This window comes from Spea bombifrons, chromosome 1 (genome assembly GCF_027358695.1).
Source record: "Spea bombifrons isolate aSpeBom1 chromosome 1, aSpeBom1.2.pri, whole genome shotgun sequence".
NCBI lineage: Eukaryota > Metazoa > Chordata > Amphibia > Anura > Pelobatidae > Spea > Spea bombifrons.
The window spans coordinates 136,620,297-136,763,497 of NC_071087.1; the positions used below are offsets into that span (position 1 = coordinate 136,620,297).

A 143,201-nucleotide genomic window follows, 5' to 3' on the forward strand; every position below is an offset into this window, starting at 1 on the left:
AGGTTTGTCCCGTCTTCTATTATTTTGGTCATACACGCGGGGGGCAATGATTTAGGCTCGGTTCGTACTATCGATCTCATTTACCGTATCAAAGGTGATCTTTCACGCTGTTTTGCCCTTTTTAAACGTGTTATTTTAATCTGGTCAGAAGTTGTTCCTCGACCGGTTTGGTCACTTGGAGCGGGTGCTAGATCCTTGGAAAAATGTCGCAGAAAACTGAATGTTGCCGTGTCTCGCTTTGTTACCTCCCTGGGCGGTGTGGCTATACGTCATCGTGAGTTAGAGGGCGATAACAAGGATTTAGTTCGGCATGATGGGGTACATTTAAATGACATTGGCCTCAATATTTTTAGTATGGGTTTGCAGTCCGGAATCGAAAAGGCGCTGGCCTTGGTGGGGGCGCAGCCATAGCTCAGGCAAGCCTGAGTTGGCTGCGGTGGCGGGAAGTCTCGGCCAGCACCTTTTATGTGGAATATCCAGTGGATGGAGAAGGCTTGGGGAGACGAGTTCTGTGGAGGCTGACGGTACCCAGAACGAGAGCTCTTGGTAAAGTGTTGGGTTATCTGCCTGTCGGTAACACGACAGCTGGCAGGATGGTTATGTTTATGTATGGTTATGATGTGCTGGTTCATGACGTTAATAAAGCTGTGGCCAACGCCCTTACCCACAATGTTGTGTTGTGTATTTTTTGGGTGGGATGGGGTTTTGTGCCATATTAGGCCCTGTGGTCTTGGTTTAAGCAGTCAAGGGGCCCCCCTGGACGGTTAGGAAGGGGGAACATGACTGCTGGCCCTTTGACCGGGGTCAGTAGTTCATGGTCCGGGCACAGGTGTGGGTAGCAACATTGTTGCTATAATGTTCTTTGGTGTATAAGGGTGGGCTTACCGGAGCAGGGTTTCAGTCATTCCTGACACTCTGTACGAGCTTCCCTCCCGCCCTCCCCTTCTATCTATGTTTTTCTGTATGTTTTTTCCTGTGCCGGTGTTGGTTTCTTTTATTTTCTTTTAGTCACAGCGGGAAGTCTCGGCCAGCACCTTTTATGTGGAATATCCAGTGGATGGAGAAGGCTTGGGGAGACGAGTTCTGTGGAGGCTGACGGTACCCAGAACGAGAGCTCTTGGTAAAGTGTTGGGTTATCTGCCTGTCGGTAACACGACAGCTGGCAGGATGGTTATGTTTATGTATGGTTATGATGTGCTGGTTCATGACGTTAATAAAGCTGTGGCCAACGCCCTTACCCACAATGTTGTGTTGTGTATTTTTTGGGTGGGATGGGGTTTTGTGCCATATTAGGCCCTGTGGTCTTGGTTTAAGCAGTCAAGACCTTGCTGATGCAGTATAATTATCTTGTGTATTGTTGCTGTGCTTAGTCTTGCCATGGTGTATGACTTTTGACATTGAACTGTCTTCAGCAACACACCTTGTTAGTGAGTTTGGCTGTTGCTTACCCAGTTTTTTCCTCCAACACAGCTGTTTTTCTTTCAGTTTTAATCTACATATTAAATTGATGATCATTAGCACCTGTTTGGTATAATTGTTTAATCATACACATAACTAAATGCCTACAAAGTCCCTGAAATTTTGCAAGTGCACTCAGAAGAATTGATGCTGTTTTGATAACAGTGAATATTAATTGATTTAGATTTTTCTTCTGTTCATCCAGTTAGGGATCCCTCTCTAACCATCCAAAAGGGTGGTCTGTTTATGGCTCCTTATGCTGTGCGCTGGGATTTGATGTCATATGCCACAGCCACTGCCGGATCAGAAGCCCATTCCTTAAAGAAGATAGAAAAGTAAGATAAAGAGGATGGAGGAGGAGGCAAAACAGACTAAGACATAAGAAAAAAGGTGGAGGGAGAGAAAGAGGAGCTGCAAGAGAGGAGACAGAGATGCTAGAAAGGTAAAGAAACATTGTGGCTCAGTAAATAGTGATGGTAGTTATGCTATACCGACATCAATTTCTGGCTCAGTATATAGCAGGGGTGACCAAGTTTTTTCTGTATTGGGCCACTTCATCAGAATTGTATAGTTCTATTTATTCTAGGGATGCACCGAAATGAAAGTTCTGGACCAAAACCGAAAATTCAGGGTTCACTTAGCTGAAACCAAAATGACCCCCCACACTTTTAATAAAATTAAGTTACACACCAAAATTGTACAAAAACGTTAATAACAATGGTAATATGGGTATTCCTGAGATTGCTGTTAACAAACATTATATATATATATATATATATATATATATATATATATAATGTTTGTTAACAGCAATCTCAGACATACCCAGATTCCTGCATGTACTTGTTGGCCGGGAATGATAAGAGTGTGATTGCTGTCAACAAATAAATTAATATTGTTATTGTATTTTTTTTGTCCAATTTTGGACAAAAAAACCCACACTTTTATTAAAAGTAAGTAACACACCAAAATTAGACAAAAAATTCAACAATATGACTTGGCATGATAGGAGTGTGATTGCTAACAGCAATCACACTCCTATCATACGCAGGCAACCAGTAAATGCTGGAACCTAGGCATGATGGAACTGTGATTGCTGTTAGTAATCTGCACATCAGGGTCTGCACATCACTTACAGCCACCCTGTACCAGGCACCCCCACTTACACATTCATGCTATCATACACACACTCATTCATTCATATACGTATTAATTCACAGATTCATTCCCTCAATCATGCATACTTATTCAAACAACCTCCCCCACCCCCTTACCTGCACTGCAGCTCTCGCGATGACGCTCACAGACTTCAGCAGGGGCCACGGCCTCCCTCTGGGTTCTCTTGTACTGCACAGAGGAAGCAGGAATGGAGCAGACCCATGTGATGTCACGTACATTCATGTGACTCTGTTGGGTTCCGCTTCATCTGTGCAGTACAAAAGACCCTCCCACAGGTAAGCAGCAGGGCCTTTGAGATCCCAGTTGCCCTGACTTCCGATCTCATGCGGGCCGCACCTCAAGGTCCCGTGGGCCGCATTTGGCATGTAGTGATGGCAGTTATATGATAGGTACAGACAGGCAAATAGAAAACACACAAAGCTGAAAATATATAGGTAACAGTATATATTGTAGTGTGCTGGAAGATTAGGTAAATACAAAGAGAACTAGTTTTTACAGAGGGCATAATGAACCAACAATGGCACAGCAGGATATGGACTTTGGACACGGATCTTGGAGCAGAGAGGGCACAGATTTCGGAACGGATATGGAACTTGGCACAGACAGTGTGCACAGAGCTAGGAAAGTCCATGGATGGGGTGCTGAGGCTGAATAGCCCACATGGACTTAAATTTAAATTCAGATGAAGCCCTAAGGAAAAGTGTAAGGCTGGAACTCCTAAGACAGAGCACACAGCTGAAAGCCCACAGGCAGGGCGCATGGCTGGAAGCTGTCAGGCAGGGCACTGGGCACACATGGTCAGGTAAGCCGGGTCAACACCAGAAGATCACAGGAACAAGCAGAATCAGGAAACTAGGAACTGGGTCAAAGCAAGCCAAGTCAACACCAGGAGATCAAGAACAAGAGAGAGGTCAGGATGAGCCAGGTTAAACCAGGTAGAATTCAACAGAACACTGCTAGAGCTGTATACACCACACTGCAAAGCCCAGGACTGGAGGGCAGAGCAGGTATTTAAAGGCAGGGCTAACATCCAGGTAACATGACTCAGCTGTCCAGTATAATTAGAAACGGTGCTTCTGCAAGGAAAGGGTGACCACTAGTGGATGCAGGTAGGCATGACTATGTATTAAATAGACAGGATCCCTGCAGGCAGGGAAGAACCCTGACACTGGCTCAGTATAAAGTGATGGCTCATGACTTTTTGTTGCCTGGAGCCCTGGACGGTCTCAGTCCTCCCCTGCCTAATTGTCCTGAAAAAAAAAGATATATAAAAAAGTTTCCGCACTTTTATATTTTCGTTGGGTATGGTGAAGGCGGGAGTAGTAGTAATTGGTCGTGTCTTAGCATGTCATGTGACTATTTCTTTCTGGCAAGCCTGCTGCCCTTGTAGTTTAGTTTAAGGGTTTTCACCCTGATGTGAAAATGGTTCTGAAACGTATAAATTGCACCAAAGAGCGTTCTGTCATACACTTTTTGTGGGCAGAAGGTGTGCCGAGAGCACAAATCCATCTTTTGCATGTGTGCTCAGTATGGGGATAAAACTCTCTCTCGTAGACGTTTGTTCCCGACACAGTCTGTTATCATGAAGAAGGCAATGATTTTCTGCAGAAGATAGTCACTGGTGATGAAACGTGGGTTCACCATTAGGAGCCCGAAAGCAAGCAGTGGAAGCATCCATCATCTCCTGTAGCAAAGAAATTCAAGATGCAATCGTTGGCAGGAAAGATGATGTTGACTCTCTTTCGGGAAAACGTTGGTACGACGTTGGGAAAATTGCATCACAAAAGGAGGTGATATGTAGAAAAATGATGTCATTTGTTTTTTATGTAATTTGCTTTGAAATAAATAGAGTTAAAAAAAGTGCAGAAAGTTTTCGAACGTTCTTCGTATTTATTTTCTTGGGGTAGTTAGTGTGAAATCACGGTGCACCCTACTCCAAGTGTATGTGTAACTTGGTTCTGTCGGTGAAGGGCTTTTAATTCACTGTCTCCCCTAGACCTCAAATAGACCTCCAAGCAAATTAGACTTAAAACCCACAACATATGTTTTAACGCGATATCTTTGCGATTTAAAATTACTAATAAATTAGGTAACGTGACTCTTTACTAGACAAAGGCAGAACTTAATAAAGGAATATTTATTATGAACAATAGTCACAGTGCATAGAAAAACAGATGATAAGCAGATTATTTACCAACAGATAAAAATAAAAATGATAAATTAACAGAACACCTAACTACTCACTTGGAGTGTAAAGTAACCAAAGGATGCACAGTTGAATAAACAGTTGAATAAACGCACAGTTTTTTGGAAAGCATTGTAAAATTCCCTGGTCCTTATATAACGCATAAGTTATATAACTTGTTACTTAGAATTCTGTGGGCAGAGCTAGTGGAGAAATGTGCAGCTTGTAGGAGGAATACGGTACCAGGAAGTGTCAGTGGTTTTTTCCCAGAGAGCCTTTAGGAGTCCTCCAGTGAACTCTGCTCCTTGAGGCTTCACCATTACCTGTTCTTGTTTTTCCACCCCAAGTATTTTTGAATCCAGCGATTGAAGTAAGTCTAACATCATGTTAACCATTTGCTTCATAGACTAACCCCCTCTCTGAAAATAAAAAACATCGCCTTGCATTATCAAATAAGCTCCTTACATTTTCAAGGTGAAATTTTCTATCACTGGACTGACGTCCTTGCTCTCAGTACTAAATAAGCAATGTCTTCTTAAGACTGATCAGTGCCTGGATGAACTGATTTATTATTATTATTTATTGACTTTCTATAGCGCCATCATATTCCGTAGCACTGTACAATGTTAATTAAAAAAAATGCTTGTGCTTCATGAAACCAGCACTGATTTAGTGATTAATGATCACAAAATGACCTACTTAGGCTGTAAGCTGCTTTCCTAATGTATTAATACGCATCGTAACCTGTTTGCAATGTGTTTGTGATTACCGTATTTACTGTATTACTCCACTTTATTACACTGTAAACCGTAATGTTCTAAGTGCATCTGTTGGTTCCAAATGAATAAAAGTATACATACCTGTACTAAGAATGTGCTTCTTTATTATTGATTGTTTCTATCATATTCAAGGAAAGGTAATGTCAGTTTGTTACATTGTTTTAATTAACGTAAAAAAAAATAAAAAAAATGATTATATAAAAAAATAAAATAAAAAGATTATATAAAAAAAATATATCTTCTTGGCATGGCCTGGCATCTCTACCAGGCAGATCCAATCCAGAACCCAGACACAAAAGGGCAATACACTGGGAGTGTGCAAACATGCGCTTGCGGCGCCGCTCCAGTACACAGAAATCTCATATACTGTCAACAAAAAGCCACAGAGGAGGACATTCGTTTATATTAGGAAAGATCCTAAAAAATCTCAACATGAATGATTTTCGATACATGGAAAGTTTGCTACAATCGTGTAATTGAATGTAACACATTGCTTGTGTATTATTGGCACTAATGCTTGTGGTTTACTTTTTTCCTTCTTCAGGAATGCAGAATCCTAGGAAAGAAATGGTTTCTCAGCTTCACAATTTTTGTGCTGCGGGCGATCTTCCGAAACTGAGTGCCCTTCTCAGCCACTCATCCTCCATCATTAATGAAACGGCTAAAAATGGATGGAGTGCTCTTATGTTTGGTGCTAGAAACGGACACTTTGAAGTTGTAAAGATTCTCCTAGAGAAAGGGTAATTATTTGAAGATTTTTAGAACAGCTGCACCTATACTGTCAAATCTCATTCTGCGGAGTGCTTCTAGATCCCAAACTGATTTGAATGTTGTTTTTGAAGGAGTAATAAAGCAACTCTTGATCTGTACAATTTTCTGTTCTCTCTATGCCGTTTGAAGTGATATCATGGGTTCATATTAAGAAATCTTGATGAGCCATGTTTCACCATTCAGTTGAGCGCTGCCTTATATACTTTTTACTTGAATTCTCACTATTGCTTTCTTTTTATTGTCTGTAGGTGTGACAAGTCCCTGGTGAATAAATCCAAGCAGACAGCTTTGGATATTGCCAAATTTTGGGGCCATAAACACATTGTTAACTTACTCGCTAATTCGAAAGGTGGACCCAGGCCTCAATTTTTTACAAGCAACGAAGGGGAGCAGGACATTTTTTTTTGCAGTACGTTTTTGGACAGAAAAAGTAACAAGCGGACTGACACGGATTGGCTAAAAGCCAAACAAATGCAGAACAGTTCTGTGTATCTCCTTTTTTCCAACTTACATCCTTTAGTGAATTTAATTGGGTCAAAAGACAGTTTACGAGAACCAGAAATCAAACTTTGCAGACTCGGGTATGAGGAAGTGAAGGAATACTTGTCAAAACCTGATGAGGTCTCTCTAGTATTTCTTGGGGTTGAAAAACATTTGAATAGCCAGCATCCCGCAGTTAACTCTGTAACCGGAGGGCAAGATGATGGATTGATTGCATGGTTTGTCATAAATGTAGAAAAGATTTCTACTGATCAGTTTGAAAAGAAACATGAAGGTTGTTATTTTCTTCAGCCCCCAATGCCTGCATTTATGCAGCTGGCCTACAAAGAAGCAGGTAAGATAGAAACTGGTATAAATATGTTAAGATGATGAGTATTTGTATTAATTGTTTTATATAGTGCCATCATCTTCTGTACAAATCCTATGATATGTTAAGTGTTGTGGTGGGGTATGTTTCATTTTTCTCATATTACTGCATCAGAGCTAGTGGTGTCTTGTTATGTATCATTTGAGTTTGAAGTGTGAGCGAGTGTGTGTATATATATATATATATATATATATATATATATATATATATATATATATATACACACACACACTTTTTTCCCATACTGAATGAGAGATTTAAATGATGTTGTTTGAGATAACTTAAAAACGAAGACACTGATTATGGTTTAGAATGATATTTAAATACCTGTTAATCTCTTCGTAAATCGTACTAATGCACGTTTGGCTAAATTAGACTTTATTTTTAAGGGATTTTGGCCCAAGCGAGGTCTGTTCTTGCCTGGCACAGTCGGTACAAGTTCTGTCCAACCTGTGGCAGTGGTACAATCATCGAAGAAGGTGGATATAAACGGACATGTTTAAAAGAGGGATGCCCAAGCTTACAAGGTGTTCATAACACGTCATACCCACGAGTTGGTAAGGCCCAAGACGCAGTGAAATAAACACATGTATGCTTTTGACTGTTGCTGATTATAAAAGTAGTATAAAAAGTAATGGCTAATAACTGAGCTGACTAGTTGCAGACGCTGCCACTTATACAGAAAGTAGAAATCGAGAAAGTGTTATCTCCTACCTTCTAGCAGCAAGAACCTACTTTATTATTATCTTTTATTTATAGAGCGCTAACAATTTACGCAGCGCTTACTTTAGAACAGTAACTTATTTGGTATGAGTACTTTTGCATTTATAGTTTTCTCTTGCATGTTTGTGATATCATCTTAACAGGTTTTATGTACACAAAAAAAGAACATTTAAATCAATACAAAGTGCAGAAATATGGCCTGTTTGGGTTAAAGGTAATATTCACATTGAACGTAACATGAACTGAGCTCTGTTGAGCGATAACCAAGCAAACCTTAGCACTTCAGTCATTATTTTGTTTTTTATGTCACATGAAAATTAAGGGTTTGGAATGTTATTTCTAATACTGCATATCCTTATAAAATGAATACATTCGTAAGAAGACGGGGTACTACCTTACAGTAAGTATTTTGAAATATGTATTTATTTTATTAATGTATGGTCTGTTTATGTTACTCTGTTCTTAGACCCAGTTGTTATAATGCTGGTGATTCACCCTGATGGAAATCAATGTCTTTTGGGAAGACAGAAAAGGTTTCCTCCAGGCATGTTCTCTTGTTTAGCAGGATTTATTGAACCAGGTAAACAATCCATTTTTTTTTTCCTATCATGTGGAGAAACATTTTGCAAATATACAAGCTGCAGGCTACCAGGGTTAGGTAGTAAGTAAACTTACATACGGTTAAGAGGCAATAATCAATAAATAAGTCCTTTTGGAAAACATTAAAACAGTACTTGGGCCAAGCTCAGTGGAACTGGTTGGTCTTTAAACTTTGGCAAACTGGAAAAAACTAACTGCTGCAAACTTGGATGTTCTAGGTTTTCAAATCAGTTGCAAGAGTTAAGCTCTTCAACAAAGGTCCAAAAGTAGTGTGTGATAAAAACTACGCTGGTGGCAAATATTGACTGATTTAATCTTGATGAAATGTAAGGGTGTATTTTTGCATATTTCTTAGTGACTTCGCTTTTCAAAAAACCAGCGTGTTTTACATATCTTGTGCTATGAATGTGCTTACGTTTGTATTTTTAAGGTCTGTTTTTTGCTCTACTGCTTTATACTGTGATGTGGCTTCTTTTCTATTTGCCACGTATATTTCTACATACAGATTAAATAAACTGATTAACTGGTTAACTGATTTCATTATTTGACCCTGCTGTCATCTGTGAAAATGGAAAGGCAATATACTGTTTCAGACTTTCCTTAAAGTTAAATCTTGAGTTTTAATAAAAGTCTCGCCATACTTGAAAGATTTGTAAAGTACTGTTATGCATATTTTATACACCTTTTTTTCTGCTTATCTGATGTGCAATATCATAGTTGGCTTTAGTAAAAAATTCTACAAATTGAATGCTGTTTTTCTTCTTCTGTATTATTAGGAGAGAGCATAGACGATGCTGTTCGAAGAGAAGTTGAAGAAGAGAGCGGTGTCAAAGTTGGCCATGTTCAGTATGTGTCATGTCAACCATGGCCTATGCCGTCATCCTTAATGATTGGATGCCTAGCTGTGGCGATATCTACAGAAATTAGAGTTGACAAGATCGAAATCGAGGAGGCTCGCTGGTTCACTAGAGAACAGGTAGCGTTCAATTTAATTTCCTTCTGCTATTGATTCTTTTTGATTACATTAGTTTTGCAAGAAATACCACAACAATCATATACCACCAGAGGCACCACTTTGATCCCCATACCTGTGACATGACTTTGCTATGCTCATCAGTGGTGTCTTTGAAATGAAAGGCATCAGGCATTTAGTGAAGCTTTCTGTTCAATCACTGAAATCGGATTTTTAAGGTATACTTTATCTTCAGGAAGGTTTTAGATGTTTATGTGCCATTTAAGCCTCCTTTATATACTTTACATATATTAATGTGTGTTGTAAAGGTACCTTTTTTCAATCTCTCTAGGTATCTGTGGAGATCCTCTTAGATACCATGTATAAGCCTGGGCTGTCATACAGTGTTGCAAAGATTCTTATTGTTATATGCACATCACTGATAGCCCATGCACCAGCCTCGGACTGGCCATCTGGCACACCGGGCAAATGTCTGGTGAGCTGTTGGCCAACCAAGCCACACTCACTCAGGTGTAGGACATACCTGCTTTACAGCTCCCACGTGCCCCCTCTCTACACTAGCATCACAAGGTGGCAGTTTGGGTTAGATGGGTAGGTGGCCACACCTTCATGCCTCATCCTCTTCTTCTAGGCTGGTCCTCCCCTCCCTGTCCCTTGCCATACCCCCAAAGTGTGTGTGTTACTGTATGGCATTAGAATCTGTGTCACCATATGGTGCTAAGATGTGTCTGTCCATGTTGGTGTATGGTGTTAGCATGAGTGCATGGGTGTCAGAGTGTTAAGGGTAAGCCTAGGGTTAGTGTTGTGAAGAAGAGTGGGACATAGTGTATACTGTATGATGTTAGATTGAGTGGGTGTTAAAGTGAATTTGTGTGTTAGGATGTATGTGTGTATATTAGTTAAGGGTGGCACTCTGGCACCACTAACCCTAGGTTCACCCCTGGCCATTTGGCACCAGCTGCCCAGAGAGTCTGGGATTTAAAACATTTTGCTCTTCTAGTGTTATCACAGCTGCAGCATTGAAAGAAAGGACATATGTGTTTTTTAAAAAGTATATTTTCAATATTAAATTATTAACTACAGTGAGAACTCTTCACTGGCCCTAAAAATCGATACCCTTTCAACAGGCAAAATGTATCTTCATATAATATGCCTTCATGGCTGTTTTACATTTGTAGTAGAAAAAAAAGAAATGCAGTTCAGTGTTTTTAAAAATATTTTAACAACGCCTATGTTTAAATGTTCTGATCAATAGAGTAAAAGAATGCTTTTTGCTTGCTGACAGGTTCTTTTGTACTTTGCAGGTTGTAGATTCTGTCATGAAAGGAAACCATCGTTTATTTTCGGTACCGCCAAGACAAGCAATTGCCCATCAGTTAATAAAACATTGGATTGGAATGAATTCTAACCTGTAAAATTGTAAGTGCTTCAGGCACTATGTACTATTATCAGAAGCTACATAATTATAAATAAATATTGCAAAATACCTATGATGTGATCTATAAAGACCTTAACATACTGTATCAGAAGAAATGTCCTTTTGGGAAATCTATAAAAGGATAAATGTTTATTTCACATGTAGTGTTAAAGGATGCCAAGAATGAAAGAGGTGGGCAGAAAAACAGAGCCCCCTAAAGCAACCCCTCGGTCACTAATCGCAAGTTACTTCAATGTAAAATGAACCAAGAAGGAAGCCCCCTAAAGCAACCCCTCGGTCACTAATCGCAAGTTACTTCGATGTAAAATGAACCAAGAATTAAGCTCTGTTCATAATCATTGTCTAGCAGAGGACCAGAGCACTTTTTTCTGTTTTTGCTATGTCTTTTTTTTCTCAAAAAAATAAACATAGGGCTTGGGACCCATGGGAACACAGGCTTCTTACTGTTCTAAGTCTATCTCCAGCTCACAGTCTTCTGATGGTATCTGCTCATGTGATTGGCTATCAACGTGATCCCATGCATGGAAATGCAGGAGATCTGCTGAGGTTGCTGTAGGATGTTAGGGGTATTATTAAGATAAAATAGGCAAAACCAATATTCTATCACATACATAAAATTCCAGTGCTTTTCATTATTGTAGGATCACATGCACAATATACATTTAAAGAGATAACCTATATTTTTTTCTCTGATCCTAAATCCTTTCAAATCACACCAAAATGTATCATTCAAAATTAAATTTATGGAGGTTTTAGTTCCAAATTTATGGAGGTTTTAGTTCCAATGGCCATTTAAAGTGGAAGCTCGCCTGCAACGTCATGTCAAACCTCTTAGGTGAGTCCTTTACTGAACAATTCAACTTGCTGCTTTGAGCTAAAGGTAAAAATCTCTAATGAGAATGAGGTATTCTCTGAACCCCAACAAACTAAAAACCTTCATTTGTCTAATAAGCATAGGGATTTATTCTATGTATTTTGGGCTAATGAATACGATAGCCATTGCTGCCGCCCAAGAGTGATGGGAGTTTGAGCGCAGGGCTTTCTTCTATGTGTTTGTATTTCAATTTTGTATTTCACAGCCAGGTTACTCACTTGGCCAAGACCCCACCATACCCCACCAATGAGGCCAAAATGCACGTCTGATGATGTTGAAACCCTCGTGCAGAAGAAATCTTCCTCACAGTTTAGCTTTAGCCTGCCCTTGTGGGTACGGACTACTCTGATATGCAAGAAACAAAAACTGTCTGCGCTTCTTAAACTAATAAAGCTGGCAACAAATATATAAACATAATATAAATGAGAGGTTTTGGTTATATGAATTGGCCAAAGCATAATTAAGCTCACCCGCCACGTCAAGGCACACTCTCAATAGGGTGAGAACCTACTCTCACCTCCTACATAGTGGGCACACAAAGCAGTTTATACGGCTACCAAAACCTTATTAATGTGTTGCTACTGGAGATTTTCCCACTGACAATTCTCATTTTTTAGGTGTATGCATGTTTCCCTCTACAGCCGCAAGAGTAAATTATAGAATACTGTAGATAAAAACAACATAAAATGTGTTTATAGATATAGTTATTAATGCGAAATACATTATTCTCACCAATAGCGACTCCTCTTACCACATCCACTAGAGCTATCCTCTGGATTGTAAACTCATTTGATCCGGGCCCTCCTCACCTGTTATTTTCTGTGAGTCAAATTGTTATATACTACTTATTATGTCCTGTCTACCCATTGTACAGCACTGCAGAGTATGATGGCTCTATATAAAACAATAAATAATACATAATAATAATAACCAAAGTGTCCCATTTGATGAATTAAAATTTTGGGAGATATGCAAACAAGGACCATAATAATAAAATGTCTAATATGTACACCGCCTAGCTACTTTATATTGTAAAAAGGACACTAGGGGGCGCTCGTGTATACCGGTTTAGGAAAATCGAAAAAATGAAACAGAAAAAAACAAATGATTGCGTAGTATTGTATACAAAAAGTGGCGCTGTACGACTAAGTAATGCACTCACACTTTATGTAAACTTTCAGGCTTCAAAAAAACATCCTCCAGGTAGATATATAATGGGAATATGCAAGGAAAGCAGAAGACACGTGGAAAACACAATGGTGTAGTATCTAACAATAGTGTGACCCGCAAATATAGAGAGACACTTACACTTACTACAAGGGTATAACACCCATCAGATGTGTATTCCTGGTATTTCTCCTCCGTGCTGTGGGACACTTTTCCGTATTCCCCGGATGTGAGCTGGTGCTTTGTGATGGAATGGAGGTGAGTCCACACTATATTCCAATCAAATAAATTTATTTATAGGCTATAAGCCAAAATAATAAAAAGGTATGACAAATATCCACTCAGGGATGTTTAAAAACCATAAATAAAAGATCCAAATAAAAGAGCTCTGTAAAATCCTTAAATCCTCAACGCGTTTCGTCAAATAGACTTCATCAGGAGTGTTCATCGTTTGCTGTGTGTTTCTTTTTAAATGTTCCGGGCGCCATCGTGGTCTGCCGACGTCTGACGTCAGTCCGTGCGTCGTCATCGACGTTCCGTCTATCCCTCTGACCCTCCGTGTATGCCGTGGAGATACGTGCCATAGAAAGACATCGGTGAGTAAAAAAACTATGTTACTACAAGTTCGCGCTTATCAACGTATGTAGATAGATTCTCTTATGCTATCCGGCGGTACCAGAGACCGGGGGCATCTCGGGCCGCAGGTGGGGGACATCGGGACCATCGGGCGCAACGGATCCCGTTACCAGTGTCTCTTTACCTCATTCTTTTTTCACACATACATAGAACTACAGAGATAAACACTTTCCCAAGTAAACATATTTAGTATTATATAGATATATTTTTATACATACACAGAACTACAGAGATAAACACTTTCTCAAGTAAACATATTTAGAATTATATATATATATTTTTTCACATTTGTTCACATATTTATTATTATTATTTTTTATGTCTATAGCACCATACATCATATCACATAAACACAAGGAATATATTCAGCATTATATTTTCTCATATTTCTTCATATTTTTTCATAGATTTATTCTTCTATGTTCCTAGCACCATACACTATATTACATGAACACAATATGTAGACCTTTTAATCCAATTAAATACCTATGGAAGGAGAAAAAGAAATACATTGTTCAGTATACGATTTAGAACATTCATTTAACAATACATTTTTCATATACCCGAGACAACATAAAGAAATAAGAGTAATACCTTTCTTTGTGGATGTAATCTCTTCCCCGTCTCTGCTTTTATTCTCGGTATCCAGCACGATCTCGTATACCTAGAATGAGGTAAAGAGACACTGGTAACGGGATCCGTTGCGCCCGATGGTCCCGATGTCCCCCACCTGCGGCCCGAGATGCCCCCGGTCTCTGGTACCGCCGGATAGCATAAGAGAATCTATCTACATACGTTGATAAGCGCGAACTTGTAGTAACATAGTTTTTTTACTCACCGATGTCTTTCTATGGCACGTATCTCCACGGCATACACGGAGGGTCAGAGGGATAGACGGAACGTCGATGACGACGCACGGACTGACGTCAGACGTCGGCAGACCACGATGGCGCCCGGAACATTTAAAAAGAAACACACAGCAAACGATGAACACTCCTGATGAAGTCTATTTGACGAAACGCGTTGAGGATTTAAGGATTTTACAGAGCTCTTTTATTTGGATCTTTTATTTATGGTTTTTAAACATCCCTGAGTGGATATTTGTCATACCTTTTTATTATTTTGGCTTATAGCCTATAAATAAATTTATTTGATTGGAATATAGTGTGGACTCACCTCCATTCCATCACAAAGCACCAGCTCACATCCGGGGAATACGGAAAAGTGTCCCACAGCACGGAGGAGAAATACCAGGAATACACATCTGATGGGTGTTATACCCTTGTAGTAAGTGTAAGTGTCTCTCTATATTTGCGGGTCACACTATTGTTAGATACTACACAATTGTGTTTTCCACGTGTCTTCTGCTTTCCTTGCATATTCCATTATATATCTACCCGGAGGACTGGATGTTTTTTTGAAGCCTGAAAGTTTACATAAAGTGTGAGTGCATTACTTAGTCGTACAGCGCCATTTTTTGTATACAATACTACGCAATCATTTGTTTTTTTCTGTTTCATTTTTTCGATTTTCCTAAACCGGTATACACGAGCGCCCCCTAGTGTCCTTTTTTCTGTTTAAGAAAAACACTTGGAGAGTGTTTTGTACGGGCTGCAGCTGGGTATCCGGAGCCAGTGACAAGAAAGAAGGGAAGTATATTGGTCACTGTTTCTCTCCATATAATCTTTTCAGACTGTCCTTCACTACTTTGTTTTTGCACATACTTTATATTGTATAAAGTTTATTTTGGTATGGAAATCGTATTTTCTTTCCATGGTAGTACTTTAGAAATATCCACTCTTCAACAATATGAATTTGATAAACAAACTACTATTCTTAATTTTCATAAATGGAGACAGATGAAAGCATATGCCAGATTTCTTTGGATTTTTATTGAGAACATACTTGTAGCCTTTTTTTCTTAAATAATAACATACAATGCCAATAATTCCCTGGTATGCTATTAACAGTTTATTTTTACTACAGTGCTGCTTAGAAGACCTTACATTTTCTCCCATCAGTTGACATTTTGAAGTTACTCCTCACCACTATCTCTCACATACCCATCCTTTTCTTCAAAGCATTTGTGTATTTCTCTATATCCTTACTAAGTTGTAGAACTGGGTGAAGAAATTCACACAACTCCAAAACTGGGCAGAAATTAATATTTACCACTATAGAGAAGCTACATGTCTGAGTTTCTTCTGATTATGCCTTATACTTCAGGGAATGTTGCATGAGTTGGGACGTTGTTGGACAAGAACTAGCAGTTCCACCCACTTTCACACACCTCATTGCAATTTTTGATTGTTTTTTTCCCCATTGGTCCTATCAGTCGTACCATATTAAAATAAGGAACTAATGCAGTTAAGTGAAAGAAGTACTTTGACAAATCAATCTACATTAACTCATCTTACAGCAATTTACACCTAATTTACACCGACAGCATGAAAGCCTTGTATTTACGTCTGATTGCCTTCACATTGCGAAGCTTTAGCAGCCAATCACAGGTGTGCTGTCTGAAAACTAATACTTTGCTAGCATATTGACTGCTTCAGTTAATTAATGGGAATGCTACTGAGCATGTGCCAGATGTTTACATACTAATACTTCCTGGTTTCAGGAAAGGATGCCAGGGGATAAAGAAAATATGTCAGGAGTACCCTGCTTCCCTGGGATTCTGCGTCAGTTCCTTGCGTCTCCTGGTGGCACTTGGTCATACACACTCCATGCCTAGGTTGTGCCTAATTCCTACCTACTATCCCCACCCCTACATATAGCTAGTCTTGCACAAAGCCACTCCCCCAAAAGAGGCGGAGCTCCACACCACCTGCCCGGAGAAGTTCCCAGGTATGAAAATAAGTATTTTACTGATTCCTTTTTTATTTTGTACTTTTACTGAAATACATTTTTATTAATTAATTTGAAATGCAAAAGGTTTTGATCTCTGAATATATATATAAAAAAAAAAATGAAAGCGCAAACAAATGTATATTCACTACACGCATAATACAAACCTTGCTATATCTGTAATATTCCATCTCTTGAAGCAATAGCAGTGTGTAAGTACATTTCGGCTTTTGTTTATGACACGGAGACAAATATCCCTCTTAGGTAAGAGATCTACTAATCCTGTCCTGTTGTGCAATGAATCACGGCACGGGTACCCATCTGCAGCGTTCGAGAAAACGTGAGAAAACATGCATGTGCCTATTTCCATTTACTTAAAGTGGCATATTTTCTTTAACTGTATAGCATTTTTACAAACCCTTTAAGAGACATATTTTAAGTGTTTATTATTTTTTAAAATTTTAGTTATTTGAAGTATTAATAAATTTTTTCAAAACTTTTAAATTTATACGAACATCTTGAGTGATTATTTTCAGAAAGGGGCTAGGACACCGCCTTAAGAGTGTCCGTATGTGTCTTTTATGAGCCTAAATTTTTAATTTGGCTCTGAATACGGTAAGCAGGCTGTGTATAGGTTTTAACATTTTCATTTTCTCTCATGATGTCTCTCTTTGCCGTTTATATATTTTATACGATACCTGCATTTGAGAGACATTGATTGAAAACCGCTGACCGACCTATGCACGCTCAAATTTAAGTATTTTAAGGTTACTTTATAATCTATAGATTCAATATTTTATAAGTGCTTGGTTAGAGAAATACTCTTTTTTTTACTGTTTTACATTTGTACTATAGCATATTTAGTTGGTTGAGTTTTTATATGCACTTTTAAGAGTTTCTCACCATAGCAGCTTATTAACTATTATTGGTTATCTCATATCTGTTATTTTAAGCGCAGCCTTTTTTGACCTCTTTTTGATCTGTATATTAATTTAAGAGACATTAACTACATTCAAATAAAAAAGTATTTTTGTGGTGTTATGAAATGCACTGAAAGGTAACATTGCAGATCAGCAGCCCACAAGCTACAGGTAGCTCACAAGTTGAAGCAACATATGACAGACACACTCCATGCATAGAGAATGTGTATCCATACCTAGGAACTTCCCTAGGTAGGCTACGCGGAGTTCTCCCTCTTCTGGGTGGGTGACTTTGTGAGGGGCAAGGCTTACCCCAGACAGTCTTTGGTGAGAAGGATGCGGGCAGACAACGGGTAAAGTAAGCGGAGAGTGGATATGGCCAAATACTGCTCCACTGCCAGTAGAAAGAAGAATCTGGCCCAGGGACCTGCTGAAGTAGGCCGTCATCCACTGCTGTTATTTTCACAGAATAAATATTAAAAACTCAGCTAGACGTGTCCTGGCCGTCATTCATACACTAAGACTATAGTTACAATGCTAAATGCAACAAATCTTTACTTCTTAAAATTTTGTGGAGGTTCTTTTAGTAACTATAGTCTTAGCGTATGAATGACGGCCAGGACACGTCCAGCTGAGTTTTTAATATTTATTCTGTGAAAATAACAGCAGTGGATACAAGTCGAAATCAACATAACAAAGTCCTTACTTTTGGTAGATAAGGCCATAGCTATCTACAATCTGGTGGCTTTCCCACTTGCCAATAATTTACTCTTAACTCTTGCAGAACATTGTAACGCAACTCACAAAAAAAAAAAAACATCTACAGTGTCACACCTACCTGTCCGGCCGGGGTCCCATGGTGTTCCTCGCGCACGTCCCCCTCGTGTACTGACGTGCGCTCGACACGCACACGAGGGGGTGTGCGTATAGAGCAGGCACGCCTCCCAGCCACTGACAGCTCTGCTCGGGCTGCCGCAGCATATCAGCGGCGATCGAAGAAACGATCCACCGCTACATGCTCGCGGCACCCGACCAGTACCTCTTCTGCCTGTGTGGCGCTGCTGCGGCGCTTGCGGCGGCAACACAGGCAGAGAGGACCTTGTGGTTAAGCCGCCGCAGGCATGCCGGCGGCGATCAAGTGTTTGATCGCCGCTGCATGTCCACGGAGGCTGTTTGCATTACCTCCCCTGCCTGTGTGGCTCTTCCGCGTCTTTCGCGGAGGTAACACAGGCAGGAAGTTTTTGGTTGCCATCGCGACGACGCTATTATTGCGCCGGTCGCGATGACGTCATCTTACCTGCTCTCCCGCCATTGGCTCTATTTAAACCTTCCTGGTTCCTTGTTTCCTTGCCCGTTCAACGAGTCCATGTTAATGTTCTCTGGGTGTTCTTGCTTTTTGATTGATCTCCACGTGTACCAGACCTCGGCTTTTGTTCTTCTGACCTTGATCCTGCGCTGCCCGTCCCGACCTCGGCTTTTGTTGTTTGACCTTGATTCTGTGCTGCCTGCCCTGACCCCGGCTATTGTATTGACTACGCTCCTGTGCTGCCTGCCTCGATCCCGGCTTGTTTATCGGATATTCTCGCCATTCCTGCATCGTGGGTCCATCACCTGTGGTGCCTGATCCGGCGTAACATACAGCACAGCAAATATAATTGAGTAAAGCAGTTATGTATGGAAGTCACATGAAACGTTACTTCATCTTTCAGGAGAAGCTCACTGTTGTAAATCATTGGGACGTTAAAGAGTCCGAGCTTAGAATAGGCAATAGTGTCAAACAAGTACTCAGACATGCTTCCATTTTATCTGATATTAACTACCTGCCATCCAGTCTCACAGAGAGTAATAGTAACTGGACGTTCGGCCAGGCATTGTAATTCAATACTGATGTGTTTCAAAAATTCATGTTAGTGAATGTTTAGAATAGCAGCTGATTATACTGTAAACGTAGACCTACTGGACAAGCACATTTTGCAAACCTTTTAGTAAGCAGTATTTCTATGGATTTTATATATATATATATATATATATATATATATATACACACAAACACATGTATACCAACACATATATTCAAGTACAACACTTAATTTGTTTACAGTTGTTGATTTGACTGCGAACTGTCTGTAAACCAAGATCAACCACCCCGCCAGGATGTAATAACATGTTATTTTTATGCATCACTGTGTTTAATGTATGGCATACTTTTAACAAGTGTACAACACTAGAACACAATACTACTAGGCAGATTAAAACAAAGGAGTTCATCTTGATACTACCAGGGATTAAAGTTGGTAAGAAGCTTGTGAGCTTACATGACAAAAATAGCAGTGTGAATAGAGACATAACAAGGTTGGACTCTGTACAATGTACCTGGTTTCTCATATGCTTTATAAATAGGTTAATTCCACTTTATCAAAGATTTTCCTTAATGACGGGAAACAACATCTAAGGTGAGCGATTTATTTTACTAGAAAATAGAATTTTATTTCATTTTTATGTAATGTTTTAAATGAATATTTGAAATAAAAACAGGAAACCATATTTAAAATGAGTAATATTTGTATCTCATTTTCCACATTGATAGATATAAATATTTATAATTATAACAGTGTACCTACAGAAGGTATAGTTTAGTGTTTCATTTCATGGCATCCATTGCATTTAAAACACATACAATATTATGTTTAGGATTCTAAACATTCTGTATAAACCCATCACGCAATTTTTTTTTTCTTTTAGTTAATTTGTTTTTTTATATCAAAATAATTCTAGATTTAGATTATCTCTTTAACATTTTCAGAAATCAAATGTTATTTATCATGTTCCTGCAAACTAAACTCTACTTCCTTTGTGTTAAATGTTAGGTAATAAAGGGAATACCATAAAGTAGAAATGAGCAGAAAACGGAGGAAAAATAAGAAAAGGAAGGGTTCGGACAGTGAAGATTGTAAGTATATTAAGATATGTGCATGGCAAATGACATGAACTCCTTAATGTATTAAAAATAACTTTAGGCTATGTATTTTAGTTTTCAATGAGTACAATTTATTATTAATATTATAGTTAATTATTAATATTATTATTATTAGTAGTAGTTGTTGTATTAGTAGTAGTATTTATAGAAAGTCAGCATATTCTGAAGACTCAATCATGTCCCGCTAAACGAGCAAAAGGCAAAACTCAAAAACATCTGATATTAATTCTACAGGTACTAACAGAAAAATAATAACACATTTTTACTTTATATTTCAGATGAACAATTGCCATTTGTTTGCAGATGCCAGAAGGTATTTAGGAAACCATTAAGTAAGAACGATTCAGAATCAAAAGAAGAAGAAATTGGGAATTCTGTCTATCAAAAATGGAATTCTGGAACTGATGAAACTCTTTCTCGGAGCAGGGAAATGCAGACAAAATCATTTAAATGTGAAGAAAGCAGTCAGGAAATTGTCCACGGTGAAGGTAATGAACTGGAGGATGGGAGAATACGTTCAACACCTAATGAGACAGAAAATGTTATGAAGGTAAAACTAACAGATAACGCTTCCTTGCAAATGGGAGAGAGAAATGAACTGTGTACTAATCCAGATGAACAAACTGAGAGTGGTGGAACAACTACTGCACAAGTGAAATCAAATTGTGTGCATGTGAATTTAGAAATAAAAAATGAGTCTGCTTCAAAAGGCGGAACCCACATTCTAATAACTAACCAAAAAAACCTTAAAAAAAGTCGTAGTTACCATGATAGGCAACATCTGCAAAGCTGGCACAATGAAAATTGCACGTGGGACTTTGCTGGAGATAGCTCTAAGACGGATCAAGGCCATTCCAAAAATAAAAGGCAGGATTCTGAAAAACCTTTTATTAAACTAGAGATTATCGGTGAAGGGATTGAAATAAAATATAAGACTGTTAACCAAGATTTACTAGTTTGTATTGAAGCTGACAAAGTAAGAAAAGAGACAGAAGACATTTTCAGTAACAGTTACGCACACAATGCTGATTACTTATCACCTGAAGGGTCATGTAACTCCTACCCAGTGTCTGATTTTAGTGTTCATGAAAGAAAGGAATTTTGTGCAAATTACGTGTCTCCTGAGTGGCATGTAGATGTCCCTCCTCCAGAGGAGTTTGCAGATGGAGAACTTATAAACACAATTCCAAAAGATGAGGCCTTACATTTTGAAGACTCAGTGAAAGACTCTTGCTCCATGCCATCAATATCATCTAGCTGGTCAGAGCTAGAAACTGAACATAAACAAGAAAAAGATGCCGACTGCACAGTTGAAAATGGAGCTAAACAAGGGGAAACTGTTCCTTTGCAACACTTGACCGGCTGTGCTCATAAAATAATTAAGCCAAATAAAATTCGATTGAGCCAAGCATCATTTATTTCCAATCAAGAATTTCAATCCAGTCCATCTGGCTGTTGCAATTCAATAAAAAATAACTGGCCCTTTGACACCAAAATGATACGGAGAAAAACATTCCCAGAAATGTACTGTGGGTCTCCGAGAACTATCTCCAGTCATTCAAAGGAAGCCGTTTTTGACTCTGAAGACCAGTCATTATCTTCCAAAGTTCTCCCAGAGCTGCCCATTCCTTCAAACTCAGTGACATCTGGGCCAGTTTTAAGTTCTGTGGATATTTCTTGTGACCCATATGATCATATCACTCCTAAATCTAATCATGAGGAGTCTATTGATGTTTTTGTTGAAGATTTCAGGGTTATTTATAGCCATGATGATGGTAACAGACCACAGGAGATAAATTATTCAGAGACATCTTCCCTTTGTCCTCAGGAAAATGTTGATGTTGGTATGAATACAGCTGATGAGGAGGAGGACTTTGAAGATCTACTAAAACATGCTGATGAGCGTATTGAATTCACTGAAAGTGGCTTCGATGAGGAAATGCTGGATAGTGACAATCACACCGACCTTTTAGAATCCCAGAATAAAAGTTTTATGTTTCAAATTATCCCACCATCTCCAAGTACTTCCAAAGAATATGGTATAGAAAAATCCAAAAGTAGTAAAACCTCTACTGAGCAAGACTTGGAAATGCAGGCAAGGGATGTAAGTCAAGACAAGACTCAGTCAAGTGTTACAGATACTGAAATGGCCACCAGAAAACGAAAAGGTTCAGTTGTTACAGTTGTAACACAAGATTTTGAGCAAAGGCTATTAATTCAAAATGATAATCATGCTCTAAGTGATGTTATCACTTCTAGGGCTCAAAAAGAATCTAAACAATTATATCTTATTAAAAGAGATTCAGTGCTTACACCAGTCCCAGATGTAGAGGAACCAAATCAAGACACTAAAGTGCACAGTTCCTTTGAAGACCACAACTCATTGATATACGAAGATATTTCTGCTCAAACATCACAAACATTTGACCCATTTTTATCAATAGAAAACCAATATAATGAGCCAGAGGACACTAGTATTAAAGAAGCCACTGAAACAGCATGCCCTGAATTATTAGAGGAAAGTAATGAAATGTTTGACAATTTCCAACAAGATGACATATCTCCAAGGAACAGTTCTGACTCCGCAATGCCAGGAACCTCCATTGAATCAATGGCATGTCAGGTTCCATGTTTGGCCAAATCAGATTCAGAAGAAAATGGTCATAAATGTGAGAATAAAGATGAATCTAGTGCAAAACCCGGAAGTCCAAGGAAGAAGGCTTTTAAAAAGGGTAAAAATTGTTATTATTAGTTTTAGTAGTAGTAGTAGTAGTAGTAGTAGTAGTAGCAGTAGCAGCAGCAATAATTTTAGTAGTATTGTACTGCTACTATTTGAATGGCACTCATTTCAAACAACGTACCTTGTAAACTGCAATGATTTTAATGGAGGATCAGATAAGTGTCAGATGTGGTTCCACATTGATAATTGTAATGTAATGCAATTGCATAGTGAAAACACACACACTGATTATGAAGTAAACTGGGTCAGGCTGTGGGGAATCTGTACTTAAAAAACACTTGGGCTATAACATTCCAACCTGGCACCGTAAATCTTTGTCAATGCATGAATACCAGCAGAAATGAATATAAGAGAGATAGGTTAATGCCAGTGGAAATGCAGATAACCCTACTGATCTGCTGGACTACCTGTCATAAATGCATGGTAACTGGTGCAACATAGGAAGAAGAACCCCTTGTTAAGCTTGTAGTAATAGCCCTATAAACTGTTTTGTATAACATATTTGTTTTACTTCTCAGACACAAGGTCCGATATGTTCAGCAAACATTTGAAACTGCCTAAGGATTCCGTTCTAAAAGAATCTAGGGGATGCGAAAGTTCCCAGGAAGAGGCATCAGATCGCTGGGCAAAAAAAAGAAAGCAATTTAAAGAAATGAAAAATTGCAATTCAGCAGGGGGAAGCTCTTTGACCAGCAATATCACTGAAGAATCAGGTTTGTGTACTTTTTGTATCAGTGCTCATTTATTGTTTCCATTTTGATATACTTTTAATAATTTGCATTACACACTTGTTTAAAAGGAGCCCTACAATCCGTATTAGCTTTGTGCTAACGATTTCAGATCTAGAAACATAGAATTTGACTCCAGATAAGAACCTTTCGACCCATCTAGTCTGCCTATTTATCCTGATGTAGAGACTCAGACCTTAATCAGTTCCTGGTGTTGTCTTAGCTTCAGGATACCTCAATGCCTGTCCCATGTATGTTTAAATTCCTACACTTTATTAGCCTCTACCATTTCTGCTGGGAGGCTGTTCCATTGACCTATCCTGCAAACAATTTATCATTCTAGTAGCCATCCAATGCAGTCTTCACAATATGTCCTTCTGGAGATGGGGTCTCTAGAACTGTACATAATACTCAAGGTAAGGTTTAGCCAGAGATCTGTGAAGTGGCAGAACCTCATCCTCTTCTGCTACTAATGCCTCTAGCTAAATTATCATTCAAAAGTTTGGGATCCTTATTTTTTTTTTTGGAAGAACATTTTGTGCATTAAAATAACATGAAATGGATCATAAATACAGTGTAGGCATTGTGTATGTTGTAAATGACTATTGTAGCTGGAAATATTATTAATGGAATATCTTCATAGGCGTAGAGAGGTCCTTTATCACTTCTATCACTCCCGTGTTCCAATGGCACATTGTGTTTACTGATCCATGTTTAAGTTTAAAAGGCTAATTGATCAATAGCCTTTTGTAATCATGCTGGCACATCTAGAAATGTCCTTGTTTTCCATGAAAACAGCTTTGTGACCCCAAACTGTCAGAAATGATTCAACACAATTCTTCTTGTTGCTTTTCGCAAAGTTACCAGGAAATATTTGGTGAACTGAAATTATTTTGGACTTTCTGCCAAGAATAACTTGTGAAGAGACATTCTTCTTGTGGAGTTGTAAGAGCCACACAGCTTTGAAGCTTTAAAAAAGAATACGTTGCTCTTACCAAAAGCGATGCAGAAATAGGGCACATGATTATTTACAAGTGCAATAAAAAGTATAATATGTATAAGTAATAATAATGATAATATGTATCTTCAGTCATTTTGTTAGATAAATGACATATGAACATTCAGTAAATGAGCACAGGAACCTACACGGCCTTTTTTCTCCTCATACCTTACTATCAACATTTTCAGCTTGTGATAATAGGTATTTACATTTTACTATATGGCTTGGAAAGTCATATCATCATGAGGAATTCCAGTGCATCTGGGACCCCAATTTCTTTATCTTCTTTATTTTGTAAAGAAGCACTCATACCATTAAGTGCATCCAAATGTCCAAATCCATGGAGCTGCAGCTCCTCCATAGGGTATATTTGTCTTTTTTTCTGCAGGGTACTTACAAAGTACTTCATGTGGAATAATTGTTCATGGGGCTACTTGGGACACAGGACCATCCCTTTACATTTTTCCTTTCCTCCTTTCTAAACTCTGAGACCCTAGTTGCCCATTTTGGAAGCCTGCCTTTATGTATACCTCTAGTGGTAGCCATGATGCCTGGTGTCCAGGTCTACAGATCTAAGTAGTATAGACATATAGTCAATATATGGAATAGACCTATGTGGTGTGAAACATCTTATTAGTGATGGTGGTTGGCTATAATTTTATACTTTAGCACCCTCATCAGGATACAGTATCTTGGCCACTAGATGCCTTCAGCTACTCTTATAAATCTGCACAGGCATACGTTTTCTGATCTGCTTGTGAAATGTGTCATGCAGTTCAGAACTGAGGGACGCATTGTCCTATTACTCTACTAAACAAATGCTTACATATTAGGAGGAAACTCTTCCTATATCCTCCTACACAAAGGGAACTCTCATTGACAAGGGCAAACAATTTTCCATAAACTGAAATAACATAATACATATTTCTAACATATAAAAGCTCTTTTTTTTAAGAAATGGCTGAAAATTATAGTCTTACAGATATAGATGTGACATGGGTAACTAATGCTTCGGCAGCTTCAAAGAACAGCGCAGCTTATATAACCATCTGTTTACTAGCACTATGTTTTCACCCTGATCACTGATGATTCATACAGCCAAAATAATGCATTCTGTTCAAATGAAGTAAGTGCCACTGGATTAAAATATATCTTTAGTTTAAACTAACATTTCTTCTGAATTAAAGACTGTGTAATGCAATGACTGTTCAATGGAGAAATACTCAACAAAAGATCAAGGTAATATACTGTACGTGTCTTTGTATGTTCACTGACCTGATCTAAACGTATTGAAATAGACAGCAAAATTATTGGGAGGATATGTTTTTAGTGTTAAACTGTAAGTTTGCAATACTGTTGTTTCTTCAACATACAAATGATTCGTTTTTATGAAGTTATGAAATGCTATTTATACTCTGATATTGTGTCATTGTTTTGAACTTCAGCTTGATTCTCAGGAATCTTAATAAGTATGTGTGTGTAGTTTGTATGTATGTGTGTATGTATATAGATAGATAGATAGATAGATAGATAGATAGATAGATAGATAGATAGATAGATAGATAAGATAAGATAAGATAAGTGCTTCCCTGTTTGGTAAATCAAGATCCTAAATTCTTCACTTTAGACTGTGTCAGTGTTTGGTTTTCATAAGCAGTTCATAAGCTATTGTTATAGAAGCTGGTACCTTATTAAATTATGGAATATTTTTTGAGGATAACTTTTTCTTTCTTCTGAAGGGTTGTCTTAAACATCACAGACATGTTTATTAAGAGTTTGAAGTCAAAAGTGGCTTTTTAAGTGCCGATTAAGCATTCATTGAAAATTATAAATGAAACAAAATGTTATATGAATATTTCTGTGAAAGATTTGGGCACTTACTTTTAAATGTAATAAATTCCAGGGATAAGGTAGGGTAGGAACCATCAGGTGTGACCAAAGGGTGCTGAGGGTTTTACTCATCCAAGTTTCAAATGTTGGAGGTGATAGGAGATCCAAATGACAGGGAAGGTGTGACTGCTTGGTCTAGCATTATATGATCCTGGGAGTTAGATATAGTGTGCCACCGTGTGTGGTGTAAGGTGAGTAAAAGCAGTTGTATATATTGTAAGCTTACAATATTAGATTGTAAGATCACAAGAGCAGGGCCCTCTTCTTCTTTAGACCAGTTTGTTATTGTATGTGTTTCTAAATTGTTCTGACTATAGCAGCGCTGCGGAATCTGCTGGCTCTTTATACATAAATGTAATGTAATGTTTTGCGATGGTTTGACAGAGCATACAAAAATTACATTCTGCAGCATTAGATCTTACAGAGCCAAGTGGGAATATGTGTTCACAGTAGATGACAGGTATGAGTCATGGGCAGAACAAGTTGGTATTTGTAAATAAGAAAAGGAGGGTGCATCATTATTAGGGAATCTGTATGTTTGGTTAGTAGACCATGAAAAGGAGGTCAACTTCCAAATTAGGTTTATTGTCAAAATGTACAGACTTTCAGCTTCCAATGATCAAATCAAACAAAAACAAAATAGCTCAACACAACAAATGCTTCAAGTGGTTTCCCCAAATTCAACTGAAAATGCAACTTCTCCAGTCTTAAAATTATTCAACCCCTTCATAGCAAGCATCTTTAGTACTTAGTAGAGCGCCCGTTTGCTTTTATGACCTTTTCATATGAAACAACAAAAAAATCCCCCTATATGCATGCTTGGTAGACATGTGAGATTCATCTTGAGAGTCTTGAACACCCCTATGAACACTCACATCAGGTAGCCCTGCTACTATCAAATTTGGAGAGACCTCCCTTGACCAAACCAAAGAACCAACTTGTCCACAGAAACTGAACGGCTACCACACAGGCTATAGCTAAGAAGTAGAAGGCAGATACTCCAACAAAAACAGAGGCGCGCTGCCCAACCTTTGGAATTTATTGGTTATGGAAAAAATTACAGCCAAATTTCTTCTTTCTTCCATCTCATCCTCCTTTTTCTTTTCATTTAGACTATGTTTTGAAAACATAGTACCTATGGTGTAGAGGTGACTATTACTTCTGTATCAGATCACAGGAAAGGTTATATTCTGTGCCCCATTGCAATGCTGTAAATGTTTGATAACATCGCTATGTGTATTTAATTCAAGGTATAAAAGGTCACCTCATCTTGCTGTACTATATACAGGCGTTGCTGTACTATATACAGGCGTTTATTAAGTGGAAATAATAATAACCTTAGACATTATATTTTTATATAATTACTGTTTCTTTTATGTGTTTATAGGAAACTCTGAAGAAACGCGTTCGGTAGATCTTGCCATCCGATCTGAAAACAAGGATAAAGCATTGTATACAGAAAGCTTTCATTCAGCGTCATGGATTTTTAGAGGTGATGACGCCAGTCCAGATAACAGCCCGAGATGTCTAAGCAAAAGACCTAGATCTGTTGCAAGTAAGTAAATTACGTCCACTGTTTTATACTAATAATCCATTATTGTTCAAGGAGCTTATCCATAGCTTCATACGATGATTAATGCATACTCCCCAACATTTTAGGTGCCCAAAGCGGGACACCTTTGTTGGGGGTGATATGGTTAAAGGCAGGGCCACAAAAGTAGGACAGCAGCTGAAATTCAGGACTCACCCACTTAAAATGGGACATTTGAAAAGTATGCAGAATGTAAAACAGAATATTGCGTAAATGTAAATAGGCCTGCGGACCCTTCCATATCAAAAGTAATATTTCAGTTTGTAGTTAATAAGCAAAATATAATAGTATGAGTGGAAGTATGAAGTGTGAAAAGACAGCCTTGGCGTTCAGTGATTGTCTCATGCTTGGCCAAGTATTGTTTACTGTTTACCACATATTAACATGTTGGCCATATGTACAAATAATCATTATGGGCATGTATTGCTATCTCTTCTGTCTATAAAACAGAATAATTGCTAATGTAAAAAGTGTTATTTTTTAATTAACTTATTTTTAGATTGTATATATAAGACCCAGAAAGATTTTTTTTTCCCCCTTGTATCCCAACTTGGGTGTTTTACATAGTTTACATATAAACACAGAATTTGACGGAACATAAGAACCATTCTGTCTATGTAGTCAGTCTATTTTATCTCTATTGTAAAAACATTGAAAAAGCCTTAATGAACAGATAAACCACACATATAATGAATTATATTCTACTTAACATCTTTTTATAATTTCTTATTACCTTTTTAACATTTCATAAAAAAAAATATTAAGTTGTTGTCGACTACATGCCATTTTTCTGTTTTTCTAGATAAGTTTTAAAAAAGAGCTTGACTGACCTTCATGCAAAATAAAATAGATTTTCAAAAGGTTGTGGTAGTAGATTTAATATATTTAGTTTTTTTTTATTACCCGTTAAACAGTTCGTGAACGGACCGTGAGGATTGCGAAAGGTACAGGAGACTATCCTTGGGGATTCCGCATACAATTTTCAAAGCCTATCCTTGTTACTGAAGTGGATACAAGTAAGTAATTTCCGCTTGTTATTCTGTGCAATAAATGGGTTTTTTGTTTTACATATTTTATTTATCTTTTAATAGTAGAATTTCATATTGAATTTTGCTAAAAGTGGTATAAATAAAGTGTATGGAACCTGTTGAATAAACAGTACAATAAAAAGCAACCGTACTGTAACAGGCTTTTAGCGGCTGCTAAATTATACATATGCATATGCCAGGTGGATACACGCAATCCGCATTTTATGCTTTGTTATTCCCGCAACGTGCGCTATGACACTATTGCCATTATGTAAAAACCTGTAAATTGTCTGTTTTTAGTGGTTGCTGGGTTATATCATCATACCTTTTTTAAATCATTAGAAATGTGAAAGAATTAGTGAAAACGATATAGTTTTGTATAATATATTCTAATATTTCATGTTAGATGGAGCTGCTGAAGAGGCAGGACTTCAGGTCGGAGACATAGTAATGGCTGTTAATGGAACCGATGTTACAAGTATTCCCCATTCTGAAGCTGCTACTCTTGCACAACAAGGTAAACAAACCTACAGTGCTTTTCGGTCATGATTGTCAGACCATTGACTTTTTTATTATATAGCTGATGAAGTTATTACAAGTTGAAGACCTTCCATAACACTTAAATCTACCACTCCAACTAAAACATTATTGTCTTAAGAATACATTCTATAGTAAAATATTGTTTCCATCATTCATTACACTTTGTCCATAACATTCTTACACATCTGCTAAGTGTAAGAACCACAGGTTACTGCTCTGTAGAATACTACCAACAAAATATTGGAAAGCTCTCCTAGCTTAGATATGATTTCCTTTGCTGTCTGTTTCCTATGACCCAAAATTCAAAGGTTCTGTTACATGAATTATTTTATGTAATGATGTTCTATTCTAACCTAACCTTTCTAATGGTATCCAGTCATTTACATAAAAGGATAACATTTTCCTGTATGCTTACAAATTAATTATTGTTCTCAACTGCTATACTTTTCAGTCTACTTTTAAGTTTAATTTAATGAAGATATACAAGAACGTCTCAAAAGTGACAGATCCCCTTTAATATACTGTTGTTAATAAATATATTATTGTTTACAGAAATGTTTAATCCATTGAATATATGTCATTTTAAGTTACATTTAAATTTTTTTTTACCAAAACCTTAAGAGACAATATACAAAATTCACATTAACCTTAGCACATGTTAAGACATAGTGGTACAAAGCAAAAAAGGGCCCCATCGCGCGACCTTCCTCGAAAGAAATGGATAAATATATTCACCGCATTACAGTGATAAATTAACACTTTCAAATTTATTTTTATAATTTCTCTTTATTGTGTTCAAAAAACTTTGTTCTTAATAAACATAGTTAAATGTTGCTTTCTGATTCTATAGTTTTTTAAAAAAAAAAAACCTGACATAACTGCATTTGAGGAGATTCCATTGGTCCATGATGATATAGAAGTCCATGAAGAAGTACTTTTCTAAAGAAAGGGACACTTCTCTTGGCTAAAATAATTGACTTCCACTTCATTAACAATGAAGCAAGTGGCAAATACTTCCATATCACATGGGTTTTTTAAACCATTTATTTTTAAAGTATTAACGTACAAGCAAATTAGATACATCTACTGAGCAGTTATGGATCGGTTAATCTTGTCTTGTCTTGTAGGCACAATGATGCTATTGACGCAGACCTATGTTTAATTAAATTCAATTTTCTGTGCTATTTTATTCAAAGGTTAAAATAAGTAAGAAAGGTAAACAGGGTTAAATGTGGATTTGTTTTCAGTAATTTGGGTGACAATCTAAATTTAATAGCTTTTCTGGAGCAAGTGCTTCATTAAGATGAAGTCTAGAAACAAGTCTTAAAAAGAGAACTTAATCTTAAGCATTTAGGAGGTATAGGAAAGCAAACAGTACTTTCACAAACAGTGGCTGCAATATAGGAGTTAAGTATAGGACCACCCAAAACCTAAGTAGGCTAAAAAAAAAAACATTTTATTTTTATTATAACGGATTGTGTTTTAATATCAACCCTTAATACTCCACCTATAGGATGTCTGTAAGATGATGCTCAAAAAAACAGCAAATTGTTTTCAAATGTATAAGAGGATTTCTACTCCAAAATATTAAAAATGTCAGAAAAAAGCACATTTATTATAGAAGTTTTCTAATCCAACACCCTCATGATTTTTCCAATTGACATGTGAAATTGGTTTTCGGCATATTTATTTTCTTATTTTGGTGGCTTCTTGAGTCCAGCCTAAAATACTGAAAAATAACACAATGTTTGATTTGTGTTACCGATTTCTCATATAGATGGACCTTGTTGTATTGTAATTTAATTGGTTTAATTTCCAGTATATACTCATACTTTGTTGCATGAAGGCAGAACACATCTTATATGTTGATAGTAAAATATATATCAATTTCTTACCCTTGCCCATTCCACCAATACACTTGGTAGAACATACTTCACAAATAATGCAAAAGTTTTGTTGTGAATAATAAATATATATTTGATACTTGATACACTTTAAAGTGCCCCCACAATGTTGAGAAAGCAGCTTGTACTTTAGTCGTTACTAGCTGCTTTATGCTTGCACACTTTTGCTGACAGTCACTCAACATTTTTACTAAGATAGTTCGAAAGACAAAGTTAGTCTTGGCGTGGCATTGCATAGTGTCAGGAGATATATCTATTTTGCTAAAAATTCCAAGAGAAACTGAAAAATAGCTTTGGTTTCTGTTACAGTAGCCAATAGTTACGGTATTAAATAGTCATTTAAAATACGGACTGGTTCCTATTTTTTATGGAAGCCCAATTACTCCACTCACCGTCCATGCAAGTGATGGAATGATATATTCTGTAGGCCAATTAACTAGAACCAAAAAACATACAGACATTATTATTACTATACATCAATTTGAGTTAATAATGTTAATTCAGAACTGTGTACATTATGCATGGGGACATCCTAAGCCAAATGCACACCAAGTATTATAGAATTTTATAGTCATACCATCCAAACTAGCTGATGAATGTAATCATGTTCTTACTCTGGAAACCAGATAGAGATGGGTGCAAAGCACGATAGGCTTTGTATATGTTGGTCTACAATGTATGATTGAGAGAGTCTTGCTTGGTGCCCTCATTCTCCTTGATACAACAATCCATGGTCCCACTGTGGCCAGAGTACCATTTTAATAATCTAATTAATACGTTCCTGGTATAAAGCTTTTTTGCCCACAATTAGCCCTAAGTCCTAATAATAATAATAATTATAATACCATTAGGTTGCTGGTGTTAGGTATTCTAAAAACAGCAATGTTAATGATACATTCATTTTTTTTAATCAGATAAAAGTTGCAGCTACAGAACAGTACTGGCTCTGCTTACAAAACGCGTTTCCCCCCTGTATGGGCCAAAAATAGGAAACATACATCAATTGTTTACTTTCGACATAAATCATGGTAAGGATGGAGATTTCCTTGATTCGTACCCTTGAGCTCTTAACTCCTCTCCTCCAAGTTTTAGCACTTAGTAAGGTTAGATTAGTCCCTACTTCCCTTTCTGATACATTAGTGTATGAAATTACTGTAGTATAGAAAATAGTGCATTCAATAGGCGTATGCACTAAATTTGATTTTTTTTTAGTTGCATACAGCAAAAATACAATATTGTGTTTTTGCCATTGCCCTTAAGAGTAAAGTGACGAATGTTTTACAATAACTCTTCTGGTATTGTTATTTCATAGGGAGGACATGTCATAAATACTGTACGAAAACTTTTACCATTTTGTGGTACTGTTAAGTATTATAACTTGTGAACCTTGTGATAGCAAATATCATTGTATATATAGGGGCATGGTGAGGAAGGATAGTACAGAGGCTATTGTTTGTAGACCAGTGAGAGAATCTTTAATGCTTTACACATTGTTATACTGAAGCGGTTAATTAAGTTATTCATATAAGTGCTCTCGTTTGCCATTTGGAGGAGGGTGACTCGGAGGTAAAACCATTGGACAGTAATTTCTGTCCCCCACTTCCTCCATCATACCAATGATAAAATATGCATAAGATACATAAACTACATGTTCAGCATGAACTGAATTCTTAATTCTTAATTAGAGGGCTAGTTGAAAACAATATAATGAATTTCATCATAAAAATGAAAAAGTCAACATCATACATACAATCTCTTCCATTTATTTTCCATTTTTTGTGTTTCTTCTTGTCCTTCAGCTTTCCTTTTCTCATTTCCTAGCTCTCCCCATCCCCTATAACCCATTTCAGGTCTCACATATGTTGCCCGTTTATGTATCAGGAAAAAAACAATACATACCTTCTGAAGAGAACAGGGAAATGCTTGATCCTACTGGGCTCTCTGAAAGGGCTCTCTGAAAGTTTACTCACTACAGGAAGGGTCAGAAGACCACCTGCAATCCAGACATTGACTTCAGTTTTCCTCAACCTTTACCCCAATCAGTGTTAGTGATTATTTGGTTAGGAATGGTAAATTAATGAGGACAGGTTCAGTGTACATCTTCCCCAAAAGCCTTCTTGATCAGAAATCTGCAACTATGTATTATTGGGGGACTATGTGATTAGCTTGATTGATGGCTTGTGAAGCCTTGCTAAAAGGACTCCAAAATACCAAACCTTAATTACATTGTACAAAGCAGGCTATCCAACCCTTTCATATAGGGTCATATACAACAAGTTTTTAGGATAATAGCTAACGCATTCTATTAGTGATACAAACTGTATATTCTTCTTTTAAAAGAATGGTTAGAATGTCCTATCCTAAGGCTTTTATATTCAAATTGTTATTATTTGTGTTAGGACTGAGAGCCAGTTTAGCCCTAAAATTACACAGATTAAATACAGATATACATAAACATTTGAAGAAACCAAATCATTTTGATAATACCAAGAGCAGGTCCATAAAAAGAAATTCTGAGTAAGGGATGTTCATGTTAGTCAAATAAAATAATACATGTCTTTAAGAAGAAAACAGGATAAGGAAATCACATTGAAACATCTGGAACCCAAATGAAGAGAACTGTAGGCCCTGAAATGTAAAACAATTAAAGAAATAATCCAATTAAAAGTCATGGGAAAGACAGAAAGACATACGAAACCTTATGATGCAGAAGTTAATTTATATAACAATGATTTCTCAGATATCCATATATCCATTGTACACATATTTAAGCTGTGATTGTTTTTTTTCCTCAAAAATCATATATATTTTCTTTACTGAATTAACTTTAGGAAGTTTGACAAGTGAAATGCCTTAATCGGAAGAATTTATTTGAGTATCATAGTGGAACATGGTTCTGTTTTATTTTTTCAGTGATATAAGTGTGTAACTTGAACTATTCAGTACATTTATTTATTAAATTACCTTTGAATAGAATTTAGTAGTAATCGTTTAAAGCCCTTGTCATATTTTAGTTGCAGTCTTTGCTAAATTAACCTATTCTAATCATGTGTTTTTTTTAAATTCAACATCTATGTCTTAAGTGTCACTTAAAGGGGAACTGTCACAAACTGAGATTTCAACTATAATTCATTGTTTTTCTGAAAAGTTTGTTTTCAAATGACACACAACCTCTGAGTTCAAACTTACATTTTCAAAGGGGTTTTCATTTTTAAATATGTATATGAATTTACTTTCATAATTGGAAACAAACACACCATGTATGTATGTATGCATTTATGTGGGTCACTACAATAGGCCTAACCCAGGACAGGGGATTATTTAACCCTTTAAAGGATTTAACTGTCTTCTATCTTTCCACCAAGCTATAAATGCTGATATGATTGAATCTTTTTTGGTAGTTTTTAATCTGTAAGCCGTGTAATATTTTAGTTTCTCTTATAGGCATCCACATTTGAATGGTCAGTCTGCCAACCCTGACATTCAGCAATACAGAATATAGGCTCCAATACGACATCCGAAAAATAGTGCATTTTTAATAATTGAGTGTGTAATGAGTTCTTCAATGATGTTTTAAAATCCTCTTTTTGTAAACAAGTGACATTTGCCTCCTACATTATCTAGAATTAATCCACCAAATATGGTTTGAATGTTATACCATACAATTGAAATAGTTCTTTTTTTTACAGATGAGAATAACATAAATCAAGATGTTTTTCAGATTTTTTTTTTTTTGCTACGTAACATTGAATCTATTTCTACTTTGACTGGGTTTTATATGGTAAATGACCCTTTTAATTTTAGAGACACTGGCGTAAATGAGATGCTGTACAATTAAGAGAATTTGCCCAACAACTAATGGAGCCACCATTAGACTTAAGATATGAACTGATTTAAGTAGATGTTTTACTAGTATAGAAGTGTGAGCATTCCTGTCCGGTCTGAAGGATTCTTTTCCAAAATAAAAGGTAAAGAAAAGCTGATCATCGCAAGTTAGGCGTCTCTCAAGAGCTTCCTATAGAGAGAGAATTGGACTACTTGTAATTACAAATTACAAGCTCATTCAGATTGTTCTCATGGAAGTTTATCATAAACGTTAATGTATATTGTGTAATACTTTGCATTCTGCATTCATAACTTATGTAAATAATTACACTTCAGGCCCGGATTTGTTAACTCTGGTGGTCGGATCAGACATCAGCCGCTTCCCCAATACTCCCAGACCAACATGTCGTGGTTATCTTCATAAGCGCACCCATTCTGGATTATTGAAAGGTTGGAGGAAGAGGTGGTTTGTGCTCAAACATGATGGCAGCCTTCATTACTATAAGCAAAAAAAGGTGGGTAGAAGTATTTGCCAATACCAAATAAGGTCAATTACAAAACAAAATGGTAATTATAAGATAATGAGTGATACTGTTGTTGTTCTCATATTTGTTAATGTAATAATGATAATAATGGAAGTTATTCTTTTTTTTTCATTGCAAATTGCAAAAAACACTAAAAAAATACAAAAGACTTCCAGATCAAATGTAATCTAGTTTACTGTGCAATTTAATCTCACTTTAATAGTCAAGTTGTTATGAATGGATAGATAGATCAGATTTTGTTGATCAGAAGTTATGTAACATTTCAAAAGTTAAACTAGACACAAGTTAGTAAATAGGCAAAACATAATGGGTTCAATTTAATGGATTTAAATGTCAAAATGGCAAATCCAACAGACGAGCTACTGTAGCCCAAATTGCTGAAAAAGTCAATGCTGGTTCTGATGGAAAGGTGTCAGAACACACAGTGCATCACAGTTTGTTGCATATCGGGCTGCGTAGCCAGGGTGCCCATGCAGGCAGGTGGTCATTATGTTATGGCTGATCAGTGTAAGTGAGGTGTGTTGCATTTTACAGTCATTATGTAGTTTGTGCATGCTTAGTAATGTGTAAGTAGTGCAGTAGTAGAAATGTGTGTCACTGCGCCCGGGGCCTCTGTTGCGGCGCCCAGGACCGGCCCTTACCTCCACTCCTACAGGTTGGTCCCCGGGCGTCCCACTGCCTCACCAGGGCCTGGATCTGTCCACTTTCTCGTGCCAGCAGGGCACCTTTGCTGTTGTGCACACGTGCCACAATCCGCACTATTAACAGAGCATGATACAGCAAGGGCACTCGGGTCCATGGGGGTGTTCATGCCCCCTAAAGCATTCAATAACTGGAGGCTGGGGAGACACTTTTACAGCCCCGCGATCTTCAGTAATGAATGGGGGCGCCACACCTAGCAACAGGGGCAATCCCAAGCAGCTCAGTGCCAGACTATTCTGAAGCCCAGCTTTCAGTAGTCCAGCCGTTCTTCTGGTTCCTGCGATCCTGCGCCCCCGTGTTGATTCTTGGTTTATTGACTTGCTCTCTGGACCTTTGATATTGTGCTGCCTGCCCCGATCCCTGATTGTCAGACCCCGGCTTTGTCTCTTCCCTTATTGAACTTTTTGCATTTGCTGCTCCTTGTCATCGGGTTCCAGATCAACCTAGTGGAATGTGTCCTGTTACAGACGTGTTCCATGGTTGATATCTTATAGTACATTACAGGTGCCAGTATTAAAATGGTTACATACCCTTGGTAAGTTTTATTTTTGCTTCACTGCATATGTGCAGTATCTTTTGTTCTTTCTTGTATGGTGTCGACAAGTATTAGTTTTGTGAGTTCTAGAGGAAAGATTTGATGGTCTGAAGTTCATGAAACATGTCCATTTTAGGTGCTCAGACACCTCTTTGAATTGTTTTCGTTGGTTTCAATTTAGCATTTCTGTTCATGTAGAATGCACGTTTGTTCTTAGACTGCTGCATTGTTAGTTGTGTTTTTTGTTACACCGTTGAGGCCAATTAAGGTTTAGTTAGGTCATCAAGCCCTATAAGTCCAGTTTTCAGCAGCATTAGTGCAGACATTTCATTACATAATGATTTAATAAAAACACCCAACGAATGATTACTACAACAAACATTTTACATTCAGAGTTCTCAAATGAAAAAGCTGCTCTTCAAATTGTATCCACATGATGGCGTTATTCACCAGCAAATGATTTGTTAAACGGACTGGTGTCCTTTCATTTAATAGAAATGTAAGGGAGGTTGTATAAAAAGTGATTCTAGTGCATAGTTAAAAAAAGAGGTCTTATCACCATAATCATCCCTTACGAAAAATCACTGCAGTTTTTCTGAAGTAATACTGCTATTTTTTGGACATGAAAATACTGCACTTTTACTGCAGTATTACTGCACATTTACTGCACTTTTACTGCATTTGTACTTCACTGTACTGCAGTATTACTGCACATTTACCGCACTTTTTTTTTTTATATTGCAAGCCTACAGTTGTACTTCAATGTACTGTAGCTTTATTGCATTTGTACTTCCGTACAAAAATAACTGCAGTAAAACTGCAGTACAGTGAAGTACAAATGCAGTAAAACAGCAGTAAATGTGCAGTAATACTGCAGTAAAAGTGCAGTATTGCAGTTTTTTCATGTCCAAAAAATAGCAGTATTACTTCAGAAAAACTGCAGTAATTTTTTTGTAAGGGATTGCCAATGGTAAACAACTGAACACTTAAGTGTTAATCACCAAGCCGGAGACTCTGACTGGTGAAAGTCGATATAGGAAGCGGTGACAACGTATTGCCATAAAGAATCAGCTCAGTGTGGTGATTGTCTAGATAGACTCAAAAATATCACATAACTGGCAAAAATGGAGGTGGTTTATTAGAACAAAATAAATACCCATGGATGTTCATGCTCATGTTAAAAAATATTTTTCCCGTGAGATTTCCTTTTAATAAAAGGAGATCAGTACGTTTTATACGGGAATGCTAGGAATTTTTACTATTGATGGCTCTCTACCATTAATTAAAAAGGAGCATAATTAGGCAATTGAGAGGGCATCAGCAAAATGGCACAGTAAATGATAAAGAGTGGGAGTGGCATGGATGAGATTGGACCATGTGAAACTTAAACCGCACCCCTTTTGGATCCCATGGGACCCCCAAAAATGGCTGGTTGGTCTGTGCTAGAGGAAACTGGAGCCTGCTAATGTCCTATAGCCAGCCAGTACTGGTTGCTCAGGGAAGGACATGGCTACACATAGTTTGTTTTCAACAACCACTATACAGAGATAACACACTTTATCTCACTCATAATTAAAGTGTCCATTTTTATTCTTTTAAATAGGAAGTATTTAGATACAGAAATACGCGATTTTGCACATCTACCCAGAAAGGGGCAATAAAGCTTATACAGGCATTTAAAATAGTTATAAACAGTTAAAATGTAATAATAAATGTACTACATGCTGAATGTGTGATTATTTTAGCTTGTTCTCTTTAGTTTTGCATCCGCTTTATCAGTCATGCTCATAGACATACTCATGGATATGTCGATGCAATGTGACCTTGTTCAGCAAAAACACAGTTTCTTCTTTTGCTCTCCACTCCACCACAGACATGCAATAGCACAGATCTTCACCGATGTTACAGCTCCCTGGGCCAGTAAAGGGAGATCAGAGGATCTCCGCAACTGGCCTATGATCCCGATTCCCTGCAAAAGCATGAAAATAGGTCAGATGAAGTCTGAATGGCTGATATGAAATTTTGGTCACTGACTTGAAAATGCACACATGGGAATATACTAATGCAGAGGAGTGCTGTCACCTTCTGGCCCAGGGGGCATGTAAAACTAAGTGACCATAAGCCCTAGCCACCACCCCATCCTCACCACAGACTGAGACACAGAAGACACATAATCAATCACTGTAACACACAGATCCACACAGTCACTAACATTACGCTTTGAACTTGTCTTTAAGGCTGCTCGCACATGGTGATATGGCCAGCTCTCTTCTGTGTTATTCAACAGTTTAATGACACCAGTCATCAAACATGCTAAAAGTGAAAATGGGATCCTTCTAAGATTCTAAGAATCCTCTGATTTCATTTCCTCAAAGGAATTTTTGAATGTCTTTACAAAAATTCAGAGGTCATTAATGCGCACTTGACTGCCTTTTCTAATAAAAATGTAAAATCCCTCATTCAATTGCCGTCTCCAACTTCCAACTTGTAAGCCTATGTATTTTATGTAAACGGCTTATCTGCTAAATAGGCTTATGTTTAAACCTCTGATAACAGAGACATGTGTACTGTACTCAGGCAAGCATTACTGAACAAGTTGATAATCTCAGCAGAAGCAAGTTAGGTCATGTACAATTTGTTAAAAAGCAAAACATTTTGCTTCATGAAACGGCCCAGTAAGAATTACATTAACGGGGCAGTTTATTGCCCTTTGCAGCCCTATTAAAGAACAATGCATATTAAAGTACTATAACATGCATTCTTCAAATGAGAAAAAAGAAGAAGCAAATCAGTGGCAGGAAAGCGATTAAAATCAATGGGAGTGTTTTCCACACAAGTGCACTGCGGTCTGAAGATACGCCCCCATTTGCAGCGTTTGCCGAGTTTGAGTAGCTGTGGGACTTTCTGATGATCCTCCAAGCCCGGGGAAAAACTCTAGCACACAGGATAGTTAAGACATGCTGCACTCAAGAAGAGTTCAGGATAATCGATATCCAAGCATGGTCAGGTAGCCAGAGTTCAGGGTAGTCGTATAACACCGCCATCTTCTGTGTTGCGCGGCTGTGGGCAAGACTGCAGCCAGTGGTGGTGGTTTCACCACTCTAACTGATGTTTGGTATTGCACATTTAGTGATCTTTGGCTTGTATGCAGCTGCTGAGCCGTGGAAACCCATGTTATGAAGCTCCTGACACAGTGCTTGTGCTGATGTTGCTTCCAGAGGTAGTTTGGAACTCTGTAGTGAGAGATGAACCCTTCATACTTTAAAAGTATGCGTGGTCTACTACACTTTATACACGTTAGCAATGGATGTGACTGAAAACCAACAACTCACCTAAACTCAACAGGAGAGGTCTCTAATATAGTGTATGTAGCTGGACGTGGTGATCCACTTTAGATCCTAAGGGTTAAAGCAGGCAATCAGTGAATTTTATTCATTAAAAAGTAAGTTTCACATTTATTTACTTCACTTTTTATTATGAAGACTAATAAATGGCAATGTCCCCAGCAAAAGGGGCTGTATATTGTATAGAGAAGTTAGATGAGTTGAAACCACAACTCTCATGTAGCCTTTATGTTTAATACCAGAGCTGTTCTGAAAGACATAGATAGCTATATGCCTGGTTGCCCCTGATTTTGTTCAATTGAATGAGTCTAAAAACAAAGCTAACCGCTTGAGACATGGTAGTGCTAAAATGTGCATAAAATCCTCTATGGGCAACATACATGCATTCATTATTCTTGATGAAGTTCAAAGAGTGCTTTTTCTCTTGGGAGCCTACTTTGCAAGTGATTAACCAGGAGGAGTAATTGGAGATACACCATAAAAAATCACTTTTTGTTTAGCATATTTCCAAACACAAGATTTTTCCACTCTCACATTAATATTTTAACATTTGTTATCAATGTTTTGATCACTGTAAATAAATATAGTAGATGCTATTCCCAGAAAGAAGGTACTTCTGAATACTACTAGGGTTTTCCTTAAAGCCGACCACCCGATAAACTTATTTTAGGTGGGCGACTATATGGGATTAAATATGGCTGGTCGAGTTCCGACTCCCATTCCTCTCACTCCGAGGCAGCTCAGGACTCCGTGGTGAGTTATATATACCGTATGTACCTGCACTTGGTTGTATTAAAAATGTTGTAATGTCAGTTTGATTAATCTACCGCTCCTTGCTACATTAAAAAAAAATTTACATGCGCTAATAAATCATTTACTTAGTACAAGAAAATAAAGCGTCCTCCTTTTATTTTTTTACGACTTGGCACTTTAAAATCATTGGGAGGAGCTCTCAGCATCCTACAGAGTAATATAAGTGACTACCGAATTACAGCTCTGGGCTGTTATTTGGTCCAAGAATGAAGACCAAAAAACAGGTTTTTCCGTTTAAGGGCCCTGGGCAGCTTTACGGAAAACCCCGGTAGTATCTAGTATGGGAGAAATAGTCATGTCATGTTTATTTGTTTATGTCTATATGTTCATCTATCTATATACATATACATATATATACATAAAAAATATCTGATCTCTTCAACGAGCTCATTTACACTATGGCAGCTGTGCTGATCCGGAACAGCCTCCTTACACTGCTTTAATAGGTGCGCCTTTATGTCACTGAGTGCTAGGATATGATGTCATAGGCTGGCATACACAGCAAGCACATGGGCCTTGGGTCAGGCCTAGGGCAGTACACAGGGTAAGTACACCCAGGGTATACACAGAAAGTGGTGTGGATCCCAGAATACAGAGGATAATCATGTCAGTAGTGGACGAAAGTCTGGCAATAAAATGTCTACAATTCTCAAAATAAAGTTATCACCAATAACAAATCCTTATTATAAATAAACAGTTTTTGGTATATTTTAAGCTTGTGAACAAGTAAACATTGTTTTTTTATATTACGCTGTTCCAGGATGAAGGAAAATGCAGACCGCTTTTGGTTACAACCTTAGAAGGATCTGAGATTGGTGTGGATACCACTTTGGGGAAACCATTTGTATTTAGATGTGTACCACCGTCTGGAAACCGCATATACTACTTTTGTGCAACATCTAATCAAGAGATGAAACGGTAAGCACTATCTGAACCTGCCACATTTGTAGATTTTACTGTTGGTTTTATACCCATGATTATAACTTTTCAGAATAATGTGACTGCTAGCCAGCAAACATGTTTTAAGTACTGCTTTCTGCATGAACTTGTTTGTTACATAGAAAGAAACCATCTACCATCCCAGAACTCCAAGCTGCCTCTTCATTTTCATAAATACAAGGACTGGGCCTGCTGACAACCGTTTCTTGACCCAAGATATAGAAACTCTATCTCTACATAACGTGCAAATAGAATCTTGAACAAATCTGAGCAGGGATCTTTGGATATCTCTCAAAGATTGTTATTCTATAAAAGTTTTGCCCATATATTAGGAAGTTGTTATCCGTTAGATCCTGAGATCAGGTTACTTGAATTGTGCTTGAACATGGGCTTTTAATGCTAGTTTTGTTATGAAGCTTTACTTTCTAATTGACAAATCGTAGTTTCATCTGTTTTTGCTCTGATTTAGATGGTTGGAGGCAATGGATAAAGCTATACATCCTCTCAATCAGGTAACATCACTTCATAGATTATATATAATAGTAGTTTTTATCTTGAAAATGAATCTCCATGCTGAAAGTTGAGCTGTCAACCAAACATCTTTATCATAATTAAATATGCTGTATGGACACACTAAATGCAGCATTAAAACACAAATTCTAGCACAGCCTAATGGCATTGGCCAAATCCTTCCTAGAAAAAAACTTTATTCATGTAAAATGTTGCACTATTTCAACTTTTTTTTAGGAATACTTGATCTTCACTTGGCAGGCACTAGGTTTTTGCAACAGAAGCTCAAAAAAGTTTCTTAAGTCAAGCTGAGCATCCCCTTTAAATATTTTTGTGCCTCCTCCCCTGGCCAAAGCTCCTAGGTTTGTAGGATATATGTTTGGTGGAACACATGTATGTAGGTAGTGTGTATTGTGCATTGTAACCCCATACCAGTTTAACCCACCAAATAACGACACGGAGACCGGAATTGGATAAAGCAGGCCACAGCACAATTTTATTATAAAACCATAAAACACTGTGTTGGCCCAAAACACCATAAACCAATAAGAATGATAAACAATAACCAATAAATACAAATATACAAAATATACATAACACATTACCATAACATATTCAAAACATAACCAACACAGGAACCGAATTAACCTCGTCCTTGCCGGCCTCTCACACTGCACAATCCAGACCACAGGTACTCACCTCCCCCCTCGTCCAAACCAAATTGACAGCTACCTTTCGCTGTCCCACCACCAATGCTAACCACCAGCCGTCCAACAAGCTCGGTGGGCACGTCCAATAAAACACCAGAGGTTAGGGGAGGATTGAGCCTTCCATTACACCAGCATCCAAACTCCATCACTTACCAAAACCAGACCGGCAAGGACACACAAACCGCCAGCTGTGACAAAAGAAAGAAAGTTAGTGCACAAAAAATAGGGAGGGAGGGTGGGAAGCAGGTAAAACTGTTGGCCGTGTCTGTAAAAAAGGACAGTGACCGGGGTCACCCAGAGGGCACCTTATATCACCTAGGGTCTCCCACCCCCTCAATTAACATACCCCAATCAAAACACGGACATGCCCTGAGCATGCACTAACCCACACACATACATGCTCCCTGTCCATTTAGCTACGCTGATTCCCAGGGGCCTTGTCCAGTTGCCTGCACCCGCATGGTATATTCATCTCCAGTCAGCGTTCGCTCACCAGGAGTTCCATGAGTGGTGTGGAACCTAGCTGATTGCTAACTAATCCCATGACCAAACATGAAACATGAATATTATGGGACAGCATTAGTGTAGGTATAGATAACATTGACTTTAAATTATTAAACTAGCATATGTATGGATGCCCTTTGTATTCAGGACAAATTATTTTTAGAAACGTAACTATGGAAACCAATTTACATAAAGGTGACCACTTTTATATTATTTTCCATAAGCATAACTTCAGTTCAAGTGCTAACGAGAATGATATTTCTTTCTTTTTGCAGAACCACGTGTGGGTAGATGTCACAATGCACAATCTCAGCCTTCCTCCTCTTGCCATCAAAAACCCTGAATGCTTGGGTCTTCTTCATCAGCTAGACAGGAGCAAAGATGTATGGATTCAGCATTACTGTATTCTGAAAGATGGATGTCTGTATTTTTACTCTAGCATTCGCTCAACCACTTCTGTAGGTAAGTAAATATTAAGAACAATGAGCAGCTACCTGACCCTAAAATCATAGTACTCACCTCCACTAGACAGCAATAAACTCTGCTTGGGAAAATGTCCTACAAAGATTTGTGTGCTTGTCAGCCATTCAAACTGTGGAATATTTGTTAAAAAGTTGTCAGCAACAAAATATTGTTATTCTACATTTCCATAGCGATTAGGTTGGGCCTGCACAAGCCATAGGTCAGTCAATGAGATGGCTTTCAAGAAACTATGCATTTTACAGGACCAGCAAAGTTTTTCCTGTAATCAAAGTAAGCTGGGGGTAGACTATAAGGTATAGCGTGATTGGTAAGATGTTTCAGGCAATCAAAATGAGAATCCAGCCAACCTCAGAGGTGGGCTGGCCTGGAGCAAGGGGTAAATTGCCCCCTCAGCTGGTCCATCATTTTTCAAACATTCTTAGAGGTGCGACTTGGTGGGGTCATGTAACAAGATATTATGTGACCCAGTGGCATTAGGGAATTCAGCTTTCCCTGCAATCTGGGCCAGAAGGCGCCAGCTCTCCTGAACAACTCAATAGTTAAACAGCAATTTATGGGACACTTTATGGGTTATTTTGGAATTTGCAAGTTTTTCAGGATTTTTGTGTAATTAACAGGTGGCATCTACCTGCAAGGATATACAGTATGTGAACAATCTGTTAACTCAAGACGATGTATCATTGAACTCAGACCTCCTTCTGAAGAATTTAAAACCTTTTACCTGAGTGCAGGAAATGCGGCAGAAAACAAGCGGTATGTTTGCATTCATTTCCAACAACCATTGCAACCTAAAATGTGAGGTTCATTACCATACTTCTAAATAGTCTTGTACTCTATATTTCTATCATGGAACTTCTTAAACAGCTGTAATCACGGGCACCCTAACACTGTCCATGCTGGAATTTTTTTTTTTACTTTCTATTGGTTATTCAAACTGTGACTTAGTTGCCCTTGTATCTGCTTTGTATCAATTAGATACACAACTGTGTGTATTACATTTTTTCAAAAATATTTGATTAATTTTATTAAAATTAAACTTAACCACAGACATATTAAAAAATATTTATTCCTTATGTGCATTGCATGTTGTATACAACAAACCCCTTCATCCAATGACCCTCTCAATGCTATTGAATGCATGAATGACGTTTCCTTCTTTACGCAAGAATTCAATTTCACCTAAGAGCAAAAAGCTCCTGTTGGGGAAGCGAGATGGCTCAGTCTGAAAAGTAAAACAATTACATTTCTTATTTTGGGCAGGCTTCAGTGTAGAAAGTCAGCTGTGGCTGCCTGGTACCACAGCAATAGTCGGTTGCCTCAAAGCAGCAGAGGTTAGCCTTAAGAGAGAACGGAGGGCAAAAAGGAGAGGCTGGGGGAAAGGAGTGGGACCAGAGAGAGGTTGGTAAGGATAGCGGAGAGAATGATGAAGAGAGAGAGAGAGAGAGAGAGAGAGAGAAAGAGAGAGAGAGAGAGAGAGAGAGAGAGAGAGAGAGAGAGAGAGAGAAAGAGCAGGCTAGAGCGTGAGATTATCATTTGAATTATGCTTATATATGCTAATATACTTGCACTACAGTTTGAGAAGCTTGCATACTTTAGCTAGAGGCCGAGTGATCAAAGCAGTGGGTGTAGTTCAACAAGCTAGAAAATCCAGTTACTTGGCACATTCCTAAAAAACTGCTGCATTAAATGTTCATTTTTATAGTAATGGTGCTGATCGTATGCTGTTTTTTTTCCCTTTTTTTTTTTTAATAGCTGGGTAACCGCTTTGAAGGTCTCAATAAATAAGTGGCTACCCCTTCATCAAGCAATTCAAGATTTCATGAGCCGACCACCGGAGGAGACCAGGATGTGAAGGGCTGTGTTTTATGTTGATGGGGAATAACTTCAACCGAAAGGTCGTGGAATAAGAATTCATGCAGTGGGTTATATTAAGTGTGTTTAACACTTTCAGGTACTAACGTATGCATTCCGGTGTGCAATACGTCAATTATTTAATGAATTAAGATGCCCACTCTAGGTCCAACGCATGGCATATACATTTAATGAAGTGACCTTTAGCTAAATTGAGGTTAGGTTTGTTATGCAGACATATATATTAAAGTATTTGTATATATACATGTATCATTGATTATCAAATTATTAAACACTAAATGTGCATTTTATTTAAAAAAAACATAATAAACATTTATGGAAATTATCCTTTTAGTACAAACATTTTGATGCTTTGACTGAAGTCATATAACCAGTGGAGGCATACCTGGGGTAGATCATCACATCACAATTCACACATTTTTCTTTTTTGACATTTTGGGAACATTTATAGGAATGCTAGGAAGAACAATAAGAGAACTTTAAGACTTTGGAGCATGGATAAATGTATACCATTAAGGTCTATGTAACACACAAAAAAAGTGCACACATGCCTAACATGATTTTATTATTATTTTTATTAATAGTGCCATCATATTCCGCAGCGCTGTACAATATGTAAATAGGACATACGTATCAAAAAATGACTTACAGAAGTAGGAGGCAAGGAGGGACCTGCTCAAAGGAGCTTACAATCTAAAGATAAGACTTCAAAGATAAGATTCACTATTTTTGTGACAATGTATATTGGCATTGCTCAGTAAGAGAAATAGAATTTGTCTCCCAGCACAGAATAAAATCCTTAAGATGAATGGGACATGGTGCGCCAAATCTATTTAGAAACATGACATTATTAAACAAAAAGACACTGAGGTATGGAGATAAAAGGCCACAGTGTTCATTAAACACTGTGACAATTTAATTTAAAGTAAGCATACTGTTATAAAATCTATAATGCAATTTGCAAACTTGTTAGATTGAGCTTGCTGATGTAATCCTGATGATTTGATGATGATGGGGTCCATGAGCATTCTGGCATAGGAGGGACCCAGCCCAAGGTGAATACTCCACTTGTGCTAGTGTTACCAAAGTTCTTCTGTGACCTCAAAAACCCATACCAACACTCAACATCTTAATGTGAAACAAACTTACAAAATACTGCTTCTGTTTGACACTTTAGGGGGGGGAATGAAAGGGGCTGCTTTAAAGCACAGAGCTATACTAACAGAGATGGCATGGGCAAAAACTTGGACAGTCCCCCAAAGGTCAAGGTATCATACTTGACACTTGTATCAGTTGTCCAGTGCAGGGGACCAGGACAGTTGTGCCTCTAAGAACAAAGCATACTAAACACCTTAAATTCCCATGACATCGTACATTCTGCCTCGTGTCATACCCCAAGCCGGAGTCGCGGGATCGACCAATGCCAATTTAACTTGCTCATCCAGGACTGTGTACTGGCACATTAACCAGTAAAAAATGATCAAGTGTGTGTAGAACTGATAGGTGATATTTCATATCCTTTTTCGTTGTTAATTTCTCCAGTAAGCACGTTGTGTTATATCTTTTCTTATGGTGTGAAATAAACACTGTTTACTCTAAGGACACACATCAAGCACTGAGCAGCACATAGCACACAGTACAATGTGACCTACTTTCTAAAGCTCTCGCCTGATATAATTAAAGCCCACCATTTAGAATGCTTGCCAAACACATATTTCATGTTCGGGAGACTGGATGGTATTATTCAAGATGCTGTGTTTTAATCTAGTGTCTCTGTTCTCATTTCTGTAGGGGCATCATCACCATATATAATGCTGTTAATTAAAACATCACTAGCTGCAAGGTATCACTTCAGAGAGGTGATGGTGGTAGTTTTTTGCTAGTAATCTTAATCATTTAATGCTTTTTTATGTTCTATTTAAATTGCCACAGGTAATGTAAATGCCGCAGGACAGTTGGCAGAATGAAAATCAGTACTATCCTCTAGTCCATGACTTGTGACCTAATTTAACACAAATTATATTTTTTTTTTCAGGACAAGTAGGTCTTTAGTTTGAAATAATATTATACATATCAAACAATATGTATCAGGAGTTTATTTAATATATTTGTTTTTGTAATTTTCTTAAGTATTTCATCTACAGGATAAAAAGAATCCCAATGTATTTTTAGTTACATCTCCTATGTAGGGAAATACATAGTTTTTTGGAGAATGAGGATGAAAACAGTCACTTTTCCCTTTAATTTTATTAATGTTTAATGAGCAGCAAAGGATTTTTGGAATGGTTTTGAACACATTTTTGGTATTTACAGAAATTAAATGAACAAACGAATAGTACATAGAAGGGGAATTATGTACCCTCCTGAGCCAATGTGGGGTACCTAAGCCACCAATAAAGTAACCTGTTAAATATATAGTTTTGGCTGCTGTCAAAGGAGAGCGGGGAACATAATCACAGCAAGGCAGTGATTATAAAGAACAACATTAATGGGGTCACCACCATTTAGTCATGGACACTCATGGTACAGAGGGTTTCTATATATAAAAATTCCAATGTAGTTTTTTTCATATAGCAAAGTTGGAGACTAAGCCATGACTCCCCACTCACACATCTGCTTTTGCACTCGCATCATGCAGTATTGTTATTATTATATTTATATAGCACTGTCAGGATGAAAAAGTATAAGCTATTTGCAAATATTAGGCCTATAATAATGGTAGAGTTCATATTCTTTGTAGAAGTAGAATGAAATGGATTCCTGTAAATAAGTTGGAAACTACAATTCATATCATCCACTAGTATGGTTTACAATTTTCAGATAGTAAGGTCAAATAATTGGCATCATAATTAAAGATGTTGATAACATTGGCTTTACATAACTCCTCAATCCACAAAGAGCTCTCAGAGATGTCATGTGTATCACAAAGAAGAAGGGACAGAGGCACAATATATGAACAATGTGCCAGGATCCCAGTCGGAATAGCTGAAGAATATTACCAGTGCTCACTTTCAGCTAACCAGCAGAGATGCTGCAGACATGAACATTAGATAAAACACTCTGGATCTCTAAATGCACATACTGTTGCTTATAACAAGCACTGCTTTTGTTATACTGAAGGTTATCCAGTGGAAAGAGTGATTCTTCACACCAAGGTTCCCCAGGGGTTTCTCTCAAATAAGTTTTTCCTCTCCTGAGTACTGAAGAATCATTCTATATGAATCAAGAAGTTGCCCTTTCTTTCATGCGCTTTCAGTGCTCCTATCCATGGGTTTTATTGCATTTAATAATATTTGATTAATGTCCTAATCACTGTTGTGAGTTATTGGCCTCCATGGATTTTCTTATGGATTGTGTGTAAAAGTGACAAGCCCAACTTCTCAAGATTTTTTTTCTTTGGAACATTTAATTTTTACTAAGACTTATCTAATGTTTTGTTTATTCCTCTAGGAATTACCATCACAAAACACAGTGCATGGTACATAGTTTTAAAAGATAAATAAAGACAGTAGATCACACTGAAAAAAAAATTATTTTGATTATGTTTACACTACTTTGGCTATATTTAGTTCATAGAATGTCCATTTAATCATTTAGGTTGTGATATTGCTCTAATATACTTTAGACATCTGTGTGAGGACAAAATAGATGAAACCTATGTGGCAGCAGTTAAGACCTAATGATATAATGCTCCAGGTAAATAACTTGCCCAATGAAATACAGATTTTTCCAGTGATAAACAATTCCCAAATGTATTTTGAACCTGAGCTATCATCTGTGGAATTTTGTAAATACCTATGCCACCAGTGGTTCTCCTCCGTAAACCTCTTGTACTTGTCATATGGTAGTTGGGATTTCTTCTTTTGCTCCTTTGCTGGTTCATTATTGTAGAGATGGGATATCATGACCTGGTACTCACAGAAAAGTGAGATTTCTGTAGGCAGAGGTATAAATCTTGGTGTCCCATCAGCATAACACCAGAATTTAATTCCTAAAGTTTAATTGGACTGTGATGCCCATGGCAAACTTTGAGGAAGCTTTCTTCTTCCATATTGCTGGGCAACCAGATTGTTGGACTGTTGGTTAGGACTGAGGGACATTAAGCCATAGCTGCACAGATGTGAAAGGAAGACAGTTTTTCATGGGACAGTCCTGATTTAGTGCACACCATTTGGTACCTAAACATACTTCCTTTCTGCTAATTCCCTGTTACTTGTTAATTGTAGAGATACACAAAACACACCACACAAAAATATACATGTATATATCTTTATAATTTAATTGCAGAAAACCGTTTCATTTAATTCTTCAAGAAATAATAAAATATTTAAAAAAAAAAGTTTCCTGTTGGTAATTATTTACTAATTACTAAAACAGATAATTAGATATACATTATTCACCAATACAATACTTTTGGAAAAGTGCATTTTATTTGAAATGTCACTTTAATAAGTTCAAGTGTTATAAGCAGAGAAACAAATAAGTATGGCAGTTCAAACTAGCCTCGGGCTTTCCCCAAAATAGCCATTGCGAATAAATAATAAATCAGCAAAACAATGATTTTATATTCTCAACTGTCTCTGCATTAAAAATGCAAAATATATTTACCTTTGTTGAAAACAGAGGTAAACAGGCTGCAGCAGATGTTAAACTCTCATGATGCCGGTACAGCTCTACTGTTAGCTCACTGGTACCAAAATTTGAACTGCCTGTACCGAGATGAAGAAACGCTGCAAACACAGGAAGGTAAAGTGTCCTCAAAGTCAAATTTACAGTGCTTGCTCATTAGGAAATAGGAGTGACAAAGAGTGCTTACGCAAAACTGACCAAAAATGATTTAGAGGGGTCTGGTAATGGTGATTGGGGCAGTTGCGGGTGGTTAAGCACATCTAAAAAAAAAATTTTTAGTTCTGTCCATGGCATGTCAAACGTATGTGGAATGCCACTGTTCCAGCTCTGTGAAATATGTTGTCACTTAACATAAATCAATAAATAATCATCTTTAGATGTTCATCACAAAGCTTGTTGCCTACTCCTGGATGGGGTCTTGAGGAGACAGGTTGAGGACCGTTAAACTCAACAGTTTAAAGGTTCAACCTGCTTACACCCAATAAAAAAGTAGCATTAAAACTTATGCACAGTGATTTTTAACATCAGTTTAAAATTATGCAGGTATGTAATCCAAACTTTTTTATGACTGTCAACATACTTGAATATTCTGGTTCAAGTAAGTAAGTAATGTGATTTGAGCCAGGTCCCATGGAAAATGGAACTTCAGTGCAAACATCAAGAGAAAAAACCCAAACAACCCTTTAAACCCTTAAAATGAGAAAAATGCATTAAAATATGGCTCTGCCAAAAGACAGCAGCGTTTTAAAATCAATTAGCTTATTCAATGGCTGTTGTAAAGACAAGTGTGCAACAAATGCGGCAAATCTTTCCTGAAGCAAAACAGATAAACTTCCTATATGCTTTTATATGCCTGGTTCTAGTTCTATGCTACATAAATTACTTACTTATTGAGATCAAAGCACAGTGCTAACCAGCCTTTTGGAAGCCAATTATCATATATGTACATGAAATTCAGAATACTTGCCCAAATGTTGCTGAGCTACTTACACCCAAATCGGCTGATCCTAAGCTATCGATTGTTGTCACCCATTAAGTTAATCACTAGAAGCACAATCAATAAAGCATTTGCTTTCGTGACCCATAATTAGTGCAAAACATTTGTGATTTGCAAGTGTATTACGTTGTCTAGGCACTACTCTGTATAAAAAGTGATTCTGGGTCTAATCACTATAAGAAGCCAGTAGACCATATAGTCAATGGAATATAACCATTCCATTGGTTTCCATAGTGGCCTAACTGTGTTCAAACTCTGCATCTTAACCACATTGTATGCCTAAACCTTTGTCCCTATGTTTTAAGCCTAGTTTTGAGTTTAAATGTGTACTTAAGCTATAAAATTTCCTATCACTGGTTAATACGAATTATCGTGTTCTCAAGAGTAAAAACAAATTTTGCTGAGAGTTATTCTTCTGCATAAAGCAGCTTGAAAACTGTTCTACGAGGCATCCGAGGAGTATCATTTCCATCAAATGAGTGCACACACTCGTAGGTATAATATCTAGGTTCTCTCTCTCTATTTCCCCAGGCCTAATGAAAATACAGCAGTTCTGGGTGATATTAAAATGTCAGAGAGGATTATTCATTAAAGGGAGAGTTGTCAGGAGGGTTGTCTCTCACTTCGCTTTCCATTAGAAAGACCAATGCTGACAAATAAAGGCTGAGCTGGCCTTGTATAATACATAACACCAATAAGCAAGGAGACCTTTGAGAAATCTCACTTGCAGTATGCATTTTACAGGGCCAGCCAAGCTCTTCCTGCAGCCGAAGTTTGTGCTTTGGGCCTAGAGATACCAAACTAACTACCTGTTAAGGTGAATCTTTATCAAAAGCCAATAAGTAGTTAAATAGGATTACATTTTTAGGGACAACATTTAGCAAAATGTAGCAAATTTGGGATATAGCCTAAAATATTCTTTTTTTTTTTTTAAACTAGAACCACCAGAATGTTATTACCATCCTCTTTTTATTTCATAGCCAGAGACACAAACAGATAGCTGAAGGCACCTTGGATATTTTGTATGTATGACCAATGTTCTAAATAAATATCCAAAAAGGATACCCAATGTAAGTAAATTCAATACTTAACTAGTGGTGTGTGTGTGTGTATGTATGTGTATGTATGTGTATATATATATATATATATATATATATATACCAGAATATGCTTTTTTACATATAATTTATAATATTTTCCCGAAAGGTGTTCATGTCTCCAATGCATGTGTGTGTGAATATCTGTAAATATCTGAGGGAGGTCTATATATATTGATTGAATTACATAAATACAGAAAAAAATATTTGTGACTGGATACGCTTAAAAGATTTGGCTTTTGTGCTAAGGGTTTCAGATGACCACTACATGTTTGTGTTAACATTATTCACAGCAGCTTCCCGAATGTTCAGCTAGCCCCTTCTGGCAACTTGGAACAACACACCATGGTCCACATCAGTGCTCCCTTGCAGAGCCTGGGACAGTTAGAAGGTGTGTGTTTTATGAAGTACCTTTATAATAATAAATGTACTTGAGGTTTCCAAATAATTTTAATGAGAGCTAACTGTATGCAATTCATTAAATGTTCCATTTCAATGGCCTATGCTTGTGTTTTTGCTAAAAGGCTGCATGACAAACGGTGTGATCCGCCATATTTAATATGGCTTCGATTAATTGGTATAAAGTGAAATAAGTCATCGTGCATATACAGATCAATGGGAGAAGGATGTATTTTAGACATTAAGTACAGGCATAGAAGACCAGAGAATGTTGCCATTGCTAATATATAGAACTAAGAGGAAAAGAAGGTCCGATTTATGTCTGGAGGCCATTTCTTAAGAAGGTTTGTGAAAAGCGATAGGGATTTCATTAGAAACATTAGTCTAGTTGGCTGGGGTTCCAGTGCTTGTGGTTACTTGTACCACAAAGGGCATTATGCCTTTCAGTTTACTATGAAACCAAGTCAAGTAAGGTCAGATCCACTTTCTGTGTTCATCTCCCCAACCTGACACCTTCTGAATCTATAAACAAGGACTAGGAAACACTATGCATGCCTGCTTTTCTAATCTTCCCAGTCATAGCCATGCATTTAAGTGTGTATACAGCGATGGGGACATTGGGTCCGTTAATGTTCTGGTATTTGAGTTAATAAATTATGTAGAAGTGGTTAATAAAGTCTGGGGTAACATTTCAAATAATCCGGCAAGTAAACTATATCATAAATATGAATATCTTATGCCAATTAAAAGGTCTATGTCATACCAACAACAAAATGTCCCTGGCCTGAGTCCTGCAATCTTACTTTTGGGTTGTGAAACATCGGGCACAGGACAATAAGTCCTCATTGCGCATGCTAAACCCAGCATATTCTTCAAGTGAAACGCAAGAACTTGTATTCTTGGCTGGACCATCCTGAGAGGAGCTCCATGAGGTGCCTGAATCTGTATAACTCAGAAATAGGCCAATATGAGTCAAACATTTATTTGTTTTATGGAGCTCTATACACTTGTCAGTCTTCTCTCTGGCGCAATGTATAATATGGTATCCAACGTCAAAGCAGCAACATTTCAAAATGTATGAATCTAGAATGACAGAGCCCTTGAACGTCAAAATAATAACTAGGCATTAAACATATCTTTAAAGTCACTAACAGAACCAATCTTCAAAGAAAGCAATCGTAGTTCAAGTTAAACTTAAAGATTCTGGTTTCACATAGACAAAGGAGAACAAAGTGTAGCGCTAATATTGGGACTGTGAACTGGTAAATGTATCTTCAAACACTAGTTCTACTTTGCCTTTTTACATTCCAAACTGTTTAAAGGTTATGGAGATATTATATAATTTAGTTTGGAATCATTTTCAGATCTGTAGAACATTTTCTTTTTGCCAAATCTACAAATTATTCACCCAACAGCCCTAAACGAACCCCCTCTTTCTTATATCATTCCAATCATTTATGTTTGCTGCAGTATTGATTTCAAACAATGATTGGCTATTTGTCTGAAAACAGAATATTTAAAAAAAAAATATCTTAAATTGATTTGTTTCAGGAAAAGTGTGGCATGTTGACTAAAGAAATGTCTTTTACTAATTGTTTTTCCAGCTATTTCAACCTATTAAGCTTAAGATTCTATATAATTAAACATCAAAAAACAAACCTCTGTGAATGTCTCCAATACCAAAATCAGACCTAAATCACAAAACATTTAAGTTTATTTCTAGCCGCCATTTAAAACTATATTTCACTTCACCAACCACAATATAGCCTAGTTTAAAACCAGTGACAAACTGTGTTGACACTTCTAGATAAAAAATAAAAATCAGATTCTTCCTACACATTGAAAACAACTGAATTACAGAACATTTCTGTATAAACCCAGAAGGATTTCTGTAAACCTATAGTTTTTACTATGCATACTACAGTCCGTTCAAGTAGAAATGGCTTGAAAATGTCGTGCACCAGAACCCAACTTATCTTTCAGTTCAGCCTTCACCAAGGTGCTTGATTTCAATTTAATGATTGCAGTGCATTTTATACTCCTATATAGCATGAAAGTTTATTTCGTAAGAATTTTCCTCATGAAAACCATGACAAAGGACCCGCTCTTAACCTCTTCAGGTATTATTTCTGGCAAACACTCTATCCCCTCGTAGGTTAAGATGCTGAAGTTGGTATTGCAAGACTTCAGTGTCTGCTGATTCCTTGATGTTCATTTTATCCAGGTTGAGGTAGTCCAGGGACTTTGAGTGAACTTTCTTCCCCTTAAGAAGGCAAACTGGCAGTGGACCATGAACAGGCTTGTAGGACTCATATGGAATTACTTTATTGCACTTATCCCCTGAACTTGGCATTCGTCTCCTTCTCCTTCCATTGACTGCAGGGATTTCGTATGGCTGGTAATGTCGACCTCTAGTTTTGTAAATCCGAGATGATCGTGAAAGTCCAGAATCATGTTGCTTAGATCGTAAAGTTGGCAAAGTTTCTCCTGAACTCTCTTCTGCTGATGCACATTTATGAGCCAACTTTAAAAGCTCCTCGCCCGTAGTAAAACCAACCAAGTAATTGGAATCCATATGAAGGATCTGATATCCTGATACAGTTCTACGAATTGGGGAACATGGAGTGCTAGAACAACGAGGTTTCTCTCCTTCTGCCTTTGCTGGAGAATTCCGTTCTACTGTACTAGGTACTGATATTGATGAAATGCTAGTCCTGCTATCTCCATTAATATCAACTTCCATTGTAGATTTTCCTCCTTTTCCTAGGACAAGGAACAAAAAATAGTATCAGAATCATAAAGATATGGAAAAATAACAGACCAGAGTTTGACTTAAGTTTTTCTCTACAACCCTGAAAAAGTGCCATCTTAAACTCAACATGGTAATGGCCTGGTAAGACTAGCGGTAAAAGCCAAGTTTGGTACACTTTAATGTATAGGAAGTAGAACTGGATTGGGCTGTTCAGGTTACACAATGTTCCTGTATTCAGTTAAATATGCCTTTTAAATGACTAATGCCAAAAGGCTAACTTGGAAAGTGTAAACAAACCAAAGACAACTCAATGATAAAACTAGAGAAGGTCACTGTGACAGCAAGGGCTAACAACAAAAGAACAGTATGCTGCCTGTAATCCATTTGACATAAATGTGCTGAAGGTTCAATAAACACGTAACTTATTTATCTGAACAGGGCTGGCAAAAAAAATCATCTTGGCAGCTGCAACGGAGAAAAAAAACAAAAAGGTACAGGAAACGAGGCGCCAGCTGGAGAGATGAGATCACGTCCCCTAACCAGTCAACCTGGTGTATAAACCAACGCAAAAACAATAGCACCACACCACAGGTGATAAATAAAACTGATACTCTCCCAACGTAGTATGTGCAGCACCCTCCCAAGCACTCCAAATCTTCAGATGTCCGGGCGCAAATACATGTGGGGAAAAACAAATACTGAAACGGCAAAAAGATGTATAGATGGGAGTGATATTTATGCACTCACAAAATTCCCAGGATAAACAAGCTCATCGAAAAAAAGTCTTTTATTCCATTCCAAATTATTTTATTTAGTCTCTTATTATTATTTATCATTTACACAGTGATACCGTGGCATTGGATTTATTTATTATTTGTTTTTGAAGCTTGGAATAAAAGAAAGATCTTTCGATGAGCCTGTTTATACTGGGAATTTTTTAAGTGCATAAATATCACTCCCACCTATACATCTTTTTGCTGTTTCTGTACTGCACTATTGTTATTGGTTTGGTTTTTTCCCCCACATGTATTTGTCACCTTGTGTGCATGTGGTCTACAGACATTTTACCAGAGAGGGACCTGGAATTTGGGAGCTTGTTCCAGTACACTCACTCTAACACGAATGGACAGTTACTGTAACACAATACCCTTACATCCAACACTGTACACCAACACACTCTAAAGACACACACTCTAAAAACCGACACCCCCACACACACTCATTCTAACACCCCACAGAGTCTACCATAGTACACCAACACACATTCACTCTTTGTAGCACCGTGCACTGACACTGCCCTCACACAAACAGTCTAACACTGTACACTGATGCATACTGTGCACAGTTCACCCAAACACACATTTATTGTGCCTGGGTATCATACGCTGTGTACCTGGCTCCGCTGGCCATGCATAGGAACTTATTGCTCTGCACTCTACATAGCTTTTTCATTGCTCTGGTCTCTGCATGTTGCTCCGTACACATCCTGGGCTCATATACACTAACAATATATGCAAATACACATACTCTCAATCTAACACCGTACGCCAACACCTTAACAACTAGATGGAGTTGGATTATGCAAATTATGTGGGTCGGGCAGAGTGGGTGGAGCTTTGGTGACAGTGGGTGTGGTAATTGACAGCTGTGTCGCAAGGACTCATGTTACACTGATTGTAGCGACTGTTTAGAAGTTGTATTCTGGAAAAGAAACACTTTATACACAGGAAGCTATTGTTTGTACAAAGAAGTAGACAAACCACATGGGACTAAAATAGTCTCTACGGCCAGCTGTACGTAACAATGTTTGTACGGTGTGTTCTATGTTTAATTAGATTTCTTTGTATTTGTTATAAAGTGATTGTGAGTGCTATATTTACCTATGATGTGGGTGGTTACGTTAATAATTCACTTATTCCAGTGGTAAAGTTGGGGGCAAATTTTCAGTCCTGGATTCACCCAGCCCTGCTTTTTAGTGAAGGAGACGATATAAGCAGCCGTGTAGTACTACTGCTTTAATTGCAAAACAAAAAGTACGATATTGTAGAATATTTTTTAATTTATCATTTTACATTTTGGGGGATCTACAAACCTCTCCCCCCAACATTATATAAAATACTCAACTGCATACCAGCCCACTCACACACACAGAACGTCCATCTATCACAAACTGGGTTTTGTTAATGATTAGGGAGGCTGATTTATAACAATATACATGTTTATATTTCTTTACTGCAGCAGGAGTATACAAAGAGCACCAGGAGAGGTTGGTGTTAAATTTGGAGACATAACAAAAAGGTAATCATAATTCGACAAGAAGGAAATATTAGTGTCACTTACAATTAAATGGACAATGCAGCCATTATATGCACTTAAATGCATATGCTACGCTAGGTGGGATAATCAGGGTACATAATCTCTTATACATTTGCCCCTTTCCTGCAGCTCTGTAGATGCAGCTTCTCCCTGAAAATATTTTTTATTTGCACTCGTTTGGTGAGGCTGTCAGGAACCTATATCGTCCCTTTAATTATCTGGAAGATGTAGAACAATCACAGATTGAGGAATGCATATAGCACGGTAATCGGGTAAGAAGCCTTAAAGGTACGGTTCCAAACACTGATTGGACTCTAGCATCAATAGTAGATTTGTCATTTTATTCTTTCCACTTAAGGATTAAGCAGAAAATCACGAGAACATTTAAGCAGCTTTTTCAGTTGCTATGGAAACTATCCATCGCTGTCGGTGACTACTTTTGTGTCACACACCAGTCGTCCCCGGCAACAAATATGAATGAGGGGGAAAAAAAATTAATAATGAAAAAGTAAACTTCCGGGAAAAAGCTTAGATATTCAATAGTACGAAGGGTGTTTAAAATTCTGCATTTCATTACAAAGTAAATGTCAGCACATATTATAGGACCTTTAACACATACGTTTGCTATGGTGAGGGAAGTCTCAAATATGGGATTATTGCATATACCAAGTGCACTAATATCTCTATCCAGTTCAAAAAGGCTGTATACTATAACATAAGAACTGGGGTGATTTATAGTAAGTAAAATCAGGGAACTGCCAAAGGCCAACATTTTATATGTTCCGGGGGTAGGGTTAAAAAATTATCCTTGTGGCAATAATGATAACATAGCATTAGCATACATTAATATCATTAAGGTGTGTGCCAACATCTCCTGCAAAAAGGTTTCAGCTTGCCTATGCATAAATTAGATATGAGAGATTATTCAAGAATCTTCCCCCAAAAGGGACACTCCAGCCATCCTAAGCACTTTAATGCTTATGATAGCAGAGCGCCACCGTTAACTTTTGCTTTACTTGTGCAAATGTACGGAGGGATTCACCAGAATCTCCTCTGTTTTCTTGCCCCCCCCCCCCAGCTCCATGGCTTGGTCAACAAATGTTCATTTTCTGGTATAAAGACTCAGGCATCCACTACAGAATGGGCAGATATGTCACGCCATAAACAACTCTGATTCACAGTGTATTTGTGCTAAAAGATGTGGAGGTGGAAACCGTGGGCACCGTTTCTATGGTTGCAATATACTCAGTGCAAACAGAAGAACGCATCTCCAAACCTTTTATACGGATAATAGACAGTCCATTTCTGCCAAGTTTAATTTGTGAAAAATAGAAACATTTCATTAAGCTGCGACTTTTCATTGTACGACAAGTTCTTACGTTCCCACCAAAATTACGAGATTGTTAAAAGGGACAATCGTGATTTAACAACCAATACGAGTGGTATATAAGAGATTGAGGCTAATGCTTCATCCAGATCCACCAATGTATCTACTGAAGCGCAAACCGATGGTGGTGGGGCATATTCATGGAGGGGTTTCTCAGGAACCTCTATATGCATTTTCGTGCAGAAAGAAAAAAAAAATCTGTTGAAGGTGAAACTAGGGCTGGAGTGTCCCTTCAAAAGAGCTGTTTTCATTTATTATCCATTCCTCTGATGATCAGATAAAGGCATCATTGATTTTTTTCAGAATATAAGACAAGACCATGGACTGAATAGCATACTGCCCAGTCTCAGTTTTAGTGGGACAATTTTCGGGCACTGTCCCTCTGGGACAGGTAGCTGCCCCATTATCATACTTTAGTGGGCAGCGAGGATCATGATCTTCCCTGACTGGACCCACGAGCTGTAAAATCTATGCTGTTGCAGCTCAAACCTCCATTGCTGCTCTCATGTGGCCACCTCACAAAGTTCTCAAGCCAAGCACCACGAGGTGGCTCTTCCTGTAAGGCGGGTGGAAGGCTACACCTCAATGCCTTCCGGTGGCCACCCGGCCCTTCTCTCTGCCTCTTGCCACACCCCAAACAGCTGTCCCAATTTGTACATCTAAAATGTTGGGAGTTTTGGAACAAGGTTTGAGTATCAAACGGTCCGAATTTTTATTATCCGTCATCAAATCCTATGTATCACCTGACAAGTGTTTCTTGTCTAAGGAATTCAGCATCATTAGAATTGTTTCAAGTGCAGCATTGAATTATAAAAGTAACTGAGTAAATCTGTAAGAAGCCCAGAAGAAACACCATCCCCAATGCATCAATGTATTAATGTTGTTTATTTCCAGCAGCTACTAAATATGATTGGTACTATCATATTGGAAGAATTTTGGTGCCAGGATCATAACACGCAGTATGTTCTGTTAAAAGGACAAGCCCGTCGGGTTTTCATGCGTTCTACTGCATGGATATTGTGAATTGGGAGATACCAACTGGCACAGTGGACAGGTCGTGGAGGAAGAATATGAGATAGAAGTCTACTTTCCCAACTGCATTTAAAATGGAACACACTAATTAGCATTGAATAAATGCACAGAACCCCATGCAAAATGGATTGCAATGTGAATATTACTTTAAGAACATTAAAGGGGGTGTTCCTTTAAGAAATATTTATTCACATATAGCTACATATTATTGATTCTGGAAGTGAAACTATGCTACAGTTTAGCATATGTTTGTCATCATGGAGCAATGAGACACAAGTAGCTTTTTAACAAACCAAGAAATCAATCCAAGCCACTACCTTTTGTGTAATGAGAACATTATCCTATTTAGAGCAATCCTTGGCATTTCTGGTTATTCTATTGTAATACAAAACTTCTTGGCTCATTCATATTGTCGCAACCATCCTATCAGAGGCCCTAAAATTATGTAGATGCCGCCACAAGAACATGGTTGTGCCCACTTTGGTAGTCACTTTGGTAAGGGACGCTAAAGTCATCACATGGACTTTAATGCATTTCATATCTACATGGTTCCTTTAGATTTTCGTGATGGTCTCACTTGCAAATGCATGGGGGGGGGGATAATATATTTCCCTGCACGTGATATACTCGCCTCCAGCAGGATCTAGGGCTGGCTCAAGGCAGGGGGTGCACATGTGTGGAAAGTGATTCAACTAATGTCAATGGTAGTTCTTTCCTGCCACTGATTGGCTGCTTCATGCAGCCAATCGGGGACAAGAATCACTAGACCATGGAAGAGGACAGCAGCTGCAGGTACAACCAGTTAATGTTGTGTGCCTTTTGGCATGGGATAGGTGCCAACAGGCAAAAGAACAACAACATAAGATTACTATATTGACAAAATAATCATCCTTGTTGATTTATAGTGTGAAAATAAGCAGCAAATTAAAAAATCAGGAATGTTACTGTTCCCGCTTGATTATATGCATAATACTAGTTCAAGATCTGTAAATATACAGAGAGGCAAAAATAAGACTAAGGGCATTATGTTTGGTAGCGCAAGAGAGATCCCATCCATTACCTAGAGGTATTTACCCATAAATGAATATCCTAGATCACCAGACCCTTATATAATGGGCTGCTAGATGGGAGCTAAAAGCTTCTTGTCCGCTTACACACTCTAAGGGGATATGCATACAGAGAGATTCGGTGCAAAGTGACAAATCTTGTTTCCATGGAGATTGTTCCGTATTTAGAACTTTGCACCACATCTGACCTTTATATATAATCCCCTATGTTTCAGTGTCAGTAAGCTGAACAGCTTTAGTACATGTGGACTATTTTCCCCTTTTAATCCAAACAGAAACATAAATCTGTTCAAATCTAGTAAATATAAAAGTAATCATTTTATAATATACCGTAAATATTATATAATATAAATGAAAAATGACTAATAATTACTGAAAAAAACGTAGTAATTGTAAAGTACATTTCTGTACAGTGGTTATTTAGGGAGGGAGTCTATGAATTCTACATTCTGCACCACACTCTTTAGTACGTTCTATCCAGTGTGCTGGGTTACGTTAAAAAAGGTAATTTTATTTAGCAGCATTTAAGAGCCATTCAGCCCATCTAGTCTGCCTATTTTTTATGATGTAGCGACTCAGACTGTTATCAGTCCTCGGTCTTGTCTTAGATTCAAGATAGATTTATGCCTATCTCCATGTGTGTTTAAATTCCCTCAATGTTGTAGCCTCTACCACTGCTGCTGGGAGGCTATTCCATTTATCTACCAAACTAGCCAATATAAAAGATGAGAGTTGGTACCGTGCAATATGGCAAACTAAAGTATACAGGAAAAATCAAAGCTGTGAAAATAACAATTAGAGCGGTATTTAGCAATATATATATATATATATATATATATATATATATATATATATATATATATATATTCTGGAGGGATGTAGATTTTACCTTAAGCCAATGGGAGCCCAATATTAATACTATTACACATCTTACTGACTGCAGTGCATACATTTTCTGAGCAATACAGTTTTGCATCTGCCACGAATCTGAGTCTGAGGGCACCTGCAGAGATCGCTATAGATTTGAATAGTATTTGCATGACATCATTAGAATAACTATTTAAATACAATTGAGTGAAATAGAAAATGGACATCTGTATGTTATTTGTTTGTGAATACTGCTTGTGAAAAAGAAATAATAATAATAAAACATATATAAAAAGAAATTCAGATACAAAATGGTTAAACCGCAATCATCACAGAAACCAACAAACTGCCAGAATTTATAATACGTTGCACCAACACAAACGATTATTAGATATCAAAGTGTAATCGATCGCAGCTAAAGGGAGAGTGTCACAGAAAAAGAAATAGTCGTTTTGTTTGAGCATTAAATATGTATACGGTGATGTCATGTAGATAGCATCATATTGTTCAAATAAACCTGTATCTGCGCATGTGGAGGGTGCCATTGTAGGTAATCAGGTGATATTTAAGCAAGTTCCCTACACAAGCCTTATCTTTGGAGCAATGCTAATGAAGACCTGCTTAACTAATGAGGTCCTTTCATCCGTCATCTAATCTACTAATTAAAAGACAACCCCTGCCCTAGTTTTGAGTAAAAGAAATAATGGAAAACATCTTGCATGCAAATCAGCATATGCTTTCTTCAGCTACTAGAGTTCCTCTGTCCTATTTTCCTACTCCCTCTGGCTGCCTCTACTGCATACCTCCCAAACATCCCTTTTTAGGAGGAAAAGTCCCTCTTTTGCCCCGAAAATCTCCCTGTCCCTCCCACTTTTCTATTATCTCACAATGTTTGGTGGGTGTGAGTGACTCCCAGTGTTCTACGGGTCTAAAAAGTTACAATAACGTGTACAGAAACGTTGTGTATATAAAATACATCATTCTAATAAATGCTGTACTCCGTTACATAAGTAATCATCTAGATGTCACAAAGTCATATAAAAAGTCTTGATAAAGCCCCTCCCCAGCCACACCCCTAACCACACCTCCTAAAACAAAAGGAGTCCCGCTTGGGCCATTTGACATTAGTATGTATGCTGGTTACCAACGTTTCCTGCGCATGCACTGGGGTGCGGTTACTATCATTATTACTTGCTTTAGGGTTTCTTTTTCATTTTAAATGCCCTTTGGTATTAGCCAAACACAGCTTCACTTTACTGTATGGAACTCTTCCTGCAGTGGTTTGTAATATTTTGCAATATCAAAGTAGGTACAGTAAAGAGCCCTTTTAAAGTGATACAATACTAAACAAAAATCTGTAATAGAAACATAATTAACCCCTTCCCTATTGAAAGAAAGAATGATGAGTGAACTATAGATACAACTTGAGTGAATGAAAAAATATAGAAATAAAATTTACTTTTTTTTTCTCTCTCTATAGGTCTTACCAAACCGTGGTGGTTTATCTGAAAAATGATGTCACCCAACTGCTAAGAGGATGCATTTGTGTGTGTATACAGTAGCAGGGCCTGGCTGGGAATGGAAGGTGGTGCTGATCATCTCACTGTATAATAACTTTCTGCAGCATCATGCTGTAATGGCTCAATGTCAGAGGGGGGCAGATGCAGCCGGAGGGTCGATTGCAAAATTAACTCATTGCGTGCCTTGAAGGGTGGGCAATCAACTGAGCTCCAGAGGGACCACAGATGGTTAAAACCCATGAGCTCGATCTGAGCTATTGGAAAGCCACATTATAATTGGTTTGGAAGTGCAGAAATGTGTAATTATTTGATCCATACTGTGTGTCAACACAAATCAAAATGTTATTAAAATAATCACTTTAGGCATTAAAAAGCAACATATATTTACATTACACAGAGATTTCCTGCTGAACTCGTGCTGCCCCACCCCAAGTGACTTGACACATTCTTGTTTCTGGTGAATTGAAATGAAAACAGAAACCTTGCTGACTTTCTATTATAAAAAGCAGCCTGATCCTATTCCTCCCCAGATCCCCCAAGGTGCATAATAATAGGTGTTATTGGCACAGAGCCCCAGAGGCTCGGAGCCACTAGCCAGAGCAGATGATCTGGCTTGTCCTCTCCACCCCTCCTTGTCTTCTCCCAGAGGTCCTTCCTACAGCTCCCAGCTGCGATCTAACCGCCGGGGTCACATCCCCTGCACAGCACCGCCTGATAGCAGCCGCCGGGTGTGATTTGTATCAATCGGAATACAAATAGAACGTAACGATCGACCCTGATCGGCACGGAACGTGTGCGCATTAACATGCAGCCAACAGCATTTGGCAACACAATGGAATCAACGCACCATCCCACATATCGTTTGAACACATGCAGTAGCCGCCACCCCGCCTCGCTATACATCATTCATCTCTATCAATGCATTCGCTATGATGACCCAACACAACCCAAAAGCCACTGTAGCCTGCTGCGAATGGGTGATCTGCCGGGTGCTCGGCTTATTTTTGTGTTACTGTACCTCGGGAGCCGGTGCCTCCTCTTCCTGCTGCCGGAGCGCTAGTGGTTGGAACACACAGCTCTGGCAAGGCAAGTATCAGAGGGCGAGTCCAAGCCCCACACACACGCATCCACACACACATACACACACACACCGGGAAGAGGAGGAGAGAGGAGGAGAGAGGATGGAGGAAACGCCCACAGCTTCACTGACAGCCTCTGCTCCATGCCTTACTCCACGAGAGAAGATGCCCCTCTCTGGGCTAGTACTAGGGCATCAGTACCAAGGACACGTCCCATCCCTGTTACACCCATCAGTAGGAAACCACACAATGGGGTGCATCACATTTACTGTTTAATACAGATGTGTCCCTAACCTTAGTACATTGTCAGCATGTGATCAGTACAGATTAGTTATAAAATATAAGTGGAAATAAAAATAAATTGCACCAGCGCCAATGAGCTGCCAAATGATGTAGGTTTGTTCTTGGTGGATACCATTGAACCTGATAGATACCATCTGTGTTCAAGTAGGGAGTTGCTTAAATCATGTTAATAAACCCAGCCTGTAGTTTGACACCCCAGTATCTGTAGTACTTCCAAGAAGGGGGCACATTGGAGAAGTGGAAAGCAGGTAAGACCGCCAAGCAACTGCTTATCAATCACCAAGAAAATAAGAACCAGGACTCTTAAAATATTTCCTTGCAACACCCTTCTAATGGACCACCTTGCGACAAACCCACTGCGACCTAACTCAATGGCTGGGCATGAGCCTGGCTTAAGGAATATGTTTGCTCTCACATGTACCCATTGTACAGCGCTACAGAATTTGATGGTGCTATATAAAACAATTAATAATAAAAATGTCTTTTGGTACATTTTTATGGAAAATTGTATTCTGTATTGAAAAAACTAGTAATATTTTCCAATAAACAACTCATGGGAGGGGGCGTCTGTATGATGCACATAGGCATCAGTCTGGCACATATAGGCTATGGTGCTATATAAAACAATAATTACAAATGATCACGTGTTAACAAAAAATTAAGTCAAGCCTTCATCGGAGCTATTTGTACACCCTGTTCATTTTTTGTTCATTATATATAGTTTCACTAATTTGATGAAGGGTGTCAGCTTGTGATAAACGTTTTCTTTTTTTGCCATGCAGAGGGATTCCTCAGAATTGATTTCAATGGGAGCATATTCCCCATCAGCGATTGGCAGCTTTAGGCAGCCAAACTGGGAATTATGGTGTGTAACGGGGGGGGGGGGGGGGGGGTCTGCAGGTACGGGCTTTTCTTTTCTTCAACCAAAAAAATGCCTACTAAATACTTTAAAATCCATTCGTCTTTGGTGAGGCTGTTTGGGGCAACAGACTTTCCCTTTAATAAATAACAGGGATTAAAACTACTGGAATTTCCACTTACCATATTTTTGCCAGTTTCAAAAGGATTTTTAGGTGAAAAAAAATGTTTTTCTCTATTGAACTGATCAATAATCCAAAGCAATTAAACATATATATATATATATATATATATATATATATATATATATATATAAAATCACACACACACATTTGTATACAGTTGATTCCTTACAGCTGTTTTGTTCTACGCTAAAGCGTATTTCCTCTACGGGGATAATTACTACTAGAATCCATGTTTCTATAAGTGTCCTCCCCATGGATCCCTATTGTTTGATTACCTGCCAAAGATTCACAAGTCTTTGCAAAAAACAATTCCTGAAAATACTGCCCTCCCTAGAGAATGAAGTAAATAATATGGGAAATGTAGAGATATAAATGAATTCAGTCGTCTGATGGTACAATGGTTTAACAGAAATGTTAGGGGTTTCTGTGTTAGAAGAGAGCAATTTACCAAGCTGAATGAGTAGGAAATGAAATAATTTGCAATAAATACATTAGTATGGATCCAGCCAAGGAAAAAAATGCAATATTATAAAAATAAAAAAAAAAGTAGATGAACTTTGGTATAGAAGTGCTGCCATCTTGCAGTTGTATCACTTATACTAAGTGCAGATTCAGCAGGCAAATACTATACTTATTAAATGTTTTATATCGTTTTCTATATATACAATGGGGACTGGCCTGGGGGAAATTACTTTCCGGGCTGGTCCAAAACTGTTCAGCAGTGGCGGAACTACCGGGGTAGCGACTGCGAACGGGCCCTGGAGTTCTGCCAGTCAGGGGGCCCAAGGGGTGCCGAGCGGTTGCTGAAAACGACCGCTCAGCAACTCTTGGGCCCCCCTGACTGACAGAAATCCAGGATGCCTCTGCTCGCCTCTGCTCCCCGCCCCTGCTGCTGCTGCCGCCGTCGCCGCTGCTGCCGCCGCCGCGCTGCCAAGAGTGCAGTGTTGGGAGCGTGAGACGTTTGTCTCGGGTGCCGGCTCACGCTCCCAACACAGGAGTTGATGGTAAGTGACCTACAAAGGGGGGGTAGGGAGGGAGTGGGTAGATCGTGAGAAGGGGGGGGAGAGGGAGGGAGAGGGTAGATCGTGAGAAAGGGATAGATAGGTTGGGGGGGCCCTTAACAGATTCTCGCACCGGGGCACTGAGGTTTCTAGTTACGCCCCTGCTGTTCAAAACAGGGTTTGTCCAGCTTGGACGGGCTTACTCGCAGAGAAAAGACTGCATGCATGGTAAGAATGTGAGGTGTTTTATGTGTGAGGGAATAAAGTTTTATGGAGTATGTTGTAGTGTAAGAGTGTGTGTGTGTGTGTGTGTGTGTGTGTTAGAGTGTGTGTTAATGTAAGTGTGTGTTTTTATGTAAGAATTCTTTAGTGTGTGTGTGTCTGTGAGTTATGGGGGCACTCAGCTGTACCTGCCCTCCTGCATGGCAAACTGCTTGTGGGTGGCAACAGGGACAATTGCATCTGGGGGGGTTCTGCAGAATCCCCAAGCATTTGCAAGAGGAACACAATGAATATTTAAAGGGACCTCTCAGCTATCATATGCATTAAGATGCATGTAATGGCTGCACTGTCTCTTTATGAACCACAGTGTTCTAGGTTAAAACCACCCAGAGAGGCATTTGCGTGCCAACACAAGAGCAGGAAAAAAAGAAAAAAACATGTAAAAAAATAAAATAAAAAATATAAACAAAAAAGAGAAAAAAAACAATCAAATCCTTGCTCTTAATGATAAAAATATAAACAGGATGTCTTACCAACGACTGCATCAAAGCTAGGTAAAATATCTTCCCAGTCTTTTAAACCAAGTTGATAGATTCTAGTTACCGTACTCACCTTCTCAGCCTGATGGTAATCCGGACCTAGACATTGCAGCATGCTCTTTATGGATGCTGGAGCCCTGGCCATGCTGCTTCCATGAAACTTCATCACAAGGTCCCTTAAAAGTCCGCTAAACAAAATTAAGCTGCAAAGCAATTATCTCCTGGTGGATGTATTCAACTTTCTAAGAGAAGAAACCAGTCACAATCACAGATGGTGGGAAAATATTCCAGAGAAAATATTATAATATTTGAGTAGGCACAGAACAGGCCACTGGTCGAAATGTCCCAACTAATGTGTGTAAAATACAAATGGATACATTAAGAAACAAATTGATTGGTCTCCTCCCTGTCCCTCGCTACTCCGGTTTCTTTTAGTCTCATCTTTTTGTACCACCAACTTAAACATTTCCTGGCGGCACTTTCCCCTCTTTATGACCCAGAGACTCCTTATACTCCTTTTGAACTAATTTGCGCTGACAAGGCTCGGCACTCTCACCTTTTATCTGCTTTGTACAATCTGTACGTGACGCACCGCTCTCAGGCTAAGCCATACTTCCTTGGCTTGTGGGAGAGGGACTTGGGTCTTTCCCTGGATGCTGGAGATTGGGCCAAGGTCCTTCTTCTCGTCCATAGGGGGGCCACCTCCTCTAAACTCCAGGAGGCGTCCTATAAATTACTTACCAGATGGTATAAGGTTCCAGCGGAGCTTCACCATTTTCTGCCTCATGTTCCGCCACAGTGTTGGAGGTGTGGTACGGGCGTCGGCACTTACCTCCATATATGGTGGGACTGCCCTCTGTTGCAGCCCTTCTGGTTGGTTGTTGAAGCAGTGCTTCGGGTGGTCGTGGATCCAGTTCTCCTCCTCACGCCTGAGGTTGCCCTCCTTCACCATACACAGTCGAGCCTGGGATCCTATAAGCGTTCTCTGACTATCCAACTGATTAACGCGGCCAGGGCTACTGTCCCTAGGTTTTGGAAACAACCTATTACTCCTCCGATCTCTGCTTGGTTTTCGTATGTCAATTTTCTGTGTCAAATGGAGGATCTGGTGATGTCCTCTCGGGGCTTCGGTTATGCCAATGGCCTGAAGTGGCTGCCTTGGCAAGACTTTCCTCTACCTTCCAGGGGATACTGACGGGTCTTCCTGCTCCTTCGTCGGCTCTGGATCCTGCCTAGTTTCTGTCCTCGGATCTATGCTGTGTCTGGCTCTTTCCTGTTTTGTTCTCGCTGGTGTCCATACTCCAGTTATAGTATCGCTCCACAGGGTGCTACTCTTCTTCCTGTTTTACGTCCATTTCTTTACTTGTTTTTCGTTTCTCAATCCGTTCTGCCCAGTTCTGGGCTATTCATTTCTCAACTTCTTCACCTGTGAGGTATCCTCTCTCCCCAGCCGATTCTCACTTGTGGGTATTTTGGCTGTACGTGCTGTTGGTACATACCTGATTTATCTGCCTTTTATGATCCTTTTATGCTGTGCCTGATGGTTGTAATGTCTCTTGTCATGCTCTTTCCACCACTCATGTGTATATTTTGTACAGCTCTTTTATACCTCAGGTGTTTCTACTGTATTGTTTTTATTTCTTATTCAATAAACTGAGAATTGACAAAAAAAAAAAAAAAAAGAAACAAATTGATAAATACAAATTACCCTATTGATTTACTAGAGCATTTAAAGATGCAAACGAAAATATATTAAATAAGAATTGACACCTTCTTCAACAGGACAATGTCAACTCTATCAAAGAGCTATAAAAAGAACAAAGAAGAAAAAAAAATCAATATGGAGAATCCATTCTACAGATGCAGAAAATGTTTACTTTGGTGCTCCTGTAAATTTCAATATGAGAAAAGAAAAAAAAACATTCACTTTTAAATCCAATAATGACAATACATCATATAAAATGAAAGACACTTTATTTTGTAATTCCAAGAATGTTATATATATATATATATATCCTTATGTGTCCCTGTGGATATCAGTATGTTGGACGAACATCCAGGAAATTATATATATTATATATACGCTTCAGGGAACATAGTGGGAATATTAGAAACGGTTTCATAAAACATTGCGTTTCGGCACATTTTGCTGAATTCCATGATTGTAATCTGATTTTCTAGCTATGGATAGAGTAGTCCAAAGATAAGGAAAGAGAAAAAAAAAGACAAGTTGTAAACATTAAGTCCCAGTGGTTTAAATATTGATTTTAGTCTTTATAATTAGATCTATGTAGGGTATATTTTATATATATATTTTTTAAAGTTTTATATATATTTATTGAATTTAGCACTTTTATGTATTTATTAATTTATACATGAAGAAGCCTTAGTTTTAGATGCTTTTTATATTATGTAAGAATTTATTGGTATAAAAAGAAGGGTCTGGATGTAAAAAAATAAAAATAAAAGAGGACATCAAGAGAAAGATATTCTTTCTGTGGTAATTGTGGTTTTGAGAGACCAGGCTTGAGAAGAAGGCCTTTTGTTTTATGTATTGGAAACCCCAATTACAGATACCCGTTCCACACAACATGCCAGAAGAGTTTTGTTAAAACTCTACTATTTATAATAGTTTATAACTGAACAGCGTATATGCATTTTTATAAAAGCGTAAACATTTATTCAAAAGGTTGCACCTCAAGTTGGGGTAAAAAGTCAGGTAATTTGTAAATATCTAGTCATTTTGTATTTCAAGCATGCTATGCATGCGCATACAATACCATAAGAGTTCTCCTGTATTTGGAATGTATTATTGTAATGGTATAATCTAGGGTGGCATTAAAATTGCTGCCATGCAGCTGAAAAAAGTAAAAGTAGAGTCATTCTCATTTAAATACTTACATATATATCAACACATTTTTGGGGTGTACAGGTGGCCAGGCTATAGTGACCACCAGGGCCAGCCCAAGGCAAAATGCCGCCTGGGGCAAATTTTAAAATGCCCCCCCCCCTTAATCTACCCTTCCTCTCCCTCCGTCCCTGCCGCCCCCCCCATTATCTACATTTCCTTCCCGCCCCTATTATCTACCCTTACCCCCCCTTGTACTTACCTTTCAGCAGTCCTGTGGCGAGTCTCCCTGTTCGGTCTTGGTATTACAAGCTGGCACCGAGACCGAACAGGGAGACTTGCGGCAGAGGCGAGAGAGAGGGGCGCCGAGCGGGTAATGACAGCTTGGTAAGCCCCTTTCTCTGTCTTTCGCTTTTAAAAAAAAAGGGGCTTAGGGCGGCAAAGTGCCGCCCCTTCAAAAGTGCCGCCTGGAGCGGTTGCCCCACTCGGCTCCATTGTCGGGCCGGCCCTGGTGACCACAATGGACAGTGTTGCTATTCAGTGCGTGAGAGATAACAGATTTCCTTCCTTGTGTTTATACAGAGCTTATTGTCAACTTATGTCAAAGTATGTTGCATATGAAGAGGGGAGAACTGGCACCTTCTGGCTAGGGAGAAGGTAAAGACAAGTTGCCCCATTGAGTGTGTGTTTAGTGATGTTACTGTGTGTCTGGGTATGTTAGTGTGTGTGACTGTGTGTGCGCCCGGGTATGTTAGTGTGTGTGACTGTGTTTGTGCCTGGGTATGTTAGTGTGACTGTGTGTGTGCCTGGGTATATCAGTGTGTGTGTGACTGTGTGTGTGCCTGGGTATATTAGTGTGACTGTGCGTGTGCCTGGGTATGTTAGTGTAGGTGTCTCTGTGTGTCTTGGTAAATATGTGTTTGTTAGTGTTGTGTGTTAACATGTCCGGATGTGTTGTGACTGTGTGTGAGTATGTTAGTGTGACTGAACATGTTAGTATGTGTCTGCTTACATGGGTATGTTAGAATGTGTGACGGTGTGTCTGGGTATGTTGGTGTGGGTGTTGAGTGCATGGTCGTGTTGGTGTGAGTGTCCGGGTGTGTCTGCTTGTGTTTGCATATGTTCGTGTGTATGCCTGTGCATGTGGGCATGTTTTAGTGTGAACGTGGGTGCGATGTGTGTCTGTGTTTTAGTGCCAGTGTGCATGTGAGTTAATGTGTCTGTACAAGGTGGCAAACTGGGGCTTTAGCAGCCTTGGATGAAGATCCTGAAGGGTTGAATATATCGCCTGTCTTTTTAGCTGACAATTTGATGGCTTAGTATAATAGGGCTTAAAGTACACAGAAGCTTGGGGTGTTATACAAGTTTTTTATATATTTAAAGAATCCTAAACAGCAAAATTTTTACAAACATACAGCAATTTTTTAATGCTTTACTAATTTATATCCGTTTTTGAGATGGTGACAAGATTTTATATTTAATCACTGGTTTAGAAACTATTAAGGATTGTTTTAAATGAAAAAATATGCATGGTGTCCACCACTGATCCGGTTGGATTTGAAAATGTCCACCGTGAAACATGCTTGTGCCTATCCCTGGTCGTAGATGCAATTATGTATAAAATTAATTTATTTCCCATCTTGTGATTCTTACGCACTGAAATGTGAATTGTGATAGTTAAGCCAGGGCATTATTGTTCAACAATACACTAATTGTCAATTGGTATAACTGAGGCTGCTGCAATGATTACGAGCAATGAGGTACGCACTTTGAAGAAGCCTCTGGGCAGGCGAAACGCGTTGCAGTGACGGGCCAATACGTAGAACGCTGGCTCGCATTAGCTTTGCACGAAAAAGTCTGAGAGACCGCAGCATCAGACTTTTCAAATACGTTATATTTCTCGTGTTTATTTTACATAAGCCTTATATTTTAATTCGATAATAAACGTGTCCTTATGGATCACATTATGATTTGCTTAATTGCCTTTACATTTTTGAATTTTGGATTTGGAGCCTCTATATTTAACCCCTGGTCTGCCTTATTATTATTGTGGATCGTTTACATATACATTACAGTGAACAGAGTTGCTCCACAAAGTGTAAGTTTCCATCCCCTATTTTTTTGGAATTTAATTTGGGATTTTACAGAGCCCTATTTGTTTTGTGTTTTTTTTTTTTTACTGTTACGTACAGTATATATAGAATGCACCCTAAAAAGAATATGCTTATCCTGGAAGAAATATATATATTTGAAGCATCTACACAATGGTATCATTAAGTGTATTTTTTCTATTGTTTGGTGCTTTGACAATATTTGATTAAAATTATTTCACCGATGTCACTCAAAGTTTTTTCTTCTTGTTATTATACAGGTAGTAAGAGAGTTTCTACACTTACTTGTTGAGCAGTCTATTTGTATTATTGTATGGATTCCCCACTATCCCTGATAAACAAAAATACATTGCACCATAAAACCTGGTGGAACTACAAAAGGCTTACATGGCTTACATCTAGCAATCAAGTCTAGAATTCCCACATAGATTCAATTGTACAAATGGGTGTCCAGACATATTTAAGGCTTAGACAAAGATAACAGAAATGGGGAAAAGTTCAGGGCTGAATTTATATCTCATAAGGTACATTGTCAACAGTTATTACTGAATGCAGGGACATGGAAGGGTTCATAGAATTCCTGGGTGTCAAAACTGAAGGTGGCCAGTGACCCGTCTAGGGGATACTCATTGGCCAATATTGTAGAATGTGCTTCATATACTAACTACACATCCTTTTATCCTTTTCTTTTTTGATTCTGTCATTTAACAGTCATACACTACACATAAATAAATACAGAAGCGAGTCATTGTTTGCCACTCAGCATTCGCACAGAAGCAGCTGTGGCAGCAACTATTAGAAGTGCTGATTAGTTTAAAAGAAAGCTAAATTGTTTGCAGCTGATTCAGTTTATTCACTTTGTTAGCTTGTTTGTTCACATTTTATTTTCTATGTCGATATTTTTTATGCAGTCACAATGTGTAGGAACTCTCCATTATTGCTACATCTGGGTGCTTTGTCTAAAAAATGCAGATGCTGCAAGAATGACTGACCATACAATTGTACCATCTAGGACTACAGTATACATCCATATAGAATAATGCGCATAGACACGAAAAGAATACTAAAACACGGAGAACATAACGTATAGTCCACAACGCAATTGTTTTCTTTGTTTAAAGAACAAGTATTTAGTATAGAGGAAATAAGATCTTAAATTACAGCCCCATAAAACCACACACAACACTGATAAAGTAGGTTATTTGGGTGATTATTGGACCTTTGAACTTGTTCATTCAGTCACACCCTTCTTACTGCAATACATCAAAACATCATACGGTTTGTGGACCTTAATCACTTAAGCCTGAGTATGCAGGAGAGTTGCAGTTTTAACTCACCAAAATCATGGCCAATCCCAGCAGAAAGTCTCCTGCAAGTACCACTTGACTCTATAACGCATACTTCATGTAGGCAAACGCTATGTATTAAAAAGGTTTGCACAGTAGTTATTTTAAGAGCCCTAATATAAAAAGCATGCAATAAAACATTTTAAAAAAATGTACTTTATTTTTTCCTTAAAAGTGGAGAAAAAATTTCACTTCAAGATTGGTTGAAGTATCGTGCTTTTAGAATTCTAGAAAAGACAGCTTTACTTACAGATTTTTTCTTTTAGCCAATACAGCAGCCTACAGCCAGTAGTTCCTCCACATATTTTATGTAGGACACGTGCCATTAAATGGGAACCCCCACCAATTATTTGGAATAGCAGTTAGTTGTCTCATGTGAGGAAAAGACAAATTTGTGAACTCTTTCTTGCGTGAGGGCAGCAGAAGTTGGTGAGGAACTAGATGAGGGATGAAGCAGAACAGAATCAAGTGTGACGCCAAGGAAGCGAACTAGGTTTGAAGGGTGTAATGTGTTACTCTCAATTGAGATATCAAGAATTGTGGACAGAGGAGACAATGAAATAACCAGAAGCTCAGTCTTAGAGATGTTTAGCTGCAGGTAGGAGAAAGCCATCCACAATGCAATTTTAGAAAGACTGATGGTGAAATGAGTTAGAAGAAAGTGAGAGGTCAGGAGAGTAAACGTAAATGAGGGTGTTGTCTGCGGATAGGTGGTACTGGAAACAAAAAAGATTATATTTATTATGCAGATAGAATCCTTAAGACAAACAAGTTCCAGAGAGCTAGACACTAAACGTAAGTGTCAGAGAGGTATTATTTCTTCCTCCTGTAAATGAAGAATTTACAGGAGGATGGGGTAGTCAACAATGTAGAAGGCTGCAGAGAGGTTCAAGAACATTAACAGAGAGAAGTGACCTTTTGTTTTATACATGAGATAATTAGAAACTTTGGTAAGGACTGTCTCAGTAGTGTGTTGTGGACAAAGATTGTAAGCGGGTCAAGAAGAAGGGTTGGAGAAGAGAAAGTTATAGGTTATAAGTTCCAGCAGTTTGTACTCCAGAGAAAGGGATAAATGGTGGTAGTTTGATGGGTATGTGGGACCTAGGGAAGGGTTCTTTCAATGGGTGAGATCATAACCTCCTTCCACTGGTATGGAAACATGTTAAGATGGGTGTAAGGAAACCAGAAAGACATGGTAGGAGATATGAGGGAATAAAGTTAAACAGGCAGGTGATGGGAAGACAAGAGGACACCGGAAAACTTATTAGGGGGTGACAGGACTGAAGCAGCTGGAGGGGGGGCTTGTGACGAGAAGAGTGGTTGAGGTACAGTGTAAGTAGAACCATGGGGTATGATGTAATCCCTGATGCCATTTGTTTTTTTATATGGACAGCAGACTCTTGGTCAGAGAAGCTGGAAGGGAAGGCTAATTAGCATAGTAAATTAGCAAACAAAATTTGTTGTCACTTACCCTCGCTCACACTCTGTTGCGATAGCAGTTTGGCACTTTTTCTCCCTGCTTTCATACTTGCTACACCTCTGTGAATGCCTTTCCCTTAGAATTTCTACTGGTCAAAGGAACTGAAGCAGTTTTGAGTGCTTACATATTAAGGCAGAAAATATGAACTGGTTTAGGTTGAACCAGAATAAAATCCATAATTTTGATGACATTTTGTATTACATAATAATTAATAATTTCATCAAAACAAGCCTGCATTTGATTATTAATAAACTGGTAAACATGCACATATTAATTTGATCTGGAAATTAACAGGCATTCAATTTCTGTTCAGACTATGGAATTAGTTTTTTTGAACCATTTTTTAGAACATGGACCTAAAGAGACTTATTTAGTTGACCACTGGTAGCTTTTTTTGTAAAAGCAAAAATCAAGACTGGTTGAAAAACAATGGTACAAGGTAATATCACTGTAAGTGTGAGCTTCAAGAGAAGTATGGTGAGTTTTAAGACAGGTATAGGTGAGCTTGTGGAGCCAGATCACGCAACCTGGTTGATTCAGCCCTATAAACTTAAGAATGGGGAGCTTAAGCTGGCCCCTCGCTTTCCCACTGCTGAGCTGAGATCAACCAGCTATCTGTTCAAGTCTGGGCCAGGAAATGGCAAGCGCAAAACATGAAAGTGGATGCAAAATGCAATTCACATTGCAGGAATAATGAGCTGCAATGTCCAAATCCATATTTTTGACTTTAGTATCAAATAATTATGTAATTCAAAGCTGTACGTTTGTGACTTGGTTAAAATCATCAAGTTAGGCATAGTCACAAGGCCATGTATTCTCTGATGAACATCACCTGTATCTTGGGATTTGGCCGCTACCATGTCCCTATTCCCTTTTAGCAACTCTGCTTCTTCTCTTGCCTCTTCTTGTTCTATTGTCCCTGTGGGGCGCACAATGGCTCTACCCTTTTGCAGAAGTACTCCAAGAAGCCAGAATAAGGCAGAAGGAACCGTGGTGAAAGAGGCGTGTATTCTGTCTTCTTGGAGTACTTCTGCAAAAGGGCAGAGCCACAGGGACAGCCTCTCCCACATTCCCCAACCTGGAGGAGAGGGTGTGCACAGGTGCCGCTGAAGTGCGTTGGAAGGCCTGGTGGACGAAGAAAGAAGAGGCAGAGGAAGAAACAGCGCTGCGGAAGAAGAGAGGGACACGGAAGTGGTCATCTTAGAAGGTAGGGGAGACATTGAGAGAGAATTTAAATGACAGCAGTGAGACTATCACACAGTGAGAGAGTGTGAGTGAATGAAAAAGCAACAATCCGATACACAAGTCTATTAACAATATCTGGTCACTGTGCATATAGCCAAGGAATCATTCGTGTAGAAAAACATTGTGAGGTTTTCTATCTAAACGCAATATTAAAGATATGATTTGGATTTGACCCTATACATACGCATACAAATTTATATTTATATATATATATATATATACCGTATTTGCTCGATTATAAGACGAGGTTTTTTCCAGAGCAAATGCTCTGAAAAATACCCCTCGTCTTATAATCGGGGTCGTCTTCTAATCAGACCCCAAAAAAATGCTGGGGCCATGCTGCTTACCGGTCGCGAGCAGCGTCTCTTCTGTTAGAAGCAGGGCAGGAAGCTTGCAGCGTCCTCACAGAACTCTATCTCCCCCCTCCCTCCTCTGGGGGCGGGGCCAGAGAAGTTGCTACAGCCGGTCCCCTGCAGAAGTCTGCGAGTGGGAGATCTGCAGTTCAGGTGAGGGGGTGGGGGAGGGTTTTTGAGTATGTGTGAAGTGTGTGTGATTAAGGGAATGAATGAGTATTTAAATGTTTGTGAATGAGTGTGAGTGTGTGTGTGATAGCATGGATGTGTAAGGGGGGTGGGGGTTGTAGCATGGCATATGGAGGCTGTAATCCCACTGCTATCATCCCCAGGTTCCAGCATGTACTGGCTGCCTTGGCTTGATAGGAGTGTGATTGCTGTTAGCAGTTTGATATATATATATATATCAAACTGCTAACAGCAATCACACTCCTATCAAGCCAAGGCAGCCAGTACATGCTGGGTTAAAAGGCATATCATGGGGCTGAGTGGCATATAGGGGGTTAAAATGCATTTCTGGACCTCCAGAAATGCATTTTAACCCCCTATATGCCACTCAGCCCCATGATATGCCTATATACCTCCAGAAATGCTTTATACCCCCCTATATGCCACTCAGCCCCATGATATGCCTTTTAACCCCCTATATGCCAGAGTGGCATACAGGGGTATAAGGCATATCATGGGGCAGAGTGGCAAATAGGGGGGTATAAAGCATTTCTGGGGGCAGAGTGGCATAACTGGGGGGGGCAGGTTGGCAAATAAAAGGAAATTTAAAAAATATATTTTTCTCAATCATAGCTTTTATTAAACATGAAAATAATTTACATTAATTAATATTTACTGGTAAAACTTTTTCCCTATAGGGTAGTCTTATATTCAGGCTTTTTGTTTTTTTCCTAAATTAATATTTTGATTTTGGGGGGTCGTCTTATAATCGGGGTCGTCTTATAATCGAGCAACTACGGTATATATATATATATATATATATATATACACACACACACACATACATATATATATATATATATATATATATATATATATATATATATATATATATATATATATACACACACACATACATACACACATCTTGTTTTTGTAAATGTATATATATTTACTTTATTAAGGTTTTAAAAATTTATATGAAAAAGGTACATTTTATCACTGTTTTTATGAAAAAGGTATACCGTATTGGCCAGGTTATACGCTGCTCTTCCCCTCCCAAATTTAAGTCTTTAAAGTGGGGGTGCGGCCTATAATTGGCGTTTAGCGCAGGGATGCCCAATTCGTATTGCCCGACGCCCGAGACGTGCAGCTCCATCGCCGGACAGGGTTTTTTTTTTTTTTTTCTTTTTCATTTCCAGTAGCCCTGCTGCGAACAAGTAGCAGGGGTAGTATCCAGGTCCCCTGCAGCGCTGCAGGGGGCCTGTATCCTCCTCTCTGGCAGCCGGTGGAGGTCTGTGCGAGGCACACAGACAACCTCCGCTGCTGTTTATATATAACATATGCCGACCAACTTAAAATACATGTATTCCTGCTCATTAGATAAAATACTGTTTTCCCATTCCACTAACGTCTATTTTTACTTTAAAAATGCATTTTTAAAATAGCACCAAACTATAAGGGTGCGGCCTATAATCAGGCCAATACGGTATATCTTTCACTGATCGAAAGGGACAGAGCAAGCTCAGAGTTAGGTCAAATAATTCTTGCCAGTAACTTGAATTTTTAATGCTCAAACTCATTAGATCCAAAGTTTTCATCTCACAATAATTATTTACAACATGCACTTTGCAATTAGCAGAATATATACTCTAGAAATTATATATATATATATATATATATATATATATATATAATATTTAAAAAGACATCATTAAAACAGTATCACTGTATAGCCAATTTATGACAGTAAATAAATTGTCAAGGTTTTTTGTTTTTTTATTTTGCATTAAACATGGAGATGATTACCCACAATGTCAAACTGGATTCATGGTTTTTGGTCACACATATTCAACATTTTTTTGTTTTGTTTTATAGGACAAGAGAGTAAACGTGATACAATGATATACACAGTACTGACATTATATTAAAACCGATATATTTGGCTGAGCACTAGCCGAGATGCTAAAAAGCAAGCTTCCAAACATTGGAACTGTGACTGTAATGTAACGCAAATATTTTTATTGTAACATACACCCAAAATTATTATGTGTGAGAAAATTTTTAAAAAAGTACAAATAAAAAAAAAAAATAAGATGCAAAAATATTATTAGTCGACATCCTTGTTTGTAAAACATACGTCAATTGCTGCTGGAGCAACTTATCCAATAACAGTCCGGTCATATCATATGAAAGACAAAAGCGTGCAGACTTGCTAAGAAACCATCCAGTGGTCAACATAAATGTCTTATCGAACTTACAAGGAAGAGTACAAAACATTGACTGGTGTCAGTGTCGTGGCTTCAATGGCGCTCTCTATATTATCATAACAGATGGCAGAAATAGGCTAAAAAAGGTTAAAAATAGGACCAAATAGAAAAATATGTACTCAATTTGTGCTTCCCTTTGTTGTTCTTCTAGGTAGTTTTGGTGAATGATAGTTTTCCAAAGGTATTTTAAAACAAAATTGTTATGAAGACCACTCTCATCCAGGAATAAATAACATTTACCCTTCAATTTTTAAATATAAATTGAGATCCTCGAAATGACCTTGTTCATGCTGGATGTTTTAATTGGAAATTACCGATTTCATTTGAAAAGTATAACAATTTAGGGTACTTAATCAAAGGACTAAAAGTGGTGGATCTGTAATGTTTAAATGTAAAATTGTAGCGATATGGGATGCATTCAACTATTCTTTAACAGATTCGTTAACATTGTTTAGACTAGCAGCAACCATGTTAATATAGCTGATTATAATATAGATGTTAATAGGAGATGGTGGCTATTTCTACAATATAGCATTTCATATATGATATTAATATATTATTGGGATTACAATCTAAAGCATGATGCATTGAGCTCTGTCCAGCTCTATAATTTGAAAATGCTTAGGAAAGCAAGAAAAAAAGCTAGAACCATATGCACCAAAATGAACAATGATACGTATCTGATACAGTCTGACGTAGGATTAACTTTCAGTCTCGATTCCCATTTTCTTGTTGTGTTCAGAAACATGCAAATCGTCCTAACAGATACCATAAAAGTGCAAGATTTAACACTTGTCACTTTTAGAGCCCCCCCCACCAAAGTATTAAAAAAATATAGAAATTTGTGGTTGTAACAGACCCCGATAAAGCAGATATTTAGCCTTATACGATATTTACAATGTAAACAAAAATAATTACCTTCTTTATCTGTATGTACAAACTGAAAAGCAATATTAGAATACAAAAAATAGCATGTAGAATAGTTCAGATGCATTATCTATTAAATATGCCACCAATTCCACACCAACATTGAGAAGGGTGCAGTTTTACTTCGTGAATGCAGGACAAAAATTTGGTTTATTTTACTGTGGAATTGGTTTGTTGAGAATGTTGCCACTGGGTTCCCTCTCTTGCGTAGAAAGAGGCTCCATATCCAAGTCTGTATTTGTAAGTCCAGTGTCCGCTAAAGAAAAAGAAGGAAAAAGGATTGGAAAGTAATCTCATTGAATAAAATGCAGGTAATGTACTTATATCACGACACACACTGTTTTGTTTTAAGCACCAAAGGTATTCTGTATTGGAGCACAAATTACAAATAGAAGGAATTACATCTGTAACCTGCTACGTGGCACAAACGGCAAAGACGAAAATGTGTATAAGAGGCAGTAACGCCTTTTGTAAATAGGCATTCGTTAAGCTGCTGTTGCGTTTTGAAAAGAAAATGTAGTTTTATAAAAGTCTGACTTTAATACGGTCTTACACCTTGTGTATATCAACTCACGTAAATCAGGGGCATCCGGCATTTCAACATCCGTAGAAAGGAAGAGTGGTGTTGGGAGAATTTTTGTGGGTGTGTACGTGTTTAGTGACACTTTCCTGCCACCTATATGGCTACCATATCCAGGAGTAGCTGAAAGAATACACAAAATGCAGGTTAAAATTCAAATCCTGAAAGGGTTAAAAAATACATGTGCAAAAGTTCACTGGGCTTTGATAACTCATAGCCATATCAGGGAGTTCAAATGTTCAACCCTTCGCCCTCTTTACTAAACAGACCCATTTAGAGACTCAATGAACAGTAATCAAACTTTAGACTGCCCTCCATTGGACTACACAAGGATTGGTTGGTCAAAGAGGCCTACGTTTAAAGGACCAATTGTATATATATATTTTTAACACTACTGATGTCCCTATTCGTGCAAGCTGAATAAGCCATTTGAAGCCGTTCAAGTAGTATAGACAATGCTTATGTGATCTATATAAATGTATATTATGGATATCTAAATCATACCAATTGGTATGGTGCAGCTCTATAGTTACAAGGCTCATCGAATAACTATTTTTGATCGTCATTGGCTCTTACACCTAATGAAACATATACATATAGAAACATTCCTGCTAGAGCAACATCTCACAGGTACATGGAGGCACAAATAAAGAAGACCACCCTACAGGGAGAAGCAGGTGTATCCAGTAGACAGTCGGAAGGAGCAGCAATGGCAGACAGAAATTCATCCACCTGCTTTAGAGACAAGGAGTTGTGAAGAGTCTCAAGGGGGCAAATGGAAGGCACCATGGAGTACAGCTCAAATCCTGAAGAAGAAAAAAAAAAAAAAAGGTTTAAACGATTACACAGATTTTGAAGCAAGAACCTGGCATGTAGGCTACCAAAACTCAAATATAAGGTCAAAACAATGGGCTACAATATTTTACACAGTATGGAGAACATGGTGATGATATGAGCCTTTGCAGTATACAAACAATAATCTTGATTAAAATCTTCATCCTGATTACGTCAATTTATAAACTTAAGATTTCATATTCTTCCTACTATAAGACTTCAAAACTACTTCAAAATGCATCAATTTCCTATGTTGGTTTCCTTGGCCATTAGCTAAACGTGTTTGCAACGCCTTCTTACGATACACATATACAAGGGTTTAAAACTAGTAAGGAATTCTATGAATCAAAGAGGTATGGAAAAGAATGACCAAAAATATTTACCAAGTAATGGAATCATACCAGTGTCCCAAAATGCCAGACGTGGCAGTAATTGAATTAAGAAAGTTTAAGAACAGCAAAGTTCCTAAGGAATGATCAAAGGGGGCTGACAAAGAGTAAATATTACGGTGAATGGAGAATCAATACTCTAACACACAATTGTGTAGCGATGTTAAACTAAAACATGCCTGCTACTAAATACAGAAACGGAAGAAAAAGCGTAACTGATTTACAAAAGCTGCCTTCCCCACATAATAAAACAAACCTAAGAAAACGTATTAACCCTACGCTCTAGGGTATTTTTACTTTGTGTTTCAATGTTTACAATGTTTGGACCCCGCAACAAAAAAAAAAACCACAAAAAAAATAAGGTTTGTGAATGAAAGAACATCTTAAATTGTCACTTTTCTTTTGTATAAACATTTCGAAACAACATTTCAAACAACTATTTCAAACATTTCGAAATAGAACAATGTTTTGAACATTGTTCGAGACAAAACTAAATAAAAATAATAATTAACTACTGCATTGTAAGTGGTGCCATCGCATCCAGGGTTGGTTTTGTTGCATAAAATGCATAAAATTAAGTTGTAAGAAACATTTTAGCTATTGAGACACCATTATACATAACCCTGGATATCTTTAGAGCAATGCTCTGTACCAAACCCTGAAAAACCCATTAACCTACAAATTAACCCAGGAAACCAAACCTTCATACCGAGTTCATATATTAAATCCTTTGCATAAACCTAAATAAAACCTTTAATCAGACATCACTCTAAACATGATACAAGACCTACAAAAGCATTGCATAGCACTAAAAATTAAGAAAAATAAACCTTATAGTAAGTAAAAGTATTTGCTGTTCAGGACCAACATATGAATCTGAAGTGAAAGAAATCATCCCACCTGATCGACTATGCGATAATAAGACAGAAGGCATAGTTTGGTGGATATTAATGTTATAATACATACGAAGAAATGTAATTATGGTTTTCCTCTTCCAGGGAAACAAACATAGGGTTTGACAAACACATAAAAGGTACTAGAGATGTTCAACTATCTTATGGTACACACGCCAAAGTCCCAGTGCCAGATTCGATCTGAATCCACAATAACCTTTCAAACACCGGCATAAGGAAGCTTCACGTCCTGGGCATAATCCGCCGCACTATGAAGTCAGGCAAAATCCAGTGCAGAATATGAGGAACAGAGGATGTGTTTGCCCCCAAAGGGCATTTTATAAACTGATTTTGGGATTGATTCACTAAAGGGAGAAATTTCAGGAGGGTTTACAGAATAGTTGTGGTTTTAAGTGTCTCGCTTCATTATTCACTTAGGGCCGGCTTAGACCACCTCCTGGACAAACTTAGTCCTAGTGATGGCATTTTAATGTACAATAATTAAATGTGTCCAGAACCCTTATTAATTGGACTGTATATAAAACGGGGCCAGCCAGGCTCTTCATAATGTATATTGAAGTCAAGGAGCTGAAACTACAACTGTCCTTTCAGAGAATAGACCCTTGAAGTAAGCATAAAGGCACGGTGCCAAAAATAACACCAATACTCAAAATTATTAAAAAAGGTTAACAGAGAAGCACACAATTTACAGTGCTTATGAGATCATGAAAAGTAGGCTCCCTTCCATGTTTTTTCAGTGTATATATATCATGACCAAAATATTTCTTTTGTTATTCAGGACTGCTAAAGTTCTAAAAACGCCTGTAACAGAAAATGAAGTTAACATTAAAATCAAAACATATGATGATTCGCTTAAAAAGTTCAAATAAAATTACCATTTTGGAATTTTTACGATGCAATCAAATGTCTACTGATAACAATTTTTAAAAAAAAAGTCCGTTTGTAAATCAAGGGTTATTGCAAATTACCGACAAATTAGGTTTCTTTGGCAGGTGATCTGTGATCATACCTTTATGTAAATGACTATGACTGGGGTGAAGGGTTTGGTTTGTTGAGTGTATTAAAAAAAACTGATTGTGACACGTGATTGCTAATGAAGTGATCAGAATTATAAAAAAAAAAAAAAAATTTGATTTATATCCCAAAACTAAGAAACAAAAAAAATAAAAAAAATTTAAATGAAGCAAGGGGGTATTGTTCCAAATAAACAAAACATACCATTGGTTGGGTGTCGCGCAAATGAGATAGAAAATCTTTTAACAGCAGAGCTGCGTGTGGCGTCTAAGAAAGAGAAAAAGAGGTACCTGAAATTCATAACAGCTACCAAACAAAAGAGATAAGAAAAAAAATATATTATATATAAAATAAAAGAAAAAAATCCAGTGTTTTTGGAACTTGTTAGAATCCAGCAGCATGCAATGTGCGCCACAGCAAACAAATATATATATTTGGGTTAAAATCTATTTTTAAAATATTTATTTCCAATTCCGGGAAAGAACAGGGACGCCGCTATACCAGAAAACCTGAGTAATCTGGAGTTTGATGCAAATCAGCATAAATTAAAGCTAATGCTGAATGTGTTGTAGCCAGAGTACATTTTGTTGTTTTGGTTCAAATTAATAACCAATTACCAAACAAGGACATACGTGAGAAAAATAAGAATTTGATATTATACCATGTTTAAATATAACCATGGTTCTCAGGAGTTCATGACCTACTAAGAGATATGATAAACAGAGCTGCAAAAAAATATATTGGTTGGCAGTTGCCAAAATAATGCTTTGTTTTTCTTTACATGTGAGTAGGCACTGTTTTTGCTAGGACTGTGTGCATAAGTCAGCGCACGTACCATCAATACAGCCAGCGCCTGTCAGCTTTTTACGATGGAAGCGAGCATAATCCAGTAGGTTAGGTGCACTTGAAGAACCCCCAAGCACCGAAGTGCTAAACAGACCCACGCAGTGAGACCCTAGTGAGAGTTAGAGAAAATACACACAACAACCTGGTGGTCCTCCATGTACATTGGTGATGCATGCAGCATGCAATAAAGCCCGGCTGCAGTGTATCTGGAGAAGATACAGAGAAACGTGTCCATGTGTGTCGGTCCTGTTTGCTGTATCCTGTGCCATCTTCTGCTCAATTCCAGCTTTTTTTTTTTTATAAAAATCATTATAGTAAAGGATAACTAAACTGAATAGAATTCACAAATAATGAAATCCATTTTAGAGATACTAAATTAATGGTCAGAATGAAGGTGTACTAAATTGCAGGAATTGGCGCATATGACTGAAGAAGCTGTTTATCGGAAGCCAAGTATCTATGACATAAATCAGACTTTCAACATAATTCCAGTGCAAGATACATTTTATGATCTGCTTAATCACTACAGATTCTGACTGGCCGCTTTCAGTAGGTTCTAACTCTTTGATTCAGATAACGTACCCTATGATTCTCTTCGTACCCTATGGAAAGGTGGCAACTAAGTTTTGGTTGGGGATAAAAAAGCTCTCTAAATTCTAATGCCGACTTCCTTTATATTATGGTGAAAACACTTGAGAACAAGATGTATGTAATACATATATATACATACACGACATCCAGTGCCAATTGTGGCATTTTATTCAGTCTGGATTGTGTTACAGAAAAAACTCATAAAAACCCAAGTGAAAGGGTGGTCATGCTTGGCCAGGTTACCAATAACCTAGCTTCCTTTCTGTTGATGGCAGACTAAATGTTTTAAAAGAGAGACCAAGTAACAATCGCATGCCTCATCAGTCGGACACAAACATAATATTTACCTAGCAAAAAGAGGAGAATAGCCTCATTCTATTCATAGTCATCAAGACTTTAATGGCAGATGTATCCCCCCCCAAAAAAAAACAATCATAGTTTAACCCCAAGGATAATTTGATCACAATATATTTACCGTCAAAGCCAGATAAAGTATTTGGGGGGCCCTGAAGCACACACACAAAAAATTTTTTACCCACCTATTTTTCCATGTCAACACAAATAAAACATAATAAATGTAAAATATATATATATTTTTTTTTGTTTATTGTAGATTCTAATATGTCACATGCTGTTAATTTTAAGTGTCGACATATATAATACGTCTCATATATTCTACACAATATAGGGGTTAAAAAACACTTAAGCTCATCTAAACCGGCCTAGAGTTGCTATCATCCATTAATAAAGACACTTCCTTGTCGTCTGGGGCTGCAGTCCTCTCACTAGCTGGGTACAATCTCCTGCGCAGCCTGTGGCTGGGCGCACAAGCCCATCTAACATAGAAGGGAAGGAAAGGGAGAGCAGTGAAGAAAGAGAGGAATAAGGAGACTAAACAGCCAAGGAGAGCACATTCTGTGACCTTGTCTGGGTCCAGATGGACGCTGGGAGAGAGTTGCCCGATCCGGACTGGATTAACCAGGTCATGTACAGACCTGGTGCAGAGTGGCTCATCTCTGCTGGTGTCTGACAGACCCTTGCATTAATCCAGAGCTCACAGATAGCTCAGGCTAATACAGATCAAGCCAGGGTACTACATGATGGGGGACTCACTTCTGAACATAATATTGTTTATTGAGCATCAACGTATTCCACAGTGCTGCACAGTATAAATATAGGGGGTACCATACATAAAAAGAAACATTAGATTACACATAGGTACAATGGGTTATGGACCCTAACTGAGCTTCCAATCTAGCCTCACATAAAACTTTTATACAACATTTCTGGCAAGAATGGTAGACTCATGAAGGCCCCACTCGTGAGTTTACAATCTAAAATGAATTGTATGGGTAACAGACAAAATGAGGGGACAACTCACTTGCAAGATCAACAGTAAATGAAACAAGCGATTTGTATTATTACCCAAGTAAAAAAAAAAGAAGAAGAAAACATCAAGATGCTCTATCTAGGATGATCTGTAATTTTACAGTTATCATTTAATAACAACTGTATACTTTACTGGGTCTACTCATTTGATGTAATGAAAGCTAAACGCAGTTCATATATTAAATCCTTAGACCTCATCAGCCATGCCGCGTATCACACAAGAAATCATCCCTACACCAAACAAGTCAGGCTTTACCCATATATCTCCGTGTCGAAATTAAGGGAAAATGTTCTATATTTCCCTTGAACAAAAAAAAAAAAAAAATCTGCAGAACTATTGGTCAAGACAGTCTACCTGGCACTTACTAGAACGCCAAATAAATTCTCCCTGAAAAATAAGAGCATTTGTGCTACAGAAGGAAAGTTCATGCAGAAAGTAAAAAAAAAAGTCAAATGTTTATCGGTGACTTTAACTTTGATAAATATATTGAAATATGTAGGAAAATGCATTACAACTATCTTATCCACATAGACCTCCAGTCATTCTTTCTATCCTTCACACAGGCATTAAGCTGCTTCTATCAGGTGTATGTAAGACAAAACAACACACTAAGGCAATATCATATCTCTATGTTTTGTATCTCCTTATTGAAAACAGAACCATCTGCCCAGTCTATGTGTCCCATTAACCGTTGGGAAGTCTCAATGGGCTCTATTCACTAAAGAAAGAGGTGAGAGGAGAATTAGGGGGAGAGTTGTGATTTTAATGCTATTCGTTTTCGAGGGGCCAATACAATAGCCAAGATTGCACATGAGATAACGTAAATGAAAGAGATGATGGGTGAGGAGACATAAGTCTTCGGCCTTATCTAACCATACATCATACAGGACCAACCCAGCTATCCCTGCAGCAGAAGTTCAGTGGTGAATGACCTTCATAATGCATAGGACTGAAACACAACTCTCCTGTCAACGCTCCATTTAGTAAATAAACCACAAAGATGTAGGAATTTGGGAGTGAGATGCTTCACATTTTTTTTCATGTTTTGGGTCAAGGCATTTACTTGATGCAGACAAGCCTTTTTAACCATATTTTCTTTATATTTTTTTTTTCTAAAACCACCTATTCTCAAAACCGCCCAAAACTGGAAAAAGTGGCATCTATGTGGAGCTAGTTTATCAATAAAGCAGGAGCGTGTTGGAAGGAAAAGTTGTACGATATCTATGCAGAAAGCTTTGCTACACTATTGAGCTGCAGGGAGGATGCAGGAATGCCTTCATATTCCTTACCTCTGGGCAGAGAGCTCCAATAGTGACCGACGAGTCTAGACTTCCTAGAACAAGACCTTCTTGACTCATTTTTCAGTGTGTGGGTGTCTGCAGAGAGACATGTCCAAGTGTGACCCAGCTCCATGTTAAGCTGCATTTGTGCATAGAGGATGACACGAGCTTACAGTACAATAAAATGACTGCGGTACAAGAGGACTTCAGATAGCAGTGTAAAAAACACACACCATCTTGCATGGGAGTAGCTGCTCTCATGAACGATTCGCCGAATGGCAACTTAAATGTTGGAATAGTTTCTAGCTACATCAAAAACTAAGAGAGGTAAGTGCCTAACTTTTCATGTAATCACACCGGTAAAACTGGAGCAACGGTAGCAAGACCCTTAAACGGTTATATCAGGAAACACAAATGGTCCAAAAAGCCTTAAAATTACCAGAAATATTAAGGAAATAAATTATTAGAGGGATACATGGGATGCAGTAACCTTTAGAGAAGCAGAAGGTGGCACAGAATGTAAGAATGTCCACAGGAAATGTAGAAGGAACACTTCATTCAATGCTTGCTCCAGCCACAGAGAATGAATAAGACTCGCTATTTGAAAGGTTTCTGTGGTGTTCAGACACAATACACCCAAACTGTGAATCCTGGTCACTACATGCAAGTGCTTGTTCAGTGCATGCAGGGCAGGATTTCCAAACAGTAACCTTAAATAATGCTTGGCATGACTACATGTAAACTCCATCTGACATTAATGTTTTATTAGACTTTAATGTTTGATAGGCGCAGACATCTATAATATCTACATATTTAGTCATATTGGCAAAGTCAGAATTTCTACATGGTTGCCAAGGCTGCATGGTGTATGAGAACCTGTCCAGGTGCTCTGGGACAAAACCCCTTTTCCCCCGTACATCTGCTTAAGAAAAAGAAGAACCATATTCAGGTCAGTTACAGATTGGGCATTAATGCGAATATCAAACTACTGTGAAACAAATCGCAACATTTCAGTACAATTCAATGTGTTAGAAGGTGCGTTGGAAATGTGTTTTCCTTACATTGATGGAATATGATTCTATTATTAAAAAGCAAAATATGAAATTAAGAAGGGATTCCTTGAACAGAGAAGAGGTGTTCAAGAACCGAGCATAATGGTGTATCCAGGAATAAGATGTTGAGCTCCGCTTTTTGAGACACCGTGAGTCAGAGCATTGCAGGAACGGAAGTCCCAACAGCCTCCTTACAGACTTCCAGGTCGCACACCTTCTGCCTCGAGGGGCACGATTCACATGGCGGCACGACAGCCTGGACTCACACTAGGTCACAATTCTGCAGGCTTGCCCACCTCAATATCGCATTTGTAATAAAATTTATGATAAAAAAATGTGCTCCTTATATATGTCTTTCAAGAACCATCTAAGAGTTCATCTTATTTTAAAAGTAAGCACAAATAACTAACTGATGGGGTCTTATTAGTTTTCCATTTCAAATAATGAAGCAGATTGTTGCTAAATTGCAGTGGGCGTAAGATGCAGCCATATTAAAGCACCTTTAATATTCACTGTCCTTCATCAAAAGCGTAGAGGATTATGGCTTAATACTAAATGACTTAATGCAAAAACATGATCATGCCATGCTTCATTGTACTTTCCGAATAATGTAGTTGGTTAAGGGGGGGTGAAGCTTCATACACATTTAGTAACCAGTTAGCAGTGCATTGATGTACTTAATTGGGAATACTTTGACAGATGGACAATTCTGAAGATTGACCTACTTACCTAAACCACCGGGTTTTTGTTCCAAGTGTCTAGATGCTCTCACATGACTATTGTTATCTGATAGCACCTAAAAGTAAAGATACGATGTGAACAAAGGCTAGTGACAACTAAATGACACTGAATGTTGATACAGCCACCTGTACCAGACACGTAGGGTTAATATGACACATGATGCACGTTAGCGAGAAATAAACATCATGCAGATTTCCCCTTCTGAAAGGAGCCGATTTCACAGATGAGGTCCTGTGACGATGAAGTAGCACAAGACAAGCATTCAAAAGGTAGCCATGGGCGCACAAATTACATATGATCAAGAAAAAGAAAAGAGTGCATTTTGCAAACAATAGACATAATTACTCCTGTCCGGACGTTAAAAATAAAAGGGAGAAGCCAGAGGTAAACAGCCTGAACAATTGACAACAGGGTAACCACATTCCATGCATCGGTCCTAAAGGAGGAACAGTGAAAGAAACTATAGTTTGTACCAATGTACGAAGGACCTTTTCCTACCGCAGTGTCTTGCGTATGTTTGCTGCACAAATGAGAGAGTGAAACGGACAGAAGGAAAAGGGAATGCTAGACACAACTTCTTCCATGATCCGGTGACCATTATAGATCCAAATAAAAGAAAAAGAAAGATGGCTGACAAAAGTGCTAGGCCAAAGATGTTGCATATGTGTATGCAAACTAAGGAGCTCATAGTTAAGGAATAAAAAAATTTGCTTATTGGTATGTGTGTGTTTTCGTTTGCTTGCCTAATAGCAAGCACTGCACTGGTAAATTCATCATGCTCTTCAACCATCAAACCCAATAATTGGGACTCATTACGATATGCTTTCCAGCCTGGGGGGGATGCTACCAGTAGACCCTATGCGCATTTTCTTACTATTTAATAAGTAATAGACTGATATTAAGAAAATGAATTATTAACCGTTTACAAGCAGCTTAGGGATCTGTAATTGCGATAACAGGCCATGGAAGAAGTGATGTTAGCAAATACATTAAAGTACCCCAAAAGAGGAGAAAGAGATTAGTACTGGAGTTTAATCCTTGCATAGTTAACACCAAGCCACTCAATAGAAATAATGTAGTTTATGCCGTGGACAAATGAATACTGAAACATTAATTTATATTTTCACCCCCCATTGTTTCCATAGCATCATTTTACTATTTAGTAGATATTTTGCAGATATCATTTCTGCTGCCCAAGAATCTGATGCTATAACACAGTCTTAAAGGACAGCTAAGCCCAAATGGTTTATTTTTTGCCCCTATTGTAATATACTTCCAGTTTAAAAAATTAGCAAACAGATGCCACGAGGCCGTTTCCAGCATTTTGCACGTATATTTTGTACGATTATCGTCATTTTAATGTGCCGATAACCAATAAAAGGGATTAGTCGTCCTTTAGTACAGATTTTTGGTTGGTCTGTTTGGGTAACAAAAAATTAAAAGTTTAGTGAAAGTAAAGTTTAAAAACCTGTTGCCATGAGCCAAAAATACTGGATGTGAAAGCCAATGATTTAGGGGACACGGGGGAAGAAGTGATTTGATCCCCTGATCTGCGTCTTCGACGCCCAGAACCCACAGCACCGGTGTAATGCATCCAGGTACCGATACACTCTGGGCTAGACACACTCAGGGGGCTCTCTCCCTAGAAGTGAGAAAGGGACCAAAAAACAGCAAAAGCATGCAAAGTTAGAAACAAAGCCAAATGATCAGAATAACAAAACAAACCAAAAACCTTGTTTGTAATCCAGAAAAGAAGGAAAACTTGCTTGTAGCCTTTAATGTGTGGCCGGATAGACAGCAAACTGCAATTTAGTCTCGCGTTTAGAACTTTTATAGACTTGGTGTTCTATCTGCATTAGAAGCTTTGCAGGGATTATTAGATAGGATACTACAATCTAAGACAGGATAAACTAAGCACGATCGGGAAAGACGTACAACGCCAGGAACGGTTTGCAGATCGTTAGACTGTTGTCCACTTCAGTTTATATTAAGGTTATTGCTCTTAATGTGTTTATATAGTATTAGTCTATATTAATTCTCAATTTAGTTATGTATTCCTGAAGCATTTAAAGTGATAGCAAAACCTAGGTGTAAACTAGACACTGAACACGTGATACGAGAAACATAGGATGTACTTTTGAAAAACATTAAAAAAAAATGACTTTAAATACTTGCTTTTCTTTACGTAAGCAATAGGCTACTAATCTCAAACTAACAAGAGGTCGATAGTGCTGCAGGCAGCGGAAACAGACTAACGTAGTCGATTCATTAATACAGTTCGTCCCTTGCCAGAATTCTGAATGGACATGTTATATCATGATAGATTAAATTTTGGTATTGGAAAAGTGGAGAATGCTGTAAAGTAAGAATCCTTCAAAAAAATAGACATGTTAATAGTTTATTTTTTTTTATCATTTAACAAAATGCAAAGTGAATGAACAGAAGAAAAATCTAAATCAAATCAATAACCACAATTAGCCTCTGTTTCTGTTAATGCTTGTGTTTCTGCCTACATATAATTGGTAAATTGTTTAATCATACACCTATATGCCTCCAAAATCCCTGACTTTGTGCAAGTGTACCTAGAAAATTTGATGTTGTTATGAGGGCAAAGGGTGGTCACGCCAAATATTGATTTGATTTAGATATTTCTTCTATTCACTAAATTTGCATTCATTTGAATTTTAATTTGTAAAAATAAACTATTAACATATCTATTTTTTAAAGCATTTTTTTTTCACACTTGCCAAAAAGTTTTGCACAGAACTTTATATGATGATCTTTAAAAGCAGTTTTATTTTTAGCCGTTGCTTTTTTTCTTTGATTTTAAATAAATAAGCTTCTAATACTCTGACCAATTAAAATGAAAAGAAACTATATTACAAATTGGTTTATTTAGATTTTTCTAAAAGCCACATTAAAGGTGGAATAACTAAATGAGCTAAGAAGCATTAAAGAACAGAGAAAATAATGATGGACTGACCTGTTATAAGACACCTGTGATTTAAGGTGGTTATCTTCACTTACCTCTGCTGAACCTATTTTTCTGGATCGGGGAAGAGGAGATTTCCGGTGTATGTGAATAGGATCAGAAACCAAAGGCTTAAACATCAGCAACCCTCGGTCAGGCTCATCCCTCCTGCAGTGGTCTCTGGACTCTTCATCACTGTCAGTGCCATGGATTTGTTTCTTGGAACTTTCGTTCTAAAGACACAGGAAACGATACAGCTAATAAGATTGCCGTATTCTATAACCGTTCTATATTTAAAAGGCGGTTCAACTAAATTGGTGTCTTTACTTGAAACGCATGTTTTTTTGGGCCAACAGAGAAACATATAAAGTTACATAAAGTTTGAAGACCTCAGGTGTATCTTCCATCTATCACCACCGAGATTCCGTCTCTCTCTTTGTTGGCCTAGTTAATATGACTTTATCCAATTTTTGTATTCTGAAAAATTATGAACGTGGTAAAGTTTGACATGACTAAATAATTACTCATGGGAAAGGTTTGGGCATATAATACCGGGATCTATTTATCCGATGTTGCGTTTAGTTGAAAGTTTTTAACTGTACCTTTGAGTCTGACATTCTTCAATGATATTAGCAGTTTAGTTTAACAAAATTAGCAACTAAATGGGTAACACCAAACTGTTATTCCCATGAGTTGGAGTCAAACGAAACAATTTATTTCACTGATATTAATTATTAGGGAAGAATAACCCTGGGATGTTTCTCCTCCAAGAAGGTCTATCTGACAGCCTTGCATTGCACATGGTTAAGCAGACCACGTGTTTTCCAGGGTCATCTCACAGTGATTGAGGTTAAATAGATGAGATTAAATGCTTCCTCTCAAACTCTACAGAAAAGGTTTAGCATGTTTCATTTGTGTGTTACAGCTCTACAAATAATTTTATGGTTAAATAGTGTAGCCCATCCCATATTGTGCCACGCATGTAAAAAATGCGGAATGACATAAGACTAAGTGTGAGGTGGGCTTTGAAGTGAAATGAGGTATTACAAGAGACTAGACTGCAGCCCCAGACATTGACAGCAACAAGCAAAAGAAACAAAAACCTCTCGAGATGCAGGTCTGTATCCAGATCCAGACGGTAGGTTTTTATCCTCTTCACAGCCTTTAGCTCCAGGGCTAAAGTGTAACTCAACATGAAAGCGCTCCTCCGATGAAAGATCCTGCAAGAAAAGAAAATTACTATCCATGTCATGTGACCGCTGCAGAGAATATGCACGTCTGAAATATACAATTTTACGTCACCTTGTTTGGGTCTTCATAAAGCATTATCACAATCTGGGTCATGTAATTGAGTTCATTTACAAAATTTAGGTAGTCCATTGCCCTTTTCCACTGTTCATCCTTTGTCTCCTTCAATAAAACAAACATAAGCATGTTATAAAATATATATTGTTCATTTATTATGATTTCCAGAACTGGCTCATGTGAGGGCTCCAGGGGGGTAATGAAGACATCCCCCCCCCCCAACACTTGTGCATGCATGAAATGCCATCAAATTGATTTCAATTACATTCTTCTGGAGCTGCAGCTTCTCCTTTAGGTAATGATTTATGTTTTTGCTCCTACAGGCTTACAAAGTACATTGATCTGTATCCTTCTTTGGTGGGTCAGTATGGGACATTGTCACTGTATGTTCTGAAGCTTGGGTTAGGTCATGACGATGACAACATACACAGAACTACATATAGGGCTAGCGTGCTTTTCATTATCATATAATAGTTATTAAATGGGCATATTAGAAGGTGCTGTTCCAGCTACTCTTTTGAATTTGCTTTAAACAATTTCTAGTACTGTCAAAATGTCCAGCCTCTTCCCAGAAACGCAAAATTATGCCTCATTCACTAAATTCACACACGGAGGCAGTGATTGAGGGTTGCCCTAGAAACAGAAAAAGCTTCTTTAACAGTTTCTGTGTTATTTTCACACTTGGGAGGAGGGGGGTGGATGATATATCCACAAAGGTAGATCTGTTTTACAGACAGACAGTTCTAGAAGTACTTACATCACATAATGACCCAAAACGGAGAATTGACAGCAGCGAGTGGACGTGACTTTCACTGGTAAAATATAAGCGAGTACGTACGTGGCGCTCCGGAGACATCACCCCTCTGGAATACCTTTGAGCAAGAAGACAGACAAAGGTTACTTCAATTCTATAGCATGGCCTCTATCAAAAATCATTGTCTTTAGTTTTTTTTTGGGGGGTGTGTGAAAATAAATTCACAATAATGCATGGGAAGAAAAATACTAATTTAACCCCCACATCCAAACAACATGAATGTTTAGTTATATAATTGAGGAGGCATTGTCTGTTCTCAACACAATAAAAGAGGAGCTTCATACAGCGGATGTAGTTTGTTGACTGTGTCATCATCCTGAGTTCTCTGTAAATCGGAGCGAATCTTTCGAACAAGAGGTGTGCAGTAACCTTTGGCAATTTCTAGCTTTTCCGATTTGGCAATGCCATATTCCTAGAACATAAACAGAACGCAACGTTCACAACGCGTAGAACAAAGTAACTGCGGATCTGCTTACAGCTATTTTCTCGATAAGGCTTAGTCTTTCTTTTCTATGCACTGCAAACCTAAATATGAACTTAAATATTTGATTTTGCAGAAACATCACACAGCATAAAAATTGACCAACAATCTTCTGGTGTGAAAGGGGTCTGAGATCCCCCCCAAGATATTGAGCGCATAGTGAAGGACATTTACCTGAGGTATGACAATATCTGCTAGAGCTTTGGAAAGCCTGTATATCTCCATCGTGTTCTCCAGTTTTAAGGAACAGTTATGCTGAACGTCGTACTTAATGCAGTCGTATATGTCAGGAATTTTGCTGATGTCATATCTCCCGTTCTTCATTTTGAAGTCTTTTTCCAGTTTGGACCATCTGCGCAGCATTAACTCCAGGGTTTCACTATGGTAAAGCTGAATATCTAGTCATAAAAACAAAAGCAGCAGGCGTATTGCATTTTGCATTCTACCAGAACGAGTAGAAACAAAACATAGGACCAAAACTTTTGTTGCAACAGGTCATACTTAACTCCCGGACCCACCGGCTTTACATGTACCTACATAACTCTGTCTGGACTGAGAAACTTTGCGAATGGCTTTCAAAATGAAATAGTTCAATTGCATATTGTATATATATATATATATATATATATATATATCACTCAAACAATAAATTCTATTTGTTTCCCTGCAAATATGTATCAATATTACTTGATTGTTATAAGAATCTGGAGGCTTAAGGCTGTGTGTATAAAACTGGAAAACTATTTGAAATGAAAGAACCCCGTCTGATAAAACATTTATACAGATCCCTTGTGGTCACTAATCAGTCCTGCAGAGCTGCAGCTACAGACCCTATAATCATATCTCATTCAGTAGAGACATTATTTGTGTGTGTCTAAAACTGGTGATCAACAAAAGGAAATTGCTTGATTGATAAAACAATTTTATTCAGTAAAATACCTGTAACTGTTATTTGGGTTAACATGGAACCTTCACAAGCGGTATCTTATCTTTCATTCAGCACTATGGCTTTAGTATTTGTTATATTATTACCTGCAAATTTTGGATCTTCCATTCTCTGCCGGATTTGGGATGTCAGGCTTTGGATTAAAGAGTACACCTTGTCACAGGTCCTAACTGGGTTTTTAATGATATGCATAGACTTAATCTGGGAAACGCTTCCAGTTGGTGTAAGCTGAGAATGTGAAATAAAAGCACTTTCAGTATTCTAACACATAAAACAAGTGTTTTTTTCTATCTTCCTGACACAAAAGGTTACATAACATACAGTAGATAAATCCAACAGCTATGAACAGAGTCTATTTGGATTCATAACTACATGTAGCATGCATGGTTAAAAAATACATATATTATCATTGCCATGCATCTACAAGCATAATTTCCTCATTTGTTTTGTTTAGCACAGGATTTTTCAATCCTGTCTAAAAGTGTGATCACAAAGAATAGTTACAAATCTGGTTATGACAAAGATATGCTACTTTTTGAATGATAATGTTCTAGAGGTGCTTGATCCCTTCTAGCCTATACATGCAGACTCAGCAAAAGCTTGCATCTTGTGTGACTCCTAACCTTCAAGCTGACAAGGCTTAGGTTTATGAAATGTTTTTTGTACCTTTTCATAGTCCTCAGCACTGAAATCTCGGTCTCTTTGGAGGATCTCGTGGAGTCTTCCTTTCACTTTGTGCTGGCAGCTACTCAAAGAGTCACTGTCGCTGTCAAGTAGACCATTCATATTTGCACTTTTCACCATCTGGACAAGTATTGGGGTCAGTTCTCCCTCCAGAGCCAACAATCCCTAAATATCATTAAATAACGCAAACAAAAGAATTATGGCCAACAGTATTTAAAAAAATAATAAAAAAAAAAATTATAAAATATATATATACAATTAAAATATACATATATAAAAAAAACAAGATGTATGTTTAACAAACAAAAAAAGCTAAACTAACTTTGGCAAAAGCTGCAGCCGTCATCTGGACTCGCCCTTCATCTGATGCATAGATCTTAAGATCATGTCGGTAGGTACTGTGTAACCGTAGCAAGCCGCATCCTGGGAACCCAGCATAATCCCCTAAAAAAAGAACACATTTTATTCACTTAGTTTCAGAAAAAGCTACAGTTTCTGGCCTACCCATATCCCCCTGCTCCTATGCCAGCTCTAACGGCAGCTTCAGGATTACTACCCTAAACAGTTTCAATCAAACGCTAAAGGCAAAGACAGGAGACTGTCTGGTGCTTAAACATAAGACGGGGGAAAGGTTAAAAGGACAGTTCTAGAAACCACTGTTAACATATGGAATTAAAGTGTTAAAAGTTCTAGCAGGGACTCTTCCCCGCTGCTGACTGGGGAAACTGCCAGCTTGTGTACTTTTCAGCTACTGATTGCTTGTAAGGTAACCACAAGATGTTTGTGTGATTGTTTTACAGCAGATTTTAGAAACAGCTGCAGTTTCCATAATGTTCATCCAGCTGACGGTATTTATGAAAGAATGCTTATTAACTATCCACGTGCAGGAAATAACATTACCTTGGCCTCCGGGATACATGCATCGGAACGCCCTGCCAAGCTCTTCTGCCTGGACCCGACCTGCGGGGGTTAATTCACCCCCCCACTTGAGGACCAGGAGTAACGATGGCTCGTCTCTTCGGCAGTCTACAATACAAAACAAGATAGCTTTAGTGCCAGGGTGGATAAATAGAACATCTGAAATGAAAATCTAGCTCAAATTCAAGTATTTTTTGTGGACATTTCCCTGTTTGTTGGAGAATGACAATGTAACTGTTTATGATTTGCAGGCAAAAATAGGAAAAAAGGTTTTAGAACTAACATCTACCAAGCCTGCCAAGTGTAAGTCATGGCTTTTCTGCCAGACTCCAATTACTATCGAGGAAATTATTTATTCCAGAAGGCATACTTCATTCAAATACGAGGCTCAGGATATCAGGATAGCAGGGTGAGCAGTAAAAAATTTGATGCAGAAATGCCTATATTTTACCCCTAAGAACCCAAATTGCCTCAATTTGCACCTCTACTTGCAACAAATAAAATAGTAAGTTGCATCTATAAAAAGCTATGAAATATGTCGTAGCTCAAAGAAAATGTGATGTCGATACTTTGTAATCTTATGATCTGTGTCCCATGAGATAGTGTCCTGTCTGTACCCAAGATACTGTATATTTAAAATTAAATAAACCACTCTCTAAGTAGGGGCTACTAATATCCATTAACCGGACAGTGGGTCTATATGAAGACAATCAGGACACGTTATTATAAGCTACATTAACAGAAGGGGACGAAGGTAGTAAGGTATAAGGTCCAAGGTCTGATCTGCTACTTACTTTGAGAAGGCATGGAGGTGATAGGAGTTCTCTGTAGAGCCCACACTTGGGTCTCTTGTATCCCCCTAACTGCACATGCCCTTTCATTGGCTCGTTATGTTCTGCTTATTTGTGTAATTTTTATGTATAAAGGAAAAACTTTCTTTGCAAGCAGACATTTCTGCTTACAAATATGATTTACAATACACAGACTTCACACTATACCTTCTTCTTCGCTAGAGGTTTTAGGGCAACCATGAGGGAGATACGTCAACTGCACCTTACGGTTTATTCCGGAAAAGTGACCATACCTATAAACAAATCAACAAATAAGAGCATATGTGAGGTATTGATGGTTGTGATGTACATTTCTTACCAAATGTCAGTGTCTATAGTATAGGCTCAATACACACTTCGGAGACGGTTAGACAGCACCTTAACCCCTTAAGGACAATAGGGGTTTTTACTCGTAGTATATTGCGGTACAATGGCTCTTTTAACGTTTTTCAGTGTTACTGTTTAGCTGTGATTTTCTTCTTTCTCATTTCATGCTCCCACACATATTATATATTGTTTTTTCCAGGACAAACAGGGCTTTCTTTAGATACCATTCATTTTATCATATCTAATTTACTATAAAAAATGATAAAATATGGGGATTTTTTGTTAAAAAATTACTTTTTCTCACTTTTTAAAACAGAAAACTTTTACTCATCTGCAAAAACTAATGAAAAAACCTGCTAAATAGATTCTACTATTTGTCCTGAGTTTAGAAATACCCAATGTTTTTATGTTTTTTTGCTTTTTTCTACACATTATAGGGCAATAAGTACAGGTAGCGTTTTGCCATTTCAAAACGTTTTTTTCCAAATCTGGTAATTCTTCCCCCCATGTGCCGTTTCGGGTATCTTTGAAGCCGGCCAATGCAATTTACCCCATCAAGTCATATATTTTTAAAAACTAGACACCCCAAGGTATCTGAAATACTGGTATTTTAACCCTTTCCATGCACTAATTTTACCACCACCCTTTGTGAAACTTTATGGTAGTAATTTTTTTTTGTATTTTTTTCCACACATGTTGTACTTCAGGTATAAATTTATCGCTCCTGGTATATGTCCATGTCAAACACCCCAATATGTGTTCAGTAACATCTCCTGAGCGCAGCGATACCCCCCATGCATGGGTTTGTAGGGTTATTTGGGAGATAAAATGCTGCCTTTGTGAGGTGTGTATTTTTTTGCCATTTAGACATCTGCCCCATGTCCCATATTTGGGACATCTTTGAACCCGGCCAATTCAATTTACCCCATCAAATCATATATTTTTTAATACTAGACACCCTATGGGCATTTGTAATGCCAATATTTTAACTCTTTCCATGCTGGAATTTTTGTAAAGATAAAGATTTTATTTTATTTTTTTTTGGTGACAGTGGGGATTTTTACATGTTACCATATTTTTTTAATTTTTTTTAAACATTTTTGACCAAATTTTTTTTTTCATTTTTTTTTTTTTTTTTTTTTTTTTATTACTAGTCACTTTCATTAGTGAGCTGGGCTCCATTGACCTTGCATGGTTGGATGCAGTACCTGCATTCAACCTGCAGGAGGAGCTCGAGAGTTCTCAAGAGCAATCACAAGGCGATCGGGGGTCGGTGGGGTTGTGTTGCTACATGCCTCAATACTGAGGCATGTCAGCAACACAGTCTATGCTTAGGAAGCGATTCCGATCGCTTCCTAAGCAGTTTTAGCCGGGCGCCGCCGCGATCTTTGATGATCGGTGCGGTGGCGGCCATTTTTCTTCCGGGGAGGGCTGCCAAGGGCTGCCCTCCCCGAATCCACGGTCAGCCTCACTTGTGAGGCTTCCGTGGATGCTGCAAAGCCTTAAGGACAATAGGGGCATTGTCGTTAACACGTTGCACGGCAACCCCGTACATGTACGGGGATTGTCGTTAAGGGGTTAACTGCACAAGCAGGGATACCACCCAACACCCTCGAATGTAGCAAAGAATCACAAGGCGACATTTCAACCCAATAGGGTTTTTCTGACACAGACTTACATTTCCAACACAGTTTTAAGCTGTTCAAGTTTTGCTTTGCTTTCTTCAATTTCTGAGTCAGTGTTTTGGCCAAGTTCTACAAGCAGTTGTCTGGCAATGTCCAAGACTTCCTGTTAATTCATAAAGAGGTTGAGTAGTCAAGAAGTATGTAATTATATGAAAATTCAGAAACCTAAATTCAATATAAAATTTCTAAATTTAAAAAAAAAAAACAAGAAACCACACATCTTATTTACCTGCAACTGTTTAGGTTTCTTCAATTTTAGCTTTCCAGTTTTGTAACCATAACATTTTTCGAACAGATCAAAGAACCTTAAAAACAAGAGTGATTTAAGCATACATGAATATCTTGACACGAAAGATGCAGGATCATGTTAAACAGGGTACAAAAATTAGATAACGTCGCTATTAATGGGAATAAGTTAGTCTGTCAAGTTGAAACATTTCATCTCATTGCATTAAATATTTATCTCCTTGAGCATAAAATACAGTTCTGTATACAGTAATGTAGGTTAGCATTGACAAAAACATGGTTTTAGCTCAATTTGTTCATCTGTCATGATATTCCAGGTGACTTTCCCTGCTCAATTACCATAATCAGCTGATGCTTTGTGGCAATTGTTCTTCTATTGACTCATTACTCACATGGTCAGAATGGCTCAGTCTTAATCACTCTGACACAAGGCATGTACGATATGGAGCCAGAGTGTTTTCTCTAGGGAATTGGGCTGAGATAGCAAATCTAGAGCACTTACAAAAATAAATAAATGAAACACACTGTTTATTAATAAACAAATTTTAATCTGACACTAGTAATTAAAAAATCGGGGGGGGGGGGGATTAGCCTTTAACTTTGTTGTATATATGGTTGTGACAGAATGACCTGTCATACAGGGCCCCAAGGTACTCAGAGATGGCTCCAGCCTGGCTGTCAAACAAAGATAGCACAGGTAGGAACTCCATTGTTTAACTAAACCCATCAATAGGATTGCTGCAAAGGGAATTAAAGTTTGGAATTAATACATGTATCTGTTAATCTATGTTAATGCAGTTCTGTGGATACATGAGTATGTTTCACAATAATAAACGGTTTATTCCTGCTGTACTCAATTGTGTGTAGGTAGTTGTGTGTCTACTTATTGGGTACACATAACAGGGTTCCAAGGTGCGCATGCTGGCTGGTGCTGGAAGTGATTCCTGGGAGAACAGAAGGATACTGAGTGATCTCTGGGAGTTACTACAGCTCTCTTGGTGAACCCATTACAATTTGCAAGAACCCACAGAGTTTGGCCCTCCTAAATCACACTTTAATCATAAGCCTCAGAAATGGCACCAGGGGGGGTGAGAAATACAGATAAAGAACGTACTCTTTTCTATGTTGCAATCCAAGTGTCCGCAATTATTAGTAAAGGCACAATGGTTTGTGACTTCAACAATGCCCACGTAAGATTAAACGTTAATATTAACATACAAAACCAGAAGTGAACGCACAACCCATCCATAAGCTATTTAATGGTTGCACTCTCGGCTTGACAGAACAAGAACCGAGTTGATGTGAAGAGCTTGGGTTAATATTAAAATTATTAATTTTTATGACTCCAATGCATTGTTTATGCATATATTCGTTATGAGTCATGTCTAATTTATTGTGTCCCACAACTGCTTGTACCGAAGCCAAGAAGCGTTAGTAGGTAAGCATACTCCATATCAGTGGTATTATTGGCAGCCAATTGCATGTTTGGTAGCAAAACATCAGTATTTAGGAAGCACACATGCAATTTGCCGCTGCTACTCCCAGCGTTTTTGATGGGAACCCAGTTTTCATTGAGTAGACTGGGGGTGCTATTTGAGAGAGTACAGGAAGTGTACATAGAAATGCTTCCTGGTTTCAGCAAAGGCAGCTGGGGAGGAGTTAATTGATACATCAGTCTCATCTTCTAATTCAAATAACTGGAGAATGCATGTGGTTCAATGCATTGGGGTCTATTTAACATATATACATGGATCATTCAGAAGCAGCATTACAATAATTTCTACCGGATGCTCTCTAATTTGGGCACTTCACTCTAGAGCCTCTTCAAATTGTTGTGCTGGGAATACATAAATAAAAGGCTGAAAGTTCAATACAAATGGTAGTATGGCTCATACAATTTTCAATTTGTTTTGCTGACTTGACTATTGATGTCAAAAATGTATAAATTAATAAACGTACTGATATGCAACACAAACAAAGGAGCAGTTCAGCAGTCGTAAAACTCTTTTTAATAAATGATTTATGAACCTGTGATTTGGGGAAATAAGTTTGTCGAAATCAGAGAATGAAGTAATAGGAGCGGAATTTGAAATGGAAATGACCAAAAGTATCAGGTCCTTGTTTTACCTCTCTGAAAATGTGCAAATATTTGAGATTATCTGTGGAACAATAAACTGAAACATAACATGGAATATGAACCTCCATGTAAACAGAAATAATAAAAAAAAATAAAAAAAAACCTGCTTACCTTTGATGTCTTACTTCCATCTTCATTTTTTGTTTTGGTGTCCTATCACCATGCCTTATAACAGCTATTACACAGCGCAATTCCATCCTTTTATAATGATAAAAAAACAATCACTCGAGTTTGTACCTTAAATCAGCTTTAGTAACGTTTTAGCAAGCATTAGCATGAAGAAGGTATAACTACACTAATGCATCCTGTAAGCGTAGAAAAAAAATAAAACATTTTGTTCAGTGATACAAGCCCCTCCAACATAGTTATAACCGCTTTAGAGCCCCCTGCATCACTGGTGGCGCAGTACGATTGAGTTGGAGGTTTGGCAGCACATTTCACCTTCAATACCACCGGACGCTGGCCTATAGAATATTTATGATGTTATACTCTGGCACTCAATTGCATCAAGTGGTGTGTAGACCTCAAGAAGAAATCATGGAGAGGACTCTGGCAACATTTGAGGATGGCCAAGGGGTAACAGCTGTAGACCTAAGGTAAACCTGAGCTTGAGGTATATGTAAAGCAAAACTTTCCTCCTCAAAGTTTCACATCCTATAGAAAAGAATTTAAAATAAACCTTTTAACCTGTCTTTCCTCGAATGTGAGCTATTTAGTTGAATGTCCTCGTGGACTCCAATACATAGGACGAACTTCACAGCAATTGAAAGTTAGGATGTACGCGCATTTAAGAAATATAAAGGAAGGGAACTACACAACATTCTTTATCAAAACATTTCTTAGAATGTCATGGTAAAAATTCTAAAGGTTTGACTTTCTGTGCACAAATATTGGCGAGGTGGCAATAATATAAAAAATATGGGAAAACGTGAAATGAAATGGGTTTTTAATTTGGCCTGATGGGGATACACGAAAGACTCCTAATCGATATGTACAATATTACTTTTTTCAATTAAAATTTTGGGTGCTGATTTTTTTTTTTTTTTTTTTTTTTACTAATTGGTGTTTCTCCTCGGCCATTAGATACTCTCAGAAAAATGTATCCAATATTGTGAATGCAATCATAATTGGGGGGAGTTATTGTGTTTAGTTGTACTGCACTATTCCCTTTGTATCTGTTTTCAAGAATTGGGAAATACTGGAGTAGACCACTACATCACGTTCTGTTTTTTTGTGGTTATATTTATTAGACTGCACATGAGTGCACTTTATCACAACTTAAAGTATATTGTAGCATGACATCATAGTCTGCATCTTCAGCCCTTAGAAAGGCAAACTGGTGAAGGAGTAATTTACAGACATCTATACCAAGGGAAGCTCAGATTGTCTTCTCACCGAACTATGAAATGCAAATATTTACGAACCCTGGTACTCCAGGTTCCTCAACAAACTACAGGACCCATTCAAAATATTTTTAAAAAAGCACTTAATTTACTAGAGTAGGTATTGTCTTCTTGTAGAAGCTGGTGGTGGTAAAATGGTGTCGAAGAGCAGTTCATTTATGGATCATATACATGGAACAAAACAGTTAAAGAAATTTAGGAGTTGACAGCAGATAAGAACCATTCGTCCCATCTAGTCTGCTCATTAGTCACAAAATTACATTTAAAAACTACAAAATAAATACTATTAAACTGAATTACTATTAATGTCCATCAAATGAACATGTCTACCTGTAATAACAATGAATACTTTTGTTAATTGAAGGGAATATTAATAATATACTTACATTGTTCCAGATGTTGTTGGCACAATGGGTATATCTTCTGCCTCCAATGGTATGGACCATGGAATATGAAACTGAGGAGCAAGCTCTCGCATTATCATATTTCTAAAGGAACGACACAAAAAAAAGTTTCTAGATCTATATTTTTTAACACCATATTTACTCAACATGAGAAAACAATTACAAATGAATTATTTTACTCAGCGAGATACAGTTGCTACGCGTGTTAAAATTTTTTTAAAAAAGAAACCTAAGAAAACACACACACAAAAGTGACCCTGGGAAATACCCTGGAGTGTCTTTATATGGTTTGATGGGGTACACTGAATTAGCTGGCTTCAAAGATGTCCCAAATAGGACATGGGGCAGAAGTACCAGATGTCAAAATTCCAAGTTGAAAACCTGAATTGCGCATGTCCCAAATGTGGCCTTTTAGCCCCCAAATAAACCTATGCATGGGTGGATTCACTGTACTCAGGAGATGTTGCTGAACACATATTTTGATGTTGTTTTGAACCAACATATACCAGGATCTGTAAATTTATACTTGAATTAGTGTGAGGGGAAACCCCCCCCACAATAAATTACTTCCACAAAGTTTGACAAAGGCTGGTAGAATAATAAGTGCATGGAAAGGGTTAAAATACCAGCATTAGAAATACTTTGGGGAGTCATATATATATATATTATATAGGGCTGCAACTAACGATTATTTTAATAATCGATTAGTTGGCCGATTATTTTTTCGATTAATCGATTAATCGGATAAAAAAAATGAATGTAAATTTTTCATTTATTTAAAATAATTTACTAAACAAATGATGTTAAATACAAACAGCAGAATAAAAAAACTTTGATAATACATTTCTTGTCTTTATTTCCCAACCAGCCCCCCAATATATGCACATTTGAGCCCAGGCTTGCTACGCTGCCTCCCAGACATGCCACGCTGCCTACCACAGCACTCCACGCTGCCTCCCACATATGCCACTCCACACTGCCTCCCACATCTGCCACGCCACGCTGCCTCCCACATCTGCCACGCCACGCTGCCTCCCACATCTGCCACTCCACTCTACCCCCCACATGCCACTGTGCCTGATACGCCTTATACCCCCTGAAACACCACTCCATCCTCCCCAGACATGCCACCCTGCCCTCCCCACATATGCCACACCATGCTGCCTCCCACATCTGCCACTCCACAATGCCTCCCACATATGCCACGCTGCCTCCCACATCTGCCACTCCACGCTGCCTCCCACATTGCCACTCCACGGTGCCTCCCACATCTGCCACTGTGCCTGATACGCCTTATATCCCCTGATACCCCACTCCATCCTCCCCAGACATGCCACCCTGCCTCCCAGACATGCCACTTCTCTGCCTCCCAGATATGCCTTATACACCCTGATACACCACGCCGTCCTCCCCAGACATGCCACACTGCCCTCCCCACATATGCCTTATATACTGTATATGCCTTATACCCCCAGATATGTCACTTCACTGCCCCCAGGATTTAGATTCCCCTAAATTAACCCTAAACTCCCCATTAACCATAACTGCCCCTAAATTAACCCTTAACACCCCCTTAACCACAGCATCCCCTAAATTAACCCTAAAGACCCCATCAACCACAGTATCCCCTAAATTAACCCTAAACACACCATTAACCACAACTGCCTCAAATTAACCCCAAACACCCCATTAACCATAGCTGCTCCTAAATTAACCCTAAACACCCTATTAACATAACTGCCCCTACATTAACCCTAAACACCCAATTAACCATAACTGCCCCTAAATTAACCCTAAACACCCCACTAACCATAACTGCCCCTAAATTAACCCCCACCTCCCCTAACTTTCAGTAGCCCAAATATATATATATATATATTACATACATACATATATATATATATATATATATATATATATATAATATATATATACACACACACATTATATATATATATATATATATATATATATATATATATATACACACACACACACACACACATTATATATATATATATATATATATATATATATATATATATACACACACACACATATATATATATATATATATATATATATACACATATACACACACATATACTTACAGTTAGATGAGTGTCACAGCCATGTGGTTCTGGCCTGGAGAAGGAAGGGGCGGGGCCAGTTGTCACAGTGATTACAGGGAGGGGGAGTAAGTAGGAGCTGCTGCTGTGAGACGGTGAGTCAGACTAAACGGATTATATAATGAGGGGGATTTTTCAGAGCGTTTGCTCTGAAAAAACCCTCATTTTATAATCGATAATAATCGATTCAACTAATCGATAATGAAATTCGTTGCCAACGAATTTCATTATCGATTATTATCGATTTTATCGATTAGTTGTTGCAGCCCTAATATTATATACCGTATTTGCTCGATTATAAGACGAGGTTTTTTCCAGAGCAAATGCTCTGAAAAATACCCCTCGTCTTATAATCGGGGTCGTCTTCTAATCAGACCCCAAAAAAATGCTGGCGCCATGCTGCTTACCGGTCCCGAGCAGCGTCTCTTCTGTTAGAAGCAGGGCAGGAAGCTTGCAGCGTCCTCACAGAACTCTATCTCCCCCCTCCCTCCTCTGAGGGCGGGGCCAGAGAAGTTGCTACAGCCGGTCCCCTGCAGAAGTCTGCGAGTGGGAGATCTGCAGTTCAGGTGAGGGGGTGGGGGAGGGTTTTTGAGTATGTGTGAAGTGTGTGTGATTAAGGGAATGAATGAGTATTTAAATGTTTGTGAATGAGTGTGAGTGTGTGTGTGATAGCATGGATGTGTAAGGGGGGTGGGGGTTGTAGCATGGCATATGGAGGCTGTAATCCCACTGCTATCATCCCCAGGTTCCAGCATGTACTGGCTGCCTTGGCTTGATAGGAGTGTGATTGCTGTTAGCAGTTTGATATATATATATATATATCAAACTGCTAACAGCAATCACACTCCTATCAAGCCAAGGCAGCCAGTACATGCTGGGTTAAAAGGCATATCATGGGGCTGAGTGGCATATAGGGGGTTAAAATGCATTTCTGGACCTCCAGAAATGCATTTTAACCCCCTATATGCCACTCAGCCCCATGATATGCCTATATACCTCCAGAAATGCTTTATACCCCCCTATATGCCACTCAGCCCCATGATATGCCTTTTAACCCCCTATATGCCAGAGTGGCATACAGGGGTATAAGGCATATCATGGGGCAGAGTGGCAAATAGGGGGGTATAAAGCATTTCTGGGGGCAGAGTGGCATAACTGGGGGGGGCAGGTTGGCAAATAAAAGGAAATTTAAAAAATATATTTTTCTCCATCATAGCTTTTATTAAACATGAAAATAATTTACATTAATTAATATTTACTGGTAAAACTTTTTCCCTATAGGGTAGTCTTATATTCAGGCTTTTTGTTTTTTTCCTAAATTAATATTTTGATTTTGGGGGGTCGTCTTATAATCGGGGTCGTCTTATAATCGAGCAAATACGGTATATATTACATATATATATATTATATATATATTATATATATATATATATATATATATATATATATATATATATATATATATATATATATATATATATATATATATATATATATATATATATATATATATATATATATATATATATATATATATATATATATATATATATATATATATATATATATATATGGTTTGATGAGGTAAATTTAATTGGTCAGCTGCAAAAATGTCCCAAATAGGATATGGTGTCAGGATTACCAAATTTTGCAAAAATGGTTTTAAAATGGCCCCTGTACTTATTGCCCTTTTAATTTTTTTTTTTTTTTTTTTTTTTTTTTACAGGAAATTAGATATCAAACATATCTGAAAAATATCTGAAGAAAGCCGGAGTGCTGGCATCACAGCGGAGTGGCAAATAGGGGTTATAAGGCATTTAAGGAAATATGAAAAATAGTTGACATGTGAATCAATATTTACTAGTAAAACTTTTCTTATAGGGTAGTCTTATATTCAGGCTTTTTCTTTTTTTCCTAAAATTAATTATTTGGGGGGGGGCATCTTATAAATCAAGCAAATACGGTATATCTCACAATTTTGTTTATGGATAAACCTGCGTTGTGTTTGCAAGAAAGCAGATTTGTGCATATTTCTTTGAAGAAAAGGGTAAATAAAAAAGGCAATTATTCACAGCCTTCTTTGCTAATATTTACCAATATTAGTGAAGGGCACTTTATATGTGTGTAATACACATCTATATATATCTAAGTCACATTATCACAGAGACATTATCACAACCAATATAAAATATTGTTCCCAATGTTCAAGGCATTGGTTACAATGGATGGAGAAATATATTTCCATAATAATCCATAATATCCATGGGATAAATGTGCCATCTAGTGGTAAAAAACAAACAAAAAAAACAAACGTAAACACGCGACCTGCAGCATGTGCTGATCTCACATACACATCTTACCCGAGTATTTTGGCGCAGTCGTCATAATATTTCATGGAGTTCTTCACAAAGCTGAATCCATTTACATCACAGACATAAGACTGTCCGTTTGCACGCAGCAGATCAAAACCACAAACTGTTTGCTATTCAGAAAATAGATGTACAATTTTATTCACGTGCATACAAATTGATATTTCATACTAAAAGAAAAAAAAAAACCCTTATGACACTGCATGCCGTCATGTAAAAGCAGCCCAAAAACCCATCATGACGACATACATACTTTCTTGAAGAAATCGGTGGTGTGCACTCATTGGCTGAGGGTAACGGGAGTTGCGGTTCACAAAAGCAGGTGCACAAGAATAGTAAAAGGCTGGAGTACTTATGTACATGTATCTTTTTTAAATCAAATCTGTGTTATCATTTAGTGTATCATTTAACCCTTTATTTTCTGTGTGTGTCTACCTTGCTCCTAGTGAAATACCTTTTTTTATATTTTGAGCTGGTGGGCTGCTAAACAGTCCCAAAAAAGACAGACTTCAGAAAAAAAGAATTGCATGTTGGTCAAATTAACTGGTTTGGGGACCATTTTTTTAATAAATATTTTTATTATTTTAATGTATTATTCATACTAAAATGTTGGACTATGCAAAATGGTATAAAAAAAAAAACCCTCAATCCTTGAAAAAAAAAAAAAAAAAAACAACACATAATTTGTGTGGGTGCATAAAAAATGTAATTTTTTACATGATTATTCCATCAGCCAACAACTGTATTCATCTTATTTTATTGTTATATGAAAGAGCAAATGATGTCATGAAATTTAATCAAAAGAAATCAAGATTAAATATACACAGTGGAGGTATTAAAGTTGTTGAAGGTTTTTGCATTTTACTGATGTTTCATAATAATATGTCCTGTGAAAAGATTCATAGCTAGTATTCTTCCACATGACTAGACGCGTAGCTGGCTTTGGTTGTGCTATACCCAACCAAGACTCTTATAAAGACAAAGAAATACATCCCTAATGTCCACAACGTTTTCCCATGAGATTCCCGTACAGACGCGACGCAGTAAAGACAAAAAAAAGAATATCTGACAACCACACAACACATATAGTACACTTTTACAACGTGTAATTACCTTAAAAGCTAGGCAAACTTTCCATGCTATTAGTTTCTCGCGGGCGTTGAGAATGACAGGATACCTCACTTCTTTTCCCTCGCTGTCGCGTTCTACTTTTCCATCTAGGGCAGGAGACTTGCGAGCTTCAGCGTGAGCGTAGTCAGGCCCTACTGTGTACACCTGGTTTACAAAAGAACCACATAGATCATATAGCAAAAAACAGGTTAACGCTAGACTAGCGGAATCCAACACACATCCATTTTCTCAGCGGAACGTAATTATATTCTAGAGCGGCACAGGAGTCCATAAAAAGCTCTCTCTGATCTGCATGATAGGATTATCACACATATAGGTTTAGACAAAATGAATTCAAAGTATTGGCGCTAGCAGGAGTTTGGGAACTACGGTAGTTTATCAGAACAAATTTTTGTTTTTCTTTTCTTGGGTTGGTCGGCAGGAAAAATTGTCAATCTCCATGGTGTCTTTGCATACATCAATTGAGCCCTCTCTTTGTGTTTTTATAGACCAAAGCGATGGCTTTAGTAATTAGAGGGTACCTCTGGTACTTCTAATGATGTCATGATGATTTCATAGGGTCCCCATACGTACTTATTTTTTAAAAAAGTATTTTTATTCTATTTTATTTGATTTTTATTTATTCATGCTTTGACTAGGGTAGTAGCAGCTAACAGATCAGCATGTACCTTGGCAACATGAGAACACTGGTTTACAATAGCTGGGGTGGTAAAGACTAACCACAACTACCGCAGTCTACAATTCAGCCGGTAATGGCTGACTGTACATCATGGGAGCTGCAGTTTGTAGAGTCGGCCACCACAACCACAGACTATAACTACAATTTCCATAAAGTTCATCTAGCAATTTGGGAGCTGAACATTATTGTAGTCAACAAAAGTTAGTGTTTATACTGTAGACGTATTCTACCCCCTCCCCCAAGCCCAATCTACAGTTATTAGCTACTTTTCCCATTATAATCAATAAGCAAAGTTGCTGGCTCAACATCATGGAAGATGCAGTCAAGAAAAGTTAATGTTGTGTAGTTTAGCTCGCTGCGTTACAAAAAAGGGTAGTTAGAGGGTCAGGAAAAAAGGGACATAAAGGCTTGGAATCAAAATAGGACGCTTGGTAGTTTTGCAGCAGTTGTGGCTAACATTTGGCACCCGGAGTGCTGTTACTACATTTAACATGATGTTAAGCCAACCGAGTGGATGGCTGAGAATCACGAGGAGGGCATTTCTCACCAGCTGCAGCACCAATCCGTAACGATATAAAAGCTAACCTTTGGCATTCCACTTAAGTACTCACTTTCCCATGATGCTTAACATACCAGACGTGCTGAAATAAACTACCTTGTGTCTGCAGCATGCAAACTGTGTTGCTGCCCAGACAGGGAAGGGCAAAAGACCAGCTAGATAGAGAGGAAGAGAGCAGACCAAACCACTCTGACAGTACTAAATAAAAGCTTTTTGGCCAACTACCAGGTGTTTTTTCTGCCTCTATGTCTAGCTAACATACTCTAAATGGCCTACTGCAGCTTCAGTGGGCCTCTTTGAAATGATGGGGGGGGCAACTGCCCCTTCGCTAGATGCCCAAGCATGCATGTAGGAAGTGTAGGAAGGAAGTGCTGTTCAGGTATTTAAATACATTACAACATAACACAAGCTTACATTGTTTCATTTGATTCAGCCAGTGATGTCATCATTTGCTGACTGATTCTGCTGTGCACCATAAACAGCAGAGGACATAACATCACTGTGCTTTAGCCCTGGACTTTAAGGGCCAGATACGTGGGATGCAGTATGTAAGGTTAAACGCTTACATAGCCAGAAGGCAAACATAATAAAAACTGATATACTGTAACATAATATGTATCACTGAGTTGTAATCTTTACTTTTTTTTTTTTCTTTTTTTCATTAAGCCCACTGACTGTCGGCCACCACGTAGTTACCGCGAAACAAACTATTTGCTAAAATGCACTTTGGACATGAGGCAGCTCTCTATTAGTTTTCTAACGCAAACAACAAACAGATCCACACCTCAATGACTAATACAGCGTTCAAATAATGTGATAATTGCCAGAAATAGCCAACCGCTATCCAAGTGTAGAGTTAAATAGAGGATAAACAGTACTTTATGCAATTTGAATTTTTTTTTTAATGTTGTTTTTAAGAGATACCTTCACATCGGTGCCATCAGTCGGCATGAACTCCTCATAAATGTAGGCACCAGTTTTTCGCACACTGCTTTCAGGTGAATACACACTGCTACGACTGCCGATCTATAATACAAAATGCAATTAAAAGACACACAAAAAAAACCCAGAGTAAAAAAAGCCCCGTTGTGCAACCACACTGTTCAATATATTTTCTTTGTGACGCATTTGTCCTATTGATACATCATATGACAGCTTATCGCAATATGTCAACAGAAGACTATGCACTGTACACCATTTTCCCTTGATCGTGTTTGTTGGCCCAACTCTATCTATTTTGTCTAGCACTGGATATATCTCTGACATAATTAAATTCCATACAACCATAATTGTTATCTGAACTTTACCTTGGAAAAAGTCAAAACATACCTTTCGAAAAAGTCTCTGGCTTCCACCCCCCGCAGATGTTGGATAATAAATGTAAACATTGTGGTCCTCAGCACTGACTGGTTTCTCCACAAAAGGTTTTTGGAAAATTTCACCATTCACTTCAACATGATCCTCTCCTTCAATTAAATTACATTCTGGGGGGGAAAAAAATCCAATGACCAATTAAGTTTTTATATTAAACAGATTTTATATTAATTTGATGAGGACAAGGTCTTTACTTTTGTTGCCAGAAAAGACTTCATTAGTTTATTGGTGATTACTTTATGATATCCTAGATCTAAAACGAGAGCTGGGATCGATTATGGTCGGAGTCTTCAAGTCAGGAAAAATGACGTACTAGATGGGCCGAATCTATGTTTCTGTAAGACCTTTGCCAAAAAAAAAATTCCCACCATTTCTTCTTTGATAGTTATGTTAGATATACCTAAATAATGCATACTGTAGAAGAAGACAGACAGACTTAAAGGACCAGCTGGTTCTTAGCTCCCATAAAAATCTATATATTTAATCTTACTGGAAAGGAATAAACCAGTTCAAGTACATTTCAACTACAACCTACTGCACCAGGAGTCAAGTACCTGCACAAACATAAGGCTTTAAGCATTGATCTGCCTATAGAATGTATATTGTGATCATTCCAACACATGTCAGACAGCACTGGTCACCATGATGTACTTTTAAGTTGTCATTACCTTTGGAGGTCATGTCATACTGCTGTGTGATCTTGTGACAAATTTCAGTCGCAACACATGAGTGATGACAATGCTCCAAACAGTCACACCGCCAGATTAAAAACACAAAACAGCAAGTGCCCAAGATATCTCTTTTGAAAAGGTATCTGTATTTAGCTAGGAATCTGAAACCCGTTTGCATGTGTCCTACTTGAAATGGAAATATCATGCATTCCACTCAACCTTCCGTGGCAACATTTCTTCTAAAATGCCAAATGAGGCGGTATGGTGTATGTATTTTGAATACTTGACTTTGTTCTTGGGGATCCACTAGCAAAAAGAAATTCAAACTTAAATTTAGATAAAAAAAAGGGGTTCAAAAAGTATATGGAAAATATTAAATTTTATTTACCGGTATAGTCTTCCACAACAGGGTATTATACTGGTATATACACATATATACACACGAAACATACAATGTGTATATGTGATGGATATCATACCCTAAAAAATTCAATTTTAGAGAAGTGCTGCTGTTCATCTCTGAGGACCTGACTTTATGATTACTTTATATATGTGTAATTTTCCTTAACGTATCTTATAAATGACATTGGTCAACAAAAATGGCTGGTCTACATATCTGGCAGAGTAATCTGTTGCCTTGATGATTAGACACACATACTTTACTGTAGATTTGAGATAAGCCATGTGTCAGAGTGACAACTAGGAATCTAGGCTCCTGGTGGAAGGTCTGATGAGATCACACTCAACGCCAACATCACATCCACTTACAGTAGAGGAGGGAAGCACAAGGAGAGACAGCGGCTAGCAAACAAGACCACTTTATGGAAATTATGTAACAGCTGCCAAAATCCTAGAAATTGTGTACAGAAGTGAATATATAAAAACATATGTATTTTATTTCTTCCTGGAAGTAAGCTACCTTCTGGCTTGTTAGGATCCCGGTTAAGAACTGCATAGCGAGGAAGCAGAATTCCCTCCTCTTTTAAAATTCGATAAACTTCCCTCCTGCAACCAAACATAAGATTTTAATTTGTTTTGTTAATGGTAACAAGTTTTTTTTCTTTAAAAAAAAATAAAAATAAATATCGACTAGCTAGTGCTGATTCTAGCATCTGAAAATCAATTACACTAATCTTTCTCCACAAACTGCAGCACAATAAAGAGTACTTAAATAAGCCGACGGTAACACATTCGTTGAAAAATCTACTCTAAGAAGGGGTTTCTTAGATTGTTAATAAAACAAAAGGTTATACAAATAAAAGAAATCACATATTCAACTTAAACATGAATGGGGCATTAATTAGCCCAAATCCTCCTACTTTTTGAGCAATATGAAAATGGTAATTATATTAATATTATAAGGACTGAGATATGTTAAATGATGCACTTGGGACATAAATATCCCAAGGCAGAATATAGAATTGGTGACATTGTTCTGTCAGTGACAATGGAAGAGAGGGGATTAGAAGTAATTATCTCTGATGACTTGAAGGTAAGCAGACAATACAATAAAGTAATGGAAGAAACAAGCAAGGTGCTGGGTCGTATAGAAAGAGACATTAGTAGCAGGGAGAGGGACGTGGTTTGGCTACTTGTCTGTCCTCACCTAGGGTATTATGCACAGTTCTGGAGACCCACGTCTCCAGAAGGATATTGACACATTGGAGAGAGTTCAGAGGAGGGCTACAAAAACAGTAAGTGTCTTGCAGCATAAAAATCATCACGAAAGACTAAGGGATCTTAATATGTATAACTTGGAGGAGAGAAGGGAGACGGGAGGCAAGCCTACTTGCAGAGAAGCAATGTTAGAATAAGGAGGTCATAGTCTAAAAGTAGAGGGTCAGAGGCATATTGGTAATGTAAGGAAGTTAAATGGAGCGATCTTCCAGCAGACGTGATGGAGGCTGATAAATTTAGGGAATTTAACCAGGTAGGAAACAGAAATAAAGGTATCGTCAGTATGGGACTAAACAAGGACTCAAGAGGTGTTTGAATCCTTTACATCAAGAAAATTGGTCAGACTAGATAGGCTTAATGGTTCTTATTTGTCATCAACTTCTACGTCTATATATTGATTTGGAGTGGTGTTTCTTCAATAGCCATTTTAACATAATAGTGAAAAACAGAACAGCAACACATTTTAAGCCATATGGTTCCACTGAAATTTATGGGAGGATAGCTATTCAACTACTTGCCAAAGAAGAAGCTCTGTGAACTGCATCATATCCACTATCTAGAAAACGTGGCATGTAATATTTCAAATAACCTTGGCTCCTTTGGGAAAAGTCAGACGTTACAAGCTGCTTTCTCAGGGTAATCACCACTGTCAGCTTCTGCAATAGGAAACTACAGTACAGTGCCTCATTGCAGAAGCAGCCAGTGATGTTTTTATAGGGGTTCCTGCCAAAGAGGTTATCCTCTGTTCCTGGTCCTCTTGTGCAGAACATTGGGATCTAATGTCGTTACAAGCAAGAGAGGTTACGGAGGTCTACATAGGACAGCCAAAGCATAAACGGTATAGCTTTAAAGGAAGTCTCTCCAACCAACGCACTTAGAGCTGTGGCTGACCACTAGGTTTAGGGAAAGATGGACCATTCTTCCAGCATCTGTCAGTCCAGCAAATAAAAGACAATGATATGTATCCCAGAAGTATACACCTTGTTTTCTGAAAATGTCACAAAAGATAACTTGGTTTCTGGCACAGAGAAACAAGAGTTATTTTGAAAATTCAAGTTGGTGTAGTGAAGGTTGTGTTTTCTATTAAAAATAGGATGTAGATCAATGACACACAAAGAAACACAACACGGAAAGGAACCCTGGGACTGTCTTACCTGTCTTGGATTTGATATTGAAGATTCAAGTGATTGATTACAAATGGACCCCTGAGTTTTTCATAAGCAACAGCTTTATCCAGTGGAAAACCTTGAATAAACAATCATAGCAAAGTGAGTGTGTTAACTCGTAGTAATTAGCAAGTCAGTAAAGTTAAAGTATATTTAAAAGTAGACCTTCCAATTTCCTGGATCCTATTTTACACACCATGATGTTTAATATGATAGCATTTACAAACAACGTGTGAATAAAGGCATAAAATAAGTTGGGTTCAAGCTCAGTGACGTCAAACATGTCATGTTTGTGAAATTTCCACCCTGGTCCACGGAGTGAATCGGAGTGTCTGGGGCTGCTTTTCAAGTTTTGGGCTAGGCCCCTTAGTTCCAGTTGTAATGCTACAGCATACAAAGACATTTTACACAATTGTATACTTCTAACTATGTGACACCAGTTTGGGGAGGCCATTTTTTTCCAGCATGACTGTGCCCCGTGCACAAAGCAAGCTTTATAAATACATGGATTGACAAATTTGTTGAGGAGGATCTCCGGTGGCCCACACAGAGCCAGACCTTAACCCAACTGAACACCTTTAGGATGAATTAGAAGACCTATTGTGAGTCAGGCCTTCTCGTCTAACATGAGTGCCTGACCTCACAAATACTCTACTGGATGAATGGGCATAAATTCCCACATAAAGACTCCAACATCTTGTGGGGAAAACCTTCCCAAAAGAGTGGAGGCAGTTATACCTGCAAAGAGAGGTCAATTCCATATTAAAGAACATGGTTTAGGAATGTGATGTCCAACAAACTCATATAGGGGTGATGGTCAGGTGTCACATAATTTTGGTCACATAGTGTTTATCTGGTATCACTCCCCTGTTCACCTCATACCATGTCTTTAACTGAATGTTTTTAAGAATGTTCCCTTATTTCACAAGATATCGAGAAAGCATATCTGTAATGATCCCTCTCCTCTTTATTATATAGTTTGTACATGTTTCACTGTTTGTAGATAGGATGCGCTCAGTTACTTATTTTTTGGTGTTTTCCCGCTAATTAAGTGCTGTCATACACCTGCATGCATCACAGCCTGCATGAAACAAACCTTTAGAATGAAAGGAAATAAGGCAGTCGCACAGAGGCCATTTTTCTACTGGTTCATTCAGGATGACATCTTCCTCAAAAATAACTACAGTGATATATTTGAACAGGGACAGCCGCTCCAGGATCTCTTGCATGGGCTTGGATTTGGATTTCTTTGCCATTGCACAGATTCCCACCACAATCTGCCTCTCTGGCGGCTGCAAAACAGACGGAAAGAAAACATGAATTGTTTAAACTTTAAACATTTGCGCCAGGTGAACATCTCCTTCATGATAGCCCATCATTTGCGATTGTGAATATACTACGCATTTAATATGGAATGTCTCTGCATTCGTAGACATGTTCCGTTCGTGGTACTACCGTGATTTGTCTCCTACAGAGACCATTTTTCCATGATAACCATGATAAATGTTTCATGTGCTTTGTGTTTTTTGGCGTTGTGTTTTTATATCAAATTATGTCCGAATAAAAGTCTTTGTTTATGTAATTGTTGTGTGTGATATGATCCAGTAAAACATAATATACATTCATATACTGCATTTATCCCAGCATACTCTTCTGACCACCATTTATCCTGTTTCAGTCACAGTCACCTTCGAATGTGAGAAAGCTAAGGAACACATTGTCCTAAGGACACAAGCATTGCTGCAAAAAGTGTCTCTAAGCTCCAGATATTAAAGAGTTAAAGAGGAAGGCATTTTTATTATTTCTCTCTTAATCAGAGGGGTGAACGAATATTCGCAATAGTTTGTACAGCCCTCTGCGAGTTCATTGTCAGAGTCTGCATTCTACAAACTCAAAAACAAGACTTCACTTTAAGTTACACACTTGTAACATTAAGCCGTGTCAAATAGCTCCTGAACGATGGACAGCTTTCCGCAATATATCTATAATGGACACTAAAACAAATAAATAACACAAAGTATCAGAAAATGTATATAATACTTACTGAATCATATTCATCCTCATCCTCATCTTCAGTGTTCTCGTAAAGATTGTCCACATTTTCAGCTTTGGTCTGGTCCAAAATCTCGTCTGCTTCCTCGCACCCCACGAAGAACCTGGGGATATCGCCCTCAGTTGCACTAACAGACATAATGTTCAGCTGTTCTATGGTCCTACATGAGAATGGACAAGGTGAGGACTGATATCCAAAGTCTGGATCTGTACAAGATCACAGTACCACCAACCTTCTCCAAATGATCTCATTGAGCTGACATTTCAGAAATCTGAGCATCAATGAGCATCAGTCTGCCTCATAAAAAAAAAATCCAAAAAAGATAAATAGGTTCTTCCTTTTTCAGTTTATGGACATCATGCCTGTTTTAAAACAAATAAAAAAGTACTGTTAAAAACCTCAAATGAAACATTGAGAAATGCAAAAAATACCTTATGGGGCATGGAAAAAAAGACAGAAAACAAAGAGAAAGCAGATTAATATTTAACTTCCATTCCGTATTATCCATTAACAAGCACTGTTCTCCCTAACATTTAATCACAATGTAATCTGTTAAACCGACAATAGGAGGCAGGTATTCGATCTTACTGCATTTTTATAGAATCCTACGTAAAACATCGTGGGAGGCTTCAGCACCAGAAAAAAACCAGAAAACATTAAATGGGGAAAAATGGACATAGTGAACTTACCACAAATTAACATGAAGAAAATGTACAGACAAAAAGGGAAATATCCATTACTTTAAGAAATGCAAATCACTTGTGAAAATAATTAAAGTAATTAATTGATCTTAGTTTAGGAACCAAGAAAGGGGAAAGTCCGTAAGCATCAAAAGACAGCAAAAAAAGAGATAGGCATCAGTAGTAACACTTAGGAGAAATGGCCACCTGGCACTTATCCAAGCCAGCTTGTAAATGAGCAACCCCCCCCCCCATTAATTTAATTAAAAGGGAAAAAATGATCTCCTCTGCCTCCATGTGTCATGCAGTGGATTTTTATGCGTGCAAGAAAGATCCAGGAGCAAGCAGCATATTAATGACACACAGCTGTCTGTGGTCAACGCTTTCATTCACCGTGTTGTCTACAGTGAGAAATAAATCATACTTTATTAATGATTGTTATCATGATATTTGATGGAGACAGTTATTTTGTATTCAGCACACAAAATGTTATAAAACCAAGTACTAGGAATTTTAATCCAAGCCGAGTTCAACGTCAGGATAATACATGATCAGAAAGTTGGTCAATCGTTTGCAAACCTGGAACTGTTTTATTTGTATTCTCAGAGGCAGATTTATTTAATCTTGGTTATTCCACATATGTCTAACCAGGTACTGCTTTTCTGCATCTACTGGACCTTGCCATAAAGTCTGGTAAACAGACTAGCATGCACAATACAGAAAAACTCAAAAGAACTCAAGGAGACAGAGATGTCAAAGAAACAGTAAATAAAAAAAATACACTGGGTCTATAAACTTTCCAGTCAAAGCCAATGGATTTTATTTAATACCAATACAAGGCTGATAATATGCAGAGGACCTTGCATAGGTTAAAGCTTCATGATACCTATTTACTCCTACAATGGGATGCCGATCAAATTATATTGACCACTGACTTACATCCATCAACGATTGGTCCCCAACTTGCACAATGCATATGGCGACGATCTACATACCTTATGCCTACAATCCACCAACAGAAGATGATTACATTTTGAGGACACTTTCAAAGACTTTAGCTTTTTCCTGGTTTGGCATATTATGTAGTAATAATACTTATTCATTAAGAAACGGATTTAATATTATAATTATTTTTACTGATTTATATATTTCACAGCTGTGTATTTAAGGAAAAAGAAAAGTGTCTCTATCACCCATGGCTAATTTATTTTTATCTTGCTCGGGTCACAGTGCGGGGTATAGGAGATATAAAGCATAAAGTGAATTGCTGGGAAATAACAACAAGGCATTTCAAATATCGTAATGGTACAAAGTGGAAACACTTGAAAAACTTGCCCTTCAGCTGCAGCGTCGGTATAACAGGAATGTCAATCCTGTAAAATGTTAATTTGAGGCAAGGGAAGCTCTAATGTACATGGGTGAGGCTACAGACAATACCCCCTGGTACTTGGAACAAAGAATCCATTAACTGGCCCAAGTACAAGAAATGTCTGTTTTGGGTAATGGGAATCAAAATTTACCAACACATGATGCCAGAGAAAGAGCAAGAGCACCATGTTTTGCTAACCAGTTGAGCAATTTGCAGAAGCTGTAATCAATAGAATTTCATCACTAAAATAATGAAACCTGTTAGAGTTGGAATAACTGAGGTTTAGAAAGTTATTTGGAAAACCAAACATTTTGTGGTCCGACTGGTTAAAGTGCACATCTAATGATGTTTGATCCTAATTTTAAAGATGAATATGTCGATCATTTTTCAGGGAAATGTATACCTATAAATACCCATCAAACTTACCAACATTTTGGGGTAAGACGCTACAAATACTACATCAAAATAAAATATTTAAAGCGTCAAGGGATTTTGATCGCGATTTATCCAGCCTTTGCTGAAGTCCTAATATATATATATATATATATATATATATATATATATATATATATATATATATATATATATATATATCTTATATAAGTCCTAATATATAAGATATATAATAATATTATAAACACAGAGTACAGAGAAGCTCTTTAAATATTTATACACAGATTCCTGACCATTCACTACAAGGCTTTACCCAAAACTCACAGAGCAAAATGCAGCTACCAGTACTTGAACTGATTCAAATAAAAGTGTCATACTCATGGTCGGACGGCTTAGCACGTGGAAAGTTTTAATGGACAGCGTAATGTCCCTCACACCCCATTAGAGAAGGATAGATGTGTCTGGGAATGCTTTCATTTGCATTCCTCAGAGACAAAGACTAACCTGGCCTAGAAGCTTCAGTCCTGTTTTGCCCTCCTCCTCCGTGATCCAACATTTACTTTTTTAATGAGTGGCAGGAAAGTACATCTACTGGAATCAATGGGAGTGCTTGCTGTGCATGGAGGTGTGAGTAGCCACTCACCCACAGCCTTACTGGAGGGCAGTTTATCACTTGCAGGGAGATGTGTTGGGTTGAACTTTTCTTCTGCATGGCATATAGCAGGGGGACAGGACAATTGCATATGGGGGGCCGCATAATTGGATGGTATTCTGAAGACAAATTTCACCAAAAATCTTTAATGGCTGGCACTATCTTTGATGGAAGGGTACATTTTTCTGGTTATCAATTTTATTATTTTCACTCCATTCCTTAATCTTTAGTATTCTTCATATTTACAATTTTCCCCTGGCTAATTGAATTTTTTTGGCAGTTGCCTCTCGTTTTTCTTCTTCTGAAACCAATCAATTATTAAAAATCTCACTGACAAACTGTAGATGTTGCCAAATTTTCCTAGTAATGAAGTAATGCTTAAAAAGTAATGATTTGAGTCGGTTTCTTTTTTAAATTATTGGTAACAGCAACATTGCAACACAGTGAGATAGAGATTTTGTTACCTGCTAACGCATTTGCCTTTTGTCAGATTGCAATTACAAGCGGAGATATTTGTTGTTGCCGCCAAGTGGATTGAATAAAGTCAACTGGCTTGTTGCAGAGGGTGGAAAGTAACTGATATTTGATGAGTAATACACTGTATTCTAGGACATGATATATTTAGAATAATTTAAACATTTTGTACTGCACACAAACATATTGAAATTTGATAGATTTTTGTTTTCACACTATAAACACACACACACACACACACACTATATCTTTTGCAACTATAGTATGATATCTGGTTTTGAATTACACATTTTGGTAATCTCTTTATATTAATTTTGTCCGAGTGGTCCTACGATAATAGCTCATCATTTTTCATATTTTGATTTAAAAAAATAAAAATTCCCTACAGTATGATGGTTGGAACGTCTCCTTAACATCAAATGTTTGGTTTGAATTTTCAGACGTTATACTTGCCAGAAGATCTAATCACAACAGCAGCACTCATACTGTATAATACGGTTATAGACTAGTTCTTGAACGTGAACATACTATGATAACAAGGGCCTGTCCTTCCTAGGCTATGTCCCTGGTGCTCTATTCCTGCTCTTGCTTGCTAAGAAAGCAATAGAGCCCCAGGGAGACTACTGTATGCTACGGTGCATCTTGACAAAAAAAAATTTTCCCCAATAAACTAACACATTTGAGATGAATAGAAAACAAAGTTATTTTCACTTACTGAAACAACTTTAATCACATAAGTGATATCATTCACTCATTCAAATCCATTGAAACAATGAATAATATCTATAAGCAGTGCTTACTAATTATGGCAAGGATAGAATATTCCCATGGGTCCCATGAAGTGTGTAATTTTAAATCATGATCTATATTCTTCCTCACTACCAGAAGAAAAACCTGGGTTACACTATTAGAGGAATTTACTCATTTATAACTCTCTATTACAATTTGAATAAGATTTGAATAGCCTACTTCTCATTTTTAGTGGACTTACAGAGCCCGATTTACGTTGTTACTGTTAACATTTCCTTGTAAAACTGATGAGTTTTATGGATCATATGAAAATCAGAAGCAAGGTGAAATCTTGGCATCTAGTTTATGTCACCTTTTGGTTGAGTGTAGGACTTTCTGGTTTTATTTTTTTTTCTTTCCTTGATTTATCTTTTTCCTAAACACAACAAAAAAAAACTATCACAATATTGGCTATAAGTGATGACCAAAGCTGAGTACTTCGCCTAGAGCTCTCCCTCTTATGAGTGGAGTAGTCTTGCGAGGAGTCCAGGCTAGCCGCCCATGGAGGCAGTGCTAGCCCCACTCCTAGGCTCCATGTAGACTTATGTGGACTGGGGGGGTGGAGAAGCAGCCATGGCCAAACAAAGCTCCCCTGCCTGGAGAAAGAGGAAAGTGACCCAGAGAAGCAGCGGGTATGATAATGACTGTAAATATTTATTTACAAGACTAGTATAAAAAGTTATATTAATGTAAGGGTGGGGGAGGGGTTTTATTTCATTTTTCAAGTTTACTTATACAGCTTCATGGGAAGTACTTTAATCATTCTAAAAGTACCAGGTTAAGAACAAATCACAATTAAGGCATAAATATTATCCGGCTCTATACCAATCAAATCATTGGATGTGAACCACATTAGAAGGGATTTGCATGAGGCAAATCACTCTAGTCATGCGCTCCATTACATCTCTGCAATTAACACTGCTGCAATTATGCCGCTGCCAGCTGCGTTTATGCAAAAATTCAAAAAAGTTATGTTTCAAGAATGACAAAAAACACTGATCATAGTCGGGTTATTTTGTACCACAATAAAGATAGGGGAAAAACAGAAATCAGAAGTAGAAGACTAACAAGTTTTGACTGAATAAAAAGCACATTTGAATTCCTTACAAAAAAAAGAAAATTCCACAGCTGTTCCATTTCTACCGACGGGAAGATTTCAGGAGAGCTGGAAAGGGCAAACTGACATTACAGAACATTCTTAAAGGGTACGCGCCAGGCCTCAGACTGAACACTTTTATGTTAGCTTATCATTTCTTTTTTATCTAAATGCAGAAAAAAAATGTGGTCTTTTTCCTTGCCCCCAACTTCTTCACGTTGCCAAAAAAAGCATGCCCTCCTCAGCAGTGGACCAGCACAAGCTGCTCACCCATCAGCCATCTTCGGTGATGGCTTACACAAGATTTTTATGAGGATCCAATGATACCCACTAGACTTGTGCAAATGGACCAAAAACGATTCAGACAAATCTTTAGTTTTGTTTTCAGATAACAAAGTCTGTTTCCTGCGCTTTCGGTTCGCATGAAATTCAGGGTTTTTTTACATTCGGAAGCAAAATTCACTCTAATTTACTCTCTCATGCTCTTTCATGTACTCTCACACTCTCTTTGAATATCTCCCCACCCTCCCACAGACCACTTCTGTGCCCCTATCTCCTTGCCCTGCTTCTTCCTTCTGTCTTCTCTCTTTGCCTCTGCTCCTTATGTCTTCTTTCTTTGTCTGCATCGTTCCTTCCAGTGAACTTCCGCAAAATGGCAGAGCTAACACTTTCCCCAATCAGAGAGCAAGTTCACAAAGAAGCCAGGTTCACAAGCAGACGAAGACAGAAGACACGAGGAGTAGTGGACAAAGACAGTGCTGCAAGGAGATTGGGACGCAAGCTCTCGGCGAGAAGGTAGGGAGACATTTAGAGAAAGCCTGAATGACTTGAGAGAATGTGAACAAGAGTGTGTGTAAGACAGCGTGAGAGCTAAAACTCAAAGAATTTCAAGAGCAAATTTGGAGCTTGTTGCATTGTTTGTTTTGTTGTGGGGTACCTAAACAAGCAATGGAAGCTGTCAATCGACCACTTCCAAAATACATACATACACACAGACACACAACCCTTCTCAACAAAGTTATATGTCATATGTTTGCAACATACAATTATAGGAGGAAAAATAAAATAAGCATTAGGATCTTGTTTTCAAGGCCGTTGTAATTTCAGATACTAAAAAACTTTAAGCAAAAATAGTGCAGCCGCTGGTTCGGAGATAAACATTAGTTATGTATTTCTTTATTTTTAACCATTCTTGGGTTAGAGGGATAAGAGGTAAGCATCCGCTCCGTAAAAAAAACACTGCCTGTGTACAGGAACTCTAAAAAATACTAAAGCTTCCAAAATCAGCTTAGAGCTAAGTTGTTATATGGTTTTGAATCACTCTGGATCCTCTCTTGCTATAAAATGTGTTTTCACCATGACTGGGACTGTAGCAACATCAGCAATGCAGAGGAGCTGCAGAGTAAAAGCTGCAATGCATCCTAAAGGTGGAATAAAGCCAGGAGTGTCTTCAGTATTTTAGCGGCCATATAGAGAATGCTATATTATCATCCTGTGGCGACATCTTCAAAGGGGCCATCAACTCACTCTTTCCATCTTTTAATGAAATCAAATGATTTATCTTATATGCCATTGACATTTTTTCCTTTTTCTTTCTCTTATGTCAACTCAAATCAAATTCATGAAGAAACTGAGTGCTTGGGAACTTTACTGCCAGCGAACAAGTGCATTTTGTTTTAGTTAAATACACTACTTTAATAAGTACTTTAATATGGATTCATGTCTGATGAGCATGCTTGGGGCAATAAACTGTCCCTTTAATTTAATATGTAAACCAGGCCATGTCAATGAGGCATTAGGCCAAAATACTTGTGCAGAACGCACCCTTCCTCAGCTGTTTAGGAGAAAGTGCTTCTGTTGGCTGTTTTCATGCGTACATAGAGCATGGATTGTGTAAAGGGGCTGCTGTACCGGGAAATTATGATGTAATTACATTCACACACTGTCAGCCTTGTACAGCCTAAGTTGTGAACAACAAAACAGAGCTCTCGGTACGACCAGTTGATCGATATGCCGCAAGTAGTTTGAAAACGTTATGGGACATACCAATAATTTATTCCAGTTACTGGTAAAAAAACATGAAAAAGCTGACTAACCGTATTTTGCTTTCACATGGTAAAACCGCAATGCAAGCTTGACGAGAGCTGAAAGCCTGTGATAATGAAGGTGACCTGCAGTATGTGACCATGTATGTCCTCTGTGTTCTATTGTCTGCAAGCTCATGTGTATATTGTGCCCTTTTTACTTAAAAAAATGATTTTTTGCCATTTTTTTTAACATTTTGTATTAATATTAAACAATTGATTGTAAGCAGTGTCCTCTTTATCCAAGGTAGCAGTTTGCGTTTGACATATAAACTGGTTTAACCCCTAAAACCTTCATGATGTTCTATGCTGCTTAAACGTGTGCACCGCTTTCCGCCAGTTTAGACTTGGGGACCATAACTTACCCTACTGAGGCTGGAATTGATGCCTTGCGTTTACAATCACCATGATTTCAAATAACTACCTTAAGACTCCATATAGAGAGGGACATATGGAGCTTGGGTGCTGCCCTAGGCCTGAAGCAGGGTAGCGCTCCCATCCTTTTCCTCAGGAGTGTCGAAATACTTACACAACCAGCATATTTTAACTACTAAATGAACTAAACGTCCCTCAGCAAGTGGTTCACAATTTTTATCCACCTTGTTATATTTTTAACAAATCTTTTTCCATGTCAACACATCTTTAAAACAATGGGATTTATAGACTGAAGAGGGAGTTGGCAGGAGAGTTGTAGTTTCATTTTATTTTATGAAGGGCCAACCCCAGCGCAGCTCCACCTGCCATCCCCTTCTGGGCCGCTGGCCTTTTTACTGGATATTGAGACATGACATCATATCCCAGCTCTCCACTTTTAAAGGAAGCACGGTGCAGAGGGAAACACCAAAATCAGTGTTTATTAGGACAGGGCTGCCAAATATCTGTCTAAAATACTGGATATCAGTAATACTAGAGGTTTGGACTCATGCCAAGAGTTTATCCTAGACAGTGTTTTCAAGTAGTGGTTCTTTTTAATGATTAGAGTCCCAAATACTAGACTGTAGAGTTCAAATACAGTACAGCTCAATTATAAGTAACAATACGCATGCACTATGTGTGTAGAACCTAGGTGTCACCCTTTTCTTACACTTTTTTGTGCATAGCCTGCAGCTTTATCTTTACTTACCAAGTTAGAAACATAGAAGTTGACAGCAGATAAGAGCCATTCGGCCCATCTAGTCTGTTCATTTTTCCGGATCCTTACTCAGACCTTAGTCTTGGCTTAGATTGAGGAGTCATATGCCTATGGCATAAATGTTTACGTTGCTTCACAGCATTACCTTCTACCCCTTCTGCTGGGAAGGTTGTTTTTATATTTGTATGTAACGTAAGGAAGATTTACTTTACTAAAAGTGCGGTAACTCTTAGCAAAGCAAATCTTCCATACACTACATCTAAGCCTCTGACCCTCTTGTTTCAGATCATGGCCTCTTGTTCTAACATTTCTCCTTCATTGAAGTAGAACTTTCCTCACTTCCCTTTAAGTATTTAAATATTTCTATCACATCTCCCCTCTATCTTCCTTCCTCCAAGCTATACATATTGGGTTCCCTTAGTCTTTCCTGATATAATGATTGCTTTGCAGGATAAAAACGAATAGCCCTCCTCTGGACTATCTGCAGAACGTCAATGTCCTTCTTGAGATGGGATCTCCAGAACTGCACACAACACTCTGGTTTAATAACTATGTGTCAATAAACCTCAATTCATTTTATACACCGTATCTGTTCTAATATTGTAACAAATCACTAAAATAAAAGAATGCATAAAAACAAGAGCATGAACGGCTTGCACAAAGAGAAGATTGGCCCCTGATCTAAGTAGAATATCATGGTGGTTTTCAGCTGGCTCTGGATGATGCAGCTTGATGACCCCACAGAACGAGCTACAAGGATGAGTGACACATTGAAAGCATTTAAAGGGCAGGCATGGGGTTATCCCTTTTAATGCACGATCCACAGATGAGGAACAAGTCCTGCATGCCGGAGAGACATGTTGTTCAAGCCACATGTATGATATATGTTCCTATGATACGATCAGACTCCAGAGCAGAATGCAGGCTGTCTAACGATCGAACGCTGTGAGCTTCTCGCCAGCACTGCCTATAGAAGTGACAGATCGAAATTAAATAGCCCCCGGTGTTGGGCTAAACCGGGCACCGAAGGTTCCCCGCATTAAATGTCTGTTCGTCTTACCTCCTTCATTCCCGGGATCAGCCCTTAGTGGCAGTGCTCCGGGCCGCTCGCTGGGTGCTTGCACCAAGTACCATTGATTCACACAAACTTCCGCCCCATGCGATAGAGGAGGGAGGGAAGTCGGAGCAGAGGCGGGCTGGAGGGCACACACCTCTATCAGGCCGCTTTGTGCTCTTATCGTTAAGTCGATATGTGAGCTACTGTGCAAGTTGGCTTAGCCTGCGCGTTTCGTTACACTTTTTGGCCACTACGGGACACCGTCTCCATGCCCCTGTCAAAAATGGCAGAAGGAGAACGCGCCTGGTTCGGTCACGTGGTTTTGGTTGCGGCGTGAACGAAGAACATGAGGCGGTCCCTAGTACTCTTAGTGTGTGCTACAAGTCATGATAAAGGGCAGTACAGAGGAAGGTGGATTAAATAAACTTTTCGGAAACTGATCAGAGATCCCCAGGGATCCAAAATGAACGCATTGTGACAGAGCGACCTTTAAGTAAATGACTTTACAGGTTTTTTTTTTGTTTTTTTTTTAGCAGGGGAGCTTTGTCTTCCCTTTACCTCCCTGCCTTGTGATCACACACTGATCAGATCAACTGCAGGGGTTCATTGAGGTGATCTCCACTTCAAAGTGTTGCTAGGTAGCGATTTAACCTCTTCTCTGCTGCCCACAGAACATGGTGGTTGAGGCTAACATTGACAAAGCCATTGTTTTTGTCAGATGTGCCTACGATGCGTGTGATTCTGTCTACTCAGCGGGGTATTTACCTGTCATAACTTAATATCCCAGCACTCTGTGACTTAAAGCAGGTTGTTGATAATATGGGGGGCCGGTTGGGGAGAGATCTCTCTCGGAACCAGCTGCCGTAGTCCTAGGCCAGAGTGCATCACTGTATCTACTAAGCAATCGAATGAGTACCACTAACAGGTGTTCATTGCTGTTGGTCTGTCAGGGTGCCAGCAGGGCCGGACTGGTGATGGCAAGACATCCCCCGCGTCTGATGGCGCTACGTTTGATGAGAGATGGCCAGTACAGGCTGGATCCCAGGTTCGCAGCTTGTATTGGCGTTTGGCGAATGTATCCGCTTGCCGTTAACTTTACGCTGGTATTATTTGATATGTACTCGCCAATGCTTGGGCTGCAGGCCTGTTAACTAGTCTTTAAGGTGTAAGCAACAATCAAAGTACTTACTAGTACCTGTCGTAACCAGGTAATGCGTGCTACTGGAAGTGAAACGTCGTTAGCTATTGTGACCCCAAGCGACCCAGAAATCCCTCTCAGATAAAAGTTTTTATACAGGCATTACAAATACATACAAATGTAACTGTACGCTCACAAGGGTAGGACCATCATAGATGCCAAAACTCCATACCAGTCCATTGGAACAAAATATGCTGAGGAACCTCGGTTAAGGTCATAGATCTATATCTGTGCTATATGTTAGCTGTCGCAATGTTTCATAGAAATGTGACAACAAATGCCTTCACTGGCCCATTTTGTTCAAATAAGATCATCCTGGGAATGAATTGCCCCCACGTCCTAAAAAAAATAGCAAAATACATGAATGCAGCGACTGCATAACTCCGAGGTTCCTGCCCTGATCCGTAAAAACATTCTTCCATATTAACTGATTGTAGAAATACGCATGGAGCTACTCATTCCAAGAGCTCATATATCCTGCATCAGTTTTTAGATTACAATGTAAACTAACATTTTTTTGTGTTATTTTTGAGATGTTTTCAGTGCCCTTAGATGATGACATTTTTCCCAAGTTGATTAAATAACTTGGAAGTGCACATCAGATTGCTGACATCGTGGGAGTAACTTTGCCAATGCTGCCTTTATTTTTTTTTGTCTAATCGGATCTGAATGCAGAACATATTTGGCAGAGTGTTTGGATTTTTTTGTCCTCACACTATTCATGCTTTGTACAGTAAGGGATTGAACTTTGAGTTTATAAATATATATATATATATATAGAAACATTTCAAGTGTTTTTCATAGTGGGATGGTGGTAGTAGTGTAAAAATTGTAGCCTTTATTTGTAAAATATAATTTGAGAAACCAGTAAAATTTAGTGATATTTTATATTCCTTTGATCCCTACCATGTAATAATGTCTTGTCCGTTCCCAGTGTTGTTAAAACATTTTCGAAATTCCTGCTGTAAGCCTGTGGGCAGAAATCCTAAAGCTGAGCCGCAGAAATAAATCCTTGAACCATTGGAGGATTCATACATTAAGGGTTTTTAACCCATAGAGGAAGGCATGTGAGCGCTTAGAAACCCCTTCTTTCCCATTTCTGACACTCATCGCCTTTTGTTTCTGTAAGTCCAAATTGTTATGTGATGCACTAATTGTCATTTGAGCAGGGCCCTCCTCACCTGTTGTCTCTGTAAGTCAATTTGTTATGTTACATACTACTTGTTATGTCCTGTCTACCCATTGAACAGCGCTACGGAATTTGATGGCGCTATATAAAACAATAAATAATAATTGTTATGTCCTGCTTGCCCATTCTACAGTGCTGCAGAATACCACACTTTCCAACTGTCTGATTTTTGGGCGCTGTCCCTCCGTCCTTGGTGGCTGCCCTACCGTTCCACTTTTGGGCTTGTTGAGGTGTGCTCAAGATCTGTGCATTACAGCTTCTTCATTGCGTTCTTGCGCCACTAGCGTTGTGAGGTGGCTATTTGGGTAAGGTGAGAGGGTGTCCTAATTTGGAAATGTTGGGGGATATGTAATATAATGATGTTTGAAAATAAATTAAAAAAATAATAATAATAACCAAAACCAAGCACCTATTTCTAAAAGCTGTTTGCATTTTAAGCAATGGAGATATGTCTGCCGTACCCAGAATCCCCACACATTGTTCTATTAGTGTCCACATTCTGAAGCTTTGCAAGGTTTTGCTGTAATTAATGTGTATACTAAGCCATTTTACTATATTACTAATGAATGTTTTTGCATGATGTGTTAACGTCTGATTAACTTTACAGTAAATTAGTACTAATAGGTGTTATTAATCATTTGTGAATTATCGTGCTGGGATTTTTTTATCCGTTGCTGATAAATGGTGCAGTGGAATAATTATTTAAGATCTTTGGGAACATAGTTAAGCATAATACGCAAAAAAAAAAACTTTTAGGATTATAATCATAAATTCTTAATTTATTTAATCAAAGTAATGGTTGAATGAAAGGTAAGTACTGAAATATTATTGAAGTGCCTAGTAATATATTACTTGTAAATATTTACTATATTAATTACTATAATATTATATATTATATATTGTCACGCCTGGAGGAGTATGGAACCCGGTGGTTGAGTATGGAACCCAATGGCAAGGACCTAATAGAGGTTTAGGTAATTCCAAAACTTCACAACAGAAGGAGTAAACAAGCCGTAGTCAATAACAGAACCGAGGTCGAGGCGGGCAGCAGGTAGCAAGTTCCGAAGGATAGCCGAGGTCTGGTAATGAGAAAGCCGTATAGAAGGATCAGGGATCAGGAGCAGGACTGGTAACGGGAGCGGGACTGGTAACGGGATCAGGGGCAGAAATAGGAGTAATAACGCCAGGGTATGTTCTGCACAAAGGCTCAATAACCTAGCATTGAAGGCATGGTGCAGAGGGGTTTTTATACTTCCTGGTATCCAAGGCATGTTTACGTTGCCAGGGGAATGGAAGGAGGAGCAGTATGCAGAATCCCATAGGATGTGTTGATACCTGGACACAGGTGTCCGTTCCCCTTTAATTGGATTCTTGCGTCCGCCATCCTATATATTACCAAACAGATGGCCAGGCACTCATCCCACTCAACTAACATGTAAACTCACATTTGACAGAATAATCCCATAAGGTTTTACGTTGTTTCATAAATTGAAGCGTAGCTTTCATTATGTGGTTAATTATGTCCACAGCCCTAATAGATGAGACTGCAACCCCTTTTACCCCAATGCTCAAGAGTTTCCACCACACTGCATGTGTCTTCTTCTTTAAACTATTGGTTTTATTTGCTGCCATATAGTGGTTCTTATTTTTATCATCAAAGAATATAGGTTATGTGTGTGAAATTACCTTGGATATACATCTTGTGGTTTCTACAGCAAGTGAGGCCTTTCCAAGAGTGAGGGGAAAAAGTCTGGTATACCTTTTTTAATGTCAATACACAATAAACATAATGTTAATTTCCTATACCAAACACCAACTAGAGCCCTGCGCGGGACTGCTTTTTTAATCCCGCTCCCGTCCGCTCCCGCTGTTTTTAATCCCGCTCCCGCACGCCCGCTCCCGCAATGTGGGTGTTCCGCTCCCGCCACATTTGTGGCCAATCCCGCCCGCTCCCGCCACATTTGTGGCCAATCACGCCCGCCTCCTTACCTGATTTCCCGCGCAGTCCCGCAAGTTGTTCCCTCACAGCGTCTCTTCTCTTGCTCCGCCCAGGAACAAGGCGGAGTAACAGGAAGTGACGTCACATCACGTGACTCCGCCTTCTTCATGGGCGGAGCAAAATAGGAGACACTGTTATGGAGCAGCGAGAAGACAGCCTTGCGGGACTGCACGGGATTACCGGGACCCGCAGGTACAGTGCCTGACCGCCCGCTCCCGCCCTCGGCCCCAGCAAGACCGCCCGCGCCCACAAGCCCCGCGGGACCCGCCTCCCAATGCAGTCCTGTAACACCAACCACGGTATAGGAACAAATGATGAGAACAGAGAAATTGGCTGCAGTAGGGTGACCATATCTTTCCACAACATTTATATATTTTACATTTTGCTGAACAGAGGCCCTGATAGAAAAGATAATCAGAGATTAAACAAAAAAGCCAAGAATCTGTGTTGTATACAAAAGTCAGAGTTGGCCTGTTATATCTTATTATTTTTAGGGTACTCACAGTTGATGTCAGTTCCAAGCACTCGCTCATTGACTAGCATGCAAGACTTAATGACTGTGGCTTGAAGATATTAGCCCACTAGTTGTCTAAAGGGCCACATATTTGACCTCATCCCCAGCCCAAATGTACCTTGTTTAAGCTAATCACTGTGATGCATGGTAAATGTTAAATCGATTAATTAGGAAATGTCAGTGATTGTGCTGAGGAATATCCAGATGAGCATCATTGGAACAATACACTAGAAAACAGTAATACTCCAGTTGTGTGTGTTTGTAGGCAGACACTTGTAAATTTCAAGTGACCTAAGTAGTGCTTTCTGAACACCTCAAAATATTAAGAGCTCTTTTGGCGTAGAGATGAGCGATGCTTACGTTTTTCATTTAGAGCCTCAAAAAACAGCTGTCCAATCTAAGTAAAACCCAAATATCCAGGGACTGTGAAATTGAAAAAGACTTAAGATTTACAGAAAACAACAAAGCAATAAAACCAAATTAACATTCTCTTGGGATAAAATAAAAAGCCAGACCTAAAAAAGCATACAATGATAGATTTAAGGTTGCTTAATTTGTTTAGCCTCAACAATTAACGCAAAAGCCATATAATACAAGAGAATCTAAAAATCGATATTAAAAAATATACGTTAATCTGAAAGCAGGAGCTGGCACAGTCCGCGTAGCACTGTTCCCCTTTGCCACACATCCTTCAGAGGAGGATGTCCCGGACACATGGTGTGAGTATACGCTGGTGGTAGGTGCTTGGGGGGAGGCTGGGAATCTGCCCTTAAGTAGCAGCCACATAAATATACTATTACGTGGACATAAGAACTATAGGGTCTGTTGTGTTCTTAATTTTAGAGCAGATAGGTGGCTGTCTATCCGTACATATTAATATTTGAAATTTATGAGGAACAGGAAGCGCTGAATTCTTGCTTTGTTTTGTGTATTTATTGGTCATTATCCTAGCAGCAACTTGAGAATCTGAATGTGTATGATCTTTAGGTTGTGCTCTCCCCTTTTTTGTATATTCTTTTTTGCTGTGCATATTTGCAGGTTCTGACCAAACCTTGGGGTTGGGCATTCCCTCCTGCTACACATGTGCCTCATTAATGGTGGACAGAGAAGGCTTTACATTGCTTTAGAGTCTTGTGTGGTTAAAAATGCAAAGGAGACCCATTGATTCAGCTCCTTGGTAAGCAACATAGCCATGCAATATTATAAAGGACTTGCCAAACTTGGGTTCTTTGGCGTGGCGGCGGGCTAAGCAATATATGGACATATAGTGCGACAGAATCCCCAATATCTATGCTATAGATAGGTGTTTCTTTAATGGCGATCACTGGGTATATTGTGGTTAATTCCTTTCTTTGAGTCTAGTTGTATTTTTATCCAAAGATGTGACAAGGCTTAGTGATGTTTATTGGACGCTGGCTTAGGCTGATTGGGGCGCCTGTATATGATTTTATATCCCAGCACTCTTAAGCATGGGTACCACATGCTATGGAGGATGTGCTGGCTACAAGAGTTTGTCTCTGGTCTTTAGGCAGAGGGGCAGCAGCCTAGGGGAGGACATGCTTCTTCGTAAATACTATAACCTCATGCAAGTAACAGAAAAATTATATTTGAATTCAGGATTAATCTAGACAGGATTAATCTAGATTTAGAGTTAATTCTAAAAGTAATAATATATTTAGCTCAAGATAAAAATTGCAAAAGCGCACAAACAGTGGGTTGTGTAATAAGCGATTACTGATTATTGTCCTGGAATGTTATAATAAGTCACTTATAGTGCAGAGGTGAAAAGAGCTTGAGCATTTTTCGTTCCCACGCTCTTTAACAGGCAAAATGATGAAGATGTGAAATATTTTTGATCCTGTGGTACTTATACGATGAGGGCATTTATAAGAGACCAAAGAGTATTTGGTTTTATTGGTACTTGGTTGAAAACTGTAGAGATGCTAGCTGGGAAAAGTTACTACTGGTGTTTAATAACAATATGTTTGGGGAATACTTTTCCAAGGGACTTTTACTACCAACTAAATGGTACCACAGAGATAAATAAGATCAAGATTTCAAGTAATCAGTAAAACGGAGACTCATTCATGGGAGGTTCTACGGATAACCGGACACAATATAGAAATAGTTATCATACGTATCTTATATCTTGATTATTGTAACCTGTGGACATCATTTCTGAGATTTGCTCTAGACATCTCTGTCTTTAAATTTTGGGACTTGCCTTAATTCAGAGTAAAATTTATTTCTTTGGTTTTGAGAGCTGAAACCATGTAACTGAAGTAGAACGTTGCTCTGTGCAACCAATGAGACTTTTCAGGATTTTCATTTGGTCTGTATTGTGGCTGAAAGCGCATAGATTCTATGGTATTACATCATTAATTTAATCGTGTTAGCCCTCCCCTTCTTAAACATTGGAGAACATTGAATTACATTAGATCCATTGTAATTGTAGTCTTTCCAAATAGTCTGCATGAAATTAATGTATCAAAATAAATTACGAAGCAAAGCCCTGGTAATGCTCTGCGAACACTTTATTACACAAATTACATTCAGGTTCTGAAAATAGTGTTCTAAACATCTAAAAATAATACATCCCAATAACACCATAACAAAAAAAGAATAACATTAAATAGTTTTATCTTTTTTTTTCTTGTCCATCTATTCTTGGACGCTATATCATATTGTGAATTTAAAAAAATAGAAGAGATTTAGCAGCTTTGTATCTATGTGGCACACATCTTGGTACTGCAGTTTTTTGTGACTTTTAAAGGCATGAAAAGCATACATAGTTGGCAATTAAAGTGCTATTGGAAAAAGCTGAGGAAGGCCATAACAATGGAAAAAAAGTTCCCTTTTAACCGGAAATAATTAATTATTTAGTCCATGTAAGCTTCATATAGTGATAACAAAATGATATTTTTGAATGTTCACGTAAAGACTACAACAGCACTCATAATAACAAAAAGGAAAGAAAACCATGGCACTTGTACTGCCCACAGAGACTAGTACAGTAGTTACAATTAAATACACAATTTCAAACGTGCTAAAGGACAAAAGGTTGGGCGGAAGCAGTCAGTCGTCTGTTTCAGGAGGAAGACACCGCTGGTGGTGGGATAGGAGGTGCGGAATATTCCTCTTCTGAGTCCGAGGCATCGTCGTCATCCTTTTCTTGATCACTTCCCTCTGTACTAAGTCTGTCAAAGCCTTTCCTACTGTAGCCTTTGTGACTTGCAAAGAATGTCCCTAAGTTGAGGCCTCCACTTCCTTTGCCTAGGGGAAAGTAAATTAAAAAGAGAATAAAAACATTAGCAAAAAATCAATTTCTATAGCATTACGTATTTGAAATGGTGAGATTATTTTTATGAATGATATTAAAATATATTAATGAAAAATATGAAATATTATTTTCAATGAAAGTATGAACTTGACTGAACTAAACAGATATGTATGATTGGCCATCCATAACACTGTAGTTTAAGTAGAACCAACTGCAACTTATGTTCCAGAGACAACCAACCCTAAATATTATATTTTATTATATGACATTTATGTTGTATAAGATAAAAAAATATATACATATATTGTTGTGCAATGTTTGTTGCATTTTATATTCTGGACAATAAAGTACATAAGTACTAAGGAAACTGCAGACTTTGGTGGTGATCTATTGGTATTGGTTGCATAATAACGTATTTGAGAGTTCTTTAGTAGCGAATATTAACTGTTTTTGGCAGCATTGAAATGGCAGCGGTGTTACCCGCTCAACAAATTGGTTGTCACTTTCTCCCAAACATTTCAAGAGAAATCATTTTGAATGCCAGTCTCTAAGAGGTCTTTACATGTTGTTATACCGCTTATAGATTTTGAAGGATTTATAATCTTTGACATAGACTGTAAGATCTAGAGTCCAATCATATTGTAATTTTGTAGGCACTCAATTAATAAAAATCTACATAACAGACATGGATTCTTCTACTTTCAGATTTCCATATCCCGTATATGAATATAAAGATATACCAAATATACACCCCATTTACATGATTAAGTTCTGTAACATTAGTTACATGAAATCAAAGTAAACATGTGACATGGCTGACAATGAAGACGTGAACAGAAATGAACCCCCACACTAATTTTAACTCTTTCTGAATAAAATGACACTTCAGAAGAGGTAAAGATAAAAGGCACACCTCTGAGTTTTCCTAAAATTCCTCCTGAAGTCGATTCTGATTTGTGTTCGGCTTCACCTGGAGAAAGTACAAATACAAGGGCTGCTCTTAAAGCTTTTCTATTAAGATGTGAATAATAATCCTGAATTGAATGTATTTAACACAATGGGGATACAGGAAAATAAAAGTTGTCAGGGGTGTAACAGGAGGCCAGTGGACGTGGCTCAGCAGATCTGCCTACTTTTAAACATCATGTCCTCTGTTGTACCAATGCTCTACTTATCTCCATCTAGATGTTCCCACAATGACAGTGGTATTATGTATTGGAGGGATTCTGGGATGTTCATCTTCAATCAAATTGTCTGCTTGGCTGCAAAGTCTATGTTTCCTTACGAGTAACATACCTCCGTAAACTCTGACTTTCCTCCAGCGGATGAATATTGCAATGGCGATGAGCACCACGATGGGGATAATTAAGAGGGTGATAATCAGAACCAGAGACACCCCGGCACCGCTGTGCTCCACAACACTCTGCTTTTCTTGTACATGCTCCTCGGTAGTTGATGATTTATTTATTTTGGGTCTGCTTTTAACGTGTGTTTCAATTATTTCTGTTTCTGAAAGAAAATGTAATATATCTCCTATGAATCACAACAACCAAAAACTAAAAAATCCACACTTCAGTCTGAAAAATGAATGGATTTTGCATTTGTTTAAGCATTATATGTGACACAGATAAATTATGTTGCTGTTCCCTTACCACAAATATGGAAAATTACCTTTGTACTTGCCTATTCCCTAAAATGTTATCTTCATTGTGGCTCATATCTGTCAGCCTTCCTTGGGCTAAACATTAAGTAATGTCACAATTCCGTGTATACCCTCTGCATATGTCTGAGGCCTTTTCAATAGTAAATAGAACATCAAAAATGTATATTTTCTTATTCGGTTTTATTAATTTCCTTCGCTTTAACGATACCTCTCTTTTTTATCTTATAATTATTGCCATTCAACAAAAATATATACCGCATTTGCTCGATTATATTCAAGGTCGTCTTAAAATCATACCTCAAATAGAGGTCTGACTATAAGACTAAGATCCAGATCCCCCGCAGCGCTGAAGGAGACCTGCATCCTCCTCTCTGGCAGCCTGTGAACGTCTGTGTGATGCACACAGACAATCTCTGTAGCTACCCAACATATTGGAAAATGGGGGGGATAAGGCATATCAGGGAGGCAGAGTGGCATATAGGGGAGTATAAGGTATATCTGTGGGGCAGAGTGGCATCTAGGGGGGTATAAGGTATATCTGGGGGCAGAGTGGCATATAGGAGGAGTATAATGACATATCTGAGGGGGCAGCATAGCAAGCCTGGGGACAGATATTCACAATTGGGGCAGGTTGCCAGATAAAAGGGAAAAATGCATTTTCCTCATTCATAGTTTTTATTAAATATGAAAAAATAGTTTACATGTGAATTAATATTTACTAATACAACTTTTTCCTGTAAGGTAGTCTTATATTTAGGCTTTTTTTAATTTTTTTTCTAAATTAATATTCAACTTTTGGGGGGTTGTTTTAAAATCAGGGACGTCTTTATAATCGAGCAAATACGGTAATATCCTATCTTGCTAGTAACCTTTTTACAAAGCTCTGATCAAGCTGTGTGAGAATCCAGGCTGTGTTCCAGGTCTTTCTGAAACACTGTCTACAAATGGATGTCTACCTGCTCCTTCCTAGTTACATATATATGGAATCATCAGCTGCCATAAGCAGATATTTAAATAGTATCCATGCAAATAGGACAAAGATAGAAACACCAGCAATTCATGAAGACAAAGGAGTGAAAAAATGTGTAGTTAATAAGTCTTTTTATTTGGATACTTGATCCCGTATTAATATATATATATATATATTCAAAAATATAAAAAAGAAAACAAAAAGAAATATACATGAAATATGCTTAATATAAATTAAACATACCAGCCTCAAGGACAGAGAAGCTGCTTAATGTATTTATCAAAGGCTATAAATATATGGTCTGAGCTGGCGTTTCATTTGCTCTATTCATGCAAATACCTTTTTAAAGACACATCAGCACAATACTACACCGGGAATCAGTTCCACACAATTTATAACCTTAAAAACACACCAGTCACATATCAATAAAGAGAAAGCTACAATAGAGAATAATCAGTGACACAATCACGGCCATTTCCATCCTTGCCCTTTGTCTTTTTGTTATGCGTGTTTATTAGAGCACTATTTAGTCTGAGAGGTCAGAAACATAAAATCGATTAACATTTAAAATACATCGGCAAATCAACACATTTATGCTGTCCAGGACATCCAAAATACAATTGATGACAAAATATTTGTTTGGCATAAAGATTTATTTGGATTTATAGAACCTGTAGTCTTCAAAAAGATTGTTGTTTTGAACACCTTGTCATGTTACATATTTTTTGGAACAGCATTCTCAGTATAAAATGGTTAATGCAAATACTCCTAGACTTTGATTGTGGTACCTGTTATTTCTTCTACTGCTATGCCGGCCTTTTTCACTGATCGATGTTCTGCTTCTGGGGGGAAAAAGAAGAAACTCAATGACTTGATCACTAAGCATTTTCTGGCCAGAGAAAGCTACATGGAAAATTATCTCTGTAGTGAAAAACTGGAGTTTATTCTATATGAAATGATATTGTGAACTTCAGAATGAACCAGAAGGAGTAAAAGAAAAAAATGCCAATTTTTAGATCAATAAAACACATGAGGTAAAACAATGACCTTAAAGAACTGCATTATATATTGTTAACACGTAAAAAGTGTAAAACTATACATGTGAACCTGGAATTGCTTGGTAGGTACCAAAAGGTGCAAATTGTGGAGTTTGTCTATGGTCCCAGCAAAAACATGGTTAAACCTGGACCCTTGAAAAATTGAGTGCTTGGAGAATTCTATTTGCTAAGATGCTCCAATTTGCTTTTCTGTGATATCCTTAATTGAGTGTTAAGGGTTAACAGTGGGCAAAATCACCAAACACAGTCAACACTATCTTGGCAATTCACTGGCTGTAACAGATGCTGCACCCCCATTTTATGAAAATTATCAGGACAGCAATTTTACATTGACTTACAGGGGTTAAATTGTAATAGTTTGTACATTCACCCTTGTTTCCATTTTTTAGTATATTAAGAATGACTCGCAGTATAAGTGTTGCTTCCCTAATTTTTCGCCTCTGTTGTGTATTTGACATTGTTGTATGTGTGATGAGATTAGTCTGGAGCTGATGTTGTCAGCAGGATCATTTGCTATTGTTTTATGTGTTAATCATGTTAATCATTTTCTGTTTCCTGTGTTTGTCAATTTCCCCTCCCTTGGTAAAGTGACTATATAAACTATGCCCAGTCCTAACAAAGTCACGACTGGTGTGTTGTGTCTGGTGGTACGGACACCTTTACTCTGACAACCGCCTTTATATTGGCCTTTGGTGAATAACATATAGTAAGCACAGATCAAAAGAAGAGAGAAACTTGAACTAGTTAATTTTCATAAGATCAGAGCACAGACATATTCATAACAAAGAAAATCACTGTAGCGATTGTAGTTTTTTTTAAAGTTACAAGATGTCTTCCTTAGGATTAGGATTCTTCCATAGGATTAGGTGCTTGCTTGTCTTTGCTACAGTAGAATATTAATAAAGAACTTTACATTACAACTTGCATAATGTTACAATGATTTTTACCAGTATTGTTTAAGTGGGTTAACAAAAAGTAGCATGTGTAGGATCATTTCCACTTTTGTTTTCTGCATTAATGGCGTCTTTGTCTAGGATAACAGCACCGACCATTAATTAGATAGCATTGCAACTAAACGACGCCTGGAGTACGCATTAGAATTGCCTTAAGGAGTTGATGTTTCTTTGTTTTAGAAACACAATCTAACTTACTACATTAAATGGCCAATGAAAAAGTAAAGCCCAAAGCATTTCTGGGGAAAAGCTCAAATTAAATATTCTTGTAAACTAAAGAAATTATTACAAAAAAATTAATTATTTTTTTTATGTGTCCTAATCGTTAAATTAGGATGAGAAAAATGAATATAGTTACAATATTAAGTACAGACTATAGTAAAGGGGAATGCAAAGCTAAAAACCTCAAGTACTTATTTTTTGCTGGTCTCTAATAACAGAACAACAACATCCCACTTGTAT

At 38.0% G+C, this 143,201-nt stretch overlaps 5 protein-coding genes across 15 annotated transcripts in view; 2 read left to right on the forward strand and 3 right to left on the reverse strand.

The window, feature by feature from the left end:
• The first annotated feature begins 5,040 nt into the window (after positions 1-5,040).
• On the forward strand, positions 5,041-11,404 carry NUDT12 (nudix hydrolase 12). Its single transcript, XM_053457687.1, has 7 exons — positions 5,041-5,192; positions 6,146-6,341; positions 6,621-7,207; positions 7,630-7,797; positions 8,430-8,543; positions 9,340-9,539; positions 10,841-11,404. Exons 2-7 carry the CDS (start codon positions 6,148-6,150, stop codon positions 10,949-10,951), a joined length of 1,374 nt encoding a protein of 457 aa, XP_053313662.1. The 5' UTR covers positions 5,041-5,192; positions 6,146-6,147; the 3' UTR covers positions 10,952-11,404.
• Positions 11,405-20,244: 8,840 nt separating this feature from the next.
• Positions 20,245-37,385, forward strand: LOC128472450 (uncharacterized). Its single transcript, XM_053454305.1, has 8 exons — positions 20,245-20,371; positions 20,677-23,130; positions 23,657-23,851; positions 28,144-28,311; positions 29,262-29,363; positions 29,782-29,892; positions 35,981-36,159; positions 37,329-37,385. Exons 1-8 carry the CDS (start codon positions 20,317-20,319, stop codon positions 37,383-37,385), a joined length of 3,321 nt encoding a protein of 1,106 aa, XP_053310280.1. The 5' UTR covers positions 20,245-20,316.
• Positions 37,386-55,246: 17,861 nt separating this feature from the next.
• On the reverse strand, positions 55,247-65,806 carry MACIR (macrophage immunometabolism regulator). Its single transcript, XM_053474465.1, has 2 exons — positions 65,683-65,806; positions 55,247-56,486 (listed from the first exon to the last, which is right to left on the reverse strand). Exons 1-2 carry the CDS (start codon positions 65,801-65,803, stop codon positions 55,840-55,842), a joined length of 768 nt encoding a protein of 255 aa, XP_053330440.1. The 5' UTR covers positions 65,804-65,806; the 3' UTR covers positions 55,247-55,839.
• A 15,607-nt stretch (positions 65,807-81,413) lies between these two features.
• On the reverse strand, positions 81,414-120,556 carry PPIP5K2 (diphosphoinositol pentakisphosphate kinase 2). Of its 7 annotated transcripts, XM_053474519.1 has the most exons (32): positions 120,422-120,556; positions 120,181-120,349; positions 119,233-119,428; positions 118,125-118,215; positions 116,213-116,298; positions 114,578-114,732; positions 114,173-114,274; positions 111,993-112,154; positions 110,871-110,992; positions 106,364-106,465; positions 104,686-104,772; positions 102,421-102,496; positions 102,185-102,294; positions 100,348-100,433; positions 99,332-99,457; positions 98,754-98,875; positions 98,414-98,596; positions 97,834-97,975; positions 96,976-97,199; positions 96,605-96,732; positions 96,264-96,378; positions 95,504-95,611; positions 95,305-95,421; positions 94,258-94,434; positions 92,699-92,872; positions 91,219-91,285; positions 89,447-89,533; positions 86,166-86,285; positions 85,535-85,597; positions 82,845-82,985; positions 82,174-82,302; positions 81,414-81,855 (listed from the first exon to the last, which is right to left on the reverse strand). In XM_053474519.1, the coding sequence occupies exons 1-32, from the start codon at positions 120,466-120,468 to the stop codon at positions 81,755-81,757; spliced, it is 3,915 nt and encodes a 1,304-aa protein (XP_053330494.1). In that variant the 5' UTR covers positions 120,469-120,556; the 3' UTR covers positions 81,414-81,754. The 7 variants fall into 7 exon arrangements, 5 of the variants coding, with proteins under 5 accessions (XP_053330494.1, XP_053330454.1, XP_053330472.1 ...); XR_008355457.1 differs by lacking the exons at positions 86,166-86,285; positions 89,447-89,533 and having other exon boundaries at positions 82,912-82,985; XM_053474479.1 differs by lacking the exons at positions 86,166-86,285; positions 89,447-89,533.
• Positions 120,557-137,334: 16,778 nt separating this feature from the next.
• PAM (peptidylglycine alpha-amidating monooxygenase) overlaps positions 137,335-143,201 on the reverse strand; it is an 87,074-nt gene continuing 81,207 nt past the window's right edge. For 3 of the 5 annotated variants that reach the window (XM_053474540.1, XM_053474559.1, XM_053474530.1), the window contains 4 exons: positions 141,517-141,570; positions 139,392-139,604; positions 139,009-139,065; positions 137,335-138,088 (listed from right to left, as the gene is read on the reverse strand). In XM_053474540.1, coding sequence (XP_053330515.1) covers positions 137,904-138,088; positions 139,009-139,065; positions 139,392-139,604; positions 141,517-141,570 — 509 coding nt within the window. In that variant the 3' untranslated portion in view covers positions 137,335-137,903. The remainder of the gene's footprint in view (positions 138,089-139,008; positions 139,066-139,391; positions 139,605-141,516; positions 141,571-143,201) is intronic. The other 2 variants (XM_053474568.1, XM_053474549.1) reach the window with 1 other exon arrangement.

Coding starts and splice junctions, on each gene's coding strand:
- NUDT12 (XM_053457687.1), top strand. CDS start 6,148: ATGCAGAATCCTAGGAAAGAAATGGTTTCTCAGCTTCACAATTTTTGT. Junction 7,208..7,629: donor GCTGGCCTACAAAGAAGCAG/GTAAGATAGAAA, acceptor TTTATTTTTAAG/GGATTTTGGCCCAAGCGAGG. Junction 9,540..10,840: donor GCTGGTTCACTAGAGAACAG/GTAGCGTTCAAT, acceptor TGTACTTTGCAG/GTTGTAGATTCTGTCATGAA.
- MACIR (XM_053474465.1), bottom strand. CDS start 65,803: ATGTGTGTGTGGATGCGTGTGTGTGGGGCTTGGACTCGCCCTCTGATA. Junction 56,487..65,682: donor AGGAGGCACCGGCTCCCGAG/GTACAGTAACAC, acceptor TCCTTGTCCTAG/GAAAAGGAGGAAAATCTACA.
- LOC128472450 (XM_053454305.1), top strand. CDS start 20,317: ATGAGCAGAAAACGGAGGAAAAATAAGAAAAGGAAGGGTTCGGACAGT. Junction 29,364..29,781: donor TGTTACTGAAGTGGATACAA/GTAAGTAATTTC, acceptor ATTTCATGTTAG/ATGGAGCTGCTGAAGAGGCA. Junction 29,893..35,980: donor TGCTACTCTTGCACAACAAG/GTAAACAAACCT, acceptor ATTACACTTCAG/GCCCGGATTTGTTAACTCTG.
- PPIP5K2 (XM_053474519.1), bottom strand. CDS start 120,468: ATGCTCAGATTTCTGAAATGTCAGCTCAATGAGATCATTTGGAGAAG. Junction 118,216..119,232: donor TATTTCCTTTCATTCTAAAG/GTTTGTTTCATG, acceptor TGTTTATTCAAG/GTTTTCCACTGGATAAAGCT. Junction 82,986..85,534: donor TGCGCGACACCCAACCAATG/GTATGTTTTGTT, acceptor TTTCTTCTTCAG/GATTTGAGCTGTACTCCATG.